Genomic DNA, 144,179 nt, shown 5'->3' on the forward strand with positions numbered 1-144,179 from the left:
ATGTTAGAGGATGCACAACTGCCAATGACCTATTGGGCAGAAACCATACATGCAGCTGTTTTTTTGCAAAATAGGGTTTGGTGTAATACTGTGAAAAATGTGCCTTACAGGTTACTGTTGAACAAGACCCCAGATTTGAGTTCTTTAAAAGTCTTTGGGTCACGGGCTCGGGTTGGCATCCACTCCACGAGTAGCGGGGAGGGGGATGTCCGGGCAGAGAGCCTAATTTTTCTGGGCTACAAGCCAAGGGCCAGGTGTTATCGTTTCTGCAATAGCAAAAGCAAGATAACACTTAGTAAGAGTGCCCAGTTCAATGAAGAAAGCAGCTGGCCAAGGTTGCACTCCTTGCAGAAACAATTTGTCCTGCTGCCAAGTAGCGATAACGATGTTGGAGCGCAGCCCAGAACTCCAGCCCAGGAGGTGGCACCCAGTGGGGCTGGAGAAGGTGAGCCGAATGCTGGCACAGAGCCCGACGAGCAGAGTCAGGAGGCAGAGCCTCAAATGCAGGAACTGGAGGTAAAGTGTGAGAGTCAGGAGGTTCAACACCCAATTACAGGGGCAGAGCAACCAGCCCAGGAGGTGGGAACAGAGCAACCCGAAGAAGACAAAGCTGGTCCAAGCACAGGGCCACGGGTGTCTGCCAGGTCCACCAAAGGCCAACGTCCCGCTAGGTACAAGTGTCCCTATGTCACTCTGACTGTCAATCCAGACCCACCCGGATTAGAGGAAATGTTAAAAGAAAAGGCTAAGAAATGGAAAGCCTGGGTGGCAGAGTGCGAGGCAAGGGAGAAGGAGGCTGAAGCCAAGCGTCTGAAAGAGCTGGCTGAACAGGAACACGATGATGTGTTTTACAATCATGATGAGTTCCTGAACGAATTCCGGAAAGGGTTCCGAGCTACGTAAATATGAACTGTAATGTTGCTGGTGGACATGTATGTAAACTGTGTAAAGTGTTTTGGTGCACTGGGTTTAAATAGATTAGGAGGTGTGTTGGAGCAAGAATCTACATAAACCCAGTCTGACAGCCACAGTATGACAGCTGGTGATCTAGCTGCCAGGCTAGGTCACAGTGACCTGATCAGCAGACCGGCTTGAGCCGGCAGAAGCCAAGTGATGCAATCTGCTGAGTCAGCATGGCCAGGATTGGCTGCTTGGACTATATATGATCTGTGTGTGCATCACACAGGTCTCTCCCTGTGAGATGGTGGTTAGGCGAAGCACTTTGTCCGTGGAGGTGATATTGTATAGACTGCACAAGAGAGCACTTGTCGTGTATATATGTTAATACACCTTTTGGCACTAGTTGCACGTGTCTGCCTGATTTTCTTTCCTGAAGCCCTGTGTCGGGCAAGTCATCTCCCTCACTCTGCTACTCCCGCTCCGACAGAAATCGCCTTGGATTTTAAGACGGACCTCCAATTCCAGAGCTTGGCTATGGGCCTATGGCACTGCAGGAGGCTAGCGAGGCTTCTTTGGGAAGGGCTTTTTGAAGACGCCAACCTCTGTGCTGTTCACGTGCCAAGAGGGTCACTGTCAAGCCCAAGGAGGATATCCAGCTAGCAGGGCGCATCCGGGGAGAGAGAGCCTGAAACTGAAGCAGTTTCCCCTGCCCCTCAGCATTCAAAAGGCTCTTTCACAAAAAGCAGGAATTCGTTTTTTGCATTGCAGTTTATATATTTTAGTTTTCTCTGCACGTACAGTTTTGCAAGATTAATATTTAATTCACAGTTTCGTGGTGCCATATTCAATTGCTACTGATATGTGAGCTTGTTTTTAACATGGCCAGAGTGTAAATTTATGTATATTAAACAGCTATAATTTAAACTATAGGTTACAGCCCTTTGGGGCAAAGTAGACAGCCTACTTCCTCGCAAAGAATAAAACTCTTCCTGTCATTGGTATCTGCCCTCTTCCGCTCAAACACTCACTTAAAATTAGTTATTTAGCTCTTTTGAGCAGGGAAGCGGACGGCTCTTTAAAAAAGGACCTTTCAAACTAAATTTGGCGGTTGGAGTTTTAGCCTCCAAAGAAGAGCTGGATTTATATCTAGCCCTTCACTGGGGAGTTTACAATCTCCTTTCCCTTCTCTTCCCCACAACAAACACCTTGTGAGGTAGGTGGGGGGTGGGGCTTGAGAATGCTCTTTCCAGAACTCCTCTTAAGAGAACAGCCCTGCTAAGAACTTGTGTGGCTGACTCAAGGTCACATCAGCAGCTGCATGTGAAAGAACAGGGAATCAATCCCGGTTCTCCCAGATTAGAGTCCTCACACTGGTGTTTTACGGCATCCACCACTGTCACATTCTTCCTCTTTGGACACTCTTTATAAATCTCAGATCACATTCTCCAAGAAAACTTTCATCTGGGGTTGCCAGGTCTGTGTTGGAAAATACCTGGAGACTTTGGGGGTGGATTCAGGAGAGGGCAGAGTTTGGGGAGGGAAGGGCCCTCAGCATAGTACAATGCCATAAAGTCCACCCTTCAAAGCAGCCATTTTCTCTAGGGGAGCTGATCTCTGCCAGCTAGAGATCAGTTGTCAAGGCGGGAGAACTCCAGGCCCCACCTGGAGGCTGGCAACCCTATTTTCAGCACTCCACAAGTTTCTTCATAGGCCAACTCTTCCACAGAGAGCTAAATGCCGGATAGCAGGCTCAGTGATCAGTTATGCCTGATTACTTTGTGAGGGCACTTAGCACCACTCTTTATAAAATCTTTCCCTCCTTTACCTCTCCCCAGTATATTTCTATTTCTTTACTAAAAGACCACAGAACAAAACAATAATGTGGCTACAGGGTTTTTGTAGAAAGACATAGGAACTCATTTGCATATTAGGCCACACACACCCTGATGTCACCATTGTTTTATACAGGGTATTTGCATATTAGGCCACATCCCCCGAAGCTCATCTTAAAAAAGACCCAGGGTGGTGTAATGTTAAAATCTTGGTCTAGAATGTGAGGGTTCACATTGCCACATTTGCTATGGAATCTTTCTGGGTGAACTTGGGTTGGTCACTCTCTCAGCCTAATATACTTCATATGGTGGTTGTCGTAATGTAAAGATCAAATGAAGGAGTGGAGATTGATGTTGTAAACTGCTTTAAGTCTCCATTGGGGAACAAAAGCAGGGTATAAATAACTAATTTAAGCATGGTAACAATTCCCAGAAGTACTAATGGGTAAAAGCACTGTTTTGCACTTGCTAAGCTAATTTAACAACCATCACATGAGAAAGGACTGCTGCAGGAATGGAGACCAGTGGTTACCAGCCTCAGTCTTCAGCAAATGCAAGGTAGGTAGACTACAACCCTGCGTGCACTTTTTCCTTGGGACTTAACTCAGTCTGGCTATTCTTATCCAAGGCAAACCTAAACATCAAGAAATAGACCATGAAAGAAACTCAGACTTCTGACTGGTTTCATAAATGGGTGGGTTTTATTAGTTCCATAGTCCAGCAAGAGAGGCTATGGTAAGAATTAGCACTGCTTTATTGTTTACCAGTAATCTCTTTCTCCAAGCTATCCTCATCCTCTTCGTCTGTCTCACTATCCACTTTTCCATTTTTATCAAGCCACTGATACGTGTAATAGACAGCACCGCATCTGGATGAAGGTAAATTCAGCTTAGACAGGGAATCACAGCTAGGCTGTGTGTGGTCCAGATTTCCTTGGTTCAGTGTCCAGAAAAAAGTATAGAAAACTAGAGCTACTACCAGGAAGGAGGTTAGAAACCCCCCAGCAATGCCAGTGGTCAGTGGGATGATCCATCCCAAGAGACTCCTGTTGTACGGAGGTAGCGGCTTCTTCTCAATGATGAGCTCTAAATCTTCCCATGCAGTTGGCTTGGCCTGATTCTGGGGCTGGCCTCTATCTCTCCGTAGCCGGCCTTGCTCATCTTTCTCCTCATTCTCTTCCAGGAGCAGTGAGGAGGTGAGATGCTTGACAGTCTTGTGATACTCCTCCACGTTCTTCTTAATCTCCAGGTTCTTGTCCTGATTGAGGTTCTTGCCCAACTCCTTTGAAACGTCAGACCGCCCAATTTGCTGGATAGCTCGGGACAAACGATCCCAGTACATGGTGTCTCCTTCTGTTTTCAGCCACTGGCTCAGGGTCTCTTTGCACTCCCTGATGCTGGTGATGTCTCGCCGCCGTCGGGTGTGGATGGGGTTCTTACTCTCCAGGAGCCTATCCAGCTCTTCTTCCACATTCTGATCAGGGCCAGTGATCTGAACATAGAAGGCTTGGCATTCTTCTGGAGACAGAAGTTCTGATATACGGCCCATCATGTGGAGTCCGACATCATCAGCTACTGTGTCATCGCAAGAGGCAGGGACTGCCAGCAAGAAGAGAAGGGTGCCTACTGGAACCAGCATTATGCAGGCCTGTGTGAAGAGAGAGGGCAATGAAACAGGAATGGGAGAGGAAGGAGTGTTTGTGTGTATGCAATCTTCATATCCAGCTGTTTTCTGTAATCCCTCTCTGTGACACATGCCTCTGCCTCCTTCCTCAGGGCTTCAGTTGACACCAAGCTCAGCCCTGAAGTTTATTTTATTTATTTAAAAAAAAACCAGTACAGACAATAATAATCCCCCCTCCCATGCATGCATATCTTATTGCTGATTTTTATCTAATCCTCCTGATACATGTTAATCAAGATTTGGAATTTGCTCTGTTCCCCCCACCCTCCCCAGGTTATTGGGTTATGTTCCAGAAAGGTAACCACAATTCCTCCATAAAGTTCTCCTGAGCTTGCTAGATCCTGATTTGTTGTGATCATTAAAGGGGAGAGAAAGCTCACAAATGAAGGGAATAAAACCTTGATTAGCACCACGATATCGACACACAACCCCCGGATATGGTTTTCCCTGATCAGGCCTAGAAAGGTAACAGTATTTGTTCCTTCTACAATACAAGAAAACTGGGAAATGGATATTTGTTACATGTGGAGGGTTGGGTTTTATACCAGCCCATTTTGTCTTATTGTGTACCTGGTTAGGTCTATTTTAATTATGTAATAAATAGATAAGGCTTTACAGGCCATAATGCTTATGGTCTGATAATTACAGAGTTTGTTTTGGTCATCTAAAAGTGACTGATTTGATACTGTCATGTGTATTGCTATCTGGCAATAGTTCATAAGGGCTGGATTCTTTTCTCTATGTAATATGCAGTATCCCCATTTCAGATGTATTCCAGACTGGCAGTGGATTAAAATTCAGTTAATAGTCTGTGTCGCACTATTGACACATAGTACTTCCCAAAAGGGTTGTATTTTGACATACTTTCACTATACTCATCCAGATATGTCTTGGCTTCAGAACACCTTTTCCAATGTAGAACATCTGTTTTATAAATATGTCAGATTTTTGCCAGGGTTAAAAAACAAGGCATCAGCTTAATAAATGGGACAGAATAACATAGAAGAATGAGTGGCTTAGCACCAGTCCCTTGCTACTGAGTTCACAGCTTCAGTTCCTGACATTACAGGGTCAGGCAGCTTTTAGGAAGCCTTGGGCTCATGTGGATGGAGCACTTACAGAACTTGAGTTTAAATAAATACTTTTTAAAAAATTGAAGGAGAAAAAGTAGAACCAGGTATATTAAAGGTGGTAACATACACCTCAAGATAGCAGGTAGAGCTCCTTAGGGGATTTTATACTCGACTGAAAGCAAGTTACTGTCAGTGTGCACGTGTGCCCTTGACAGTGAAGACCGCCCCTGCCGTCCTGGTGCTGAGCTATGTTGGGAGCAAAGCAAAGGGTAAAGCTGTAGCTTTCCTTTCTTCCATCAGTGCTTACACAAGATTCCTTACAGAGGAGAGGCTGAACATTTAAGGAATGTGAAATGAGTGATGACTACTGAGCATTACCTGACCAGCTCCTGGAAAGAAGTCTGTCTCCTGCAGAGGGCTTTAGAGCCTTTCCTGTAGAACTGAAAACCCCTCTGAATGGCTGATGTCATAGAGAGCGTCTGGAGGTTCTGCTTCCTTTCTGCCTTCAGAAAGAAGCAGGAAATGTATAGGCTTGATGCACTCCAATGTATTTCTTTGTCTCCTGCCATGCTGAAAATAAACAAGAGAAACTATTCCCATCATTTTTATGGCTGTGCCAAGAAAAACTGCCCATGCTGCATGTCTGCAAATTACAGGCTCAAAGGATCAAACTGAGGTGGGAAATATGGCCACCCGACTTACTGGTCCCAGCACTAGTCAGAACTGAGAATCAGTACTTAATGTTAACATGGCCTCTTTAAAAACAGAGTATTAACAAGAGTCCAGTAGCACTTTAGTGACTTAACAGAGCACACTTCATCTGACACATGCAGCATGCACCCGTTCGGCTGATGTTTTTCTATTGACAACAGGCTGGAAGTGGCAGTGGGAAGAAAGATGATACAAAGAGAGGCTGCTTTAAAACAAGTTCCAGATAAAAGAGTGAAAATGTATTGCTACAGGTTGCTTATCTATTTGGTGAATATGGAATTGTGTGTTGAATTTCTTGGTCAGTAGGTGGCAGCACACTTCCAAGTAAAACATTTTTTTTTAATCCTTTCAAAATGTTTGGGCCTGGCCCTACATGATTTAACTCATTCTGTGAGGTGCTGCGCATCTCAACATTACAGATGCAATGAGACAGAGATATAGCAGCTTGACCATAGCTACGGTTGCCATCCTCCAGGTGGAGCCTGGAGTTCTCCCAGTATTACACCTCACCTCCAGTCTACAAAAACCAAATCCCCTGGAGAAAATGGCAGCTTCAGAGGGCATACTCTATTGCAGGGGTGGCCAATGGTAGCTCTCCAGATGTTTTTTTGCCTACAACTCCCATCAACCCCAGCCATTGGCCATGCTGGCTGGGGCTGATGGGAGTTGTAGGCAAAAAACATCTGGAGAGCTACTGTTGGCCACCCCTGCAGTCTATTGTTTAACATAAATTCTCAGTGAAATCCCTTCCTAAATTCTCCCCACCCACAGGCACTGTTGCCAAATCTTCAGGAATTCCCTATGCCTCATAGCCCTATAGCAAAAACATAGGTGAGCAGTAGGGTCTATCTGTCTAGCATGCATTACCTCTCCAAATAACCATTACTTCCCCACCAAACCTGCCAATCTGGCTGGATAAGTTTATCTATCTGCCATCTCTGATCTCTGGCAGGGGCAAGATTCTCAGTAAGTTTTAAATGTCTTCAGTATGTATATCCAAAGATAATAGCAATCCCCCCCCCATGCTCTATTTTAAGAACAGTTGTTTGTTTTTGATAAGCTATTAAAGAAATATTTGTTTGTTGACTTCATTTATACTCTGCCTTTCCTTCCCAAAGGGGACCCAAAATGGCTGGCATCATATGCTTGTATTTTATCTTCGCAGCAACCCTGCAGGGTTATAGGTTAAGCTGAAATCAAACATGGGTCAGTTTCTCACACCATTTTTTTTTAAGTACAGGGATGTGTGCCTTTGTATGCATACTTAGGCCCACAGCTTTCTTTGTACAAAAAGCCCAGCAGGAACTCATTTTCATATTAGGCCATACCCCCTGACACCAAGCCTGCTGGAACTGTGTTCCTGTGCATTCCTGAAAAAAAGAAAAGTCCTACTTAGGCCCATTTATAGCCACAGTATATAGAACAAGCAAATAGGTCAGAAATATAAAGGGGGAAACACATGGTCTGAAGTCAAAAGTTGCAGCTCCCTCGCCCTGCCCTGGGAGGCACTAGGAGTGCCAATGGTGGTTAGGATTAGTCTGGAGATTTGGGACTGGAGCCTGGGGAGAATAGGGATCTCACTGGGGTTCAATGCCATAGAGTCCACCTCCCAGAGTAGCCATTTTCTCCAGAGGCAATGATCTCTATAGTGTGGAGATCAGTTGTAATTCCAGGAGAACTCCAGGCTCCACCTGGAGGTTGGCAGCCCTAGGGGCACTCTTGCAGTCAGTATTTATAGAAATGGTTTTCTTTCACCATTCAGTTTAAGAGCTGATCCAGCTTCAGCAGCCTGTTATCTACTAAGATTAATAGCTATGGCCAGCCTACAGTTAGAGAAACTTACCGTTCTTGTACGGTGTCTGCCTCAGCATTGAGTCTGTATTGTCAGCAGGCCGCACCACACATGCTGGAGGCGTTTCACTGTTGGAATTCAAGTCACTTACATTTCAGTCACTATGGGGTTAACAAATGTTAGTTGTTAGTAAACAGGATTTGATGTTATGTAGTTTGTATCCACTTAGAAACAGTTTGTAATATGCCCAGGAAAACAAAGTAGGAAATGTGTTGACCTGTAATCTTTCTGGTCAGTTAGCACCTAGTTTGTAAGAATGCTTTGATCTTGTATGCAAGCTTAACAGCTGATCTTCCGGTCTTTGTGTCTCTGGGAAGGAGAAGCAGCAAGGACCACCATCTTACAAAAATAGCCATGTAACTGTTAGGATGTAGTAAGCAACATAGAATGCACTGCTTTATTTTTTCATCCCAAGTACCCTAATGTTTTTCAATAAGCTATATTTCTCTTTTTAAGCATGTGTCTTGTCTCCATTCTGTCTGCACATCACCTCTGAATTTTAAATGAATCTCTCAACACTCACCAACTCATCTGATTCTACTAGGGTTGCCGGGTCTTACTTGGCTTCCGGTGGAGAAAGTTTCTCACACATGCCATAAAGTATTTTATCCAAATGCTAGAGCATCCCCAGCATGATGACATCCCTTCCAGGAGATATCATCACATCAGGCACCAACAGAGCTCTTTGGGGTTGGGAATCCCCCTGCTGGCCAGCTCCATGCTGACAGGTTGGGGCCCTCAAAATCAGGGAAAACCCCACCCCCAGCAGGAGGCTGGGAACTCTAAATTCTACTCATTCAGATGACAGTCCCCGAGATATAATTTTCCAAATACTACACAGGTCTGATTTAGAATGGGACCATGGTGCAGGGGAGAGAAGGGACTTCAGCCTTCTTCCCTGTGTTTGTTTTCCTTAACCTGAAATGGCCACAGGGGTGCTGTTTTTCCCTGCCTGCGGGGTGGGGGGGACATGTATTGTCTGTCCTTCCAGACTCCTGTATCTATGTATGTTCCTTTTCCACTCATAGTATAGTATGAGTATAGTATTTTATATATAGTATTTTATAGCACCTATTTTATAGCACCTATTTTATCTATTTTTAACTAATTTATTTATGTAATTGATTGTATCTAAAATTGTTGTTTATATTGTTTTATTGAATCATGGAATTCCATGTCTGTGAGCCGCCCTGAGCCCGCCTTTGGCGGGGGAGGGTGGGATATAAAAATAAAGTTATTATTATTATAGACAGAGAACACTTAGAAAATCAGCTAACAATTGGTCTACAAAAAAAAGAAAAGAAAATCAGCTAACAAGAAAACCAAACCAAACTCTCCTTTAAGTTGTGAACCTTACCGTTCAGGTTTCTTGCTTCTTCCTAATGATGCCCGTAGACAATTGTCGTTGGTTCTGAGGCTGCAACGTAGAGAACTTCCTTCTTTTAGTAGTAGGCCTACTTTACACCTTCCTGTAAATCCTACAGAGAGCCCATTAGAAGTGCACAGTGGTTGCATTGTTCTCCTTTAGGAAGGCAAGAACGCACACACTCCCTCCTTTTATAAAGTTACTGCCTTTCTGTGGAATGAAAACAAATAATCCACATTTTGTGATGAGAAGAGAGGCCCCCTGAGAGCCTAGCTTGCTCCTTTAATTTCATTCATAGACTGAAGCACAAAAGGGGGCCACAAGGGGGGAAATGCTGTAGAAGTGAATTGCAGTGAAGAGTGTTCTTTTTTCTTTTTCTGGTTATGAGGTCAAAATCTTGCCCCCCCCCCCCCAATTTTTCTCCAGTAGATAACAACATATGTAGATCCTGGCAAAGCGAAACCTTCTCATTGCTAGCTTCCCAAGAAGGGAAATTCCTGGAAATTTGGGGACAGAGCATGGAGAGTGTGAAGTTTGGGAAGGGGAAGGCAGGGGCCACTCTAGGGCAAATAGTGCCCTAGGCAGGCGCCCCCCCCAGCACGGTGCTCCGCCTGCCCCCCCAGCGCTCTGCTTGCCTTCCCATCACCACTGTGGCAGCGCTCCACTCACTCCCTTCCCCCTGCTCACCATAGCTAAAAGAAAGCTCTGCCGGCTTTGCAGCCCACGCCTGCGTGTTTTGTTAAGAGACAAAACATGCAGGCGCAGGCTGCAAAGCCGGCAGAGCTTACTTTTAGCCACGGCGAGCAGGAGGAAGGGAATGAACGGAGCGCCGCTGCAGCGGTGGCGGGCAGGTGAGCAGAGTGCTGGGGGGAGGCGCGGTGGGGGGGCGGCGGTGGGGGGGCTGGCAGCGGCCCAGAGGGGGCTAGAGGCGGCAGTCGCAGGGAGCGGGAAGGGAGGCAAACTGAGCACTTGCTTGGGGCACTGGAGGGGGGGAAGAGCCCAATTTGCCACCCCTGGCCTCTCAGCGCCCTAGGCAACCACCTAGCTTGTCTAGTGCCATACAGTCCATCTTCTGAAGCTGCCATTTTCTTCAAGGGGGTGAACTCTGTGGTCTGCAGATCAGTTATGATTCCAGGCCCCACCTGGAGATTGGCAACCCTATTCCTGGGTTATGGCACCTCATTGAATACCACAGGGAACAGACCACTGGCCTTTGAACATCTGGCATTCATTGGACATTACATCAGGCCATAAACATGTGTCCCTGAGTTAACAAAAGTTTTTTTAAAAAAATATCAAAAATAGGTTCTTCATGTCCCCTTAATTCATATCTGCTTGCAGATTTATGGCATTCAGAGGAGGGGGGGGATGATAACCCAGGGGAGCATCCGTCTACCTTGGGACTAAATACTAGCCATTCAGAGGGGGGGGGAGTATCAGGAAACATACGGGAAGTCAGTAAAAGCTTCTGCAAAGTATGCAGAATGTCAGGCTATGATTCTGAATCGTAAATTGGCTTCACAAGGCAGTCCAGAAGCAGTTTCTAAATACAACAAATGAAGGCCGCTGGACTGGACCTTGCTTATTCCGATTGTAGGTGTAATTTTTGAAATGCTCTCGTGAGGAAAAATGTCCCTGACTGTAGTAAATGAGCCTGTCAAGGAGAATGTGGTTGTGCCAGTGATGGGGCCTAGGATCCCTCTGCCTGTACTCTTATCACAGCCACAACTTCTCCCCTCACAGTGACACTCACGGGCTTCCTGCTCTTATTTGTGGGATTCCAAGCTGTGGAAGCTTCCCCAAGAGAACTTGATCAGAATCTTGGAGGTGGAGGACACTGTAATAGGGGAAAGGGCCTTTTCCTCTGTGGTCCAAGGGAGACATACATACACAAAAAGGAACAGAATCTAGAGAGGGAGGAATTCCCCTTCCTGTTCTGAAGACCTGCCACCAGAGGGCAGCAAGATCTCATCTCATCTATTGTCTCTTCCCTCCTCTTCTATGGGAGGTCCAAACAACATGTAAACAAACATGTGCATTTAACCCCTCATATTTACAGCTTCAGGGGAGAGCAATTTTCAGTAAAGCAGCAGTGTGTGCAGGGTGGGAGTCGCTTAACCCCTTCCCACCCATCACTTTTTTCTGCTGCATCCTTACCAGCTGCTCCCTCCATAGGGTACCAGATGAGTGTCTGCAGGCATAGCATGTCATTTTGTCCAAGATACATCCCCCTCCCGCCCCCGTTATTAAGGTCTTGTCATGTATTACCCCCACAAACAAAAAATGCCACATATTGGAGGGGCTTAGAGAGTTAAATGGGCTGTATGAACAGCAGTGAGCATTGTTGTGCTCTCAACAGTGAGCCACTGGAGGCTTGTTCCCATAGGAGAGTGAAGGCATGTACCTCCTCCGTGTAAGTGTGTACATGTCTGGAAGAAAGAGCCACCATAGTTCTCTTTACAAATGAATTCAAGAATTAGTAATCGGGAAAATGTAGGGTTTAAATCTCAGGTTTAGCTGTACTCGTGTTGATTGTAACATAAAAATTATACACTTATAAAGAAAAATCAAGTGCACATAGTACACAATTTCCACTGTTCACTGTACCTTGTGGACAGAACTTGTAGCTAATGAACCAGAATAAATGTTAGTGTTTATGGTGCCTGTGACGGTAATGAATGGGTTAACAAGAAAACTAAGGACGCATAGAGCCTGCGTCAGGTGAACTGAGGGTGGGGGCCAGAGTGCTCGGAACTCTCAGAGGTGATTGACAGCTAACGGCTGAGGGCAGTTAGTGACAGAGAGAGTCTCAGGGAGACTGCTGAAGAGAGCAGTTGGTCTGAGAAGGAGCTGAGACAGGAGCTGAGGAGAGTCTTCGAGAGAGGCAAAGCTCACTGTTCACTCTATAAAGACAGCCAAGGGGCTTTGTGTGACTAAAGAAGAGTCACAGTAAAAGACCTGAGAGGTCACAGACACAGAGACACTTCTCTTAAGAGCTAAAGAGGTGGTTGAGGGAAAGATGTGGGTCTAGAAGTCTGAAGGGCTGGGAGAAGAGACACCAGTCGACTTAAGGGACTTGACATATGGACATATGAAGCTGCCTTATACAGAATCAGACCCTTGGTCCATCAAAGTCAGTATTGTCTTCTCAGACTGGCAGCAGCTCTCCAGGGTCTCAAGCTGAGGGTTTTCACATCTATTTGCCTGGACCCTTTTTTGGAGATGCCAGGGATTGAACCTGGGACCTTCTGCTTACCAAGCAGATGCTCTACCACTGAGCCACCGTCCCTCCCACTTGGCACATTACACCCAAGAGGCCAACCTAGAATAGTGTTGGAGAGTGAAATTTATATGATCTGTGAAACCTGAGAGACCTAAGTGAACTAGATATTATAAAGCCTGAACTACGAAGAAACTGTTAACTGCTTGAGATACAATATAGCCCATGTATATATTTCCCATTCCCCGGTTGAAGACGGTGTGAGTACGTTAATAAATTTCTGTGGTTTACTTTAAAGTTCTCTGGTGCCAGTATATTGAGAAAACTATCAAAGCTGCTGTGGTCCCCTACCTAAAAACTGAGTTTATATCCATCTGAAAGCAAAACAAAACCCTCGAAGAGACTAGTACTGAGAAATCCATAGAATACCCACCCCTTGAGTTCCACAGCTGTGAGGTAAAATTCAAAAGGAAGAACTGAGGCAGAAGAGGGGCTGGGGTAGCCATAAGCCGCATATAGAAGCGATCCAGTGAGACCGCGAGGCGCGCTGTTATAGTGCCATAGGACTCTTTCTGTTTTGAGTTGCAGCAGATTAATGCGGTTATTCTTTTGTCACTGAACTGTGTACTTTGGCTTCTCACTGAACACGCTCAAAGAGAAGGAGACACATGGCCCACCAACAATCCAACTGAAATAGGATATACCTTGATCTACCTATGCAGAGCAGGCTGCAGGTGCCTTTGCATGTGTGCAAAGTTGATCCTGGGGACCAGGGCTTATTTTCTATACCCTTACTCTGGACGCATTTCTCTCTGAGTTCTGCAGAGGCAATCCTTTGCTACAGAGCTTCCTTCCACTGGAGCTAGACCAATATTTTCCAAGGAGTCTCAAAGAGCCTAGTGAGACAATAAGGTGCCCCATCCTCACATTGCAAAAGGAGAACAGCACATGGAGCAAATTTATACAATCCATGTACAGATCGATAGGGGTGCTGGCATACACATGCACCTCCCCATGGACAGTATGCACTGGAACCCTCCATTGACTATAGAAACACAGCAGGCAATGGTGTGGCAGATTACCTGAATCGCTATGCACTAAGGTGCTTATAATGTGGCCCACACTCACTACTCAGATTGTTTCCACTCAGGCTGTGCCTTTGCAGGGGTCATGCTAGAAGCAGGCTATCTATGTGTTCAGCCCTTAGTGGGCATTGCCAATTATATCAGACCATGCCTGAGAGGTACACAAGAAGGTGCACAAGAGCCATTTGCCCTTGCACTAGTGACTGAATCTGTGTCACTCTGGCACACCAGTCTACCCAGCTCCTGAAATACAGCATGGTAAATAACCATTCCACTCTAATATAGCCCTCTTCCAGACCACCTTTGGAAGCTGTATTGTGCCTACTGTTTTGTACACATTTTTACACTGCAAAGAAAGTACTCACTGCAGCATTGAAGTACTTTAGCTCCTGGAAACTCTCAGATTTCACTCCAAGATTTCACTTTGGAAGGGCTGTGGCTCAGTGGTACAGCATCTGCTTGGCATGCAGCAAGTCTCAGGTTCAATCCCTGGCAAAAAGGACCAAGGGCTAGGTAATGTGAAAGATTTCCACCTGAAGCCCCCAAGAACTGTACCAGTATGCTAATGAATCCTACTGCAACACAGAAACCCCCAGGCTTCATTATTTAATTGTATACAGGAAGAAGTTCAATTGTTAGCAAAAAGAAGTTGAAGGAGATTCTCCATGTTGTTTTCATCGTAGAGATATTCACATTGACAACTGATCACTTTGGCTGTTGGCAAAGTTCTTTTCCCAAGCTGCATCAAAATGTTATAATAGGAATAACTAAGTAAGTCTGAGTCTGGAGTCAAGTTATTGGGATTTGTAGACTTTATTAGTGTGATACTGCTGAGGGACATTGGGTCAAATTAGTAGTTTCATTTAAGTATTGACAATGGATCTTCCACACAGGAATTTTCTCTGCACTTTCTTGGCATTAGTCCCCCACAGTGACCACTTGCCCCCACTGTGACAACAGAGGGCTTTTGGAGGATATTTTTAAAAATAAAAAGCAATTGCTATAGCACTATAGCATTGTACTGTTAAAGCACTTTTTAAAAGATCTTAAAAGTCCTCTAGTGGTACTGTGGGGAATCCAGTGGTTGCAAGAGGCTGTCAACTGGAGAACGGTGTTGATGTGGGTGTGGCCTTTGCAAATGTGCATGGCACGACTATGCACATAGACAGTGTTTTTTCTTTAAAAATCAACATAAAACCCTTCAAAATCTGAGACCCACATATCTGAAGGGCATCTCCCACAATATGAATCCATGCACCTGTTAGGCACTCATTGTTTCTTCTCTCCATCCCTCCAGCCAGGGCTGTACACTCTACCTGTGACAAAGTCTGTACTTTGTATGTTGTTTGTCCTACATACAGAGCAGACTGTCAGAGGGAGTGATGGGTTACCTTGCTGCAGGTGTTCAGAAAGAAGTAAGCATGTGCAGCAAAATAATCCTGTTTTAATAGCTTTTCAGTTATTTTTAACTGGGAAAAAGTGGGGAATTAATATTTTCAATAAACAAATATGCACCTGGCTTCCTGATTTTGTAATTTGCACAAGAGACATACATGCTAATGAATCAAATGCTAGCTTCATCAACATTTTTTCTCCTCTCCTCCTACTTGAGATTGGTTGGCTGCTTGGGAGAATGAAGCATTGAAGTGCACACACATACTTATTCAGATGTCAGTCTTCTGCTGTTTAGAAAAATGGGGGGGGGGAATTATTCTGGAGATAGGTGACTTTGTGACAGCACGGGCACCAACCAATCAGCATATTGCACAGGTGGATCATCTGCATTCCAGTTCCACCCTCTTAAGAAAAAAAATAAACCCAGTACCCACATTTTTGAGACACAAGTTGTTTGTTCATAAAGGAAGGAAACAGCCTACACTGCAGTTGCAGGGGCACTGATCTACAGCTACCTACAGAACCATAGTCCATGTGACTAATTCCACTGGAAGTAGAAATAACTGGGGTGAACACCACTGTTCATGGTCTAATAATGTTTGTATCGTTGGCAAGCACAGAAAACAGGTGGGGTGGCCTATAAATCTTCCTTCTCATGATCTGATCCCTTGATGACCAAGATCTTCAACTGTAGGTTTACCAGATGTCCCCTTTTTAGACGACATGTCATGTTTTTTTGTGTCCATCTTCTTTTGGACTCTTTAAACAAAACTGATGAAAATGTCCTCTTTTGGGGTTGGAAGGTTAGGAATATTCCTAATTAGTAGCAATTATCACAGCTCAAATAGTAGGGGTATTTAAAATGAGATTTGTCATAGTGATCACTTGTTTGATGTAGTCAGTCAGGAAACATGCCCCCCTTTTTGCTTTTCAAAATATGGTAACCCTATTAAACTGTGTAGGTTTTGTCAACATTCGGCCTTGTCTACAAAGTCCTTTGTATGCCAGTACATCATAGCTTCATTAACTTCTTGAAATGCCCTGAATATTCTTTTATTTGGTTTGCTTTTATAAAGATCACAGAACAAAGAATACATGGTTCTCTACAAACATATTTTTACAAGAGTTATTCCAGTAACTGATGTCAAAGAACAGACTGAACCATATATCTTCATCTCAAATATGAAAAATCATCAATTTTTCCATTCCTATGCCAGTTACCTCCTGGATATGACTGTTGTACTTTTACTGATTTAATAAGCTGGATCCCTGAGTATGCTTGTCAGAATTGTCACTGGGATCACAAAGTCCCATGACTTTTTGGTAAGATTAAAAACAAAACTTCTCCAGCAGCTTTTCATTCCATGTAATCTCTTTAATACTGTGTAATACTTTTCTTTTTAAAATACAGTATTTTCTGAGGTAGACCAATACAGTTCAAACGCATTTTTTCAGACATTAATAAGACATGAATTAAATACTTTCATGTACAATATGTTGCAAAATGAGGTAGAAATGGTTACAGAGGATGTACAAAGTCAAAAACGATTTTTAAAAGTCTTCAAAAATTCCAGTACCACTTTTTGGAGGGGTAGATGACAAAAAGAGAGGAGCAATCTTCCTGTGGTATGTTATGTATATTTGATACCAATGAGAATTTCCAATGAAGCTACCAGCATGATATCAAGAGAATGTACCCACAGCTATGACCCGTTTAAAATCAAACTCTACCAGCATCACAGGACTTTGAGTATTCAAAATTATTAATCTCTACACAACAGTTGGGCTTGGATGATGACCTTATGGGCACGCTGGTCTGCTAGTGATTTGGTGATCACTAGCTTTATATACAGTGATGTAAATTTGTCCCTTCAGAGAAATATTTCAGAGGACCACTTGATATGTCAGCTGAGATCCCCATGTGCACTGTAGAAGCTTCTGGGGAATACTGTGAGTCAGACAGTCCGCTCACACAGAGTTCTCCTTGTTGCCCTGCATGAATGGAAAGTGCAACTGCAAACACCACTCCTCTGCACATTGCAGAAAGGTTATTTTTCCCCAAGAAAGCTCACCAGGCATTACTAAACTTACTGAGGACTCCCTGATAAACATAGGATCCTAGATTTCCTCAGAACACACAGAGCACACAAAGTCACTGATCCATGAGAAAAGAGTATGCCTCAATACAGAGGGTGTTTTTGTTTGTTGTTATTTTTTAAATCAGTGTTGACTGTGTGTGACTTTGCACGTTATTAAGATACTGCAGATCTGGGCACAATGACCCTGACAATACACTCCCAAGCATGTTTCCCCTTTAGATTCCTTCCACTACCATCCAGGAGGAATTTCCTTTTTAAAAGGTGAGGCAAGACAATGGCTTTGTTTGGAACAGCATTCTGTAACTGGAGCATGGAAGTCTTTGAATAATTTTTGGTAGCGGCTCTATACTCCCCACCATAGATTCATGCATGTTCAAAAGAGCTATTTCCGGTAGCAGGCTTAAAATAAAATACACTGTTAAACAACAGCCACAAAGCTAAGCATGTTATCAGTTACTGGTGGGCAGCAGACTTTGGCATGTGAGATGTTAGTATGCTATAATAGGCACTGAAGTGCTTGTTTTGAAGAGCTAACTTGTAGTACACATGTAGTACCTAACAATATGCAAATATGTATGAGAGATACACTAACTCCGCCCAACAGGTAGCAGACATAACAACTCTTGTTCCACAGCTTTAAAAGAAATGTGGACTTTTAATTAACCACAGGCCTCCAGAAATGGCACAGACAGAAAGACACAGACACAGATACAAATCATTTAACAGAATGATTAATTATTTGCTGCAATGAATGAAAAGGTTATTTTTGAGAGTGCTCTACTGTACAGCTCCCTAGATGGAGATACCAAACTGGACCAGAAATCAAGAGCAATGGAGCTGAAGCTGTTAGTACCAAAAGCATACAGAAAAGGATACACTCGATTAGCAAACATATGCTCAAAATGTGTCAGCAGCCTGATCTGTTCTTCCTTTTTCATGAGTATTATGCAAATGCACAGCCTTTCAATAGCAGCTGCCCCCTCCAACAAAGAGGAAGTGCTAAGTCTCCCCATCCTTCTGAACTAATCTCAGATTCCCCCCATTTGTACCACCAGTTTCCTTCTACCTTCTCCACCCCATGGAATCCTCTCCCACCATCCAAGATAGCTAAATGGAATGTCCATATTCAGAGACCATATACCTGAATATTTAAATGCTGAGGTCAAGCAACAGGGCAACACTGTTGTCCTTATAGGTCAGAAACTGAGTAGTCGGGGAAATGGAATCTGAACTCCAAACACCAGTAGTCTTCCATCAGTTGCTCTTCAATTTGTTCCTCCAACAGCATGTCTATTTCTACAGATTCATCCCTACCAGATTCCCCCAAATAATTTCCCCACCACTGTTCCCCATTTACAGCCCTTTCCTTCATTCCTGTTAACAAGATAGTCTGGCCTAGCATTTCTCCTAGGCAGCCTGATCTTGCATTAGCCCCATAGTTGCTTTCCTGCACCTTCCACCCTCTAAAATAATACATGGCTTTGTGGGATTGCAGAGAGAATTGGGCAGGCAAAAGTGTTTAAGCCCTGCCCCCACCCCAATTCCCCCTTGCACCTTCTGCCCTGGTCAGTTTTTTCCTGCTCTCTTCCATCTAGTCCTTTGGCTGGAAATGAGGCTGTCTGGAAGGAAGATGGCCCAGAAGCTACAGCTGTTTGTGATCAGTGGAAAAGGTTATGAGCCCCCTGTCAAAAGTGCTGGTCTCCCCTGCTAATGTCCAGTCTCCTTCACATACCTGTATTACCATCCACTGGTGAACACACTTAGGAAATGAGTATTTGCCATAGAAATGTGTCATTCTGCCCTTGACCTGTAATTCTGGGAAGTGCAGAGAGAAGTGCCCAATTTCAAGCTGCTTCCTCAGTAAAAACATGAAATAAACGCAGAGACTCCTGCTTTCAAGTATTTAACAGAATCAGGTGATCTTCAGCATTAAACAGTTTCTAGAAATCAGACCCAATAATTAAACACCCTGAGACAAGTCAGGAAAAAAAAGATAGCAGATGAGTGTATCTTAAGCCAGCAGGAGTGGATGAACAAGAGATGTCAATTCCTACGCCAAAGAGGCAATATTTTCGTATAGAAATAAAAGTGAGGGGGGAAATAGGAAAACATTACCATTTTCTGGTGATGAGAGTTATACAGTTCCAAAATAAAGTGCTATAAGATTTTCTTACTATATAAAAAAAATAAAAATCAGCCCCCCCCCCCAAAAAAAAATGTATGGCTGATAAGAAACAAAACACCAAGGCCAAATTGTTCTTGGAGAAGACTTCCAAAGATTGTGATCCAAAGAAGTACCTATAACCTTCAAATCAAAATCCAATTTTTTTTCTAAAGTATAATTAAACTGGACAAAATGTCATGATTTTGATTGTCCCAATAGCCCAGGCTAGTCTAATACCATCAGATCACAGAAGCTAAGCAGGGGTCGCCATCACTACTATTTGGATGGGAGACCTCCAAGGAATACCAGAGTTGTGACACCGAGGCAGGCAATGACAAACCGCCTTGGAATGTCTCTTGCCTTTAAAACCCTATGAAGTCGCTATAAGTCAGCTGTGACTTACCAGCATTTTCTACCACCACCAAATTTATTACGCTGAAGATTTAGTGCAGCTCTCTTGATGACTTTTTAAGAAAGACTGAGGTGACATCACAGGTTTATGGCAGATGGACTGCTTTTCAAATCAGTTTTAGGTATATATTTAAGGGCCAAACACAAACTGGAGAGCCAGTCTGGTGTGGAGAGCCAGTTTGGTGTAGTGGTTAAGTGCGCGGACTCTTATCTGGGAGAACCGGGTTTGATTCCCCACTGCTCCACTTGCACCTGCTGAGATGGCCTTGGGTAAGCCATAGCTCTGCAGACGTTGTCCTTGAAAGGGCAGCTGCTGTGAGAGCCCTCTCAGCCCCCCCACCTCACAGGGTGTCTGTTGTGGGGGAGGAAGGTAAAGGAGATTGTGAGCCGCTCTGAGACTCTTCGGAGTGGAGGGCGGGATATAAATCCAATATCTTCTTCTTCATCATCAAAGGGTGTTTACGGTACTCTTTTCCCCAACTTTTTTTTTTTTTAAGTAAAAGCAGCCATGGAAAGAGAGTATTAGAAATACTGGAGTGTGTGTGTTGGGGGGGAGGCTGCTTAACCCAGGGGTGTCAAACATCTGGCCCAGGGGTCAAATCAGGCCCCTCCCCCGGAGGGCTCCTATCTGGCCCTTGAGCAACTGGCTGTCATCTGCTTCCTTCTCCCTCTCTCTTGCTTCCTTCTGTGTAACAGCTTGCTCAATTGCACAGGAGCTACACAGCAAAACCTCCATTTTCTCCACTGGTTGAGGCTCCTCCCTTGGGAAGGAAGGGGGAAATGGAAGAACTTGCTTTACCAGGCTATCACAGTCACACAGCAGAGCTACTGAGCCAAGCCTCTGTTCCTTCTATTGGCTGAGGCTCCTCCCCCTCCTGGTGCCTTGGGGAAGGCAAGAAAGAGCCAGAACTTCCTTTGCCCAGTTCCCTGGATCCCATGGGAGAAATACAAAGAAAGCACCTTTAAGACCAATGAGTGCTAATGTTTTAAGCGTATTTTAAAGGTTTTTTTTTTAAAAAAAATCTTTAATTGTGTTTGTTTGTGTCCTTTACAAAGTTTAAATATCTGCTGTCTAATCTTAAATAGGTACACATATGGCCTGGCCCAACATGGCCCGGCCCGACTAGGTCTCATTTATGTCAGATCCGGCCTTCATAACGAATGGGTTTGACACCCCTGGCTTAACCCTTTCCCTTTCTGTCATTTGTTTGTTAAAACCCAACCCCCACCCCACCCCCGCTTTATCACTAGCACAGGAAAAAGATTCAGACCAGTATGTCAATTCCCTGTGAAGTGCTTCCTCAGTAGCAAATTTTAGTCTGTCCCTATGTAATGTGTGAAATGATCAGTAGTATCAAGTGCTGTGCTCATGTGAAAGAGACATTATTAACTACACATGGCATATTCCCAAATTTGCCCCATCCCTCTCAGACAAGAGGTTTCCCTAGTGACAGTTCATGCTATCTAACTGCAAGTCATCAGTTTGCAAACAGCCAAAGAAGGAAATATATAGACCCTTGTGAATCAGCTCTTTGTTAGACTGTAAAGAGACTCACAGTGCAACCCCCATGTGGAGTTACTTCATGGGAAGCAGTGGGTTTCGATTGGAGTAACTCTGCATGGGATTTCTCTGCCAGATGTGGTTTGACATCACTAACCTACAAAGAGGAATACATGTGGCTATCTTTTCTGCTAAAATAATGTAGCACTTCAAATATACAAAGGGCTTAGCAATGTTTGCCTCACAAAGCCTGCGAGACTAGGTGCCATTATTTCCATTTTGCAAGGGGGGGAGGGCTAAAACTGTGACTCACCATAGGTCATGAGATTCATGGCTAAATTGGGATTTCAGCCTCAGTTTCCCTGTTCATCTCTCTATCCGGTGTTAAGTGCTGTGGCTTCTCAGGTACTTAAATGAAATCTGACTGAAATCTTTCCATTCAGAATAAAAATTTTCTCAAGCCTTGGGCCCGCTGATCTTTGTGTACAATTCTTACACAAGCTACAATGTTCTCATCTGTCATGGAGAACAGCTACTTCGTGCAGCACATGATTGTGTTTCTTTAACATTTAAGAAGCTGTGCCCAGGGAAGCCATTTATTGCCACAGAATAATCTAGCACAGCTCAGGCAAACACAGGACGAGCAGAGTTATTACTGTCCAAGAAGACATTAGGAGCAACCAACAATGGCCTGTCAAGCAGAATTTTCTTGTATGGCACCCAAGCAAGACATGCAGGTTTCCAAGTCAAAACTGTTAACCATGTTGAGTAAAAATATTCCACCTTGCAATAGCACAGCCCATTCTTAAAATAAATTTAAAAGTTTGCTAAATGGCACAGGAACTTGTCACAGGCACTTACCAATAGGTGCTCAGGCTCTGACATAGTCATGTTCTAAAAAGCATTTGCAATAACAGTGGAAGTTACTATGGGAAGAACTGTGGTGTCATGTGCAAACAAAAATGAGAACTGAGAACTAGGTACCTTGATAGGGCCAGGTGCTACTGTCATTCAGGGCAGGATGCAGGTTTTATCCCAAATCAAATGTGTCCCCTTATTCCATTCAATTCCATATAACTGCTATCAAAACCTCCAGTTTACACAATCTGGATTCCACTATATTTATAGCTGAAAAGAAACTGAAGTGCCAAAGCATGTACTAGGGAACTGGAGAAACCCCAGAAAATATTTAAATGTAGGGTTTTTTGCAGATGTGAAAAAGAGGTGCCAACAGTCAGTCAGCCTCCTTTGCTAAATAAGGTATTTCTCCTTCCCTTTTTCTAAAGTTAAAAATGTAACATCTTCATCACAAACCTGTTCCATGCATTAGCTGAAAACCATGGATATAGCAATCAAAGGTATCTATCCAATCTCTCACCAGCATATCTGAGAAATTGACAGATTTTCTACCATGCTCAAAACACACCCAGGTGAGAATATTCCTAGAAGGAACATTAAAAGCTGTTTCTTTTCAATATCACAAATGTTGTTGCCAACACCATTCTTAAAACAATCCTAGTATACTTCCAGCTTAAACATCTGACTCAAGACAATACATCTGGTGTCCACAAAATTTGAAGTATGAATTGCTTTTGCTTCCATTAATTGACACCTGGAACATGCAAGTAACTCCAAGCATCTGCTGAAACTACCTGCCTGGTCTAAGTTAACCCACAGGATGTCTCCACACTGGTGTTTTGCTCCACCCTGGCTATCAAACTGGAGTGGGTATATACATGCCACTTTGCCCACTTTGCCCATACAAACCGGGGAGGATATACATGCCACTTTGCAGTTTTCTCCCTTCCCAGGTTTCTCCTGGTTTCCACCAGTGTTTCCCCAAACTCTCTTTGCTCAATTTTTTTTGAAAGATCATAATCAAAACAGGTTTGCCCAGTTTGTGGATAGGAAGGGGTAGATTTTTGAACCTCCCCACCCACACTAACACCATTTCCCCTTGATAACCGCTTACAGTCACTATTTCCTTGCCATGATGTTTAAAAAGGTGACAAAAAGTCCTCCAGAGGGCTTTTAGGGATACCAAAGAAGACACAGAGAATAACCCCCTGTGTATCCTCCACTGTGGCATAACAAGGAAATCACCATCACGAAGAAGCAGCCACATTCTACATACTGAGTAAAGAGGAGTGTCTGATATTCATTACCGCATTTTTCACCCATCTCACTGACATTTTTATCAGAACTCTTAGAACAGGCAACACTATGCAGAGATGGCATCTGTTTCACTCCTCTTCCCCAACTAAAGTTATAGCAATAATTTTTTGGTAACAAAATTAATCTACATAAAGGGGTTAAAGAAGGATCTCACTGTTTCTGAGTCAGAGATATTTGCAGCTGACTGCAAATACAAGAATCCAGGCTCAAAAATACCAGTCACACAGCAATGCAGCTCTGACAGAATAAAAATACTTCCAGCACCATCTTAGAAGCAGGTCCAAGGGAACTTTAGTCCTTCACAGATTGGTGCAGCCCTAAGCAGAGTTTTACTCTTCTATGCCCAATGAACTTAGAAGGGTATAACTCTTTTTATGAGTATTTTCATAAGCAATGTTGATACTAGTCTAACTTAAATCCATTTGCTAATTTGAATGCCATAATCTACACTGGCTAAAATGGCTATTTGCATTTTAATGAACAATGGGTGGGGAGTTCAAATGTGAATCACAATGAGAAAGGTTAAAGACAAACCGAAGTCTCCTTTAAGGAAAAGGCGGCAGGTCCTACCTTGCCATGCACAAGAGGTAAAAAGCATCCAGACTATTGTACAGCAAAATTGACACTGCAAACAATGGCAAACAAAAGCCTTTGCAGAGTGCAATAGCACAGGGCCAGCCAAGAGATCCTTAATGTGAGAAGAGGGCTGTTTTAGATCCACAAGGTATGATTTTTATCCACCCTGTGTTTATACAAGGGTGTCACCTTTTAGAGAAGAAAAGTCTTCAGTACAGTTTTGTAACCTCTTTCACACCCATTAAAAACATCACTGCAGTCAGGAATATGTCATAAATTCTCATTTTGCCTCAAATTACACTTTGGAAAGCTTAAACTTGTATTTTTCTTGGCTTATTAGGACCAGACTGGAAAGCTCCTGTTATAGAACATAACAAAAGTGAAATGCTCAGAATTTGGAAATGGAATAGAAAGGTTCCTTCAAAAAGTGGTACTAGCCATGGCTTTATAAACTACAACACTAATACTTCTTACCATTTGAAGACACGTTACTCCACCAAAATGCTATGGTAAAAAATGTTTTCTTTAAAAAACAAATAAAAAGTTATGGCATAACATATTGTGAAAAGCCCCTGAAATACATTCAACTTTCATCTTTGTAACAACTTCAAGTTTACTCTTGTTTTCCTTTAATATGGGACACAAATGTTCATTAAAGTACATTTGTAATCCCTCAGATTATTTTAATTTTCCTTGAGTTTTTTTCTTTAAACAAAAACATTCTTTTTTGTTTTGAGGTAAATTATTTTTCCTGAGTAGTTAAAAAAAGAAAAAAATCACTACATACGTTACAAAAAAAGGCCTAGTACATTAAACGGTCTACATTTTTAAAAACGAATATTCCAAAACCCCTTCCCTCGAAACCCATTGATGCCATTTGTTTTAATAACACTGCTCTTGATGGCTTTAAAGAGCACCTAGGGCTCAGTTTCCCCTAGGAATGAGTCTATTATGGTATGGTGCACTGAATGACTCATAGTGCCATACCTAAGGAAGTTAAGAAGCAAAGAGAAATATTCAAGAGGTACGGTATTAAAAAGGAATGGGGAAGGGGGCAATACCTGGCTGAACACTTTACAATGCTGGTATGGAAAGGGCTGACTGGGAAAACAGATTAATAATAAATAGGTTATCCTGAGTTCATTGCGCAACTACTTTCCATTAACATAAGAGACCCAACAACCACCACACAGTCAAACTTTCAGACATTTTTGAAAAAAAAAAAGTGTGTTAATCAATATAGGGAAGGTCTTGCATCCAAAAAGTGTGACTTTTGAAAAGATGAGAATGACCTATCACCATTTCTCATTGGCAGGTGGCATGCCATCTCTTGGAAACTGTAGCACGCAGCGCCACAAAGCTTCAACAGCAAAAAGAAATTTTTTAAAACCTCAGAGCTCCCAAAAGCTTCCATTCAAGAGATCCAAGGTGATACAACAAGCAACAACCACTAATGTCGAGAACCATACATTTTATCCCATTCCATATACAAGTCCAGCTCCTTCTGAGACACAGCAGGGTGGATCTTGCAGAAAATGCTTTCAAAATCCTTGTAGGAGGTGGGCTGAAGCTGGCCTGGCAGGCTGTGCAACTTGTTTGCCCCAGCCTGCTGACAAAGCTGAAGGAGCTCACTGCCTGAATAGCTCTCAGTGAGTTGTACAATGGAGGCCATCTCCCTTTCACTGAGGCAGTAGTTCTGCTGGGCCAGAGCGTGGTGCAGAATCTGCCGCCTGGCAATGCCATCTGGTGGGGAAATGTAGAAACGCTTAGCAAACCTCCTCTGAGTGGGTTCATCAAGGTTGCCAGGCCTGGTGGTTGTTGATATGACAACCACATTCTGCTCGCCTGAGGTAGCAAGGTTATCCAGGTAGGAGAGTAGCTGGGACTTCAAGATGGCAGAGTCTTCCAGCAGAGATTCTACATCTGTGAGGAGAACAACAGAAGGCTGACGACAATTGGCCACAAAGAAAGTTGCCTGTAGGATCTTCTCGGCTTCAGCCTTCCATTTGGAGACCAAAGCTGTCCCACTGAGCTTTAACAGGGTGGATCCCAGCTGTGTAGAAATACACCTGCTCAGCAGGGTCTTCCCTACACCACGGGGCCCAAATAGCAAGATGGTTTTGGGTGGGCGGCTTACCCCAGTGTAAGCTCCTGGTCTCAGGATGGGCCACACTAGCTCTTCCTCTATGACAGCTTTGACAGAGACTTGCCCAGCGATGTCTGTCCACTGTACCGGTGGGCCACAGTCAATTATTTTGTTGTTCACCAACTCCAGAATGAAAGGGTCCATTGCTTTTGGCTGCTCTTCTACTGCCTGGTCACTGTTGTCACTGCTAAAACTTGGTGGTTTGGGCTGCATCCTGAGAGAAAAGGAATCTCCCCCATGCTCACCATTGGCAACTGGAGGAGTGAACTTCTCAAAACTCTCACTAGATCTCAGTGGGGCTTCTCCAACATTGTAAGCTGGAGAAACCAGTCCTTTCATGGGCTGGCTGCTGTATTTCCCAACAGGTTCCTCTGAAGCCACTGTTGTCACTGTTACTCCTGATCCTGCTGGCCTTTTGCCCCCTTTGAAAGGCACCTCAGAGCTTCGGTTGAATCCATTCCCTCTACATTCACCACTGTCGGACATCTGATAAGGGGACTTTGGTTGCTCATAGCTGTATTTTCGATACCTGCCTTCACTATCATCCTCACTACCAGCAATATCAAAGGCCTTCCTTTTCAGAGAGCTCCCTGACTCACCGCTGAGTGGAGGCACTGTGAGAGGGCTCTGGTAGCTGTACCCAGGGACCACAGGAGGTCGAGAGGACGGAGGAATGGGGGTAGGGGCAGCAATACCTGAGGGTAAGTATGAGGCTGATGGATGGGGAGGATGGATGGTTCCATAGCCAGGCTGGGGTGGGTAGCTACCTGAGGCATAGTTGTACATAGGTCCTGAGGAGCTGTAGCTGGGAACAAGAGTTGTGGAGGGATGGCTAGGTTGTAGGAGGCCTGAGCTGTGCAGGGTAGATGGGTGAGGAGGTGGAAGCGCTGAAGCAGTCTGGCTACAGTAGCCTGATGGCAGGTAGGCCCCACTGTAGCCTGAGGGATACTCCTGAGATGCCCCGAGAGTTCCAGATGTGGTGGGTCCCCCACAAGTGTTACTGGGATAAACTGAATCAGAGAGATTGCTAGCAACTACAGGGGAGGTGCCAAGACCATTACCCGGAGTGACAGCAGGAGGGACAATCCCTTTGGAACTGGATAATCCATCATGCATCGGAGTCAGAGGGTAGGCCCCTTCTGAGGTGTGTGCCATTGGCCAAGGCTCCATGTCACCCTTCTGACCATTGAGTGGCCCAAAAGCGCCATCCCCATAGGTGTTGAGTACCGATGGCCTGTCATAGGGAGAGTCCAGTACTCCAGAGTACTTCTCAGCATACCTCTTCAGGAGGTTGGAAGCAGTTAGAGCAGAGATGTCATCATTGGCCCAGGCATAGTTGAAGCGCTGTCGGTTGCTGTGGTAGAGGTCAGACTTGTGAGCAGGTGAGGAGGTGGTGGAGGAGACATCAAGGTGCTGCTCCGGCCACTGATTCAGAGGCTGAGCATGCTCTGGTGTCCAGTGCATCTTTGACAGAGCTAGGAAAAAGGAAGGGGGGAAATGCAAAAATTAGATCTTGTCTGCTAAAAAAATACTCTTATGAAATAAGTCTTGGGGATAACCACTGGTCTCATATAATTACTGATCACTTCCCCAGAATTACAAGCATACAAAGTGTGGCAACATTTAGCAACAGCTCTGTTAGGCTGAAAATTAGTGACTTGTCCAAAGCCACAGATTGAGTTTTATGGCTGAAGACCTGGTGACCAGTGAATTCTTTCTAATTATTACTTTATCAATCTCCCTATAATTCATTCAGTTAAAGGTACATTTGGGGGGGAAATGCATCTTGCCATTACATATAGACTGCAAGACTTCAGAGGCTGATCTGTTAGAACATGGGATGTCCAAAAGCTGGGATAAAACATGGCAACAATCCATGACCACCACCAGCTTCCATTGGTGTTTTACTGAAATCAACTCACTAAGGCATTGAGCTATCCACTGCAACCCCAAGATTTCTTTCCTAGTTACTTACAGCCTGTTCAGATTCTCTCAGTGTAAACTGGTCTGGCTTTGGGGAACGACACTGTCTGCATGGTTTTCAGCACTGTTAACAACAAACTTCGGTTTCTTCAAGTGCTCCCCCACCCCCACCCACCGGCCATTTCTGAACAAGTTGAATGGCTCCAAGTATTAGTAGTGAACTTTAGAGATGGTACTTCTTTCTTCTGTCCATTATAAAAACTGACTGTTTATTCTTACTCTCTACTTCCTGTCCCTAACTGAACATCCTTTAAATGGTGTGGGAGGCCTGTGGCTGCTCCTGCCACCTCTCCAACATGATATGAATCACACGGGCGGAGGTGGCGGTGGAGAGAGCAGCTGCTTGAGGACCACAGCTTCCACCTCCCTCCCCATGATTCAAATCACACTGGAGCGGTGGCAGGAGCAGCCACTGGCCTCCCAAGTCCTTTAAATCATGCAGGGGGTTGGCAGCTGCTCCTGCCATCCCTTGCACACAATTTGAATCTCAGGGAAGGGAGGGAGGGGGAGGCAACAGCGGGGAGAGTGGCAGGAAGGGATGGCCAGGCTGCCAGGAGATGGCAGGGAGGATGTGGGGTGGAGCTGGCTGCAAAAGGAACAGGATGGGAAGGGAAGACCATGGAGCAGCTGCGGGGAGGGGAGGCTGTCTGGTGGCGATTCGACAGCCCACAAGGATCCTTACTCTTCAGGAAGCAGTGGCAGGAGGGAAGGCAACAGGGGAGCTGCTAAATGCCTCCCCAAAATGAAAGCCCTCCCCCAATTTTTACATCCTGGCTATGGGTCTCCTCCTCAATATAGATGTGGAAGCATGCTATGGTAGTTAGATGGACTTTTATGGATATGGACAAGACTCCTCTCTGAACCAGTTTTAGCAGGTAACCTCTGTTACAGTTTCAGAGAACTGCCAGTTGCTCACAGAATAAGTCATACTGCTAAGGGCAGATTGCCAATGTTTGGGTGCAGGAAGGGACCCTGTAGAACAAGGCCATGTTCCCAGGATATATTTGATGCATGACATGGCCAGCAGTGTCAGGAATCATGTTTGTCTCATCCAAAAGTCAGCTATTAAGATGGCTGATGCATGTTCTTGTCTCATTTTGTAAAGAATCCTGGGGATTAGTGAGGGGGAATGCGTATAACACATCACCTATCCCATAGATTTGGAAAGTATCTCCCAGGGAGTTTTTGTCCAGCACATGGGTGTGCAAGGCTAACAGACTGTTTTATATGACCTTGAGCTCTAGTACTTTGATGTGGTGGAGGCTTCTTAGGCAGACCATATTCCAGAGACTGACATTTCCCTTATGTGCGTGCCCCAACCTGACAAGAAGGTATGGAGTCCCCGTTGGGAGGTTGGCACCTAGAGTGCACCAGTGAAAGAGGTTGAAAATCCTAATGAACCATAACAGAAGAGGGTACATGCGTAGCTGTGCATGGGGTACCATCAACATGGTGGAGACCATTAACCCTAACAATTTTTAAATTAATATGGCTGGCTGAAAATGTAATTTCTGGCAACTGACTATGTTTAATCTGACTGCCAAGACCATTTTTGGCATTGGGAAAGCTGTGACTACAGTGGAATGTAACCTGGTTCCTATGAATTATACTGTTTGGATGGGTTCCAAGTTGGATTTCTTTGAACTGACCTGTAGGTGCAATGCCTCAAGTACCCCAAGTAAGAGGCACAAGTCTGCTTGGAGCTTTGCCTTGGTACTGGATACAATCTGCCAGTCATCTAGGTAGGGATACACCTCACACCCCAGGCTTTGCAGGTAAGCAACTATCACTACTACTACTTTGGTGAATATGTGAATGCCACAGCTAGCTTGGAGGAAAGGTCTATGTATTGGAAATGACAGGAACCCCATTGGAAGTGAAGGTATTTCTAATGATCCAGTCTGATCTTTACAGACTGTTGGTGTAGTGGAGAGCCAGTTTGGTGTAGTGGTTAAATGTGCGGACTCTTATCTGGGAGAACCAGGTTTGATTCCCCACTCCTCCACTTGCACCTGCTAGCATGGCCTTGGGTCAGCCATAGCTCTGGCAGAGGTTGTCCTTGAAAGGGCAGCTGCTGTGAGAGCCCTCTCCAGCCCCACCCACCTCACAGGGTGTCTGTTGTGGGGGAGGATGGTAAAGGAGATTGTGAGCCGCTCTGAGACTCTTCGGAGTGGAGGGCAGGATATAAATCCAATATCTTCTTTCTTCTTCTTCTACATGGAAATACACATCTAAGCAGATCTAATGTAGACATAACACAGGAAAGATATCTGGAATAGATGTGTCCCTCTCAGGTCTCACCTGCCCTTTCTTTTTGACCAGTAACTATTCATTGTAGAACCCTGACTACTGATCTTTTGCACTATCACAATAGCTTTCATGCTGAGGAGGGTGTTGACCTCTGCAAGGAGTTCTAGAGAACAGACAGGAGGATTGGATGATGATGTGCTGGTGTGAGTTGTAGTTGTCACAACCTTTGCCTTGCAGGTTGGTAGGGCTTGGGCAACTGAGATCTGGCTTTGCACCCTTGCAGCAGGGAACTTCTTCCTCTGTTGGACAGGGGGTTAACTGGCAGGCAGGTTGGAATATGAAGTGTGAAGCATCAGATGACCTCTTCCTCAAAATATAGAGTAGTATGTTTGTAGTAAGGCTTAGATCTAGGAGCTAAAGGCACAGAAGGGATCATGTCTAAGGTTTTAGCCATAAGCCTCCATTTGGCCTTCATTTTGAAGGCCAGGAACTTTGCCAGTTTGCACTTGTCATCAGGTAACCTCTCTAGGTGAGGTGCAATGCCATTTCATAGGAAGAATTGGTAGTGGGCCATGATACATTGATAATTGGCTATTTTGAGGCCAAGGGTAGATTTTTCTGCCTACCCCATATAGTTTATGGTCTTCTTTATCAATAAGGACTTAGTGTTGATAATTGCCCTTATTTTTCCCTTGTATGTAACCTACGACCAAGGAATTAGTTGTGAGATATTGGAAACAAAAAGGGTATCCTTCCTTTTTGGTTCTATATTGATTTTCAATATGCCTAGCAGAAAGCAACAACAATACCAACATAAACAAGGTCTCAATATGGCTTCCAGTAAGTCATCCATTATAGGAAAGACAATAGGTCCCGTGTCCCTGATGGATAACTCTAAATATCAGATCCATGGCCCTCAAAAGCACACAGGATTCAGATATGTTCATTATATATATGGAGATCCTCACTCAGGGAGTATACAGATGACTCTGGCATAGCACCATGAAGTGGGATTTCAGAAGTGTAGTCTGGCTCTCTGTTCTCGCAAGCAGATTGATGGTAGTTAAAAGCCAGCTCACCTAGGGACTGTGCTTCCTCATGTAGATATGTCAGAGGATCCGAGTCATCCTAGAGAATAACAGACTACTTCTGCTTGATCAGAACTAAAGGGAGCATCTGGATCACAGCTCTGGTCATAATAGTCAGGTCAGAGGTCTTTGTATGGCAGTCAGGATAATGTCAAATACAAATCTATTGGATCTGATTGGACTGGTGGATCTGAATGGTAAGATCCTTCTGTTCATATGACAAGAGGATAAGGTGTTCCAACCCTTGTACTTCACCTTCTGAGATGGAGTGGGGCAAGTATCATGAATGACACTATGGAAAAGGCATTCTGTCAGACTGTCTCCTTGACTAGTTCCAAAGACAGTTTGTGAGGAGTCAGATCATTAGGATGAGAAATGGTAGGGGTGAACAACAATTTTTACATGAGTTAACTGCGCTTTATAAGTACTTTCCTTGCGTTCTGCATTTAGCTTTCTCTTCTTTTGTGTATGTGCAACAGAAATTTTTCCAAACGAAGAATATCTTCCCTGCTATATCCCACAAGACAAATGCTCTTCAGATGTTGTACTTTCAGGGAATCCTTTCCTTATTGAAAAAATTAAGGAAGGCCTGAACCTCAGCCCCTCCCCCACCCCCCCAGAAAATAATGTGCCGTGTTCTTGGATGCACACTCAACTTACATGACGTGCTCATTTGAACTGAGGACACAACCATGTAGCAAAGATTAATTAATGTTCTCTTTTTTATTTCTTTTTACCTTCTTTATTTTTTGGTTAATGCTTTTTATGTCTCAGCTTTTCACTGTTGGTTTTGTATATTTTTTAAATAGTGTTGTATGATCTTATATGATATCTATATGGTATTTACATGTACACATAAGCATCATGTATATCTGTGTGTAAAATGCCATCAAGCTGCAGGCAAGATATGGCAACCCCAGAAGTGGGCTTTCAAGGCAACTGAAAAGCAGAGGTGGTTTGCCATTGCTTTCCTCTGCTGAGTCTTCCTTGGTAAACTCCTTTCCAAGTACCAACCCTGCTTGGCTTTCTTGAATCAGGCTCTATCATGCAGCAGAGACCCACAAAGACTTGCTGTGAAGGGGAAATCCTGTTTCCCCACTGATCTCTGCTTACTTTTGCCATGTCACAGTTTCCCCCATCTTGCCCTTTCTGCCCACTAGCTTAATTTCTACTGGTTACAACTATCTCCCCAAACCCATTCACCCAGTGCAATGGGAGAAGAGAAATCCAGCCCCAGCTCTCATGCAATGGACACATATAGAAGGGCTTAGTGCACTTTCAGAAGCATCAGGCATCAGGTCAATCTCTCAGCCACAGAAACCAATCCTTGATACACTGTATGCAGGGAGAAGCCTCAGGGTTATCGTAGTTCGTCTTGAACACCCATGATGGCAGCCATGTTCTTGTGAGGCCTTCTCATGAGATCTCAGGGGTCTAATGCAATAAAACAAGATGGGGACCCACAAAGACTTGAAATGGAGGGGAAATCCTTTTTTCCCAAACTGATCTCTGCTTACTTCTGCCATCTGTCTCAGTTTCTTCCCCTTGCCCTTTCTGCCTGCCTGCTTAATTTCCCCTTGGGGGAGGTAATGTATATCTTTGCCTGCTCAGACATTGCTATCATTTTTTATTTCCTTTACTTGCCCATTTTTTTCTTTTGGGTTTTTCTGCAAACCTGGGGGTTTTTTCCTGGGTTTGCAGAAGCCAACAACTTTGCCCAAGGTATTCCCATTGTGCAGATTTTTTAAAATCACATAGGCAGAGCACAGGTGACTATTAGATATATAGAAGCTGACTCATCAATGTACAGATGTTGCTGAACAAATGCATATATTGTGTGGGGAAACAACAGCACATGGAAACACTGAATAGCTCAGAAAGAAAAGGAATTGAAGGTTTGCTTTGCACAAAGGAGAAACAAAATCAAATTAGAGATTTTCAGCTTGAAATTGTAAGGATTAAAATAACATTCAAATCACCCCTACTTCATACATACCTTATGGCTAAACATTAAAAGGGAAGACTAGTACCTCTGAGCCAGATGTCTCTCAGGAAAGTCTGTGTACTATTACTGGCCTTTACATGACAGAAGAACCCCTCAGAAGCTTCCAAAAAACAACCCAGTGTGGCACTCTGAACATTTATTCATTGTGTTCAAATTATCCTTAGGGTCACCTATTACTCCAAACTATAATTCCTCTTATATTAATAGCTACTGGCTCTTTTTTGCCAGTTTTGGGAGAGCGCATGTGGATTTTTGCTTCCTTTTCAAAGGGTATTCCTACACCGAATAGTTGCCAATATTTTAGAACCTGAGCTAGCTATGCTTACAGCTGTGCCTCTCCATAAAAAGGTTTTCAGATTTTGGATCACTTGGATCAAGGGCAACCAACCCAGCTTTCACCTAGCCAAGTGGCTCCTAGGTGCCTTTGCCTTCCCACCCACCCACCCCCTCCTAGCCTGGGCTCAGCTATTCCATAGCAAGCAGGCAGAGGAATGCACATGATGAAGCAATCAAGGACAGAGCTGATGGAATGCTAACAGCACATCACCAGTTACCCCCCCCCCCCACCCTCACTTAAGTAACGAATTGTGCTGGAGTGGGGTTTTTTACCCCTGCCCATAGCATTCTCTTCCTCCTGATCTAATGAGCAGAGACATTTCAGGAGTCTGGCTGAAGGGCTTGGCAAATTCCAAAAAGCTGTGGAGAGCGAGAAGAGGGACCAACCAGGAGCACCTACCACATTACACCAACATAACCATTTCCTGCCGATGGCACAGTGCTCTGCAGTCTGGGCACCAACCCAGCTCTTCTTGCATGTCCCTAGATTTCTATTGTTTGTGTGTGTTTCTGTGTATATGTAATTCTCTCAAACCTCTTCCTCCCACCACACACACACCATTCACTCTCTAATGTCCCTCCTCCTTTTCTCCTTCACAAAGGCCTCAGGGAAAGCTGAAGTGGAGGCTGGGGAGAGCTGCCATTCAGCCTTTAAGCCACTTTGTGGCCAGAGTACAATTAGATTACCTAATGCTTTAATTGACTTATAGGGCATTTGTCCTTCCACTGTGGATATCAAACTTACACAAGAGGATTTAAATGGCAACTTTTAACTTGGCTTTCTTCAACATCCTGCCTTCATTTATTCACCATTATATGAAAAGTATCACCATAAGTAAACATCTACAGAGAGATGAATCCCTGTCCCCAACTAAATAAATAAATACAAGGATATGGGGGGGGGGGGGGGGAGGGACTTTAGAAAAATGATAAGGCCTTCTAGTAAACAGCAGCTTTGGACATCCAATTTCAAGCCTAAATTTGTCTGGGGGGAAACTGGGGAGGAGGGGTGGCCATGATGTTCAAATGGCAGCAGAATCCTGTGTGCAACAGGAAGCTATTAAAGAGCAGAGAATTTCATAGCCCCTTGAGGAGCAAGAGAGAGATTTTTTAAAAATAGTGAAAGGCATTCAACATGGAATGAATATGACTCTAGCAGGCTGAAAGGCATGAACCTGCCTGACAGTCATAGGACTTTATGCAACATACAGTTCACATCAGAAGAGACAGGTTGGTTAGGAACGGAAATCCATAATTCCACCCTTCTGCATTCCTTCCTAAAACCAAACTGAGCCTCAGTTAGGATGCCAGAAAACCTAAAGTACCTAGATGCTCAAGCTTCTACAAAATGTATGTTGGAGCCCTAGGATGAGAAATATCCTATGCAAATCTAGCAGCTAAAAGGCTGAGCCTATTTTCCTAAAATCTGACAAACTAGAAAACATTAATAATTTTTCCTCAATCCCTAGCTCAAAACTTGGCAATCTAAACTGATTCCAATTTATAAAACACTACTGATCACATTTATTTCTACTGCAGTTTAGCTCAGATGTGTAGTTATTTGTAGTTACACTTGTTGGATATTATGCCATCTTTCTGGTATATCAAGTGTTCACAACTGGACTTTCTTGTATAGACAAGACAACCCAGTTGTGAATGACTGCTATCATACAATGATCACATTGTACCTAATGACATGTGGGTGCAATCTGGGAATTGTCATTTGAAGAGATACTAACTTTAGTTCTTATGTTTCAGGCTAATGAAAATTTCTTCAGTGATTCAGAATTACTTATAATCTTTATGTTGAGAGGCTTTATTCCAGTGTTTTCAAAATACTCCAGCACACTTTCTTTGACTATTCTCTGGCTCCTTTGGTTTTCAGAAAGCTGGTACACTCTTTCCAGTACCCAGACCCCTTCTCTTGAAACACTAATACTCATCTTGAGTTTTTAACTGACTTAAGCTCTCCAAAGGCATTTTCTAACTACACTAGACCAAGGATCTCTGCACTCTTTAGCGCTAACTCCCTATTTGACTGGGGAGGGAAATTCTCTCTCTAGAAGAATTGGCCCGAACAGAAGTCTCCATCTAACTACCTACTCATCCTTGCCAGTTTTCCCCAGTTGTCTGTGTTAAACTGCTCTCAGAATTCTGAATGCGTCAGCACTCGAGTCTTCTCAAGCTAGGGATGAAATCAGACTGAATTCTTAGCACCCACTTCAGAAGTCTCTCTCTGCTCAGCTGGTGCCAACCAATCAGATCTCTTGGAGCAGCCTGTCACTCAAGGCTCTCTGACTCTGAAGAATTAACCCTTCACAGTCCTTTATTTGTTTACACAGCACTTCTAAGCTTTTAAAAGTGCCGTCCATCACAGGGTGATTAACCACTGGAGCAGCATCCCAAGGAAGAGAGCTGAGGATCAACATTATGCTTTAACAGAACACACATTTGTGGAGACGATTGTATAATTTCTAATGAGTTTGGGCTGAAAATGATCTCTGCTGTGCCTTCTTATATTGGAATATGACCACAGATACATCTTTACAAAAAGATCTGCCTCAGGTCTTGAGATACTCAGGGAACAGCATAAATATTTCAAATAAACAATCCTCCTCTGGTACTGAGAATGTCAAATTGAATTTTAGAAAAATCACATCTAACAGGGGAAGGGGAAACACTGTGAATGCAAGGTTAAGGTTATTGTTGATGCAATCTAAAAGCAAACAAACCAAAACTAAAACCAATCAAATACCATTAAAAATATAAGAAAATGGAGACAAGAGAGACCAGGAGTGGAGGGGAATGGGGCCAGGAGAGAGGAGAAATTGGCAAACATTTGAAATGGAACATGAATAAGCACTGCAGAGAAGGCAGATGTTTCAATGCTCTCCCTTGGCAGTGTGAGAAAATTACTGTCCAGTGACCAAATGGTATGTCAGTTTCCCACCCTCTCAGCTTGCCCATTATCTAAAGCACAAGACAAAAGGAAGGGGGGCTAGTCAGGAGAGAATCCCATTGTCCCCTCGCCCTCTAATTATGGAAATCTGGTTAATCTATTCAGGAGCAACTATGGGCTAGGGTGGGGGGGGGCTCTTTTAGCTCAGGCTCACAGCAAAAGGTTTCCAACTGTTCAGTTGAGAATACTTCTCTCTGTTATTTCCCATAACAACAACACTGGTCACTATTACTAAAGTCATCAGAGGGCAAAGTGCTGCTTCTAGCAAGCAGACACAGCAGCCATTGTTGAGCCTATACACCACAGATACATTTTGCAAACAGTGCTCATTGGCACATCGTATATTCTACACATATGCACATACGTACACGGCACTTGATAAAGTGGATGCTTTATAGGGCATTTTAAGCCCACACACCAATGAAACATGAATGTGCAGTCATGCTACACACAGCACTCCTGCACTGAAGTGCACAGCACTTAAGAGGCAAATGGATTTTTAAAATCAGGAAAGATGACTGAGATCAGACTTGCCCTGCAGCAACAGACAAACAAAACAACACTAAATTCAAAACTGGTCCCTCTTGTTTAGCTGCTTAGGGAAAGGCATCTAGCTTGCATCTAGAAATGAATGGTGGGAGAGCACCTCTTCTTTTGAACAGCACAGGTTAATGGTTCATCGCAAGCCATGTGATGGGAAATAGTGGACAAAGTCATATTAAGACAGAGAACCAAAGTTAAAACTGTGTTTAAAGACCCATGCATTTCAATATCTTCCATTAAAATTCATAGCATTTAACCTGGCTAGGATGATTCTTTATTTTTTATTTTTAAGTGTTCTTTTTATTAAATCAAAGAAAGTACATATAGTTATATGCTATCTGAAAATATTCTATTGCAATGTTCAATTTTTTTTTAAAAAAAAAAACCTAGTTCTTCACAAATCTTTCTGACAGTGGGTTTCATGCCTCCCTCTTTTAAATCAGCTTGGTAAGAAATGCCACATTGCAGATCTGCTTATACCAACCTTAGTAGGACTTAGCAAATGTCATCATATACATACATTCCCCCTGTATTATCCTGAGTTCCTTTTATCCAAGTAACAAAGGATGGCTGACACGGTTTTTCCTTCTCCGAACAACCTTGTGAGGCTGAAGGGGATGAGAATGGGCCAATCCTCCTGGAGCTCACAGTAGGCCCTGTAAGCTCTTGGAGGATTGGCTACATCAAGAGGGTGTGGCCTAATATGCAAAGGAGTTCCTGCTACAAAAAAAGCCCTGAGAATGACCAGTCCAAGTCACTCAGTGAGCTTCCTGGCAGATACAGATTAGAACCCCAATCTTGCACTTTACTCACTATATCACACTGGTTTATATAGATGGATTTCAGTGCAATACTTCAAAAGATCAATTCTAGAAGTTACAATCATAAAGCTTTTTAGCAGGTTTCTTTTTACCATGATCCAAAAGAAACTTGCCATACACGTGGAGAACAATCCTAAACAGGTCTACTCAGAATCCTACTCAGGTCTTCTCTATGGGGCTTACTACCCCAAAAGTAAGAATGTAGTGTGAGAAGAGCAACAGGGCAGTGAGGTAAGGTCACTTTGCTTTTTCAGCAAAGGGGCAGGTTCAGAAAGTCCCCACAAAAGCTCTCCTTTATATTCTCTCCATCCAGTCTTAAGACAAAGCTTGTGTAGCCCCCACACCGCCACCAATTGGTCCTCTGGTGTCCCCAGCATGTGTGAAAATTCTCCTTTCCCCATCTCCCCCCCAACCTGGCCCAGCCTTCCTGGCCCTCCCACTTCAAACAGTTGACCCTTCAGTGCTCAGCACAGGCTTGTCTCACAAAGAAAACCCTCCCCACAACTGAGGCAGTAACTTGGTTCATCCTGTCAAGTGGGCATGATATCATGCTTATGCATGTCAGTTAATTCCATGTTGCCTCCTGCTGGGTTAAAGGAAGTTCCTGAGTCTGAAAAGGTTGAAGGTCATTTAAACACTCTTACTCATGATCATTCCCATAAGGTTTCCAGCAAGACCAGAGAAATAAAATCACCTAGACATCTCTCAAACTGCCTTATCTCTTGCAAGCTCCTTCTGAAGCATTTGTTATAAGGATACCAGGGCTGCATGCACCGTTTCCATTCCATCTTGCAACTCCCATGTTGTTATCCACAAAGGTGGTGCAATCAGACATGTGCATATACTTTGCAAATCACATGGAGAGAGAAAGGCTGATCATTAAGAGAAATTTTGCCAATATATTCCACCAAGCCATGACACTCTCCCCAGGCTCAGTGCTACTTGGCTGTGCGTGGCTTTGCATAAACAACATCAATTATTCACAGTGAACCGTTTGCTCACATTTAAAATAAAAATAAAACAAAATAACTTCCTGCTTGAAGTGCTGTATTAATGTAATAGAAGTTCAACTGTAACTACAATGAGGATCACTCCAATTCCCTTCTCCATTTTGTTCACTCCAAGTTTAAAGATGAGAACCAAAAAATCACATAGTCAAACATCTGCAATGACTCCATTTATAATATCTCTCTTATTTTATCCTAAGGCAGTACTGAGTTCTTTCCACCGCGAAGCTAACAGAAGATTTCAGAATTTTGATTTTTTTTTTAAGGGAATACCTTTCTATTTAAAAACAACCTTCAGCAGATGATACAGAAAATCTCTTCCACAGACTTGCTCCATAACCATGTGCTTCTGGAAGAGAGTTGTTTTTCATATAAAAGATACTCTGGGGTCTGGTTTTCCACACTGAATTAATAAGTAATTGGTTCAGTTCAGACATCATACAAAACCATGATTTCATTAAATTATCAATGCTTAGTATATGTAACCATCTGAATGTTCACAAACTTCACTAACTTTTATCAGCTGTGGCCTACCAAACCAGGATCTGAAGCTGATGAATTAAACACAGGTAGATTTAACTATAGTGATGTACGAATACAGAATCCTAGCTTAATGCATGTTTAATCCTGGCTTGTTCCTTCATGGTGCTTTCCCAGACTCCACAATGAGAAGGCAAGGAAACCAGCATTAATCCAGGCAAGTCAGAATTTGAATGATCATCTGTGAGCAGAATTCTAGTTTCTGAAGTTAAACATAGTTTAAACAATGGGTTCCATGTAATACCTGAGCTGACCCAAAGTCTAATTAAATTGGAATCCAAATATATACCTAAACTATATGCAGTTGGGGAGTTCTTTTAGAAACTGGTTTGTAAGAATATTTATTTATTTATATTTAGATTTTTGACTGTCATTCCTGCGAGCCGGGCTCAAAGTGGTTAGAAACAAAATTATAGATTACAAAAAAGTAAAACCAAAATAAATAGAACAATAAAGACATTACAGCACTCAGAAAGAGGGCATCTGAATCCTGGTGGCACGGCTATCTCGCAGGGGGAGTGGGAGGGTCAAGATGAAACTGTAGCTGCCCTCAGCCAACTGCCTGGCAGAACATCTTAACTTACAGGCCCTGCAAAATGGTAATATGTTCCACAGGGCCTTGATGGAATTTGGCAGAGAGTTCCACCAGGTTGGGGTCATAGCAGAGAAAGCCCTGGCCCTGGTTGAGGACAGCCAGATATCTCTTAGGCCAGGGACCCTCAGCAGATTTTGGCTGCAGAGCACAAAGTTCTCTTGGGGGTGTACCAGGACAGGCAGTCCCGAAAGCACAAGAGTCCCTGGCCATTAATGGCCTTAAAGGTTAATACAAAGTCTATGAACCTGATCTGCTTCTCCAATGGAAGTCAGTGCAACTCCCACAGCACAGGAGATATGTGAGCTGTGTACAGGGTCCCTGTAAGAACCCAGACTACTGCATTCTGTACCAGCTGGAGTTTCCACATCAACCTCAAAGGCAGGTCCATATAAAGGGAGTTACAGCGATCTAGTCTGTAGCTGACCATTGCATGGATCACAGTGGCTTGGTCTGGGCAAGACAGATAGGAGGCCAGCTGCCTGATTTAGCAAAGTTGGTAAAACACCAGCCTGGGCCTCCATATTCAATGAGGCATCCAGGATCACCCCCAGACTCCAGATGGTAGATGTTAGTTTCAAAGACATGCTGCCCAGAGCCAGGAGTTGAGGTCCCACACCAGCATCTCTCCAGCCCAGCCACAGAACCTCCATCTTAAAAGGATCCAGTCTCAATCAGCTCTGCTTTAACCATCCCACCATGGCCCTCAATCCCTCACCCAAATTTGCTGGGATGGTATCTGGCCAACCATCCATCAACAGATAAAGCTGAGCGTCATCAGCATACTGATGGCAACCCAGCCCAAAACTCTGTACCAGCTGAGTAAGGGGATACATACAGATGTTAAATAACATTGCGGAGAAGATGGCTCCCTGATTCCCACCACATTTTTAAAGTTATTTATTATTTTCCATTTATATCCTGCCTTCCCCACAAAGCAGGCCCATATATCAGGAGATGCCTAGGGGACACCCTCTCTCCCAGCACCACCCTCTGTCCCCAACCATGGAGAAATGAGAAGAGCCACTTCAGAACAGTCCCATGGCAAGGCACTGAGCCAAAGGATTGTGATCAACCATGTTGAATGCTGCTGTAAGGTCAATCAACAACAGCAGCACCAACCCACCTAGATCCAACTGTCTATGAAGTTCATCTGTCAGGGTGACCAATGCTGTTTCTGTCCCATGGCTGGGGTGGAAGTTGGACTGGAATGGATCCAGCACTGATGTGTCATCATCTTAAGCTGTTCAGCAACAACTTAATTACCTTGCCCAGTAATGATAAGTTCAAAACCGAGTGGTAATTGGAAGGATCCTGCAGATCCAAAGTTGGCTTTTTCAAGAGTAGAACACCCATGGCCTCTTTCAGGGTCTCCATAAAGACTCTGACTCTAGGGACAATCTGATTAGAAGGCCCCATATCTTCTCCCCGCCATCTTTCACTAGCCAGGAGGGACACAGGTCCAAGTGGCATATGGTCAGCCTAGCAGCATCCCAGATATGTCAGTCCCAGGCCACACAGGGCTTTAAAGGTTAGAAACAGCACCTTGAACAAGATCTGGCACTCAACTGGTAGCCAGTGCAATTAGCATAGCACTGGCTGAATGCACGCCTGCACAGATGTCACAGTCAACAGGTGCATTACTGCATACTAGCTGGAGTTTCCAGATCAGGTTTAAGGGTAAACTTGCCCTCAGCAGATTACAGTAATCTATCCTGGAAGTGACTATTTGCATGGTTCACTGTGGCCAAGTTCAAGAAGAGATAGGGAACCAGGTGTCTGATCTGCCCAAGATGATAACAGACAGACCTGGCGACAGTGGCAATCTGGGCCTCCACAGAGAGACAGAAATCCAAGGTCACTCCAAGACTCCTCACCTTCGGCACTAGCAGAGACTCATCCAGGGTAGGGAGCCTGATTCCTGACTCTAACCCCTGCCAACTTACCTCTAGGAACTCTGTATTTGTTGGATTTAATTTCAGTCAACTCTGCTGTAGCCACCCAGCCACAGCCTCCAAAGCCCCACCCAAAGTGTCTGGGGCAAAGTCTGGGCAGCTGACCAGAAACTGATAGAGCTAAGTGTCATCAGAGTACTGGCAGCAACCTGGGCCAAATCTCCATACTAAGTGGACATGGGGGCTCATATAGAATATGAGAGGAAAAGAGTCTTTGGACCCAACTCCCAAATGCCTTACATATACACTGTTAATCCTTTTCAAAAGACACCTCAGCTACTTGTTGACAACAGGGACACTAAATTCCAATTGTTGATTCATGTGTTGCATTAAACAACATATCCTTTGGCCTATCTTGAATCTACTGCTTGATTCTGAGTTCTAGTATTCCAAGACACGAAAAATCATTTTTCTCTATTGATAGCAGTACACTTTGCCTTCCATTCCATACCTTTCTTTTATGAGTCATTTTGAGCTACTTAAATAACAGGTATTACATAAGATTGGATTGCAGAACTGAGATAGAAAGAAATCCAGAAATGTGACATTCTAAAGTCTGAGCTACAGGGAATCGATGGACCAATTGTTTAAGAAAAAAACAAAACAACTTCTGTAAACTGAAGCTACAGATTCCAGTTATTTTATTTAATTCTTCATTTACTCAGTTAAATTTTTAATTTTTTTAATGTCAAAAGCCTTGGTTATATTTTGATGTTTGTGTGCACAAATGCACACATGCATGAATGTGTTAAGTGACTGTATGGGTAATAAATGAGGTGATAAATAAATGCTTGAATATATTAATAAATAGTACAGAGACATTTTTCAGCACCTACTTTTTTAGCTTAAGGTACTATGAGGAATTTTATTTTTTCAGATTTCTGGTGATGGGTAATTGATGAAAGGAACATTAAAAATTTGAGATATGGAGATGACACCTCATTACTGACAGTGATGAATTGAAAGGACTGCTGATGAATATTAAAGAAGCACAAAGTGGCAAAGCAGGATTACAGCTGAAATCAAGACGACAAAAGTAATGACTACTGAGGAATTATACAACTTTAAGGTTGATGGTGAAGAAATTGAAATTCTTCATTCAACCAAAATGGTGATTACAACCAAAAAATCAGAAGGAGATTGAGATTGGAAAGGGCAGCCATGAAGGAACTAAAAAGATACTTAAATTTAAAGCTGTATCACAGGTGACCAAGATCAAGGTAATTAATGTTATAGTATTCCCATTTACTATTAATGGGTGTGAAAGTTGGGCAATGAGAAAGCTAACAGGAAGGAAGATTAAACTGTTGGCGAAAATTTTTACAGATATCATTGACAACTCAAAAGACAGATTAGTGGGATCTAGATCAAATTAAGCCTCCTTAGAAGCTGAAATGACTAAACTGAGACCATATTTTGGTCACATCATGAGAAGATAAGACTCATTAGAAAGGCAATAATGCTAGGAAAAGTTGAAGGCAGTAGGAAAACAGAAAGACCCAATATAAGATGTATTGAATTAATACAGGAAACCATTGGTCTCTTTCAATTATAATTGTTTGGGACTGTCCCTTTTATTGCTATATGGCTGATATCTGCTCTAGAAATATTAATGCTGTTGGTTTTCATTTAAATTATTGTGGAGAGGGTTTCTATATTCTGTAACAGATTGTAAGCCTTTGCAGACTTTTATTTTGTGGTGGAATACATATATTTTACTTAGATAAACTGTGTAACAGGAAAAAAAACCCCTCTGAGGTATCAATGCCACAACTGTATAAGGGATTAATAAGCAAAGTGTTCTCAATGGGATTTAACAACAGATCTTATTCACTGATTGTCAGGGGCTAAACTGAAAAGTAATTCTCCACCTGCATATGGGTATGTGTGTAACTGGTGACCGCAACCAAGAAATCAGGAGATTGATTTCAGTCAGTGTGCAGCAAGGCTCAACTTATTTGGTCTGTTTTGGATGCTTTGGTCATAGACTACACCTTGTTTTCTATCCCCACTCCTGTTCACTAGGCACAATTTGTGTCACTGACCAGGGACTAACTAAATGTTACAATTTACCTGAGGATGTACTCAGGTTAAATTTATAAACATGTTTTGGAGTTCCATACTTCCCAGTCAGAAATGCGCCCAAATCAGATTGGGATGATGATACAAGGGAGAAGGAACTTAAAGCCTCCACTGTGCACCATTTCCCTGACCTGAAACAGCCCCTGGAAGACACTGTGTACACTGATTGAGAAATAAATGTACACAAATATAATGCCTCTCAGTACGTTTTTTGGGGAACCGTCCTTGGTAAAGGTTGGATGTAGCAATTCAAGATCAGATCCAAGTGCAAATGTTATGGTGGCATGCTCCACATATTCCCTCTCAGTTGGCAATCCTCAGTGAGCAATGGGTGTTGCTGATGTCTATCCCAGTTACTAACTGCATGGATTTGAGGTCATAAGAACATCCAAATATTGATGGTTTAAGTAGACAATCTTGACACTTACCTTAATATTTGATCCGACCTGCTAAGATTTCATTATGGCACATTCACAGAAAGTTTATTGGCGTGGGGGAGGTAGATGCACTGGTATCATGCCTTCAGTATAGGATTTGGCCCAATCTATCTACCTAGTTCACTTTTGTCCTGTTCTCCTTTAGAGGTGCTCAGGCTGGGATGCAGTTCTCCCCTCTTCTATTTTATCCTTACAATGACCTTGTCAGGTAAGGTAAGACAGAACTGGGATTTGAACCTGTATCTCCTCAGTTCTACTCTGACATTTTAACCACTGCTCCTCACTGTCTCTCTTCCTATAGTCACGGACATAAAAACATGACAGTGGGGCCATCAAAGTCCGTGGAATCTACAAAACCATCTTTCTGCTCTTCCAAGGAAGCCTCCTACATGTCCAATTGGGCACCACCACAGTGTCCAATCAGGAACAGCTGGACAGCTGTTGCACAATGGCATACCCTAAAATTACTACATCATTCCCACTGACTTGGACCAAGATGACAGAAGCACACATGAATTTAAGAAGCAGGAGTGACTGCTGGGCTAGAAGTCAATTTTTAAGGGAGAAAAGTCCCCAGGGTCAAGCTGCAAGGGAAAAAGGTAAAAAATCTGAACCTGCTTTTGTCTAGTGTGCTGCACACAATGCACAAACTTGTGACTCTTGTTGACAAAGGAAAAGGATGGTTTTGCAATCAAAGTAAGGTCAATGTACATATGTTAAAAGGATTGAGGCTAACTCCAATGGCGTCCCTTTTCTGCCCCTACCCTCTGGAACATCCACTGCCTGGAATCAGGTTTCAGCTCTTTTTGTTGTTTCCATGAGCCCTGTGGCTTTCTAATGTCCACTCTCTGTCCACTCATATATCAAGAGGAAAGCAGCTGGGCATCAGAATGACCAATAGGCCATTTCCCATCTGTGCTGTTTTGGTGTCCGTCTAGCAAACTGAAAAATTAATATGTATCCATTTGTATGTGGCGAGCAGCTGAGCATCACCCATCTGTCAGACTGACAACAGATAATCTCAGCCAAATGTGAGTGGGAGAGTTGAGCAAGCAATCTACACACAACACAAGCCCCATGAACTAATCTAGGGCACGCCCCAGGATAAGGAACACTCACCCTTTTAAAGCACTGTCTGGAATAAAGAGTGGAAACACTCAATATGCATGGAAATAAAACCTGAGAAAGACAGAAGAAAGTTGCTTTGTGTTTACTGATGTGGATATTCAAACCCTGTAAGGTTGGGCAGTGGTTTTCAAAGTCTCTTGGCTTTTGAGGAGCACTTTGCACACCAACCTGTATGCAGAAGGGTCTCCTAAGCACCTACCACAAAATCTTTTCATTAAAGCATTTGCAATGCAATATGGAGCAAATAGATATTTCATACCAATTGAAGAATCTCAACGGGCTTCTGAGAAGTCACTGTTTTGGAATGCAATAGCACCACAAAGGAACAGAACATCTTTATTTCCTGCTCCTAAAAGACCAAGGGTCAAGCCTCTGGGTTGGCATACCTTAAGAAAAAGAAGCTACCTTTCAATCATCTTTAGGACCTCTTATCTATAGGACTGCAACTTCAGTTTCTTCTATCCAGTTCTTCAGGAGAAGATTGTATGGGCAGTTGCTAAATGATATTGCAAAGAACTCGAAAAACACCCAGTACAACTTAACAAAAGGGATTGTAAAGCTTCAAAACCACACCACCTATTATCCCTCCTTCTTCCCAGGAAATCCTGGGAATTGTGCTGGTGGTAGGCTTCTCTAGCAGTTTCAGCACTACAATCCCCAAGATTCTCTGGAAGAAGTCATGATAGTTAAGGTGTTCCAGCACCAAATAATTACACACAGTACATCTAAGCCACACCTGAGCCTGTAGTGCGTTTGCAGTTCTACAAATATACATTCTAAATTATCTGCCTGGCCCCAACTGTTTGGACCTGGGAATCCTATTTTCCTCCATTCTCCTGCAGGATAACTACAGAACAAGTGCTTACTCCTTTTCTGAGGAAACCACAGGGGAAGGCCTTGGTCTCTATGCCCTGTTTGTTAACCCTGTAGGGCAACTGGTTACCCACTGTGGGATGCAGGATGCTAAATTAGCAGGACCACTGATCTGACTCAGCAGGACTCTTTTTATGTGTTTATGGACTTACCTTGCCTTGAGTCTCAACAAAAAAGGTAGGCTATAAATGCAGTAAAGAAATGAAATGTTGGTCTGTTCCAAAATCACACAAAGGACTTTCCTATTATACAGTAAAGCCTCGAGCCTACCCAACCGACCAGCAAACTGTAAGCCCTTCTTAGCCAACCCACATACTCATGTAAAGGGGGCCATCTGCAGCCAGCACCTTTCCCCACATTTCTCAGTGGCCCAGACACCATAACAAAACACAAAACTGTGCATATTCCATTATTATATTGACAGCTGCCATTCCCATGAAGAACACCCTAGGAATTTATCTTTATTCATTCATCCCATTGACAATAATTTGGTTTCATCTCCAAGTGCAGTTGAGAAGAGAGATATCCCAAGAAATCAGGCATCTTTTACAAAATGACCTTAACTGCACATTACTTATCAATTTCTGCTTCCAGGGAATATAACAACTTTGTAGGGAGTCGAGTCTCGCTCCTCCCCCTTCGCAAAGAGAAACTGTAGCAAGTGTGAGTGTTGGTCTCCAGATAATCTGTGATTGGGATGGAGGCTCAGCCTTTGTCTGCCAGAGCTCAATTGACAAGCAGCTATTTAGAAAGCTAAAATGAAAGCTTTGGGAGGGAATCCCTATCAGGAAAGTGCCAGATCAAGGCCGGGAGACACCCCGCCTAGTGCAGCTCAAATTTCCACTCCTGTTTATCAATGGATGCACTCAGGAGATTCCACAAAACAGAGATCTATACACAGCAAAAGCCACCTTATCCCAATGGGAGTGATTCTAACATGCTAGAAGGAGATCTCCGAGCGTGAGGCAGGCCTTTTGATGGAAGCGCAAATTATCAAAATCCAGGGCAAAAATTTCCTAATGTTGTTAGTAATCCTGTATTTATTGAGATATTTTGCCTTCAAGGACCCCTCCTTATATATATTCTATAGCTCTGTCTTTCTATTTTCCTTTACAATGCTACTGCAGGCAGTTAGGATTAGATTGCATAAACTCCTCCCTAAAAGAAGGTGAAATGAGCCAGAGAAGAAAACAAGCATTACAAAAGCAGAATTCAACTGAGCAATAGAAGAATATGCTAATTCACACAGTGAAAAGAGCACTTCATATATGAAACTCCTCAAACACTGAGAACTAAGGAGGAGGATAAGGACAATGTGGCGGAGAGCTGCTAACAGTGAGTTCTTGTGGAAAGCCTCACACCCCTGCCAAGGGCCTCATGGCTCCCAGGGAAACTAATAGGAACCATGTGTGTGCACAAATGATAGGAGGTAGCAGGCTCAGTCAAGCAATCTGGAGAAAGAATGAAGAAATTTTGTTTATTAGAAACCTGACTAGAAGATGGTTTTCCTAAAAGCAGAGCAAGAAGTAAACCTGTTCCAGGTAAGCGTTACACCAGACTGTAGGTGAGGGCTCCAAATTACTAAACACACCTGTTCCTTTAAATGGACAGGGAATGTTTTGTGCAGAAAAGCTTTCAGTCATTTGAACCCCCACCAGCAGTCTGAAGTGGTGCAGCCCAGAAACAGGGTTACCTCTTCGTCCGCTGGTTGTGAGGGCCATGGCATGAGCATCTGTCCTACTGTGCTGCTGAAACAGAATTTTGAATTTCAGAAAACCCTGGGCATTATAAAAGCAGGTGGGGAGCCATGTCTGCATGCACATGCGGTACCATATAAAATGTGTGTTACAAACATGAACAGATTAAATGGGAACCACGGCCTAGGAAATTATGCTCAAATGTCCCCTGTGAATTTGAGACGGCCATTTGCTGTGCTATCATTGTAAACAAGGGCTACAACATTAGTCACAAATTTATCCTTACCTTTCAACAGGTATGAACAGTGTTTCAATTAGTTTCTTCAAAAAAAAAGGATAAGGGTTTTTCCTTATCCTATTAACAATATGTTTTTTGAAATGAGGACGGGCCTGATAGCTAATCAAACATGTAATAATGCTAACTGTATTAACTGGATTAATAATCCAATTATTACCATATTAGAGCTAATGTGGCACAGCAGTCAAACCAGGACTTCGGAGACACAGGTTCAAATCCCCATTCAGCGATAAAGCTTACTGGATGGCTGGAGGGGGTGGAGCAGACTCTCTATCCGTCTACTCAGCATTGCTGAGAGGCTGCACACTGTCTTGAGCACTCGGAAGAAAGGGTGGGATAAAACTGTAACATTTAGTTTAGTTACCCTAAAATTATCAATGTGTCTACTTCAACGAGTACTCATTAGTTTTTCTTTGCATACGAATACTTCATATACCAGAGAAATAATGTTTTTATTATTATCACATACTTGCAAATATGGGGTAAAAACAAGTCACAATTAAGTCTACCCAAACCATCACTACAGTAACAGACGACATGGAATTTAATATATAGATCAAACAACAACAAATCTGAGATTCGGACAGAAGGAGTTTATGGATATATCACCACCTATGTAAGTAGTAATTTTCAATCTGCAAATTGCTTTAAAAATGTATGTACTGTTTTTCATATTATAGACAGAAAATTAAAGCAGAGACAGTGCCAAAGAGCATATAACAAGATGATGGCAGAAGGGAATTTCCAAGATCTATGTCCAGGTTCTTCTGCAAAACCTACTAGCCCCTCAACAGTATATTAATGTCTATAAATTCCAGTGCAACCCCACCAAAACTCCTGTAGGATCACAACCAATGGAAGCCCAGATGTTTGTTTATTTCTTCAATTTCTATCCCACTCTTTCCTACAATCGTAGGGCTCAGAGACGGTAACAGTTTAAATGTAAACAAGAATATAATTTAGTTAAAGTAATTCAATTTAAAAATGTAACAATATTTACAGTTAGTCAGATGGCATAATAATGATGTCTAATCCAAGGGAGACTTAGATTATACCACAGGGAAAAGGGGAGAGGAAGAGGGAGGAGAATCCGATAAGGGGAGAGTTCTCACTGGCTTTAGCAATAACCTTGGTGGAGCTATTCTGTTTTGCTTGTTAAGAGTATTCCACCAAGCTGGAGCTAGAGCCAAGAAGGCTCTGGATCTAGTCAAAGCCAGCCGAATGCTCCTTGGTCCCAGGATCATCAGTGTGTTGTTATTCAGAAAGCATAGAGTTCTTTGGGGGGTATGCCAGGAGAGGCAATCTCTGGATAAAAGTACATATGGACAACCTAGGAATGCATTACCTTGTGGTGGATGTGGTCACATAAAACAGTGAGCTAAAATGGTCCATGGGATTGTTCAGTCTCCACTCTCATAAAACAATGGTTGTCATGTTTATTAATGTCAAAGAATATTTTACATGTCAGTTCCTCAGCATTCTAAGGCACATTCTAGAGCACAATTTTGGGCTCAAGTGCATTCAACTCATGTGAAACTCTGGCCATGCCTCTTTGGCTTCATCTTATGTGAACTGAGAAAGCACCCTGGGATTACCGGTATTCCAGGCAATACTGGTTATGAATGGGAAACAGGTTCCCCCCCCACCCCAGAGAATTTTGTCTGCATCTGAAGAAATGTGCTCTCGTTCATGGTTTATGCTAGAATAAAAACATGTTAGTCTTTAAAGTGCCACAAGACTCTTGTTCATTTCATTTTGCATTTTTCATCTTCTAAGGGCTTTTTTTGTAGATAAAGCCCAGAAGGAGCTTCCCCTGTGCCGTCCCCCAGCACACCTGCCACAGCAGGTACTCTGGGGAAGGTTGAAGCCATTGTGGAGGAGTTTAAAGTTGCCTTCCCCAGCATGCCAGCTGGAGCCCTGGCCAGCCAAGGTGGAGTTCCATTCCTGTGCACTCCTGCCCCCCCAAAGCCCTGGATCTTCTATTATGTTCCATGGACAGACACTGGGAGAAACAGACATTGTCTACAAGATGATGTAAATTCTGTTCCAGGCTTCTAGATACAGAAAGGTAGCAGCAACAGTATACAAAGCCATGATATTATACAGAAATGAGCAGACAAATGGCAGGGAATGAAATCCAAAGATAACTGTCACAACACAAAAACACATAACACACACACACCAACCCTTCCCCCCCCCCTTCCTTTGGGTTGCTCATTCTAGCTTACTCGTGCCATATTGGAATGCTGAACTACCTTAGCACAGAAAAGAGGAGAGGAAAGGAGAGATGAGACAAGACAGTGAATGCACATTAGTCAGTACAGGGCTAGGCTTTGGGTTTTAGTTCAAACATAGTAAGACTTGTATCAGAAAATGCACTGGTACATTAGGGTAAACTGGTTGCAACAGGGGCTACGCAATGCACAGAGGCAGCTTTACAAGACTGCCTCCCATGAGATGCATGCCTTTGTTGCTTCCTGAGTGCAAATATTTCTCTGCCCTGGCACAGCTACATACTATCAGAGGATTAGTGGGATGGGGTGGAACTAGAGGGAACTGAATTAGAGCTATGGTCTCTGGGTGAGTGATTCTTTTTAAAAAGAAAGAGATACCTTTTTTGTTCACTAGAATATCCCCCCTTTTCTACCTGCTGTAAAATATATCCAACGAAGTGTGTTCTGCAACTATGGACAGAAGAGGTAGGTTATACTATACTGTGGCATTATCAGAAAGACAGCCACACCTGCTAATCCAAAAACCTTTAAAAGAAAAACAGATCCAAAAAGGAGATCGAGTTTAGTACGTTAGAAGATGCTAGGAAATAAGAGGAGGCAGTGGTAGATATGTGTCACGTTGTGATGTTTCATTGGTTGATTATGCTGGTGCCTTGATTTAATGACAGCATTCAAGCTAACAGATAAATTATGATACACTCTGGCTGCTGCCACTGAAGAGTCCAGAGGTGCATAGCACCCCAGACCTCTGGCTGGAACAGCCCAGCCACTGTGTATTATCAGAATCAAATGAATGTATTATGGTTTTACAGGGAGGGCACAATTTGCCCCACTGGGGGCTCCATGTGCTCCAGTGGGGGTACACTTAGGCTTCCCCATAAATACCTCCCCACTGGAGACATTTCAGGTCAGGAAAGTGTTGTGGGGGGGAAGGCTTAAGTCCCCTATCTTCACGCGTCCCAAATTGGTCCTATGTGTGCCAGAGATTAAGTTCCCAGCATAGGTTGCACTAATATGTTAGATTTAGTATTTTTTTTTTACAGTTCTGGAGCATATTGCATTTTAAGGAACTCAGAGAAGCACAGAGAGTTCTCTCTTATTCATTCTCACAGAAATCCTGTTCAGTTGTGATGAAGAAATACCTTTTGGAGGATGGGGGTGGTAAATGTTGATGTGCCAGCCATCTATGAACTAAAACTAGCCACACGGTTGCCATAAGAGAATGCTGGATAAGTCACCTTCCAGGAAAAAAGGCAAATGTGTCTCCAGGGAGCTGTTTCACTTCCATTGTCTCTGCCAATACGGTTCATGTCCTGCCCGTATGTTGAGGCCATAGACTGGTAAGTGGCCAGTTAGAAGGCGATCTTGAGGACCATCTGTCTTGATAGTTTTCATTTCCTCCATCATTTGCTTAAGAAAAAAAAACACTGCTCCAAGAATCAACTTCAAGGCTACCTTATTGCATGGCCAGGTCCCAAATCTGCAAATGACACTATGCACCTGCCTGCAAGCCTACTTGTCCAAAAATTCTAAATTCCACCCTTGAAAGTGTACTTTTTCCTAAGAGAAGGGGACAAACCACCCATACTGGGAGAACTGCTGCTTCTTGTGGTTCAAACCATAATAGGAATATACAGAGTGGCAGTGGCTCAGTTGCAGAGCATCTTCTTGATGGAATACAGAAGGTCCCAGGATCAATCCCTGGCATCTCCAGTTAAAAGCATCAGATAATACGATTATGTGAAGGAGACCCGAGCCTAAGACCCTGGAATGACACTGCCAGTCAAAAGAAGCAGCTAGACCAATGGTCTGACTCAATGTGAGGCAGCTTCATGTGCATAACTTTCTAAAGCTTAAATGCTGGCTAAGCCAACTACTAGGAATGCAGAGTGACAGCAGAGGATCTATTTCATTCCCTCTTAAACTGCTTGTCTCCATTTATGCTTTTATCTCTCTGCTTTTACCAACAAAATACCTTCTTTAAAGTTCCAGTTTTCTAAACTAGCACAGAGCTGAAAGCCCAATAATTTCTCCCCACATCTTAAAGCTGTCTACCTGCCCATATGCCCCTGCACCACAGCTTGAGAGCCAGTTTGGTGTAGTGGTTAAGTGCGTGGACTCTAATCTGGGAGAACCAGGTTTGATTCCCCACTCCTCCATATGCAGCTGCTGGTGTGACCTTGGGTCAGTCACAAGTTTTTTCAGAGCTGTTCCTCTCGAGAGCAGTTCTTTCTCAGCCCTACCTACCTCACAGGATGTCTGTTGTGGGGAGGGAAAGAGAAAGGAGATTGCAAACTGCTCTAAGACTCCAAGTGAAGAGGAGGGTATAAATCTCTTCTCCTTCCCCATTCATTTGCTCATTCCTGAGCCCTCCTACCGCTTGTGCTCCCGGCCATATGTACTACCTGCATGCACTCTCTCTGATGGTACTGGGCAGCACATGTGTCCGGAGTATGGATTGCAGTAGACTAGCAAGCAAGAGGGCAGCCAGTGGGCCCCACAGCCCCAGGACCCAGCATTTGCCCCATCTAAAGCTATGCTGATACCAATCCTGCAGATAGGATAGTGACAACCCTACATCACCCACTAAGATTCATAATGCATGAGGAGCTCAACACAAGGTATTTTAGTCTAGGTCCAGCATGTTAGACCACACCACAACGACACCACACTGATTTATTGTTAAATAGTGGGTTCAATGCATGGAGAGGTGAGGTTGCAGTGATCAAAGCTCTTTTATTATAGATAACAGCATAGTAATGGCTGACTCAGGACTGCTGAACTGGGCCAACAGAACCAAATATATAAACAGTCAAGTTCCTGCACTGAGACACCATTGGGTCATTTGAATCAGCAGGAGCAGGTGATTGGCCAGGGAAAGCAGGGATTTGGATCCTGCTTCCCATTGTTTCCCAGTCCCCAAGCTCATTCCTAAAGGCTCCAATGAGCCAGAAACTAATAGAAGACATGAAGAGTCCACATACACAACATTTATCTTCAGGATTATGATGCTCTAGAGGCTTATTTGTAAATGGCCAACAAATTGGCACTCAAATCTGACAAGATGTTGGTTTCCAGAAAAGCCAGTCCAGACAGACGGGCAGCTCTGGGTGCATTGGAGGCGGGGCTAAATTCTCCAGTTCAATACACAGCGGAGAAGCACGGTCAGACCTGGCACCCCAACGCACCTGTATATCGGGGGGGGGGGCATGTTGGAGTGACCACACCATTGCAGTTGCCATCCATTACAAAAGGTTAAAAAAAAAAAGTAGCATTTGCTCATGCAAGTAAGCACATTGCCAGACTTTACAGAAGGAAAAACGCCTGAAACAAATCGGCAGATTCGTATCAGCAATCCATTTTGTATACAACTCCCCATGGTCAGACCTCCAGAAATGCAGGAGTGCATTTACTTCATCCCGGAGTCGTCAGAGAGTGGGGTAAGTGCGAGAGGGGAATAGCTGACATTTGGGCCTGTCTGATCATGCTCTTTAAATCTATTCGGGACAAGTGGCTATGTCATGCCAAAAATGCCTGTATGAATGCAGTCTAAGTGTTGATATTCAGCTGGTTTTGATGGGGTCCCATCCTACTTCCATGATCAGCTGGGAATGGCATTGCAGATAGTTGCCTCGTTGGTGTCAGAACAAACTTTGAATCCAGTGACACCTAGTATAACCTTTCACGTGCAAGCACACTTTGTCAGCTAAACCTTGAATAAAACTTTGTTGGTCTAAAAGGTGCCACTGGACTCCAACTTTGTTCTACTGCTTCACACCAATGCGGTTACCCCACCTGAATCTCTCTAGGTGGTGTCAGTGACTCATATGACACTCCACAAATTTGGACAGCAATTCTCAGTTGCAACCCTTCCTGAGAAAGCCTCATCTCAACCAGTAACCCACATTTTGGTAAACGTTATTGTGACACATGACTCTGAGGTTTTCTAGTCCCCAGCCACTTGCTCTGGGATTTAATAGAGCTTTTGCTCTAATGAGAAATGACCTTGGGATTGCAAGATTTATCTGACATCTGATGCTAAGCATATTTGTTCACCTCTTGCTTTGCATTTTTAACCTTCGCTCCCTTTCACTGGCAGCAGATACTCTTACTCTTCCAACTCATTGCCTATTATTTCTTTTTGGCTAGGTTCAATGCTTTGCTGACTGCAAAACTATTAGGAAGGTTCTCCATTATCCCATATGAACAAGGTGACTCTCAAATTCCAGAAACTAGCCTACATTGTTCATCTTTTATAAACTGTATGCAGGACTGAGAGCACTGGTGGGGAGGGCAGGATATAAATCCAATTAAATAAATAAATAAAATCTTTGTTTACTCCTTTTATAGGGTGCATTCACACACACTAAATAACATGCTTTGCAAGTGGATTTTTACTAAGTAAGAATAGCAAAATCCACTTGCAAACAATTGCTGTGTGAAAGCAACCACAGTGTCCCTTCCCACTTGTTGTAGACTACCACTTGCTTACTTTCCTGCCAGGTAATGACAGAGATGTAATGCCAAGAGTTGTCAAATATATATCTATAACCCTAAAGCTTTGAGATGAAGATGAAGATATTGGATTTATATCCCGCCCTCCACTCCGAAGTCTCAGAGCGGCTCACAATCTCTTTTACCTTCCTCAACCACAACAGATACCCTGTGAGGTGGGTGGGGCTGGAGAGGGCTCTCACAGCAGCTGCCCTTTCAAGGGCAACCTCTGCCAGAGCTATGGCTGTTCCAGCAGGTACAAGTGGAGGAGTGGGGAATCAAACCTGGTTCTCCCAGATAAGAGTCTAGGCACTTAACCACTACACCAAACTGGTGTAGTTACTTAAACTGAGGCTGATAATTACTGTAGAGCTATTTCACTTGAGAATGGCTTATAATTTTAGCGTTGTTGTTAATCAGTCAGTCTGTGAAGTTGTGGCAACTATACCGATATTATGGGTTTGGTTTTTCATTTCATGTTAAAACCTTGCGTATGGGGGTGGTGGTTTAATGACTAATGTTGTAAGCTGCCCTGAGCCTGCCTTGGCAGGGAGGGCGAGGTATAAATTTAATAAACTTAAACTTATAGAATGTTGCATTTTATATACCTATACTGTCTAAAGGCTTATACCCTGTACAGATGCACAAAGAGCTAAGTATTTATACTTGGATTTAACTTTAAAGGACATTTTAAATTTGAAATTGTTCAGATTACAGCAGTCACATTAGAAACTGGGGGAGCGCGGAATCACCAGTATGTGAAGAGTCACACTAGTTTGTTTCTTGAGCACAATTTAAGGAGCTGATTCTTAAAACCTGAAATCTGTACTCTTCAGACTTTCTACATCGAGGGTCCACTGAACTGCAAGCATGGGACAGGACATCACATGGTGACAGAAATGGGGAGCGAAAGAGTTAAGACCTCACTAATGTCAAGTCCAGGACCATGGGCAGCAGACCAAAAGAGATGGGGACAGGAAATACAAACCATGCACCAGGAGGTATAGCTTAGCAAGGAAGAAGCCATGGGTCAGAGCACAGAGGTATCCTCTTCATTACTGAGTGACCTCTCCTCACCAATTTGCTACTCTTCTCAGTTTGTGTCCACAGGAAGGCAGGAGGCATGACACTCTTGCCCTCTACATGCAGTCGGTATGTGCAGTACAGGCAAGTCCTTCCCAAAATAGGCAGCTTTGTAAGGGCTCACACCTCAGCCCCTTGAGCTCCATGAGCAGCCTGAGGGTATTAATCCATGGTTTGAAAACCACTGCATTTAATTGTCTAGATCTTGGATACCTAAAAGACTACTGGCTCCCATATGATCTTGCCACTGTTTTAAGATTGTCTGCTGAGGCTCTGCTCCAACCACCTGAACTTTGGGAGTCAGGACCTTTTTTCTCTGGTGGCACCCAGTTTCTGGACTTGCCTTTCCAGATGTTTTAATCAGGTGCCAATTAAAAAAAATTCTTAAATCTGATGACATTGGATTACCATTTCATGGGCATTGCTGACTGCTGGATTGGTTCCTACAAGTTACTAAGTTTTGTTGTGAGTTGCCTTGGAAGCCTATACAAAGGTTTGAATAAAATAAATGAAAATGACTAAGATAATCCTTAATTTCAAAAGGCATTTTTTAAAAAAAGGTGTTGAATTGAATAGGCAAGAAAAGCAAGAGGAATGCATTAGATAATGAAGAATTGTGGAAGATCACTAACATTATGCTGCTGCTTCCAAAATGTTTCAACCAGAAAGGTTGCCTGAAATGCTAGAGAGGTCATCTTTTAGATCCACTGTGCCATTGATCATCTTGGCTGCTGGACTGTGGTACTTGACATTTTATATCTGTTCCCTTATTTTGTAACAGCTGCAAAAACCATGAAAAAATGCAGGGAAAATTCCTTCATGCAGATTCCATAGGACCCAGATCATTATACCTTAGCAATGTAAAGGTCTTCTGAACCTCATAAATAAGGCACTTCCAATTCTTACTTGTGAATATTTCACTTTGTACAAGGTATTAGCAGCCAAGCACACTCTTTTTTTAAAATTCACTATTTCCAACACCCTATTGTCAACAGAATTCAAGCAACTTTTAAAAAGTAAATCTACACTGTCATTCTATAACTAGTCCTACTGTTCTTAGGATCTGTATTCAATCGTCCTTCAGCCCAAAAGACACATTATCCTAAAATAATGAACGTTACTTAAAAATAAGGGACATCTGGTAACTGTACCTCAGGGCACCAGCAACTCTTTTGGAAGGAAGGGTAGCTAACCTGACAGGCCCATCCCACCTGTAAAACCTGCCTTGCAGGCTGCACTGGCCTTTGGTAGGAATTAACCCTTATCATTCTGAACCTTGACAGTTGCAGAAGTACTCTCTATGTTTAGGCTAAATACACCTAAGCCAGCAGGCACTCAGGGCCAGACTAAAGGTACAATTCTAAGAACATTTTCCTGGAAGTACGCACAATTGAATAAAATGAGACTTACTTTCAAGGAGACCTGCTTAGGCTTGTTCTTTAAATGTTTTAAGAGCTATGAAGCTGTTGCCACCCCATGTCTTTTATTTATTTGTAATGTCTAATTCAAACAGTATGAGGCACAATACTGTGTCATGCTCCTCCCTGTCTTAAAATCATTTAGCTCTCCATGACCTCTGAAATCCAAAAGGAGCAGAGATGAAAGGTCAACCTTAAGGCCCAACGGAGAACTGAATTACAAATTGCCCAATTGCCCATGTCTTCTTCAGAGGCAAAGAGTGAAAGTTCTCCAGTACATCAAAAAGTGTTTCCTAAGAGTTTTTAATTCACAAATCACCTGCCTGGAATATGACTGCCCACCAGGATTGCCAACAGACCTGGAGAACAGAGGCTGAATATCATGTTATTTACCTTCATGCCATGACAAGCTTCAACTGTTCATTTCCATACATTAAGCCTTCATTACAAGGACAGGGCCCGCTGGCAGCCCTGTTTCTAAGCAACAGACACTCTCCCGTTTCTCAGTCACTAAATGGTTGCCCATTCACTGCGAAGCATCTTTAAGTATCCTGGATGCACTGGGATAGTTTCCCAATTCCTAGCAAGTCTAGCCTCAAAAACTGAACATCAGATACTCTTCCTGCTCCACAGCAGAGGGGACCATCCTCTTTGACAGGTCTCTGCAGAATGTCTTTGCATGAATACTCTGCCATGTCACAGTTTTTTATTTAGTAAGGCACTGATTAGTCCACCGAGGGGAGGGGATATTTATTTATAACATTTAGTAACTACCATTCTTTCTTAGAGAGCTGAGCTCAAGGCAGTTTATAACACAGAACACATAAAATTAAATACATTATAACATTAAAACAAAAATTTAAATAATGACCATTTCCCCCATCATGAAAGTTCTAGGTTTTAAGAAGCCTGAGTGCCCCCTCCCGGTGTACTCAATTGTACCTGTCACCAGACAACACAAACAGTTGGCTACAGTTGTACTCAAGCAAAGGCTGCTTAGAAAACATGTGATCACTACCATTTTGAATTCTTTGAGGTCCCTTGAAAAAAGGGCTCTGGGAACTATGCTGTGGTGCATTTCAGGGTCGTAGTTTCAAGTTTGGTGGGGCACTCAGACACTATTTTTGTTTAGGGAGGGTCAAGGGACCGCCAATAACAGTTTGGTGTAGTGGTTATGTGCGTGGACTCTTATCTGGGAGAACTGGGTTTGATTCCCCACTCCTCCACTTGCAGCCACTGGAATAGCCTTGGGTTGTCCTTGAAAGGGCAGCTGCTGTGAGAGTCCTCTCAACCCCACCCACCTCACAGGGTGTCTGTTGTGGGGGGAGAAGATAGAGGAGATTGTAAGCCATTCTGAGTCTCTGATTCAGAGAGAAGGGCCAGGTATAAATCTGCAATTCTTCTTCTTCTAACCCCCTCCTGCAGCAAAAAATGTCAGAGCCCGCCAATGAAGGGGAACACCCGGACTGCTCACCAGGTCCCTACCCCACCATCTGGAGTCTGGCGCCTCCCATCACCACTCTTTACCTGCCCACTGAAGGGGGGGCATGCAGCCCCTGCCATCTGCTCCTCCCAGCCCACCTGCTGCCCTCTAGGGCAACAGTGGGTTTCTCCACTCCCAGCCGCCCCAATGAGAGGGAAGTGGCCCTCAAGCAGGGGGATGGCAGAGGCAGCCGCCATGCCACCCCTTCCTCCTCCAGCAGCTTCTCCCACCATGGTGCCAGCCCAGGCAGCATGCAGGTGTGAGGCAACACAGAGCAGGTAGATGCAGAAGGCACTGTTCTTGCATGACACTGAGCAAGTGGGCTCACTGGCCACCAACACGAGTCCCAGGGGCAAGGGTATGTCCAGCAGGAGGAGGTAGAAGTCAGGGCTGGACGGTAGCATCACACCCTGCTCGCCAGAGCACAATGCCTCCTGCAACCAATCTCTGCCTGCCTGCTGGGAGGGGGGACATGAAGGTTCCACCACCCACTCCTCCTGGCCCACCTGCTGCCTACTGAGTCAGTGAGGGACTCATCCTCCAGGAGGAGGGGAGGGGAGGACAGGAGAGAGCCCAGGCTCCAGGGCCTGCACCCACCAGTGGACTGCAGCTCAGCAAGCCTGGGGCAGGGAGGAGAGGACCTCTCAACTGCAGCAGAAGTTGGGGGTGATAAGTGGTGGGGCCAGGAGCCCTGGCCTCAGTGTTTAAGTGGGGGGGCTGAAACTCTGTGGGCCCCACCATGGCTACTGTATTTACTGAACAATGGAATGGTCTGCTTCTCCCTGATACTTGTGTTTGTTAAGTTAGTCTCCTAAGGTAGAATCCCTGTTTAGTTAGTTCTATTTGTTAGCTAGACATGAAATTCTCTTGTGCTGAAGCCAGCTGCTCACTACTCTTCATCTCCTTGTTAAGAAACAGATGTTGTTTTGAGCAGCTGTCATTTCTGCTGTATAAACTTCTGTCCTACACGTTAAAGGGAATGTAACACGTATGTTTTTAAAGCCCCATCTTGGTAATTTCATCCAAATCAAGCCAATAAATGCATCAATCTAAAGAGCATTCTATTGTTTTGCTAGGTTTTATACTATATTTTCCTGTTTCATAATAAACTATTTCATTATTAAACTATTACGTATACATTCATGGTCTACATGACAGACTATGTAGATTTCTTGATGGTAAACTTTTGTAGACAAGGCTCTTATGTCTGGGTTAGTAAGAGGAACCCAGAACTCTGTCTGAGATAAACAAGGTGATTTCAAGCCATAAAGCATTTATTCCACTTTGAAATGAGGTGTGGGGAGCCAGGATTCCTACAATACTCCGGCACATGCAACTGTTGAGAAATATTCCTTGCTAAGCAATGAAACAGATGAAGAGTTTAGACTGCTGCTATGGTCACATGAGCTGTTCACACCAATATAGTTGCATTACCTTTGCAGATTTAAGAAGTATCTGCCTTCCATGCCCCAGTCATTTGTACCCTGCTTTGCCTCACTTTGAAAACAGAATAATCAGGCACTGGATGATTATTCAGGCACTTCCGCTCTGCGTTTCCGGCTGTCTGAACTCCACTCTTGAAAAGTCAAGTGGTTTGGGAAGTCTGCACCTTCCCTTCCATTTCCACCTCCTTTTTTTTTTTTAATCAGGTAGCAATGTTTGCACAAGTGCATATGTGCCCTTGGCATTGTCAATCACCATGGCCAAGTAGTCATTCTGGATCAGGAGTCCCCGGGGGACTTGTTTTCAAGCAAGAAATCCCCCCCCCCAAAAAAAAATACTTTCTCTTCTGTTTCTGCATCAGAGTCTGAAAGCTTCCCATGCTTAACACAAAGATAAATGCATAGAAGTCAGTGACACTACTCTCAAGTAAATCTGCACTTTACACCCCCCCCATGTATTCCACAGAAGAGAGGTGAAGGGAAGGAGGCTGAGAAGGACCAAAGTACTTGGCAGAGGGATTGTGGAGCTGTCAAAAAAGGAGCCAGAGCTTTGGATACATGCTTATCCACATGGCTGAGAAAGAAAAGAGTACCACAATAATCTGAGTGATCGATCATGGGGTGAGCACAAAGTAAAGTCAGTTCAGTGTGGGATGTCTGATCAAACTTCCCACAACTATTTAAACTGCCACAAAAAAGGCTCGGAAATGACAGAAAATATACTCTCCGTGTTACAAAACAATATCAAAATATAATTACAATACTTTCCATTCACAACATAGTATTACAAGGTAAATTTCAGATTTTCTACTATTTATACTCATCACACAACAGAGTTTCACCACACAAGAATACCACCTGGCTCAGCCATGGGTCACAAGGTTCTCCTTTTCACTTTGCAAACTTTAAGTATCTTGCAAGGGCATTCCCAAAACAGAAGGGGGAGCAAGAGGAAGGCAACCTTTTTTGGCCCAAGTGCTGCAATATAGAGAGCATCTACCTGAGAAGATGTTGGTATGCCAGTAAACAAAGGGGAGGCACTCTGCCAGATATGCTTGGAGCCAGCCAATCCCTAACAGTGCTGCCAGCATCTCAGGGATTCATCTTGGACTTAGCTGGTAGCTGTGCAGATCTGCAACAAGGTAAAGGGCAAAAATCGTGCTGGTTGCCTTCTCCAACAATATTGCTAGGGCCTCAACTCAGTCTGCCAAGCAAAATTGTCTGGTGTGTTTCTGTGGGCATAAATGCTGGGAGTTGGCTACTTTTGATCTGTAGGAAAGACATCAGGATCTCCATCAACTAATCTGTAACATCTGTACATTTTAGCATTATAAACTGATAATCTGAACACACATGAAGCTGCTTTATACTGAATCAGACCACTGGTCCATCAAGGTCAATACTGTCTACTCAGACTGGTAGCAGCTCTCCAGGACCCTGTTAACCAGAGATGCCAGGGAATTAACCTGGAACTGAGCCAAGGAAGGGGAAGGAAACAGAAAGCAGTTAATTTGCACTGATTGAGACCATATACTGATTGCTATATACAGCACTGAAACATGGACCCCAGTATTCCAACTTCCCTTACCCCGCAGCATTACTCATATACAAGTTCAGCAAAACGTCCCATCAAAGCGCATGAAATATTAAATATTAAAATGCAGCCAATAGCCCCCATTCATGTCAGTTTTCTCTTCTTTGATTGTAATGAATTATAACCCTCAGCATTCCATGCACAAGGCAGGGATAGGGAAGCAGTCTGTGTTCATTGTGGGTTACCCACCAATGACAACCAACTAGTCTCTGGGAATCTGCACACACACACTGGATTGATTCCCAAGGGGAAGAATTAACACATCTGAGCCACTTAGCCTGCAGATAACAAAGCCAGAAAGTTAACAAAAGGGAAAGAACAAACAAAGGTGGGGAGAAACTCCTCAAGGTGTCACACTGGTAGTATATCAATGGCATTGACTCTAATGAGTAATGAAATGCATATCAAACTGCAATGATAATTTTAAGTTGTAATTATTTACTGCTGGAGTACATGAAGAGTGTTAGATCACCGGTTTTGTTTTACTGGAATAATAGCACTATATATGCTGCCAGGTAATTTTGGTATTACACCACTACTCAGCACTAGCTCCTGTTCAGGAGGATGTCCACCACAACCAGTGCCACCATATGGATCTGGTAAATCTCTCTGCTGTTCTTCAGGAAGAATTCAAATTGCACAGAGAAACTCCACAGGAAGTGTGTATACCTCTGGTTAGCATTATTGTTATTGTTTTTAATGAGAATCACGTTTTGAATTGAGCACAGGCTGACTGGCCAGCAATGCTGGTACTGTCTTTTGACTTGTGCTCACCAGCAGAGAATGACAACCAGTGTAATGTAATAGTTAGTGTCAGGCTAGGACAGGGAAGACCCAGCATCAAATCCTCACTTAGTCATGGAGGTCCTTAGGGGATTTGAGCCAGTCTCCTTATTTTTCAGTCTGACCTAATGAACAAGATTGTTATGAGGCTAAAAACGGGAGGCATGTACATTGCCACCACAACTGTACTTTTAAAATAGTGTGAATGACACTGGATGCTCACTTCCATTTGCCAGCACACCTGGAAAGCTAAGGTGTAAATTGTGCCCATATACTGAATGTTCTTGGGACAACAGACTATGCTGGAGGCTAGATGCAAACCCCTGAAGGACACATGGACTGCCCCCCCATGCCACTAGTGCCTCATGCACATAATATATAAAACAAATACAGCTGAGACAACCCCACTGGTTCTATGTAACAAAATGTTTTAATCATTTGTAGGAAATATTAAACAGTGAGAAACTACAATCATCTGAGCCCTGAAAAGGTACCAAATATCTCAGTCCTGCACAACTTTTAACATTTACTTCTGTCATACCATGACTATACACAACAGTTATGGCAAGCAGGGAAGGAAGAGGCAACGAATATCAGTGAATGTGGCTACACACCTTAGAGTCATTTCAACTGGTAATACATACAAAGCAGTGGACTAAATGCTTCTCAGAAAAGATGGATCCTGAAGAGAAACTTGAAGGAGAAGGCATAAGAGGCAATCAAAGAGTTATCTAGCCACAGAGACTTTTGAGTAAGGTTAACAGGAGTAAGGATCATGGGCAGCATGCAAAATACAGCAGAAGATGTACATAGGAGTTGTTGTGCGCTTAACATGTCTGTCACCAAGGCTTTTTTTGTAGCAGGAACTCCTTTGCATATTAGGCCACACAGCCCTGAGATAGCCAATCCTCCTGGAGCTTACAGTAGGCCCTGTACTAAGAGCCCTGTAAGATCTTGGAGGATTGGCTACATTAAGGAGGTGTGGATTAATATGCAAATGAGTTCCTGCTACAAAAAAAGCTGTGTTTGTCACATGATGTCTCTAAACATCTCAAGGCCCTAGGATAAGGAAAACCCATTCTGCTAGACAGCAGTTGTTCCCTTAAGCTGTGGGATCTTATGGGCAATAATTCTACTTTGTGAACTACTGGCATTAATGTTGTGAGCTACTGCATAAATTAGTTTGCTCTGGAGCCATCCTTCCTGAGCTAAGACAAAAATGTGTGAGCTGGAAGCTAAAAATCCGTGAGCTAGCTCACGCTAACTCAGCTTAGAGGGAACACGTTGGCTGTATACACCATTGACTGGCTGCTGTCTTGTGACATCGCTAACCACATTGTTGGGCTACAGAATTTTAAAACTCAGTTCTGGGATTTTAAAACTCAGTTGATTTTGGCATTTACAATGAATGAATTCTTGATTGCTTTTAAGCGTACAAACCTGGGGTGGGAATTAAAGGCAGACTACCTGCCTGAAATATGGTAAGAAGGTGAAAAATGGCACCTGAATCAACAGCAGAATTGCCAGAGGTACTATGAAGGTGTAGGGAAAACAGGATTTCTTCACAAGAGGGAAAATGTCTGTGATTCTTATACATCTCAGAAGCGGAGAAGGCCAGTGTGGGAATCTGACGGCTTCACGTGGTCTTCCTCAATATCTGGGGATATAAAGCTTACATATTATTGTAATTGTTTTTATTGTTCTATGGTTTTATTGTTTCATTGTTGATATTTAATGTTGTTAGCCGCCCTGAGCCTGCTTCGGCGGGGAGGGCGGGATATAAAGACGAAAAATAAATAAATAAATAAATAAATAAAATCAAAGCCAGCTGAGCTCATCCTGGAAGAATTACAGCCTTTCATATGAATGCAGAAGAAATCCTATGTGATCACTTACATCTTTATATAAGCGTAGATCTTAAGTAGCATAAGCAGAGTCAAGCTATTAGAGATTCTCACTTAGCACCCGAAGCCTTCTGTGCCTCTCAGCTTGTATCCCTGTGGGTCAACGATGTGAGGTAAACTGAGGTTCTGTGGGGGGAAACTGGCAGCAATAGACCTTTTTCTCCAACAGAAACATCATTCTGTCAGTGGGACTGCTGTTATGCCAATAGTACAATGACTCAAACAAACAGACATACACCGAGAAACACTCTGCTGAGATTGTGCATTATTCCCTTTATTGTACAAGTTCTTGCTATGATAAAGTTACAAACGGTTGCACTGGCATTGGTCCATATGCACCCCTGTACAGAAATACTAATTCCTTTCTCCAAAACTCAAGCATAATTTCTCTGGCACAAGCTTGTTACACACACACATACCCAGTCTCATCCCATCCATCCTATCTCATAAGTCATAAAAGAAAAATATCTCTTTTATTTCTGAAATTACTTAAATGGACCACATTATGGGCTTGTAGCCAGGGCTGGCCCTGCCCCGGTCAGCATTTGGATGTAACGCAGAGGCAGGCAATACAAACCACCTCTGAACATCTCTTGCCTTGAAAACCCTACAGGGTTTGGTTGCAAAACCCATAGGTTGGTTGCAACTTGATGGCAAAAAAAAAGAAAAAGAAAGAAAAAGCCAGGGCTGGAGCTCTCTAAGTTCTTCGGTCCCAATAACACATCACCCCCTCCTCCTCACTCCCCGCTGCTTGCAGCCTGATTTCCTCCTGTGGGCTGATGCAGATATAATGCTGGAATCTCACTATCTGCACTTATCAAATCAGGAGGCAGTCTCATATGCTCACCTAATCTCTTTCCATTTTTAACCCCCCCCCCCCCTTATTAAACACAATTAAGGAGACCAGTTTTGTTCCCATAACTGGTTCAATTGGCTTTGTCACAGGCTATAATTTTATTACAAAAATCAATTTTAAAATTGTGAAATTAAAACAGAACAAAACAATGCTCCCTTTATCTAATATAAAGCTATTGCAGACCAAGTGGTGAGGCTGGATGATCCACTGGTCCTTGCTGACCTTGGACTCTGTGAAATCTATGCAATTACCCAGGGGTAACAAAAGCATTGTGTGAACATGCCTGATTCACCATGGAGCAAAGGGCAATGACCTCAAGGTAGCTGTCATACATGAGCGAAGCTGAGGCTGTGCCTACTGCTGAATAAGGTTCAAACCATACCTAAGAGCCATCATGGCAGTACTCACAAATAGGGTGGCTTAAAAACAAGAATTATAGCCGAAAGCATTTTCACCATTTCAATCCCTGTGCTTTTCCGTCCTTGTGTTTTGGATTACAATTGGATCTCACAAATGAAAATTCACCCTGAAACTAGTATACATTTGAGAAAGAAGCTCAAAAGAAAACTCATATTCCCAGAGCCCCAGGCCTCTCCTTATATGAAGACTTGGAGGGAGCTAGCAGCTTATTGGAGACCCCTCCCCTTCAAAGTGCCTCACAGCACGACGTGTTCAATCTGGCTCATGTTAGGGCCATTTAGGCCTCTCCAGGCCGCCTTTGTTCCCTGACTGACAGCTCTTTTCTAAATGCCACCTCTATGGGCTGAAAGGCCTGAAGTGCCTGTTCTGCTCCATTCGCTGATGGCTTTTCCAGAAGCACCAAGCCTTTTCCTTCCTGACCACTGGAGTAAGCTGTACAGCCTGGATTCCTTGCACTCTGCTCTGCCCCTGCCACAATTCACGGCTTCTGACTCAAAAAGAGGGTCTAGGACGCATTTTACATGGTACCCTCAGTTCCCTCATGCATACACATTCATTTGTATGTGCATGCTCCCTCACTGCCACATACTAGAGTTACCAACCTCCACATTGTGGCTAGAGATCTACTGGGATAACAACTTATCTCATTCCAGGCAACAGAGATCAGCTACCCTGGAGAAAATGATTGCTTTGGAAGGTGGACTCTATAGCATTGTACCCCTCTGAAGTCCCTCCCCTCCCCAAACCCCACCCTCCTCAGGCTCCACCCCCAAAATTTCCATGTATTTTCCAACCCAGAGCTGGCAACCCTCACATACACTCCAGATAGGTGGAACTTCAGCAAGCTTTTATATTAATACCATGTATTATCCTGCTCTTCTGCCACGAAGCTCTGAAGCAGAACACTAGGCCTCCTCATAGGGGTGGAAGGGACTCTCCTAGACTTCTCCAATGTGGTGCTAAGTCTGGGCTGAACCAGCCTCTGGACAAGAGGAGAGAATAGAGAGACCTTGAAAAGGTCCCCAATAACAGTACCCAGAGTGCAGAACCTTTGGTGAGTAGTATTTTTGTTTAAATTAACAATAATTTGTATAAACTTGCATCTATTTTATGTATTTAATTTATTTAAGGCATTTATTAGCTGCCTTTCTGGCCTACAAAACTCAAGGCTGATTACAACAGACACAGAACCAAAAGTATAAAAAGTACATAAAATGCATTCTAAAAACAAAAAAGTCACAATTTACAAAAGCCAATAAGCTGGAAAAACTAAACCAAGGAAATGCTGTTCTGAATAAAAATCATCTTCAGCTGCTTCCTAGAGACTGAAAGTGAGGGACACCACCCTGGGAAGGTTATTCCATATTCATGCAGCTGCCACGGAAAAGGCTGTCTCTTGTGTACCCACTGGACCAGCTTCTTTGGACAATGGAGCAAAACAACCTCTCCCGGTGATCTTAATTCCTGTGCCAAAATATATGGAAGAAGACAGTCCATTAGATACCCCAGTCCCAAGCCATATAGGGCTATGAATGCAAATACATCTATGTCAGTACATCAGCATGTTATTGTCCTCTTTTGTTAGTCATACACAGATGATCTCACAGTATGAACTTCTTTTCTTCTTTGCTACATGCTATTTTGTCCTCAAAACAAATCTATGAGGTAAAAGTTAGACTGGAAGAGTGTCTGACCCAGGTTCTGCCTATGAGCTCTAGTTCTCACAAAGGCAATAAACCTGTGTCTATTCAGTACCAAAGATAGGTTTCATATGACTGAATGTACCTGCATGCAAAACAATTTCCTCCACACACAAAATGAGACTCCAAGGGTTCTAGCCTTGCTGCCTTGACATGCTAAATTTTTATGTGCATGAATCTTTTGTAAGAAAGTCCAATGCATGCGATGACTCCCCTCCGGAGTAGGGGAAGAAGACAGTCGTTCTGTAGCATGTGCTGCATTGCAAGATGTGTTACCATCACTTGAATCATGCAGTGTGCTTTAAACATTCAGAGGCCATCACCCACAGCATCCTGCTCCAGCAGCAACCAGCCCAAGATCATTCCAGGAAAAGCACTGGGGGCACTATAAGGTAATCTGCTGAAACTCAAAAACGGAAGAATGCCATGACCATGTGTTTTTATCAGCCACCTTTCCCAGTAAAGTGGCAGAAAAAGTCAAATATTCCTGCATCGCTGCAAGTTTACTTTTAAGCATTTCAGAGAACCTATGCAAATATTTCATATTCATGTTCACATCAGAAACTATGTACACTGTTTCAGAGAAACACACACACAACCCACTGAGTACAGAATTCAGTTTTCTGAGAATTTAAGGGTGGGTTTTGTTGTTGTTTTAAAAAAATGTTTTACCCACATGACTGCAAAGTTACTGACATCCCAGAAGCTGGAGAAATGACCTAATAAATTCTCCTGTAGTACCGGGTCTCTGTGTCTTGTATACTTCCTTACCTCTCCCTACTTTGTACTACTACTACAAGAATCAAACTGCAAAATAGTATGAATTATGTAATATAAGAACAAAGATGGCAATTTGCTTAATTTGAATACTTTACATAGGTCAAAGAAATTCACTTTTCTTCTCACACGGCTGCACTGCTACAGTGTTTGGTAAGTATCTCTCCATCTTAACCCAGAAATGACCCATAGTTTTGTACATCAACAATCATGCATACAGTTTCAGCTAAGAAAGCCAAGTATGTACAATATAGATCTACTCTTTTTTCAATGAAATTTATATCCTTAGTCTTCCAGATTTATTCTTTGGTCAAAGTTCCACAAGCTAATGATTACCTCTTAGTGAAGTTACTATTTTTCAGTTTCTTCAGATGTTTGCCTCAGAAAGAAATCTATTCAAGGTTTAAAGACCTTCTTTGTCTCTAAGAATCTTGATGTGTTATGTTAAGGTTACAAAAAGCATTGTCAGCTCTCTGCAAAACAGCATAGTACTACTGGTGAGGCCATGCTATCCTTCTGCCCCAAACTAGTTTTATCTGTTCTCATCTGTTTCCAGCAGCTGCTCATTAAAGAGATGTCACCTTGCAAGAAGAAAAGATGCAAACTGCCTAAAGCACCACACTCATAATACCTTTTACATACAAGGAATGTGCAGCTTGTTAAGACTTTAACTGGAATTGTTTTATTTTGGCTTTTTAGTCTCCATCTCCACAATCACCTGCATCCCAGAGATCTGGGGAACCATTCTCAGTGTTCAAATTATCAGCAACTTGGGTAAATGTGACAAATGCTCAAATCAACAAAGTCAACCTTCGGGTAAATATTTTCCTATTCCGAATTCTGATACATCTTTCATAGCTAATTCCAAGCCCTGTCCTCAAAACAAAAGCACACTTCTGCTTCTTAGCAATATCATTTTCAGGAGCAGGTCTTCCTTTTACCATCCTAATTATGTCTTTTTTAAGGCTGTGTGAAACCTGTCCCTTTAATTCCTTAACACATGGAATTTACTGCCACAGGAGGTGGTGGCAGCTACAAGCATAGACAGCTTCAAGAGGGGGTTAGATAAACATATGGAGCAGAGGTCCATCAGTGGCTATTAGCCACAGCATATTGTTGGGACTCTCTGCCTGGGGCAGTGATGCTCTGTATTCTTGGTGCTTGGGGGGGGGGGGGGCAGTGGGAGGGCTTCTAGTATCCCGGCCCCACTGATGGACCCCCTGATGGCACCTGGGTTTTTTGGCCACTGTGTGACACAGAGTGTTGGACTGGATGGGCCACTGGCCTGATCCAACATGGATTCTCTTATGTAGAGTATTCTGCTCTGTTTCCCTACATATCTCATGTAGGGCTTATGCAGGATGTCAATGAAAAGTCACTGTAGCAAGCTGGCACCCACTGGTCACAATTTTACTTTAAAAATACTGCTGGTTGCACCACAATTCCCATTCAATTTTGCAACACTACCTCAAACACACAATTTAAGAAGAAAAGTGCAAAGACAAATTTCAAGTACATGTGCTGAGCACAGACTAGCCTGTTAAGCTCCATCTACAGAAGCAAAAAATTATTTTGCTTATTGATGATGTATGCCCAGATGCAGCTGCAGTTGTGTAACTAGTTGCATTAATTATGGGTCAAAATCCACATCTCACTCAAAGTACTGCAGTGCTACCAGGTATTGATGCTAGCATAACATCCATAATTCTGATGCACCTCTATGTTTGCACATTTGTGCCTAGTGTGTACAAGAGTTTGTGCAAGGAGCTGCTTCTTATAGTTCCCTCTACAGAAAGTAAATTGGCAGGAAAAAATTAAGGGAAAGATGGCTGTTCATACTAGCAGGACAGCAATATCTGTCAGAAACTGAAGTTGGTGGATTACTGGGGCATCCTTAATCATCTTGATCTAACCCCTACAGGGACATGGGGATGTGAGCAATAGCAGGATGACCTGGCTTGTATCTCCTGGTTGATATGGCCACAAATAATTGCATTTTGTGCTGCTGATGGAGGAAAGAGTTATATGTCTTGCAGAAATGGCAAACTCAACTCACAACAGGAATCATGCCCAATAGTCTTTAGGCCTATTCCAGCCCCAAGAAATAGATGGCACTTGTTCTAGGAAGAAAAAAGAGGACAAATTTTAACCAGGCTCACTATTACTGCTTTGTAAGCAACATTCAGTGTTTTTTTCCTAGGTGTCAGCCAGGCAATTTACATTGCAACAACAATGAGTTAGGTTTCAGAGCACGAGGAAATGTCATCCACTAATATTCTGGGAAGGAAATTAAATCACAAATCACAATTACATTTTTGCCTTCTTAGACAAGATACTCAAGTTCCAAGGAACTACATGTTTGCTTCTCTCTGTTGTGAAAACTCCATACCATATGGAAAGCATTTATACCAGCAGAATGGCCAATATTTCTTCTTATGATCCTAATATTCAAGAAAATAATGCTCAGAGAGCCAGCATAGTATATCGATTAGCATTTCAGATTGGAAAGTGGGAAACCCAAGTTCAAATCACTGCTCTGCCATAGAAGCTTACTGGGTGGCCTTGGTCCTGTCACTTTCCCTCAGCCTAACCTACCTGTCAGGGTTGTTGTGAAGACAAAATAATGGAGGGAGAACAACAGAGTAAGCCACTCTGGGTCTCTACTCGCGGGAAAAGCAGGGTAAATGTAAATAAATTCCTTTTCCATTCACTGAATTCAAAATGCATGCCATTCAACACAACATGTCCAATGCCATATCTCCCCTCAGTAAAATCTTAGTGGGGACTGTGTATGCTACAGTTCTGCAGAAGTATAGATAATCTATGGGTAATGAGCCAGCCCATATTTCAGTTTCTTCAGAATTTCAATTAGCTCTCATTTAAGAACGGCAACATCTTTTGTTCTTGTGTGTTTTTAATAGTGTCATGCAAGTGGTTGACCAGGAGCAGGCAACTGGAACAAGCACAAAAATGTCCCACCCAAGCTGTGACTCTCAAGAAGACACATCACCTTCCAAGCACTCAACCTCCCTAACCTCCTCTACACTGATCGGGTTAGCGGTGCATCACCCCTGGCCCTTTAATTACACATCTCTGCAGCCATTAATCCTGGTGCCATCAATTACTGGAGCTTTATCCCATTCACTAAAAAAAGCATTAAGGATCTAGCAAGCAGTCAAGTACTTCTTTGCTCTGCCTGTCAATTACAGGGCATCCTGCGCTTCTCAGACCTATGTTGCTATGCACATGAGAGTGCTCAGTCTCTCTTTCACACACACTGAGTCATTCCATTATTATTTCCCTTATGCCTTTAGCCCAGTCTGTTTTAACAGCACATCATACTCCAAAGGTCATTTGATCTATGCTGTCCTGACACCAAGGTAGGCACTAAAAGAATACAATGAGATACAGAATATCCTGACACTAGCTTTTATTTTTAAAAAAACTTTTAAAAACAGGAGCATTATTTCTGAACTTTAAAAAATCCACAAACAGACCCACACATTTGAAAGAAATAAGTTCTATGGCCAATGCAAAATGCCCCTTATGAAACAGCACACCCCAAAATATGCCAGCACATTCACAGAACAAATTTGAACACTTACATCTTTCCAAGCACCACTGACTTCAATGGGATTAAGAAGGGTGTAAACTCTGTTTAGGGGTTATCCTGTGGAGGGTCATAATCATGACTCAGATGCCATCCATTAAAATCAATGTTGGTTTTGCCACAGATTTGTGTGGGAGGCAAATTAAGTGTAAATATGAACAAACTGGGTGCAATAATCCTGACTTCTGTATGCCACTCATTTCCCACTTTTTCTCCCATCCCTCCCACTATGTATAAGAAGTGAGGGGGCAAAGTGAAGGAAACACATAATGTTCCCTGATGTCACTGCAGAACAAGAAGGAAGAAACATCATCCAAACAAGCCCACTAACTCTACATGTTTTTCTTTGTTTAATTATTATCCATACCAAGAATCTCAGCTCTCTTTTCCTTCTTTTTAAAAAATTATTTTTAAGAGTACATTTCTAGCTCTCCCATGCGGAAAATTCTGGAAATCTTAGAAGCATGTTCAGGCATATATTGTGTTACACATCATGAGGGAATAAAACCTCATTTGAATAACACTCCATTAACAGATGCTAATCTTCAAAATATCCCGTTCTTACATGACATCAAAAAGTGAAATTATTTAATCACATTTAACAGGGCACCCAAACAGCCACAAAGCTGGATTTTGGTGACGCAAGGAGATGACACTCTGGAGGACTTAAATTTGGTTCGTGGCAAGACGAACCAAACTTCTGAGAAAAGGTGATGAAGTATTCCTGGGGAGAAAAATCAGCATGGCTCTATCTACACTTTTTCCCCTTAAAAAAATAAAAATCAACCACAATATTTCTACATGAAGTATTTCCTGTCCCACTCTCCCTCCTATGCAGGGCAGTCATTTATTACTACCAAGTTTGGCCAGACTACTGTCACAAGGATCACTGCAGAGAAGTGCCCTTTGTCCAAGGAGGAAGAAACCATAGTTAAATTATGGTTCAAAGTGTTCTTTTTCTCAAAGACCATGAGAGAATTGGTTTTGTTTGCAGAAGCTGTGAGGGGAGAGAAGGAAAGGAAAACAGCAACATGGGGCAGTGACAGAGGCAAATTCTGTGACCAAATAACAGTATAACAGGTTTTTAAAAATACTTAGCTGTATAGCTCCAAATCCAAACTACAGTAGTGTAATACCTTTATAAGGAGCAAGTAAAAGTCATAAAATAATGAGCAAGTTTCGGAGTATCACAGGAGATTCAGTGTTTAACAAAAAAGGGGGGGGGGGATAAAAGGCAAGGCATTGGTGGTAAAAGGCATGTTGGAGATCACTCCACAATATGAGACTGCCTTAAGATGGAGATGTACTCTTTGCAGTTTACAAAAACTAACTTAATTAATATGCAAAGAATCTTGGGTTTCACCAAAGCATATTGTGGGAAAGAACCTATGGCCCTTCTCCCTATGAAAATAAATAAATAAATACAATAAAAAGGCCAAAAGTTATTCAAAATCTACAGCAGTCAAAACACACAGCCCCTTAAGGTGGAGTGTATAAACAAAGACATGGTATCCTTCCTTTGACCAGGATGAAAATATGATTTTAAGTGATGCACCAGCAATATATATTTAGTTTATTTACTTAAGGAAACAGCTTTTTTTTTAGAGCAAGAAAGACAATGTTTAATTGGCAATATTCTGTGATCTAGAAAGCAATGCAGTCAATGTCCATAGGAGGGACCTGAAAGGGGCAATAAAGATCAGCTTGTGTTGATAAAAGACTACCAGGTCCTGTACTGTTGGAGGACAACACACCCAAACTGCCTGTTCCATCTAAGTCACCCATACTGCAGGGGATAAGACTAGGAAGTGTGTACAGTTCTGGCCAGCCAGTCTCAGGAAGGAAATCAGAAAGCTAGCAAAGGTACACAAAAAAGGCAACCAAAATCATCAAGAGACTGGAGCGTTTTCCTTCCCTGCAGGGCAACTGCACTGGGGCTTTTTAATTTACAAAAACCTTAACTACACTGAGTACATGATAGAAAGCAATATTATGAAAGGTATAGAGAATCAAATCTCCCTTTCCCATGATATCTGAATTTGGGGATCACCCAATGACATTGGTCAATAGGAGAATAAAAGGAAATACTTTTTCATAAACCACCTATATGTAATTTATCATCACAGGATGCGGTGGTGGACACTAGAGATTTTAAAACTGGATTAGACAATTTGTGGGGGATACAACAATTAATGATTGCTAATGAGAGGTGGAACCTCCACTGTCATGAGGCTGTATAATCTGAGCACCAGATACTGGTAGCAAACAACAGAAGAAAGCAGTTTCTTCAGCTTCCACAGGCACTTTGCAGGCTACTGAGAGACTGCTGGACTAGATGGATTAGATTTGGTTCAGATTAGATATGTTCTTCACATATTAGATCTATTAAGAGAACCCTGAAGATGTAAATTGCCACAGCTGATTGGTGCAGAAAGTTACTGCTAGGTTCACTGTAGAGATTATAATACCAAATTCAGTAAGAAGATAACCTACTGGGTTGTCTTTGGCTGATAAAGTATTCTTGCTCAAACCTTACTTACAGAAACTAGTCCACATTTATTTATTTACTTCATTTATACCCCACTTTTATCCCCGATTGATACCCAAAGTAGCTTAAATTGTTATCACTTCAATTTTATTCTCATAACAATCCTTTCAGATAGGTGAGGCTGAGAGTATGTGACTGGCACAAAATCAGGGCTTTTTTGTAGCAGGAACTCCTTTGCATATTAGGCCACACACCCCCAATGTAGCCAATCTTCTTGGAGCTTACAGTAGGCCCTGTACTTATAGCCCTGTAAGCTCTTGGAGGATCGGCTACATCAGGGGTATGTGACCTAATATGCAAAGGAGTTCCTGCTATTAAAAAAAGCCCTCTACAAAATCACCATGACAGTGGGGATTCGAACCTGGGCCTCTCCCAGATCATTGCCTAACACTCTAACTACTATACCACACTGGCTTTCTCAGTCTCAGGAAGACACTTAACCTACTTTGTAAGTAAGTAAGTAAGTAAAATTTTATTTGTATCCCGCCCTCCCCGCTTAGGCAGGCTCAGGGCGGCTAACAACATTTCATACATATACAGTAATAAATATAAAACTTTGTACTTATCCATCACATCAAAATCTTTCATTAAAACATTTCTGGCCAAGAAAGATGACATGGTGAATTATGGGGCCACCTTTTTAATGCACCTCACTAGAACCTTAGAATTTAACACATCCATGTTGGCAGTTCCTAGTACAAAGTTGGAGCCCAGTAGCACCTTTAAGACCAATGAAGTTTTATTGAGAATATAAACTTTCATGTGCTAAACTTACATTCTCAATTAAACTTTGTTGGTCTTAAAGGTGCTACTGGAACTTTGTGCTGTTGCTTCAGATGAAAATGGCTGCCCACCTGGATCTGTCCCTATTCCAGTTAAATCACCTCTATGTCAAAACTCCTATAAACTGCAGATCCACTCCAGGTAAATTACACCCACCACAAGGTGGCCTTCAGTCTCAGGATCTTATGTAACTGTTCCCAGTTCTGGTGCCGATTTTAAAATGATAGCACAAAAGTCATAGGTGGTGGCATATGATGACCAATGTAAAGTAAAGTAAGTAAAGTAAAATTTTATTTGTATCCCGCCCTCCCCCGCCAAGCAGGCTCAGGGCGGCTAACAACAGGAAAAAACAACAACAATACATTAACAAACCACTGCATTAATAAACATTAGATTAGCCTTAAAAACCAGTTAATACATTAATTAAAACCATTATTAATCTAATTACATTAAATTAAGTTACATTAGTTAAACCTAATTGTATTATTGTCACTGACGCTATATCTGTCAGTTGGTATCGATGGCAAATATTTCTTTGTTGTGCACTTGTAATTCAGCTATTTGGAAACGCCAGTTTAAAAAGGGTGGTCTTGCAGGCCCTGCGGAATTGATCGAGGTTCCGCAGGGCCTGCACCTCCTCTGGGAGCTGGTTCCAAAGATATGGGGCCGTGGAAGAAAAGGCCCGTGTGCGGGTGTTTTGGAGTTTGATTTCTTTTGGCCCAGGGGTAGTCAATCTGTTTTTTCCTACTGACCTCAATGCTCTCTGGGGCTCGTACGGGGAGAGACGGTCCTTCAGGTAGGCTGGTCCTCAGCCATATAGGGCTTTAAAGGTAATGACCAGCACTTTGTACTGGACCCGGTATACAATCGGTAGCCAGTGCAGTTCACGTAGCCCCAGCCGTATATGTTCCCATCTTGGGAGACCAAGCAACAGTCTGGCCGCCGCGTTCTGCACTAGTTGTAACTTCCGGGTCCAGCACAGAGGCAGCCCTATGTAGAGGGCGTTACAGTATTTATTTATTTATTCCGGGATTTATATCCCGCCCTTCCCACGAGTGGCTCAGGGTGGCTTACAACAAACAATAAAACAATAAAAGTCCAATCTTGAGGTGACCGTCGCATGGATCACCATTGCTAGGTCCTGACGCTCTAGGAAAGGGGCCAACTGCCTCGCCCGCTTCAGATGGAAAAATGCCGACTTGGCAGTGGCTGTTATCTGGGCCTCCATTGATAATGAAGGCTCCAGTAAAACACCCAGACTCTTCACCTGCTGCGCCGTCTTTAGTGGCGCACCGTCGAAGGTCGGGAGAGATATTTCCTTCCCCAGAGTGCCACGACCCACATAGAGAACCTCTGTCTTCGCTGGGTTTAACTTCAGCCCACTCAGCCTAAGCCACGTTGCAACAGCCTGTAAGGCCCGGTCCAGGTTCCCCGGGGCGGAGGCGGGCCGGCCGTCCATTAGCAGATAGAGCTGGGTGTCATCTGCATATTGATGACAACCCAGCCCAAACCTCCGGGCAATCTGGGCAAGGGGGCGCATGTAGATGTTAAATAACATCGGGGAGAGAACTGCTCCCTGAGGCACCCCACAGTCTAGTGTGCGCCTCTGGGATCGTTCACCCCCAATCGCCACCCTTTGTCCCCGACCCATGAGAAAGGAGGAGAGCCATTGTAAAGCCAACCCCCTAACCCCTATGTCGGCGAGGCGGTGGATCAGTAGCCGATGGTCGACCGTATCAAATGCAGCCGACAGATCTAGTAACATCAGCACCGCTACACCGCCTCGGTCCAGTTGCCGTTGGAGGTCATCCACCAAGGCGACCAGGACCGTCTCCGTCCCGTGGCCCGGCCGAAAACTGGACTGGCACGAGTCTAGGACAGAAGCGTCATCTAGAAATCTCTGTAGCTGCAGCGCCACTGCCCTCTCGATAATTTTACCTAAAAATGGTAAGTTAGACACCGGTCGGTAGTTTGCCAATTCGGCCGGGTCTGCTGTAGATTTTTTCAAGAGGGGGCGGACCAAGGCCTCTTTCAAAGGTGTTGGAAAACGCCCCTCTAAGAGGGATCTATTTATGATGTCACGTAAAGGACATCTAAGCTCCCTCTGGCAAGATTTAATCAGCCAAGAGGGGCAAGGGTCCAGATCGCATGTTGTTGGGCGAGCAGCAGAGAGAATTCCATCGACTTCCTCCAGGCTGAGTGGGTCGAAGTGGTCCAGCTTTAAATCAGAAGACAGGCGCGGAGCCTCAATTTCACTTACTGTATCTAATCTGATAGGCAAGTCTTGGCGGAGTGACGAGATTTTATCTGCAAAATATTTCGCAAATGCCTCACAGCCTATTTCTAATTCTCTAACATTTGGTTTGCCTTGTGGCAATGTTATAAGGTCCCCAATTATCCTAAACAATTGTGCTGGGCGCGAATTTGCAGATGCAATCTTGGCTGCAAAGTATTCTTTCTTTGCAGCCTTGACTGCCATCTCATATGACTTCATAAACGTTCTATAGGATGCTCTCGTCACTTCGTCTTGAGTATGCCTCCACCGCCTCTCTAGTCGTCTGAGCCCTTGTTTCAGCTGGCGCAACTCCAAGGTGTACCATGGTGCCAGCCTCACACGAGGGCGCAGAGGGCACCGGGGTGCAATTTTGTCGATAGCCCTGGATAGCTGGCCTTGCCAGACTTCCACCAGGTCATCGAGGGAATTGCCAGTGGGCCAGGGATCCCTCAGGGCCGTTTGGAACCGTTCCGGGTCCATCAGGCCCCGGGGGCGAGCCAAAATAGGCTCTCCGCCCATACAGGGCTGGGGCGACATCTCCATACGGGCCATACGGTTCCCTCTAAGCTGAGTTAGTATGAGCTAGCTCACAATTTTTTAGCCTCCAGCTCGCACATTTTTGTCTCAGCTCAGCTCAGGAAAAATGGCCCTTGAGCAACCTAATTTATGCAGTAGCTCACAACTTTAATGCCAGTAGCTCACAAAGTAGAATTTTTGCTCACAAGACTCCACATCTTAGAGGGAACATTAATGGTGATGATGATGACAAAGAAGACGAAATTGGATTTATATTCCGCCCTCCACTCAAGAGTCTCAGAGCGGCTCACAATCTTCTTTATCTTCCTCCCCCACAACAAACACTCTGTGAGGTGGGTGGGGCTGAGAGGGCTCTCACAGCAGCTACCCTTTCAAGGACAAGCTCTGTGATAACTATGGCTGACTCAAGGCCATTCCAGCAGGTGCATGTGGAGGAGTGGGGAATCAAACCCGGTTTTCCCAGATAAGAGTTGGCACACTTAGCCACTACACCAAACTGGCTCTCTGTACAGCCATCACAAGGCAAGCAAAAAAGTGGGCTACATCACCACACCAGCTGGAAAACAAAGAACAGACACTAAATAGTTGTATCTAGCAGTGAGAGCAAGAAAATCTTAGGGTAAGATATGGTGGCTGGACCAAACCCAGATAATATCAGATACCATATAGAAATCATAAGAGAAAAGAACTAGGCTGTTTATAAAAGTATATAATCATTGAGGAAACACCAAAAGTGTGGAACAACTGGCTGCCAAGAGCCACAGGTGGCTCTTGATTAGTTAAGGAAAGTAATAAGTACACACTGCCCTACATGGAACCTTTGGTGCATCTCACAGCACAAGCAAGTCCAGACGATAGAGCATTCCCAGAGTGTACTAAGGGCTAGTGCTCTGCCTACCCTGAGACCAATGTTGCATTTGGATGTCACAATAAACCACAATTTAATCAAACCCTAGCTAATTTCAGGCAGTCCAACAAACCAGGGTTGATCAGTTTGTACCCAGCCCAGATTTCAAAATAAGGAGAGTTGATATATCCAGTTTGTACTAATTACTGTTTATTATTATTGGGAGTTAAATAGCACCCCTACTTGCAGTCACCTGGGCACAGAAACTGCTGCATCTGCAAGATGTCCTCCCTTATAACAAACATTTATGCACAAACTGGGATTTGCAACTGGACAAGATTATCACAATGTATGAATGTAGCCTAAATTTGTGAAAGTACCAAGTTTCCCTCTGCTCAATAGCTAATCTTTAGTGGGAAGTGGGCATACAAGGTCCACTCCTATCCAGGAATTACTGAAAAAAGACCCCATTTCTCTCAGTCATAAGTAGCTGAATATCCCCCTTTTCTAGTCAGAATAACATTAGATGGAACAGGCAGCTTGGATGAGTTGTTCTTGGTCAGTATAGGATTGTAGAACAATCACTCTTATTCCTCAAACAGGAAAACAGTCCCACAATTTTTGAGATTTAGTGGCTGGGAAATAAGTGAGAAGAGACAGATTCGTAAGCAGTATCATGCACTGCATTGCATGGGTCCCCATTTCTCACAGGGACTCTCAAGGTGGTGGAGGTGGGAGAAAATATAGCGTTAAGCCTCTAATGAAGGGATGCATCAGAACTGTTATGTCAAAGAGACACGGTGAAGTTCTCTTCCAAAAGGTATTCCAGATAAGTAAGGTAGAACAGAAAGTCACATGAGTGGAAGACAGTGCTGAGAATCCAGGGAAAGTTTCACAGAGGCAGAGCAAAGAACAGCTCCAATGGCAACTGTGCATAAGACAACTGGACAGAAGAAGCCTGCTAACAGGAAGGAGAAGTCTGTAACACAGATACAGGAAAATGCAGGAGACAATCACAGTGGGGGAATGTGTAGGTAAAATAACTTAAACCAGTAATCTCACACCTGCCCCTCTCAAGAAGTTCTGACCATGACAGCAAGCAATGTGCTTAGATTCTCTGGGCTAGCCCTCACCATTTAGTAAGAAGAGACATCTCCAAACTATAGAAAGTAATCAGCATTCCACCACATGCTCTCTTAAGTGAAACAAAACTAGTCAAACTACCTTGTTGCTTGCTCTGAATCTATGGTCTCCCTGAGTCAATGTAATATAGCATTTTCATCTGCTTAAGTAGGTGGCAAATTCATCACAGCAGACAGAGCTTAGCTCTGGGTGAAAACAGCCTGCATTTACCAGGCTCTTCACCATGCAGAATAACTCTGGCAAATGACACTTTGCAGATGCTGTGCCAGTACAGAGAACAGTTTCAATTGCTGCTGCTGTCACAGCTCAGTCTGGTGTAAGAAGGGGATTTTTGCCATAATCAACTGCCTCTGAGTCAAATCAAGCCACACTTGCACCAGAGCTAACCTTCTTGCTTCAGGAGCATTGGATCATTCATTAGCCCATGGAGACCAGAGTGACTTCAGCTATAAGACAGGACACCATCCAGGATGCAGTGAAGATATGCTGACCACAGAGAAGCCTCTGAAAATGTAGTCATGGGTCTATCCACATGCAGCATAAAGAACATGCTCCCTGCCCAACTCTGACAGAGTGTGAAAGAACTCAAGGAGAAAACTCATCTATGGGGCACCTGGTGAATTTTACATACAAGCCACACACAGGCAAGTAGCAGTTTAGGGGAGAAGAGGGTTTACTCCTAGGAGCAGGAAATGAATGTAAAGAAGCCCATGAGTGCAAGGGAGAAGCATCTTGCTGGAAGAACAGGGCTACTGGCCATGTGCAATGCACCTATGCACTAGAATTAAGAAACTGAAGGAAAGAAAAGGACAGGGGAGACAGCTTGGTCAAAACATTCATGTGAGTTAAGCTCAAACCCTTTCTCTAGGACAAATTACACAAATGCATGTGGAAAACCACACCAAATCATTCTTTGTCCATTTCATGGTTCTAAAGTTTTTGTTTTGAACTGTAGTGATTAGCACCATACCAGGGAGGATTTCAGCAAATGCAAGTGAGGCATGATTTTGGTCAATTCTTCCTTCCTCAGGGGATCTTGGGGGTCCCCTGGCCCCCTGGATAGGCTTTTGGAAAGTATCCTGGACTACAGTTGCAGGACAGGTGATGGAAATCTACTCTGTAGACAGAAATCCCTTCTGTCGATAGAAATTTTCCACAGGGCCCAAGCTAGTATCCTCAAATGTGGCCACACACTACATTTGTATAATGGCAGTGTGTTACTTGCTCTTTTATTTTCCTTTCCTAATAATTCCAAACACTGGTTATTTTTTTTTTCAAAAACAGAGCATGCTGATTTGAACTTTTCTGCATGTTGTCCACTCTAATCCCAAAATTTTGGATAGATTGTGCCAAGTTATAACCTGCCCACAAAATCTGTGGAATTAGGTTTTTCATTTGATTTGATTAGGAATGTTTCCTATATTCCCTAGCACAGTGAACAATATAATAATGATATAGGAGAGTCACCAAACCCTCCACCTCCAGGGAGGCCCAGATATTGTCTAAACCAAATCCCCTCCCCACAAAAAAGTTTTGTTCTGAGTTGTTTTCAAGTAGAAAACATAGCATCAATAAGTTAAAATTACTGTTGTTGCCATGATTTTTTCCCTAGGACTAACTGAACATTTTAACAAGCTAATTCCTTCCTAACCAACTCCACATGACAAGCTTAGAAGCAGAAACCTTAAAAGAAATGTTTCCAATGGGAGCAAGGGAGGTTGGACAAGCACAACCAGAAAGAAAACAGTTTTGTGTCTCTAACAGCATCCTGGCCAAACTGGCTCTACAGGCAACTCTCTGTTGCCTCAAATTGAAGATGCTATTATTAAAAAATACCAACTCTAGAGACTTGTCAGGGAGGTGTGGAGAAGGGGACAGAAAGCGGAGCGCCTCTCAGATAAGCAATTGTTAACATGATCCATATGGTACACAAGTTGCCTCTCTGTTTAACCAAAATGATAATGGCAAAAGGAAAGAATGCACGGGAAGGGGAGGGTGGGGGGTTCCTAAGAGAGAATGGAAGCCAGGACAAAGCCTGCTAGCTAAAGCGTTCCCTGGAGCTGAGTTAAAAGGAAACTCATTGTGAAAGAAGCTGCAGCTTTCTGCTTCTTTGCAGCTTAAGCGGCAAAACTGCACCCACCCCCCACTCCCCCAGCACGTCCAAAATGCAAAGCCCCCAAAACCAAGTCCCTGCCACCATCACACACTCACAGGAGCATTTTAAAGGAAATTCTAACAAGAAGCCTTGTTTAAAGGATACCAGCCAGAGAAAATTATTGTAATGCATGTAACCCATCAGCTGTACATTTTAACTGTAGTAATGCACTGTTCCAAACAGGGGCGCAAAAGAATCTTCTTCTTTTTTTCTTTTTGCCTTCAAGGATTCCCCTGAAAAGAGAGAAAGCCTGCCTGTCCAGGGAACTCCTTTTCAAGGATACAATACAGTATCTGTCACGGATTCCCTCCAGAGAGCAGAGAGAGAAAGTGTAAACATGCTCATGGCTAACTAAAAAGAACTGGGGCCAAATGTTTAACTGAATAAGCACACTGTATCTCTTATAACCATCCTGGAGCATTGCTGAATTCAAAGAAAGACTGATAAAGCAAAAATATGACTGTTTACACCTTTGGTAACAGTTTTTAAAAAATGCTTTGAGAACTATGAAAACTCTACAAGAAACTCTGGCTTTCTTCAGCATCAAAACATAAAACGAACCTCTTTATCATTTTAGGTTGTTGTGGGAGGTTTTTGAAGGAAAGTATCCGCTATCCCAATATAGCTACCTCTCTACTACAAAAATTAACTCACAGATAAATTCCCCTGAGATCAATGGGACTTACTCCCAAGAAAGGGGTATAGAGCAGGGGTGGCCAACAGTAGCTCTCCAGATGTTTTTTGCCTACAACTCCCATCAGTCCCAGCCAGCATGGCCAATGGCTCGGCCTGATGGGAGTTGTAGGCAAAAAACATCTGGAGAGCTACTGTTGGCCATCCCTGGTATAGAGGATTGCAGACCTAATTGTGTCCAGTTCTTTTACTTGGGGATGGGGGGTGTCACTGAACCAAAATCCACAAGTTAAAGATTTTTAACACCATTTACAGCCTTAACTCCAATCTATATTTTTACAAATTCACCAGTTACATATAAATACATTTATCACCACAGCCTAAGCATAGATGTCTATTGTATGACTGAAGGAAACAGAGCCTAACTTCCATAAACTGATAAAGTTGCTAGCTCTCTTTGTCAGAATGAAAGAAACTATTCACTCATTCTCTACTATACTCAGTCTCAAAAATAAACAAGTGTGACCTTAACTCGCATCCCCACCAACTTAAGCTGGCCCCACCAATTAATCCACTAAACCTTCTGTTGATTAATCTTCCAGTTAACCCACTTTTATGGGGTCCCATTTTTATCTTTCCGGTAGCTGAAAGACATCAAAAGGAGACTTCATCCCTTGGACTTTTTTGCCTGCAAATCTAGCTAAAGCAATTTGGAAACCCAAATGCCAATCTATTAAAAACAAGCAATGTCAAAAGATACTTTCACATTAGTACCGTTGGTGGAAAGAAATTTCCAAGGTGACTGCAAAAGAGAAGGAGGCAGGATCTCAAGCATTCTATTCAGACACCTCAATCTCAAGAGTGATACAGTCTTGCATTACATTCTGCATATGCACGTGTATGTACATTTTTTAAAAAATGAAACAATCATCTCCTGTATCTAGTGATGAAGACACAGGAGAGTTGTTCTTTGCACACTGGCTGTGAAGATGAGATGACTTTCTCTCAGTACACATCTGCATGTTAAACAGAAACAATGCCTGGGCTTTAAACACACAGTTCTACAAGCCAGAGGCTGTGTTCTGAGCTCAAACTATCCCAGACCTTCCAGGGAGCAACCAGGAGGAGAAAACAAAACAGTGACGAGTCTATGTGCTGAAGGGAGCTGAATGCTGCATAAAGCAGAAAACAGACGCGCCTTCCACCCAACCTGTCCAGAATTTAACATTGGCAGCACTACTGAGATCATCGACCTGACCTAACACAGCTCAATGTAAGTCTCTTAGAGAAATCAAGCTCTTCAGTGATTTCCTACTGAAGTGCACCTTTTTGGACAGTGCGCTGTTTTGATAGAAGGTGCAGGAGAGAGAGAGAGCTTCTTAGGCAACCAGAGCTAATCACTGTCATTGTTCTGAAAGCCACCTCCTTATGGCTCATGAGCTTGTTGTGCTCATCGCCAAGAAAAATGTAACAATACAGAACAGGTAGCACAGCATCCCGTGCAAGATTCCAGCTATAGTTCTGCTGTGGCAACAGTGCATTCAGGACCAGCCTAGAAACAACCCACCCCTTCTGCTTGCTGCAATGTCAATACTTGGTGATCACAAGAGTGTCCAGCGAACTGGCATTTGACTGCACATGGGTCAGAAGGGCTCAAGCTTGCCTTTAGGGATTCCAGATTCTCTACACAGATCACCTGTCTGGCAGCCTGCTCAACACCTGCACAGGCCTTGTCGGCTGAGGCCGGTAAATCTCTCTTCAGCCCAACTCCCCACTTCTCTCTCCTGCCCCAACCTTCGTATCCGCCTCCGGTTGCACCGCGAGAGTGTGCAAAATAATGTCATGGATGATGAGAGCGACACAGGCTGAGCCTGACATCGTTTGAATCCCCTCTGCCCGGTGCTCCAATGCAAGTTGAGCTAACTGACAGCCAACTAACCCCACACAACCCGAGGAGATTTGCAGAAGCAATCAATAGGAAACGCATGCGCGGTGAGGGAGGCTCCCACTTTCAACTCCCCCCCCCCCTCACGCGAGCAAGATAGAGACCCCGGGCAGTGGCAAAGAAAAAGGGACCCGCCACTGCCACGCTGAATCAAAATTCCTCCAGAGATGGCTGCTTCTCTCGCCCCAGGGGTCACTGCAGACGCAGCATCCAAACAAAGGGCGCGGGTTTTTCTGCGGCCCCCAAACACACCCGCGTTCGGCTCCTGTTCGCCAACCGCTGTGCAAGTCGGAACGGCACAAACACGCACATACAGAACCGGGTCAGATTTTCTGCTTCGCCCCCCCCCCCACCCCAGGAGAGAATGCAGCTACATCTGCACTAGTGAAGAGTCCCTCCCTCCCTGCACCATCCTATAACTTGCATATTTCTTTCGGAGCTTTTCCCCCTTTAGGCAACCTCCTCTTGCAGGCACCTCAACTCACCGTACACCTCCCCGTGGGACGCCACACTCCCTGAGCCCCGGCCGTGCCATTCGGCTGGCCTCCAGCCTCTGCAACCTTTGCTCTTGTGTGCAAAAGACCCGACGGCCCCCCCTCCCTCCCGAAAGGCCTCAACCCCAAATACTGACTATGCCCCCCCCCCGCCAAACATCTCCCCCCTTCCTCCTCCCTGCACTAAATACAGCATGAGCAGCATTTCGAAAATCAGGGCTAATGAGGAGGTGCCCCCAGGGGGGCTTCCAGCGGGTTGCAGTAGAGACAGCCCCACAAAATAGCGGTTGGGCTTTCAATTAAGAAGATTTGAGCAACCCTGTCAGAGAGAGAGCGAGAGAGAGAGAGAGAGAGAGAGTCCCCTCCCCGCCCGCCCGCCCGCTCCCGTGCAGCGCCACATAACCAGCTTTGTCCGCCTTCCTCCCTCCGCAATTCAGCCCTCCAGCCCCAGACAGAGCTCTGCAAGGGGAAAGTCCCGCAAGTTCCTCCCTCCATCAGCCCGGAGGACCTCGACCCCTGGGCGCCCCCGCAACCCGGCCAACCCCCTTCCCCGCTGGATGCACCCTCCAGCAACCCTCCGCCCCCGGCCAACGGCCCGCGCCCCAGCCAGGGACTCTTCGGGCCACCCGCTGGGGTGAGGGAAACAACAAGCGCCCTTCTTCCCCTCGGCCCCTCCCAAGCCCCAAAGGTCCGCTCTAGAGTTGCGCTCGGCCGCCGCGCACTCACCTACTCATCCCTGCTTGTCCCTAGCGGAACCCGGCGCAGCCACATCGTCCGCGTGGCCCGGGCGTGGCGGCGGGCGCGGGGGAGCTGCGGCTGGCGGCTGGACTGGGCATCCTCCTACCGCCGCCCGGCCGGGACAAGGCAGAGCCGGAGCTGGGGCTCCTACCCTCGGGCCTCTTCAGGCAGCTGAGCTGAAGGCTCTGCCGCGCCTCCGCTCGCCTTCCCCGCGGACCCTCCCCCTGGGTCGATGCGCCCTGCCCACCTTCCCTCCCCTGCGCCCCGGCCCAGGCCCCGCCTCTCGTCAGCCAAGCCCCCCGCCCCTGCTCGCCGCTCGGCGGGTCAGAGCCAAGACTAGACGCACACCGAATGTTTTCCAAAGGCGAGCCGAAAGACGTATCCTCCCCCACCCCTCGGTAACTGTATCTGTCCCACCCGTGGAAACTGCTTCTCATAACTTGATGGTGCACGTTCGCACGCCCACTTTGTATTGTTACAAGTGCCAGTCGCAAAGTGGACCCAATTGCCTTCTCCTCGCAAATAAGCAGGCATTGAAAGCATAGGGAACAAACAACGCGCCCTTCTTAACCACCTCGAGGGTGAGTACAAAAGGGCGGTCAAAGTCTATTAAAAGGGTAATTAACTGCTTCAAGTGATTTTTTTTTTTTCAGTGAATGGCTTGAGGACAGAGGTAGAAGTGGATAAGGGACAGGCAAGCATCTTCTCTCACTGTTTTCCCACAAGATCAAGCACAGTTTCTCCTCATTGTTACTTTTGGGTGGGAAACTGTTTGTCTCCATGTCTGGAAATCCGTCCTTACAGTGGCTTTCATTCTCTCACCCTCTTTTATACAATATCCTCTCTCAGAACAAACTTTCTGTCACCCATAATTCATGGTGACACAAGATCCAATCAAGCAATGAAACTGTAGAGGGGGTAGTGTAACTGTGGACTGCCCATGTGGAACTATAAATTGAAGTGTTTCTATGGATAGAAAAATCCTTCACATAAAAAAACCCACCATTACAGAAAGGATTTAGCCTAGCTTTCTCTTTATAAAGTGATTTTATGTGCATCCTTTTTAATGGAAGCCAACTGAAATATGCAAAACACCCTCTTGCTACCTGAGTAGTCTCATTGAATCAATGCTCACAAATGTGTTATATAGTACTCAAAGATATGTATTTTGTATAGATAGTAATAAATTAATAACAACCACATTAACAACTATGTGTGTGTGTAAAGTGCCATCAAGTCACAGCTGACTTATGGCGACCCCAACAAGGGGCTTCCAAAGGCCAGTGAGAAGCAGAGGTGGTTTGCCAATGCCTTCCTCTGGAGAGGCCTCCTTGGTGGTCTCCCAAGTACCACCCTGCCTAGCTGCTGAGATCTGATTAAATCAGACTATACCATGCTGCCTTTCCCCTCCCCCAGTGTAAGAGCAAGGATGGTGTAGCAGTTAAGAGGAGTGGAGTCTAATCTGGAGAACCGAGTTGGATTCTCCGCTTCTCCACATGAAGCCTGTTGGGTGACCTTGGGCAATCAAGGTTCTCTCAGAACTCTAGCTCACAAAGCGCCTCTTGTGGGGAGAGGAAGGGAAGATGATCATAAGCCACTTTGACACTCCTTATGGTAGAGAAAATCAGGGTATAAAAACCAGTTCTTATTCTTCTCCCCCCAATACTAATATAAATAAGGATAAATAAGTATATTAAAAACATATAAATGTTACTGCACTGAAAAACATTCAGAATATGGATATAATGTTTCTTGACTTTTTTCCCCCTACTTCACAATCAATCTTAAATGCGTGGTCAGTTTTGCAGCTCCTAAGCCGTACTTACCATAGGAGTTCTTTGTACTTCCCCGTCGTTTGCATAAACCAATCTCACTGCAGCTATCATATTTCTAATAGCTACAGGTAGCCTCACATTGCAAAATCTCTCGCCATAATAAAAGATTAACTAAATAAAAGAAGTTACAGGATCCGTCATGGCAAAGCTCGCACTGGGATCTTGCTCCATTGTGATGACTGAGCTCCAAAGGGAATTTCTGGCCATCACATTTAAAGGGACTGTGCTCCTTTTAAATGCCTGTCCTCCATTGGAAATAATGTAGGGGCACCTCCTTTGGGGGCTCATAGAATTGGACCCTCTGGTCCAATCCTTTTGAAACATGGAGGGTGTTTTGAGGAGAGGCACCCGATGCTATGCTGAAAGTTCGGTGCCTCTACCTCAAAAAATACCCCCTCCAGATCCCAAGATAACCTCAGATCAATTCTTCATTATACCCTATAGGAATCAATCTCCATAGGGAATATTCTGATGACCCTGAAGCAGGAGGAGGGCCTCCAACCCAGGGGATCCCCTGCCCCCACTTGAGGATTGGCAACCCTACTCGGCAGCTATCTCTCTGTGGAAAGCAAGAGCACTAGTCTCTGATGAAGATCTCAGCATGGCTTCTCTGCCCCAATATTCATTCCATGGTAGAGGTTGTATTTTAAACTAGTCTTTTACTGTTTTTACTGTTGACTGCTTTTATGATGTAACCCACCCTGAGTCTGTTGTGAAACTAAAGCCCTGTCTCAGTCAAAAGAACACCAGTTACAAAACAATGACCCAAAATTCTAGGATCTCTGGCTTTAAAGTGTCTCCAGACATATGCATATTTTGCAACCCCAAATGGAAAGACTGACTGATTTGCTTCATTTATAGCCCACCTTTCTCACTGAGACTCAAGGAAGATTACAAAACATTTTAAAAGTTCAACTATTAGTATAACAATGCAATAGAACGAGGATTACAGAAATTAGGAAGAGACATGGGAATTCCCAGCAGGTCTCAAGGAAGCAATGGTAGTACTGCTCTTGAAAAAGCCATCCTTGGCTCCACCTGATCCAGCCTTGAATGTACCATTCCTGAGTACGGTAATTGAAAGAGTGGTAGTTGAGCAACTCCAGGACTTCCCAGAGGACACATTGGCACCGGAACAGTTCCAGTCAGACTTCTGCCCTGGCCATGGGACAGAGACTGTGCTGGTCGCCCCAACAGATGATCTATGTAGATAGCGGGATCAAGGTGGGTCAGAGCCAGTTTAAGGAAGTGGTTAAGCTTCTTGAGAACTCTCTCAGCCCCACCTACCTCACAGGCAATGTTCCCTCTAAAATGAGTTAGCGTGAGCCTTCAGCTCACACATTTTTATCTTAACTCAGGAAGGATGACCCCAGAGCACACTAAAAGCTCACAACTTTTGTGCCAGTAGCTCATAAAGTAGAATTTTTGCTCAGAAGATTCTGCGGCTTAGAGGGAACATTGCTCACAGGGTGTCTGTTGTGTGTGGGGGGGGGGAAGGTAAAGGAGATTGTAAGCCACTCTGAGATTCAGAGTGTACGGAGGGGTATAAATCCAATATCATCTTCTTTTTCTATTGTTAGATCTCACAGCAGGGTTTGACACAGTCAACTATAATCTGTTGACTCACTGTCTCACCAATGTGGGAATATGCAGGGTAGCCTTGCAGTGGCTTTCCTCCTTTCTCTAAAGTCAAAAACAGAGGGTAGTCCAGGGGAGGGAGGTATCCACTAGATACCCCCTGTTATATGGGGTTCCTCAGGAGTCACTCCTCTCCCTAATGTTATGTAACATCTACATGCTCCCCCTTGCCCAGCTGGCACAGAGTTTCAGGCTTGGGTGACACTAATATGTGGACAACACCCAGCTATATCTGTTATTGGGTGGTCAGTCTGCTGCTGCCCTGCAGGATCTGACTGAGGGATTAGAGGCCATGGTGGGCTGGCTAAGAAAAAGCGAGTTGAACCTGAACCCATCAAAGTCAGAGGTTTTGTTGCTGGGGGGCGGGATGGGAATGGAGCTGGAATGCAGGTTACTGACTCTTGATGGAATGCCATTGACACCAGTGTCATCTGTCAAGAGTCTGGGCATGATACTGGATGCCAGCCTTTCCGTGGAGGCCCAGGTCATGCATATCGCCAAAGTGGCATTTTTTCCATCTTTGCCAAGGTTGGCAACTGGCTCCCCTCCTGTCCTATTTTGATCTAACCACAGTGACCCAAGTGACAGTTACCTGCAGAGTAGACTACTGTAACTTGTTCCTCTCTGGCCTACCCTTGAAACTGACCTTGAAACTCCAACATATCCAGAATACAGCGGTGTGAGTCCTGTCAGGAATGCCATGGACAGCACATATGAAACCAGTACTCCTCCAACTACACTAGCTTCCAGTTGAGTACCAAGTCAAATTCAAGGTTTGGGTTTTGACCTTTAAGGCCTTGAGCGGCCCGAGACCAATGTATCTATGGGACCACCTTCTCCATTATGTTTCTGGTAGGGCATTGCACTCTGCTGGTAACAATATGTGGGTAATCCCTGACCCTAAAGAAGCCCTGCTGTCCTCAACTACCTGGTGGAACTCTCTACCAGATGACATCCAGGCCCTGTGGGATCTTTTGCAATTCCACAGGGCCTTCAAGGCAGAGATGTTTCTCCAGGCTTTTGACTGAGGACAGTGATGGATGGCGCCCTATTTTTTACCCACCTCCCTCCAGAAGTCCCCCCCCCCGCCCCGCAATGCTCCAACAGTCTGGGAGATGAACACAATTCGTAGGATGCCATTGGGGTTTGAAATTTTTCAAATCATTTTTAAACCATCTATTATTTTAATCTATTTTATTTTTTACTCTGATGTGCGTTGCTCAGAGTCCAGCCTTGGTCAGGGTGGGACAATCACTCACATCAAACAAACAAAGAAACAAACAAATAGAAAGCTGTCCAAAGTAAGACATACTATGGATTCAGAATGATGTCCATGTATGAGGAGGTGCATGGAGAACAGATTTCATAGTGAGGCTGTCCTTAACACAAAGCTGTGGTTATCTAGAACAAAGAAAGGGTGGTAAACATGGAAAATTGATAGCTAAATGTATGATCTGGTCCAATGGAAGAATGTGCAATTAAAAGACCCCTTTGATAATGCTCTGGAGGCTGTTCTGCAACTGTATATCCACTCAATGTAGCTGGCAATTGTGGGGGATAGGACACATAACTGTAGGTGTAGTTTAGTCTGATTAAAGTAAAGTTATTGATGCCATTAAAACATTGGTCACTGTCTTTATTAACTGCCCAACATTATTATTAACAAGTTACTTGTCATAGGATAGTATCTCTTTCTTTCTTTTTGGCCTGATTTTGCTTTCTCTCTCTCCCCCACCCACCACCTGACCCTGTCTCTCTTAGAGCTCCAGCAAAATATCACCCTCAGAGCCAGCTTTCACTTGTTTTGACCCAGAGATCATCCGTTCTACATCTGTCTCTGTGTGCCCCAGGACCCAGATCCAAACAGGCTGGGAGTAGTGACCGTCTCACAGCTCTGACCTGTCCTTGATCCATGGGCCATTTCACTTCCTTCCTTAATCCAGTCACTGACCTCTGTTCTCACTATGATGGCACTTTTGAGGTAAATAAACTGTAATATCCAAAAGGTAAATTTGAATGTATCAAGTCTTTTCAAGGAACACTGGGGAGACTGTAGGGTTGGCAGCTCCAAATACCTAGAAATACCTAGAGATTGGGGAGGGAGGGGTAGAGCCTGAGGAGGGTGGGACTTGGGAAGGGGAGGGTGGGGCTTGGGAAGGGGAGCAAGTTTGGTGTAGCACTTAAGTAGGCGGATTCGTTATCTGGGAGAGCTGGGTGTGATTCCCCACTCCTCACATGCAACTGCTGGAGCAACCCTGTTTTACCTCACAGAGGCTGCAGTCACACACACTAAATAATGCACTTTCAATCCACTTCCAGTGCACTTTCAAACTGGATTTTACTGTCTGGCAAAATCCAGTTGGAAAGTGCACTGAAAGTGGATTGAAAGTGCATTATTTAGTGTATGCGATTGCAGCCAGAGATTCCAAGCTGCCACAGGCCCAGGTAAGATCCCTGGCCACACACCACCATTCATACTCCAAAATAAATAAGACAATTCTTTCAGCACTGAGAGGATAGGAGAGTAATTAGACGTGGCTTTTCTCTCCCCGCTGTCCATGATAGAGGGAGGGGGAAAGTGAAACATCCTCCTTTGCTCTCCCTCCTGTTTTGAGTATTTATAAATATTTATTTAATTAAATGCTAGGGATCTACATTCACACTCTTTAAGAAGGATTCAGATGAGGCATAGTTCTAGTCTTTTTAGCAGTAGGCTTTATATCCGGCATCCAACATTTGTTGGGTCTGGACACACATGCATACAGAGAGAGAGAGAGAGAGATACCTGTGGATGCTGAGACAAGAAATAAAGCAATAGAGCATCTGTTCATCCTTAGTCACTAACCCCCTTGTTTCTTTTAAAGGATACACATACTTTAGGAAAGGTTATAGTCACATCATGAACTCATTTTCTAAAAATATATCCCTACCAGTGCTAGAGAGTAGTTTTCAGGAGCATTGTGCACCTTAGGGGCTATGACAAGCTTTTGAATTTATTTATTGTGAGTTCTGTGACATTCATGAATAATACATCACTCAGTATTTATGTCATATGAAACATTCCCCCCTCCAATAAATTGTTAATAACCACAAGACAAAGATGCCAGCCCAGATTCTCATATACCATTGCAATTAAAATTAGTGGCTGCTTTGCCTTTGGCCTCAATGGACGAAGGATCAGGCTTCACATTTATGGGGTGTCTCCATGGAAACAGGAGAAGTAGATCCCCAGAAGGAAGGGCAGGAAAGAACGGAAGAATTGTGCCAGAGGGAAAGAATCAGAGTCACCATCTACTACCAGCATGAGTATGATGCTTCAGGGCTGAGCGGGTGGTTGGGAATGTTGCTCTTAGCTTGTGAAGCAAGTACAGAGTCAAAACAACAGCAAGAGTGGATTTCAGGGGCAACTGCACACAACCAGTATACCAACTGCAAACAATTTGGAAGCAGTTGAGCTTAAAGGCACAGGACCAAGGGAAGAGCTTCCTAAATAGGATAGCAGGGGATTTGAGACCAAATCTATTGCAAAGGCTGAAATTATTTCTACTATTATTTCAAATGAGTAGGACACAACTGACTTGTATACACTGTACACCATATGCTTCAGGAAGAAGCCACATAATAAAAGTGGAACCCAAGTGGGAACCCAAAGCCAAAACATACTAACAGAGTACAGCCCAAAACACAGAATGTCTAGGATTCCCAACCTCCAGGTAATGGCTGGAGGTATCCTGTACAACTGATCTCCAGGCAACACAGATCTGTTCACCTGGAGAAAATGGACACTTTGGAAGGTGGCATTATACCCCATTGAAGTCCCTTCCCTTCCCTCCCCAAACCCCCTTCTCTTCAGGCTCCTCCCACTACCACAATCTTGAAGTATTTTCCAACCCAGAACTGGCAACCCTACTTTGGGTGGTGAAGAAAGGTAGCTTGGGTTTTCCCTCTTCAGGATGCCTGAGAAAAGGGATTGTGGGACTGTGCTTTACTATGCGCCCAGATTGCAATTTTACTGTGGCACACAGTACTTTGGAAAGGGAGTTGGACTATGACACAGTAAAATGAAGCTAAATTATGAAAAGTGAGGATTTGGAAACGAAGTTACCTAGTAATGAGAGGAACACAAAAACAAGATATTCAGGTAAGGGACTGTTAAGCAGGAGGGCATCTCTCCCCCTCCAAATCTGCATTCATAAAAACAAGACAAACTTAATGTCTGTTTTATCGGGTAATGATTTTAATCGTAAGTAACCCAGAAGCAAAACAGTAACTGGAGCACCACATAGAATTTAATAAATACTACACATGCTTACTGGAACAAATTGTGTAATTTGAACCATGTTATTTCTTTTTTCATTTATCATTTTCATTGTGCCTTTGCATCTTTTTGTATGCACATGGAATTTTATTTTGCAAAGCACCTTGATGATCCTACTAGGGCCATAAACTGGGATCCAACTTCAGATACAACATTATTACTAACAGCATATCTTGATTTATTCCTACTGATGTTTTTTTAAAAAATATTCATTACAGCACAGGTGCTGAACCAGCTTTATGATCAAAAAATTTCTTCCTCCTGCCTCTGTTCCCATCTCTGATCCCCCTTCAAAAGTAACACAATGATCAAAAAGTCTTGGCTGGTTAATTACCTCTCCGTTTGATCAGCCATAGACACCATCAGCAGAAATCCATGCTGACACCTCCCTGTTAAAACACCCGGTTGATCCCATGGGGAAGTTGACATTCCTCAAAGCTCATTAGTGGTTTAACAGCAAAAATATGATAATCCCAAGGTCCAGGATTTTTTTAATTTTTTTTTTAAAAACATGATACCAAATAATTAATTTTCTTTTCCTCCTGGCCTTTTTGTTTACATGGGGGGGGGGTGATACATCAACAACTTGGGTTATGTTCCAACCAACGGTCTGCAGCTGATAATTCCAGAGGAGTAGCTGGATTAATCTAATGTAGCCAAATAAGGAGCAGAATGGTGACACCTTAAAAACGAAAATTTATTTCGGCAGCAGCTTTCTTCAGAGCTCATTATTTCAGTTGGTGAGCCAGAGACAGGTGAGCAGCCTTGTTTCCCTGGTTGGGAGGAACTTATTGGACACCAAGATTAGCATGAAAAATGAGGCCCTGGCTTGTCAAGAACATCATTTTTCCTTGCTTAGGATAGCGCCAAAGGTCTCTGTTTCATTACATCCTTAAGTGACAGCAAGGGCTTGAGACATGGGGTTACCTATCATTAGGAATGTCAGAGTCCCTGACTCCCTACAAACGTTAATGCTTTTAGCTGGAGAGGTTCCTAGCATGTTGGTCAAGGAACAGTCACACTTAACAGTCATTCCTGCTAATTGATGGCCCTATTAAGCGTCACTTTATAGCTGTGCAGCTTTTCAGGAAAGATACCTTGGGGTTACTGTTGATAGTTTAATAACCGTGCCATCCTAAACAGAGTTATGCCCTTCTAAGCCTGCTGTCTGCAGTGGAATTAGAATAAAGTACCTCTGCTTAGGATGTCACTGTAAAACATCTAGCAGCAGTGTACATGCAAAGCCGTAAATGGCATGCAAAGCCGTAAATGACATGCAAAGCCTTAAATGGCCTAGTTCCAGCATTTGGTTGTGGATGGCAATGGAACAGTACAAAATCTGGTGCACTCACACCCATTCCTCACCCTGTGTAAAAAAACAACAAACAAACCACCAGGCAGCTTCTGGAAATTAAAACCTTTTTCACCATCTTGAAGTTTGCTTTGTTTTATTGTTGATATGTTATTGGCATTTTAATCTTTGGTTTTAACTTGAATTCATTTATTCTTCTTGCCCTGTTGTAAGCCATGCTGAGCCCTGCTCACAGGGAAGGGCGGCCTAATAAATCTAATTTATAGAGAAATAAAAGGTCACTCTACTGTTCTATCATGAACTTTCAGATAGCCCAGATACTCTCTCTTAAATATACCAGCCGTGCAACATCAGGGCATTGTGTGCTGGACAAACCCAACATGATGGCTTCATTGAAGAACATGCACTTCATCCCATTTCAGCACATCTGCACACACTTTGGAGATTATTTCCAAGAGAAAGGAGATGGCTGCATTTGTATTGGGGCACAAATACACACCTTTGGCTTGGATGCAGCAGCACGTGAGAGGAGAATGAGCAGGAAGAGCATCTACGCACACTGCACTCCTGCTTTGCTCGCTGCTCCTGCTGCTCCTCCACTCTGACTTCTCTTTGGGTGCATTCACACGACACTAAAGAATGCATTTTGCATTTGGATTTTTATTATGTAAGAATAGCAAAAATCCAGTTGCAAAGCACATTATTTAGTGTAGTGTGAATGCAGCCTTTCTGTCCCTGTTGTGGCTGTGCACAAATATACAGGCAATGGTGATCCTGCCAGGATGCCCTGAGGCCCAGAACCTCTCTCCCCTTTCTCCTGACTTGCCCTTTCTCAGCTCAGCCATGTGATAGTGGTACATAACATGCACCTTGGTGGGAAAAGGGAGGGAATCCCTTCAGTGGAATAAACTTGGATGTGGCAAGCTACCCTGCGCCATTCTGAAAACAGAGTTTAGTTTTGCTCCCCCCCTTCATGAGTGGCACTGGAAGAAGCATCCACACAAACACAGGCCCCATGGCCACTTTGAACCAAAGCAAAGTAGGTTAAAATTTTGGTCTGGTTTAAAGGGGGAAGCCCCAAGTATGCCATCAGCCATGTTCCAAATGTGCATGATGGTAGTACAGACCTTCCCATTAAATGCAGCAATTTCCTGATCTCCATATGGGGGGGAAATTCCCATGTGGAATCAGCTTGCATTGACATACTCACAGGATTAAAATGCTGCTACAAGCTACTCTAGAATAGGCCAGTTGACATGAACCAAAGCACATTTTAAACTACCAGTTGTCAAAATTTTTCTGACAAATAATAATCTGTTCCATTGCCACTGTCTGTTCCTCAGTTTTCCTAGGTGATTCCTGTAGGGAGGAAATCAAGCTGCCCCATCTTCAAGGTTTGCTGCATGAGCAAGCAAGTGTGGAGGGTGGGCGCAAATTCACCAAAGATTGTGTTCCGAAGGGGGTAGCCATGTTGGCCTGAAGCAAAAGAATAAAGTTAGAATCCAGTGACACCTTTATATAGTCAAGGTGGTACTTGATGTGTATGCTGACTTCTGCATGTGTGCACATAAAAGCTCATACCTTGAACAAAACTTTTTTGGTCTTAAAGGTGCCACTGGACACTTTATTGTGTTGCAAAGACAGTGTTAATGTTTAGGACTGTAGTAGAAGCTCAAACAAATGGAAGCATTAGAGGCTGCACCAAACCAAAACCTTACGGTCCATTTATACTGCTTGGTACTCATCAGTGTAATGAGGTGTCAAGGAAAGCTTCCATTTTATTATCCCAGCAAGCAACTCACAACAGGCTTGTTCTTTCTGTGTGGAATTTTGCCTACAAATAAAGATTAAAGGGGGCACCTCTCCAATGGCTGCATTGTTGTTGTTATGGCCTCAACATGAGCGATTCCAAGGAATGCCACTCAGAGTCCAGTGCACAAGAAGAAAACTCGAAGGCCCGAAGGATTATCCCTGCTGGAACATGTTATGAAAGCAATTAACAGATCCATTTCCCCGCAGTCACAGTATTCCGTTCCACATTCCCTTCTATACTTTCCACATAAATTGGCTGTGGGGGTGGTGAGATGTTAGTTTAGGATTGAGAGAGTATATATGAGAGAGACAGAGGGAGAGAGAGATGTAACATAAGACAGGAATTTCTACACATGAGAGTTGGAGAATGGAACAAGAGCGTAGTCAAAACACTCATTAATGTAGACTTCGGCAGAGTTCATCTCGCCTTTATGCTGATGAAGAAATTTGGTGTATTTTTATGTTTGAGAAATCAGTGATGTTTAAAATACAGGTAAGATTTTAAAAAAAAAACTGAATGGGGCTATTTTGCTCCCAAAGAGTTTGAAATTAAAATAGAAAAAAACTTTGATTTGAAGAAGCGAGCTATGACTCAAGAACACTTGCACCCTGGAAATGTTTGTTGGTCTTTAAGGTGCTACTGCATTCAAATTTTGTTCTATACTACAGACTAACACGGCTACCCACCTGAAACTGCAATTAAACACTTTATTGTAAGTCTAAAAGAGTTACCCCTCTCCCCAACCTTTGCAGTGCATTTCCCCACCCAGCATTTCTGTTCTATTTTCACAAGCTAACAGTGGCATGTTCAGCCTCTCTCTAAATCAAAAGAGGCTCAGCTTGCTGTCACTCCGGGGCAAATCAAGAGGGAGTATGAATGAGCAAGTCTTCTGATTAGTACAAATCCCGTAGAGTCTCCAAACTATTGAGGGTGGTTAACCGCTGTGACAAGCAGCTATAGGACAGCAAGGACTTATGCATCGCTTATACATTTCCTAAAATATACAATTGCTTTCACACACACTAAATAATGCACTTTCAATCTACTACCGTTTTCGCACACAGCTAACCTCGCAGTCACAATCCTGTTCCCTCCGCGGCGTCCGGTCGGATTTCGCACCATCTGTGCCAGAGTTACAGGAAGTGCTGCAGCTTTTGCGTAGCAAACATAAACCGCTAAAACTAATACTGTTTTCTCACACAGCTTACCTCGCAGTCACAATCCTGTTCCCTCCGCAGCGTCCAGTTGGATTTCCCACCATCTGCGCTGGCGTTACAGGAAGTGCCGCAGCTTCTGCATAGCAAATGTAAACTGGGTTTTAGCGGTTTATGTTTGCTACGCAAATGCCGCAGCACTTCCTGTAACTCTGGCACAGATAGTGCGAAATCTGACTGGACGCTGTGGAGGGAATAGGATTGTGACTGCAAAGTTAGCTGTGTGCGAAAACGGTACCAGTTTACATTTGCTACGCAAAAGCCGCACTTCCTGTAACTCCGACGCAGATGGTGGGAAATCCGACTGGACGCTGCGGAGGGAACAGGATTGTGACTGCGAGGTAAACTGTGTGCGAAAACAGTCTACTTTCAGTGCACTTTGCAACTGGATTTTGCTATGTGAAATGGTAAAAACCACTTGCAAATGGTCACTGAAGCAGATTGAAACTGCATGATTTAGCATGTGAGAAAGCATCTATTGAATGTCCAAAAATCCAACTGGGAGGAAAAAGAGAAAGGACAGAGATGTGCCTGGACCAGGGCTGTAATCAGCTTTGCATGGTGTGTTGGAAGCAGTGCCACACTTCAGACAGCAGCAGGATGCTTATCATGTGTGAAAGGGGGGGATAGGTTCACTTTACCAGGGCCAGAGGTTCAGGGTAGCCCAGTCTACTGCTATTGGCATGGTCTGTTTATGGCATTTCAGGGGGGAAAGTTTGTTACCAGGACTCAGGAGACTGTATGTGATAGAACTGGGTCTTGAGTTAAACATTTTTATACTGGGTCCAATGAAATGGAGTCTGAGCCATGCTCAGCATGAATCCATGTCCAGTGTTTTCTGCAGGAACCATGCCAAGTGCACCCACATGTCTAAGCATCCATGTGTACATAGCTAATCTGACTAGGCTCAAAGAATATGCATGGGCATTTAAAGACATGAGAATGAAATCTACACTGAATGTGTTTGTTGCAGGAAACCCTACTGTGACTGCTGCATAAAGTGTGCAGACCTCAGATTAGAACGGAAAATAGGCCAAGCCCTGCAAATTTCAGACCAGTCATGTTCTACAAACATGCTAAACAGGGGTGGACTGGCCACGTAAACTACAGAGAAATGTTCAGGTGTGCTCCTGTCTCAGAAGGCTGCTGGTAGCTAAGAGCAAGCAGAGCCAATTAATTGCTGGGAGGGTTGGAAGGGGTGTGCAGTTAATACAGAACAATGGTCACATTCAACAGCCAGTTTCCTTATCACTACCCTTCCAGGAAGCCCCACCAAACAATGGGCACATCCACAAACCTATTGCCCTTTCACGACACCCCCTCCAGCCTAGAAATAGCAGCTCTCCAGCAGCGCTGGCCTCACTCAATGCACAGCAGCCAAGAAGGTCAGAGCGCCTGCTCCGGCTGCAACGCCACTGAGGATGTTCTCCACAGCCGAGAACGAAACATCTGGAAGAAAAACTTTCTCCAGTAGAACACGGCACTTGAGCCCGAAAGATTCTACAAACCCTAATGATGTTACCAGCCGTGAAAACCTGAAATCTTTGGTTGTATAGTTATTCTAAATAGGTTGTAGTTAACATTCATGAAAATTTCTGGCAATCCTCATTACTTTGTTCATTGGATAGAATAGATTATACTGTTTTTACAGTACTGTTCTCTAGTTTTTTTGTCTAGTCTTTTGCATTGCTTGTGTGTATTATGCTGAGTTTAATGCATTGTTCTTGAATTTTGTAATCCAGTTTTATTCCCAGATTGTTGTGTATTTTGTACAGGGGTGTGGCCTAATATGCAAATGAGTTCCTTCTGGGCTTTTTCTACAAAAAGCCCTGTGTGAAACAATGATAATGTCAGGGGTGTGGCCTAATATGCAAATGAGTTCCTGCTGGGCTCTTCCCCCCCCCCCCCCGGTTTTAACTGTGTAATCTGCTTTAAGCTTCAGCAAGGAAAGTAGACTATAAATCAAGCAAATAAATAAGTAAGTCGCAGAACATGTTTACTATGGATGGGTACAGACTGGGAAATCATGGTTCAGTTCACAAACCAAACCAGCTCAATTCCTGAACTGGTTCCCAAACCAAACCTGAACTAGTTTGAATGAAAAATGTTCCCAGTGGCCTAAACACTCCAAAATTGCAGGGGATCTCCAGCTGACTCTCTGCTACATGCCCACCAAGTTTTGTGAATATTGGACTTAGGGGTTCCGAATTACAGACCCCCAAACAAGTGTGTCCGGACAGTGCTTTTCAATTAGAGGTCATGCCCCGGTTCAGGAGTTTACAAAACAGACCCTGAGTGAGCTAGAGGCATCCACTTTCAGAGTACCACCTGGAGATGTCCCTCCATATGCCCAACATATGGAGAGATATTGTGCATGGAGAGGGAAGAAAGCAGGGGCAGAGCCAGGTTTTTAAAAGTAATGGGGCTTTTTAAAAAGTTGGGGGGCACCCTTCCCCATCCACTGTAGGACTTGCCGCTTCTCAGAAGCTTTCTGGAGTAGGGGCAAAAGCTGGAAGCTCTGAAAGTGGCCATGTTGAGGCAGCCATCCCTAAAACTTTAGAGTCAAGAAGGGACTACACCTTGCGTGCAAGTGGGGCGGGGGGCATTCTTCGATCTCCCTCTCCCCCACCCTGGCACTTTGCAGCCCAGCAGCTCCATCTGTCCCCCCTCCCTGGCCCATTCCACATGTCTTCCTCCACCCCTGGCTCCTCTGCCTTCCTCCTCTCTACCTGCTGCTTTTGCTGCTGCAGTGCACTGTGCCCTGCTCAGCTCTCCTGGCTCTGGCAACTGCTGCTGCTGCTTCGCCGGCTCAGCCATGGCAAAATAAAAAACAGGCTGTGCCCCAGATAGTCCCCTGAAAGTTGTGGAGCCCACCTGGAGGTTGGGGGCAATGTCCCCCACAGCCCCCCCTGTGGCTACAGGTCTGGGAGAAAGTGGGGTGTATGGAAGCAGCACAGAAAAGAAACTCCAGGCAGCAGAAACCCAGAAAGCAGAGGGATGGAGTGGGTGTTAGAGATGCAAAGGAAGGGGAGGACTCCAAAGCAACAACTGTGGCATAATTCAGACAGAAGACCCAGGAGTAGGGTTGCCAAGTCCAATTCAAGAAATATCTGGGGACTTTGGGGGGGGGGGAGCCAGGAGACATTAGGGGCGGAGCAGGGGCAAGGGTGTGACAAGCATAATTAAACTCCAAGGGAGTTCTGGCCATTACATTTAAAGGGACAGCACACCTTTTAAAATGCCTTCCTTCCATAGAAAATAATGAAGGATAGGGGCACCTTCTTTTGGGGCTCATAGAACTGGACCCCCTGGTCCAATCCTTTTGAAACTTGGGAGGTGTTTTGGGGAGAGGCACTAGATGCTATACTGAAAATTTGGCACCTCTACCTCAAAAACCAGCCCCCCCAGAGCCCCCGATACCCACAGATCAATTCCCCATCATTCCCTATGGGAATCGTTCATGGAGGTGCATAATGACTGTGGGGGCGGGGCTTCCCCCTCCGGCCAGCTGGCTGGGGGAGGGGGGAAGCCTGTAAAATGGGGGATCCCCCGCTGGGACCTGGGAATTGGGAAGCCTACCCAGGAGAAAGGGGAATATATTGGAGGAGAGGAGAAAGGAAGCCCCAGGCAGTGACTATGGAACAGTGCAGGGAGTAGAACCCCATAAAGTGGTAAGGTGGGTAATACAGATGCAGAGGAAGGAGGCAAGCCCAATCCAATGACTGTGGAACAACTGAGGGAGGATACCCAGGAAAGGGTTTTGGAGAAGAGTGGAAAGGGTACCCCAGGCAGCAGAACCCCAGAAATTGCTGTGTGCAGAGTGGGGGTGGGGTTAGAGATGCAGAGGAAGGAGGCAAAACCAAGGCAATAACTGTGGGATGATTCTGGCAGAAAACTCAGGGGAAAGCAGGGGAATTGAAATGGAGAAGAATGAGGGGACCCAAAGCAGTCACTCCATAGCGATCCAGGCACAGATAACCCAAGGAGAAGGGCTGAATAAAAAGCAATAATGACCACTGAATGAAAAGTATTAGCACCCTTTGCAGCTGAGAAACAAACAGGGAGCAAAAAGGAATTGCAGCACAGAAACCCAGGGGAAACAATTGCCCCAGCCCCCTGACAAACTAATACTGATGAGAAATCTTGTGCAGTGGTGTGTATTGTATCCAGGAGATCCAGCAATTCCCCTCCCCCCACCCCACCAGCAGTGCTATTTCACAAACATAAAAACACCCAGAACTCCCAAAGACCTGACATAAATAAAGACAATGTGCAAAGCTCCATTGCCTATATATACCCCCTCCCATTGTCAAGAGCGGAGACTGATCTCTGATTGGCAAGCAGCATTGAATGCCAAGCTTGGAATGGTCTGTATTGGTGTTTCCAGGCTGCAGAAGACCACCGCCACCAGCTTTTTCACAAGAAAGTTTCTGGGTGGGAATTCTGTGGTGAAAAGCTTGGATATGTCCATGCTGAGCACATGATTCCTGAGCCACGGCTCACGAGCCTCTAACTGGACAAAGTTTGGCCTGGGCTTCCGAGTCTGAGCTGGTTCATGCCCATCCCTAATGTTTACCTCATGTGTATTTTTAAAAATTTCTTTAATTCACTTCCAACTTGATTGATAGAAGGTGGTAAGAAAGGACAGTTTCCTGCTCTTCAACAGCCATTTGAATGGTAGACTGATTCTGTCAAAACTGCTTGTGAGGATGCTCCGTGACAACTGGATTAGAAAAACAGAAGAATATGTGGGAGTGGGTAAATCCTTGTTATAGAGCAACCCCTTATATTTTTACTCAGAAGTTTCAGTTTGCTCAATGTGGTTCACACTCAAGCCTTAGGACCATATCCTAACACCCTGTTCAGCCATATTTAAAGCTCTTCCTCTAGTTTAAGTGGCTCTTCCACCTGAGGAAACTTAAGCTGTAAGAAGCATTCAAAGTTTGCTGAGCAATGCAGTGTAGTAGGATGGATGCAACCAAAACAACACTTGTGGCATCTCAGGGCCAAGCTACAAGTGATGTTTGACATTCATGACTGGATCACCTGGCATGTCTTCTGGCCCTAAAGCGCAGCCACTGGGGCAGGACCCCTTAGTGTCACTTCCCTGTTCGAAACAGCCCTGCAACACTACATTAAGTTTTGGAAGAACAGTACCCATGTTGCCCCAGTCTTTTTTCCCCATGCCTGGGCACTCTGGAGGGGCAGCTTCAATCAGGGAAATGGTGCAGGGGAGGAAGAGTTGAACTTCCGTCCGCCAAAATTTAGACCTATACATGCCATATAGACCCACAGCTGCTGTTGGTCTACATGTTGGCAAATCCAACCATGAACCCCCAATGTTATGCATAGTTTGTCCCCTGAAGTCTAACAAATGTGTTTTGACATAAGCCTTTGTGTCCTAGAGCCCACTTCCTCAGTTGCATGAAGATAAATTGTATAAATGGCTGTCACTTTAATTGTACAAATTAAGGATGTTTGAACAGCCCCTTTGGATGACATCCTGATCTCCAGTCCCAATCAGGCAGCCATTTTTTCAATGATTAGTTCAGCTGCTTGTGACCTAGTCACATACTCCTTTCCATGCAGCATAGTGCAGCGTGACCAGCTTTCATGCATGCACACTGTCACACAACCCAATGCAGTTTTCTCCCTCTCCTCAGTATTTGTTTACTGCTTCACTCCACAGCCAAAACACAGTTAAATCTTTGATAACAGTTAAATCAATCATCAAGTCTGTAAACTGCTGGCAAACCAACACGCACACACCCTAACATTTGCTGTTCCTTTCTGTATTCCTCAGTGACAGTAATGGCTGCCAATCTGCCTGGATTGTGAGGATTTTCATATAATTTTGCAAATCTCCATGGAAGGTATAGCCCCCTCTGCAACCTGTTCTTTGAATCTTGAAAATAAAGTAAAATGTGCAGCTCACTGAAACACCCTACCCTGCCCCCAAACATTTTGAAATCAAGCATGCAGGCAAAAAAAAAAAAAATCACACAATCCATGTAACAGCGGATGAACCGTTTCAGACAAGCCTTTCCTTGCACGTTCACATTGGTCGTTTTCGCACTCACCTTAATCAGCAGCGACGACCCTCTTCACCGTGCAGGATCTGCGCGGATTTCGCACTAATTGCCGCGGAGCACCCAGAAGAGCCGGAAAGTCCCGGCGCTTTTGTGGCGCAAACGGAAACTGGTTTTGGGCAGTTTCCGTTTGCGCCGCAAAAGCACTGGGACTTTCCGGCTCTTCTGGGTGCTCCGCAGCAATTAGTGCGAAATCCGCGCAGATCCTGCGCGGTGAAGAGGGTCGTCGCTGCTGATTAAGGTGAGTGCGAAAACGACCATTGTGATCAAGGACAGCTCTGACTGACTACCTTCACACGCTCAAGCAATTAAAAGCTAGCAAGCACTGCAACTGCAAATCAGCCTGCAAGGCACTCAAGCCATTTGCTGCCATACTAACTAAAACCTGGAGAAAGGCTCACCATGATTGTGGCCATCAAACCAGTTATATTCAGCTGTCAGATTTAAACTGAGATTGGCAGTGTCCCTTGTGTAAATATATACCTGGCTTACAGATCACCGTCAGCACTCTGCCATAGAGTGATTTTACACATATGTCTCAGGGCCTACATAATGAAATGATGATTCTAATCTGCATTGGGCTCTGTTTTTAAACCAGGTTTGTTAGACCTATGATGGCATCCCAGTTCATAGGATCCTTAATTCTTCTAGGATTTGCTCTCTAGTTATATAGATAATTAATCCCATCAAGTTTCCTGCTATCATTTCTGAAAGTAAGGAAGATGAAATTCTCAGAGGCACTTTCTTGGTGAGGATGAGAACAGAGCCAAAGTGTTACACATTTCTGGGTTCAAAACCAGACAAGGTGAGATTTATCCATCGCATAAGCAAAGCCATTGCCTTTCCCAGCTACTTGGAACATCCTGAACCAATTCTCTTCCTGTCAAGGCAATATATAAACCAGCTCCATTGCCTGCTGGAATGAATAAAGATTCTGATTTTAAAAACTTTTTTTAAAGGTAAAAGAAAAGAAGTTGAGATTATAACTCTCCCACAAGAACCTCCTTGGAGAGCACAAAGGAGCAGGGTGGGGTTCATCAGCCTCACCTCCAACATCTGGTTGTGCTTAAAATTCATGTAGCTATTGGGGGAGGGTTTGACTTAAAAAAAAAAGCCTATCAGATGGATGAAGGAGAATGCCAGAGCTAGAGGCCCTGTAGGTAGAGAGAAGGACCCCCGAAGCAGCGGTGCTTGGGGAAGAAAATAATACAGCCACTACGAAGCTGGGTTGAAAAGAAGGGGGGAGGGAGATCCCAACAATGTATGTTAATTTCCCAGTAGAACATCATAGTTTGCAAGCTTGCAATGTAACAACACTTCTGGCAATTAAAGTTAATGCTTCATTGCTTGCCTTAAAATATGGTCGTTGACTTATTTGCAAGGAAACACCACACGGCCAGTTTCTGTGCCTTAAAGGCTGTGATCACACATGCTAAATAATGCACTTTCAATCCACTTCCAGTGCACTTTCCAACTGGACTTTACTGTGTGAACTGGCAGAATCCAGTTGGAAAGTGAACTGAAAGTGAATTGAAAGTACATTATTTACTGTGTGTTATTGCAGCCTTTAGTATTTTAATATGCAGGAATCACAGACTTTCACAACATGGAAAATATGATCAGCTAGTACTATTTCAATATCAAAGGGCCAGTAAATCATAGGATCAGTAAAATGTTGGCAACTCTTACAATGAAAGTGTGAGTTTAAATGAAATCCACTTAATGACTTCTGTCACTTGGTCACTCTTTGTTTCTAGTAACACACTCCCATCTCCTAGATGGTACATGAGTTCCAAAAATGTCTAATGTGACCAAATGAAAAGGGAGGTCATGAATTTTGGGACTGAAGAACCAAGAGATGTATTGCCTCTCACTTTGACCTTGTCAACTGTGATGCTACTGCAGGACAGGATGACTGGTGTCCCCACCAAACAATTGTCAAGTTTGGTTTTGTCAATTTTGTCAATTGTCGGTTTTGGTTTTATATCAGTAATTACTATTGCACTGTAGCCCAATAATATTGTAATTGTATACTGCCATGATGTACCAGTTCCTCTGAATTCTCAGATTCTGTAGTTCTGCAATGAAAAGGGCTACATGACAATGGTAGTCCATGTACCTTGCTCTTCAACCCCTGATGAACTCTACTTGTCCACCAATTCAGATGGGCTACTTTGTAATTGTGGCCAGAGAGATGAGTGTGGTTGGAAGTACGTAATCATTCTGGGCCCTCCACAGTGATGAGAAGATATAGCAAAATGGTGCTGAGTGCAGGGAACATCTGGAAGAGCATCCTGCAAATGCACAGCTCATTACTTATCTGTATGGGCCAAACCTACTAACTATTTGCATAGTGCACTGCTGACTGGGGCTTTTTTGGTAGCAGGAACTCCTTTGCATATTAGGCCACACAATCCTGATGTAGCCAATCCTCCAAGAGCTTACAGAGCTCTTAGTACAGGGCCTATTGTAAGCTCCAGGAGGATTGGCCACATCAGGGGTGTGTGGCCTAATATGTAAAGGGTTCCTGCTACAAAAATAAAGCCCTGCTGCTGACCAATTAGAAGCTGTGTGCATACAAATTGCTGACCCAGCTGTCCCAGGCCATAGCCGGTGGGGGGCACATGGGACTCTACCCCTTTGGGTTTTGCAGTACCCCCATCCCAACAGCAATCTGTTTGCTCTTGAGGTTTACCTGGAAGGTCCTCACCTTGGGCTGCTGTGATTTTTTTCTGGTAGAAGAGCATCAGGACAGCGCCAGCCTTCAGACACTTGAGCACCCAGCCCAGGTCCCCACCCCCACCCCGATGCCAGTTGCACCCTCCAGTCCCAACGGCTCATCCTTCAGAAAGCCATTGAGGCTGCCAGCCAACCTGGAGAGAGACATGGCCACCCCTTCTCCACTGCTGGCCCCTCCTTCTACCAACACCCGCCAATAAAAGCTTGGCAGATTCTCTCATTCTCAGTTACAACCCACCACACCACTTCACCAGCTACAGCTGGGTATTGGCAGCTCCAATATGAGCTGTCTACATTGTTGGCTTTCTACTTTAAACACAGAGTGTCTTGGATGACAAGGTTCCAGGCCTTTTTAAGGACAATTCTGATTGGGCCTAATACAATGAACTGAGGCTTCCATTTTGGCTTGCCCAAAGAGAACATTCCTTTCTTGAGAGGTTCAGGATTGCAAAGTTACTGGGGGGAGATGAGGCCTTGTCTTTGTTTTTGTAACTTCAGCAATTGGCTATTCTGTAGGAAGAGCTTTTTAAAAAAAACAAAACAAAACCACATGCACAGATCTCATCCATCAGAAACTCCAAGACTTGGGGGAAACTCTTGGAATCCTAGACTCAGTTTCCCCAGAATGTTCTCTGTCTTGCACCAAAGCAAACAACTGGATTTCTGGAGCAAAATAACTGTTCAGTCAAGAGGGTTTCAATTAAAGAAGTGTATCATAATTTTTGACTGAATGGCCTGCTTGGCTCATGCGTTTAACCTGGAGTGGTCTCTAAATACTAACAGGCAACTTTCCTGCATCAGGCCAGAGCCCAATGGGAACACAATGGAGTCTTGTTTCTGGTAACTCGAGAAGCCTTATTCCTGCCTCTTTAATTTTAGACCCCAACATGCTTGCATTCCTGAGCATTACAATGGCAGATATTTATACCCTGGAATGCAGGGCCCTGTGCTAATTTAACAGGCCTGCGGTAACCAGAAGCTGCTCTCTTCACTGGGCCGGAGCAGAGATAAATCTGGAGCTGGGCAAGGTTTTATGGGGCTTACAAATCCTGGCATTTGTCCTTTTCTTCTCCCTTCTATTTCTCATAAAAAGCTGAGCTGACAATCCCTGTAAATTCACTGGCCACCTGAATGGACAAGCCAGCTGCTGCTAATGAGAAATGTGAAATGGCAGCGAACCTCAGTGGAGGCAAAATTGGAAACGTTGCGGCATGACTGGACAGCCGAAGGCAAAAGAGAGAGAGAGAGATTCTCACAGAGGTGACATGAGGGTTTGCTTCACTTACACATCAACTCTTCTTTGTTGCCTCTTCAGAACAGAGATGGGAGTCCTGCTAATTGAACAGAGGAGACTGTGGTCATTGGCGTGTCATGACAGCAGTGAGAGCAGAAGAAACAGTTCTGCCTCAATATACTTTACTCTTTTCCAGCCATTTGTTCGCCAAAAAATGTCTGTAATTGTTAGCATTTTGCAGTATTATTTGTTCCAATCCATTGTCAGTTGCACCCAATCCCACATATTTAATAAATTTGAATTTTTTTAAAATAATTCTGGGGGATATAAAGTGTACATAACTTTGGTGATACAATGAGAAATAATCATCCTGCTTGAGGCTAGGGAGAAAACAAAGGCAAATTAAGAAACAAATGCTGGCTACAGACAATTAATTGCAAATTGGGAGCATGTATAAGAGGTATTGCTTCCTTTGTCCCATTGTCACCCTGATCAATAGGTTTTACAGGTTTTGAAACTATATGATACAAAATCTTAAAAGTTTGTTTACCAAATGCAAAAGATGGATGAGCTTCTACATTCCCTTCTCCAAATGACCTCCAGTTTTCTGAAAAGCTATCATCTGTAGGCCCATAGCCATGGCAGCCTGTGGGGGCACTATCCCCCTGACTTCCAGGCAGATTCCCCTGACTTCTAGGGTACCCTCTGGGGCGCAACCTGTCCCCCACCCCTTTTTTGCCAGTATAGGAAGATGGTAGCGGGGAAAAACTTTTAGACACTGTCAGATAGTGGGATATATGTTTTGGTTTTGGCCCCTTAATACAGGCCTTGAAGCACTTCCACATTACTTCTGCTTTCCATCCACTTGTAACTAGGCAAGTTGTTGAGAATGGAACCACGCGTACCACATTAAATGTGGCAGAAGTGGTAGGAATGCCCTTTTAACAATTTAAAACTGACTACACAGACAATGCCAGGGAACAGTGCAGAGGACATGCTCTGTATACAGAAATCCCAGTTCAGACCAACATTCTAGTTAAAAGGATCATGTAGGAGGTGATCTGACTTTTGGCTAAGACCCTGATGTGCCAGTGCCTTTCAGAGTAGCCAACACCGGCCCTGATAGACCAATGGTCTGAGTATAAGGCAGCTTCATCCAGGCACATACATTTTTTTTATCTCAAATCAGAATTTCTATAGATTTTTATTACAGAGGGCGCACACAGTCACCCCAGACCAGTTTTGCATCCTTCCTTCCTTCCTTCCTTCCTTCCTTCCTTCCTTCCTTCCTTCCTTCCTTCCTTCCTTCCTTCCTTCCTTCCTTCCTTCCTTCCATGAATCAATACGCATGTTCAACATTAACTTAAAAAAAAACTTGCTAAAGATAGCCTATCTGGAGGCAAGGAAAAAGACTGAAAGCTGATGCAGCATTTGATTTGCAGCATTTGTTTTGCAAAAATATCTGTGCTCAAGGCAAGTGGCAGACATGACATCCTGCTTTTACAATGAGGTCATCTGGAACCCTCTAGCTCTAGCTAAGATTAATTGAAAAGCAGCAGAATATGCCCTCTCCTGGATGTTACCAGCACTAGTGAAGGTAGAAATTGAGGTGAGTTTTGAGAAGAAGAGTTATGATGTCATTTGTGACATTGGACTCTGGCTGCATGCACAGTTTTATGAGCTTCATATAAACTGGACTTTTTGATTCAAGCTAATTACATGGTTTCACTAACTCCACACGCCTTCCTCCCCGTCTAGCAAGCAGCCACAATGAAGTTGATAGCAGAAAACCCAAATAGCTGTGAGAATCCTCAGCATGCCCACAACGTGCAGCATACTGCTGTGTTCTGGCACAGCTATGTTGTTGCAAAGTGGAAGAGAACAAATTACAGCTGGGTCCTCTAAAGAAACACAAAGGGGGTGGCCATGGTGAACATTTTAATGTGGCTCTCAGCCCTGCCACGTAATCATAGTCTGCTTCCAGTTAGAAATATTCTGGCTTCCATCTAGAGACTGATGATTGCTATGTGCACATTTGGATGTGGTTTCTTGATTAAAGCCTAATATCTATTAGCATGGAACTTCACCACCCACTGTTTTGGCAACCACTTTGGCAATCTGTGCCCATGTACATTTCTTGAAGATTCATGAATACCTCACAGCTTTTTTCCAGTAAGTACTGTACATAATTGTCTGAGTGTCTGGGTTCAGGCAGGCTGAGGCACCTTGGGCAAGTGACCATAAGCATAGTCCAAACACCATCCAGGGTCAAAGCACAGCTAGTCAAAAGTCCAAGCATCAAACCAAAGTGGCAAATCCAAAGAGCGCAGGCCAGGTCACAACTGCACAAGCACACAGATGTCTGAAACACAGCAGCCACACACAAGGGTTATGGAGAAGTTGCTTCCATACCAGCTCCCCCTTTTCTGGCTGCCTTTATCAGGAGTCATTCAGAGCCTGGTGCAACTCATCAACCTCCGGGTTGTATTCTGTCAAACCATGGGTGTGGTCACACGTCACATTAAAAGCGGGTGTGTAGCGCTCAAATTTGAACCGCTGACTATTGATTCGATGCAGGGTCGTTCAGACGAGCATCCAAGAATGCTACTCATTCTGTTTTTGAGCGATCAGACATCCAATACTATCACACTCTTTTTTTGGAGCAGGCGTGATCAGATGGTGATTTCTGGGAGGGGGGGGGTTCCATTGAACATGCGGCCAACTGTTTGGAGGTGGGAAATCAAACGTTGCTTCAGAGGCAGGGGGAAGGGGGAAAGTTTCCGGAATTAATGTTGCCGATTCAAACCAAGGAACTGCCAGGAATTACTTTCCTAGAAATTGGCAGTGACAATGATATCTAGAAATCCTCCACATTGAAAAAAAAGATTTTTTTTCCAATTCTGAATAGTGGGATAATGTCCCCCCCCCCTTTCTGATCCTGTGTTGATTGGAGAAGCAGAAGCGTCACCTCAGATTCCCGGATAATCTGGCAATGCGCATGTCTGCTGAGGCTTTTTTTTTTTTTTTAAAGGTAGGAGGGGCGGTAAACATTCCAAGGGGCAGTATCGCGCGTGAGTTGTCCAAACAGGAAAAAGCCGATCTTGTGCTGCTTTTTGAAAAAGGGCCGGACTTTCTGCACTGTCAAATTAATGTGGCACTGATCCGCAGCAAGTCGGAATGACCCTGGATGACGCTCGATTGCCAGATGTGGATGTGTGGACGAACATATTTAATCCATCAGCGAGATGGAGCTGTGTCACCACTAATGGTACGTGTGACCGCACCCCATGTTAATTTTATCTATAGGGTTTTTAGAATTTGAAAATGTATTTGTATTTCCCTTTTCCCTTTTATTGATTTTTATGAAATCTTAACTGATTGCATTATGGCAATATTGTTAACTGATTGTACTGACCATAACAACAAATACTACTACATGGACCTGCTGAGTCACCCAGGGATGGGTGCAAGTCATCAACAGCCGAATAGCCTACAGGGCTGTCAACCCTCAAACTGCAATGACTCCAGCTCACAGGCGGAGGTTGACCGGTGCTGAGCTGCCAACTGCGCACTGCTGCACCACTCCTGCGCTGCCCTCTAAGCCAGCCTTCTTTGATATTTCAAGGGCTCTGGTGACCCTGGGAGTGAGGCCAGTGGCTGCAGGGCCCCTGCTTCAGCTCCAGGACTGAGGACATGGCATACTGACTTCAGCCTGAGAGTCCCCATCTGCACCTGCCAGAGTCTCCTTCACCTTGTTTGGTGAGCCTTTCTGCAGCATCCAAGGGCTGGGGCCAGCTTCCTCCATCTCTTCTTCACCTGAGGATGTGCTGACAGGCAGACCCACAGCACTGAGCTTTAACTTGTTTGTTTTTATTTATGCCTGTATTCTGCCCTTGAAGGAGCTCAGAATAGCGATATCACATCGGAATACTTCTATGGAAAAGGGTTACCAACTCCAGGTTGGGCAATTCCTGGTGACTTGGGGGAGGAGACGGTGGGGGGGGGGCTCAACAAGGTATAATGCCAGACCATCCACCTTCCAAAGCAGCCACTTTCTCTGTGGGGACTGATCCCTGTAGGGTAGAGATCAGCAGTAATGTCAGGCGATTTCTAGGCCTCACCTGGAAGTTGGCAGGCCTGCTATGGAGTAAATTAGGCTGAAAGATAAATGACTTTCCTATTGCAGTTCTAGTGAGATTCTTCTACAACTGGGCAAGCATTTGAATCAACAATTTTGTGTTCTAGAGTTCAAGACATGAATATGAAATATTAATAGAAAACAAGACAAGGATCTGTGGAGACATGTGGATATGGGAAAATGTCATCCCTTCTTCTTTCCTTCTTGTCCTGCCTCTCCCATCCCCAATCCACCTACTCTCCTGGGCTTCTCCCCACAAACACACCCAATCATTTCCTCCCCCCGCCCCCCTTCTCCAACCTGCTCAATAGCCTAGTTCTTCTCACTCAACAATATTTCCATGATTTACTTTCTACCACTGATCCCTACTTTAAAAAAGAAAGAAATTTGCACAGCATTTTGGATTGCTAGGTAACCATGTTATGCTAGGCAACCAAATATGTTAAAAGGGAAGTCCCCTGTGCAAGCACCAGTTGTTTCCAACTCAGGGTTACATCGCATCATGACATTTTCACAGCAGACTTATTATGGGGTGGTTTGCCATTGCCTTCCCCAGTCATCTACACTTTACCCCCAAGCAAACTGGGTACTCATTTTATCAGCCTCGGAAGAATGGAAGGCTGAGTCAACCTTGAGCCAGCTATCTGAACCCAGCTTCCACCAGGATTGAACTCAGGTTGTGAGCAGAGCTTGGACTGCAATACCGAAGCTTACCACTCTGTGCTATGGGGCTCCTTGTACCCAATATGTTAGCCAGGCTTTTTTGCTTTGGGCTTTTCTTTTTTAAGCCCCAATAATTTTTTTTCAACTTTTGATATATTGGTTCTAACCTGGGGAGTTATCCCAGGTTGGGGAGGGGGTAAGCCAAAATGCCCTCAAAACTGAGATTGGGGAATTGTCAGGTGGCACTTGGCTTAATCAGGATCTTTTTACCTATGTATACAGGATTCCATGTCCAGAAATTAATGCTTAAATTTACCAAGGACTCTAATTAAGTGAAACAATTGAAATTTATTCCAGAAAAATATAGGCTTACATACAAGATAAAATATTCATAAAATCATTCATACAATCCTAAGAAAAATAGAGAGAGAGGCAACACATGGGTAGACAAACAGGGTAATAATTACCTATTATAGTCTTCAAGGAAGGCTCCAATGGCAATGAAAGAGGATGGGGGAAATGGGACCCTCAACTGTGGCCAGAATCGGAGCTGGATCTAGACAGTAGAACTGGGGTACTACTAGATGCACACATGTGGGGAGCTGTGTTACAGGTTATATAGTCTACCTTGAGCCCTTAGGGAATGGGAGGTACAGGGGTGGATGACAGGTGGTCAGCTGGTACATGACCTTAGAAAAGGGGAGGCTCTGCAGTGACCATAAGGGCTGGACTAGTGCAGTAGCCAATAGCCAGTTAATTGGCAACCCCTGATTGGACGCTCATAGCTAGCCAATTAGTGGACTTGGCCTTAGTTACCTGATTGGCTGCCCAAGTAGCAATGGGCCAAGGGGGTGGCTCCAGGATGACTGTTGGGGAAAAGAATGGGGGAAATTACTGGGTGGAGGTGTGCTTAAGACTATTAAACTTATCTAAAAAGGTGACAATAGATGGCCAAATTGCTACCTAAGGTAACACCCGGTTTATACAAAGGAACTTGGCTCTGGCTGAAGATGATCTTCCTCTTCTTCAGTCTTCTTCTTGGCACCAGTCTTTGCCTTGAGTTCCATTAGACAAAGGCTTAGGCCAGTTTGGTGTAGTGGTTAAGTGTGCGGACTCTTATCTGGAAGAACTGGGTTTGATTCCCCACTTCTCCACTAGCACCTGCTAGCATGGCCTTGAGTCAGCCATAGCTCTGGCAGAGGTTGTCCTTGAAAGGGCAGCTGCTGTGAGAGCCCTCTCCAGCCCCACCCACCTCACAGGGTGTCTGTTGTGGGGGAGGAAGGTAAAGGAGATTGTGAGCTGCTCTGAGACTCTTCGGAGTGGAGGGCGGGATATAAATCCAATATCTTCTTCTTCTTCTTCTTCTAGGCGGTCCGGCAGGATCCACGCCGAAGATAAGCTTGATGGCTCTTATGCAGAAGTTGAAGCAGCTGTTGGATACGTGAGTCTCTTGCTTTGCTGTAATGGAGTCAGGAAAACAAGATGGATTCTGGTGGTGTTAGCCTTTGGTTCATGGAAACAGGCTGGAAACTGTTTGCCTATACAGTTCATGGTGGCGTGGCTTCTTCCACTGCAGTGGCCAAGACGGGGCACACAAGGAGCAGCTGGATCCTCCTTCAGTAATCAGAGATGTAGAATGCTGCTGCAAAGCTGAGGCTTATAATATCCACATAAACTTTAGAAACTGTGGGCAAAGTCCACTTCTTAGAGCAGATGTGTGCGAGTCAAAACTCCAGGCACCCTGGCAACCATACTGGTGATCACGATGTCCATGTGTATGAAAAGCAGGGCTTTTTTCTTACAAGGGAGGGAACAGATCCTGCCTTGTGGCCTTTAACCCACACAGCAGTGCTACCCATTGCTCTTAGAAATGCATGTACAGAGAGCATTTTCATTACTCTGCCCTAACTACAATAAGATGTGATACAGGTAGTCCTTGGGGGCAGGAATTCCATGCTAAATATTAGACTTCATGATAAGGCTGAGTTCTGAAAACTTTCTTTGTTGGCTCTCAATACACCCCTAATAAAGTGTTAGTATCAGGTATGGCCCAAGAGAGATTTGGCTGTTCTCGACCAAGTCCAGGGCCTTCTCAGCCCTGGCCCCTGCCTGGTGGAACTCTCTGTCAGAGAACATCCATATCCTGCAGGATTTGTTACCCTTCCTTAGAGTCCATAAGGCAGAGATGTTCTGCCAGGCTTTTGGTTGAGGACAGCGATGGGACAATATCTGGCACTTTCAGGTTTCCCAGCACCACCCCCCTTGCCTACCCTCAGAAATGTGTGAATAGCCATCTGAAGTTTTAATTAAAATCTGTTTTTAATGGTATTTAAGTGAGACTGTTCATTGTTTTAGTGTTTTATTCTATTGTAAACCACCCTGCGCCCTACATGCAGGGAAGCATAGCCTAGAACCCTAAACAATAAACAAATAAATATCTTAACCACAGGCTGCCATGCTCCACCTTTGTGTCCCAGGGCACAGACCGTAGAGATAGAGTGGTTGTCCTTCACACAGTGATATGATGCAGCAGGCAAAATCTGCATGACCAGTGACCACTGCGATTATTCCATCACTGGTAAAATACTGGTCAAAAGTTGGAGAAACTGCCGCAGTACTGATGCTGAGTTTAGCAGTTTGTTTTTGTTACAACAGTTGGTGGGTGTAGAACTAGTATGGAGAATCCTTCACCAAGGTACTCCAAATGTCCACTTGTTTAATTCTAGCATTCTTTTACTTGCAGAATGTGAGTGTTCAAAAACTAGTCTCGGTCTCCAGAAGTGATCAGCAGGAGCAGTATTAACAGCATGGAACCCAGTCTGGTCAAAAGCGAATGACAGCTGGCTACATTGGAGTAATAAAGTGATTTTTCTCTTTGGGTCCCCATTTGACCAGTTCCGGCAGCCACCAGGAAAAGCGAGATTCAGCCAGCTGAAGCTAGGAGGCAGCAACCCGCAGCACAAACTCCATAAATTATCTCCGTTGCAGGGCCACAGTTGTATATAACCCACGTGCGAATGATGGGAAGCCATTCAGGCGCCTGCAAAGAGGTTCAAACTTTTGCTGAGTGCGGGGCAGGCAGCTAATTGAGAGAGGAGCAGCATTAGCAGATAAGGGAAAGGGTCAAAGCCGCAAAAGCTAAATCCTTGACCTGTTATTTAAGAGGTCAGGTAGAGTTCAATAGACTACTCCGGGCCAATTCACTCAATTAAAATATTAAAAGTCCAAGTCAGAAGCCCAGAGATGGGAGCTAAATCTTGCTTCTCCACAACAGGGTGTGGGGAGGGAGCTAGGGATTATGAGAGCATTCCTGCCAGGCAGAAAGAGAAGGGGTGGGGGGAGAGCCTACAAGCTTTGCAAGGGAGTGGGTAGGAGGAGATGGAGTGGGTGGGATTTCAGCTAGCGTTAACTGTAAAAGCAGAACTCGGTGTGGATGTACCATCACCAGGAGATAACGTTCATTGGCATTTCAAATGAAGAGGACCGAATATTGTCCACTCTCAGCAGGATTTACTGTTGCACATCATATTGTGTGTTTTGGACAGTCAGTATTTTCATCCAGAAAGTAGAGGTCTCTAGACAGAACTGACACATGCCAGCATTTTCTCAGTGCTTCTCCTACTATTGCTGTGCACCTTCTGCAAAAGATGCACAGCAATAGTAGGAGAAGCTTGTGTTGGGCTTGTGAATCTATAGATGACCATGCAGTCATACTCCAGCTTTCCTGAACCTTACATTTTCTGCATGATTTCAGTCTTAGTTTATATGTCGTTTCTATGTAGGTTCATAATAACTGAATAAAATTGCTGTGTTATATGGTTCTGATATAAAGTGTACATAACAAGAGACCCATAACCAGACCCCATCCCACCCTGTATGCTGCTTCTTTACTCCAAATTACCCTTTCCCAATGATGGAAAAGCAGCTGTCAGGCTTTTGCTATGTGTGTATGTGTGTGGGCGCGCGCACACACATACACACCACAGCCCTTCATTGCTAGCCTGTTTGGTTCCGGTAAGCACTCCCTCTCTTTCCCTAACAGGTCCCTATCCCAACATTAACTTTTCCTGATATATTTTTATAATCCTTTCTTTCTTTGTTCTCTACATTCTTTTTCCAGAAAAGTAAACTCGGTTTTTCAAAAGGAAAGGTGCCAGTGCCAATACAATGCCAGCAGTGATTTTAGCAAACTCAAAAAAACTGGGCTAGAATTTGAAATTATTTGCTAACCATTCAAGGGACTGCTCTATGTATTACAGCCCAAACTATTATTAAAAACTGATATTATAAATCAAGGGGAAAGAAAGGGGTTTTTTAATGTAACCAAAAATAAACACAGTGGCATGTAAGTTTGTTTATAGGATACTGATTACAAAAGCTAAGTTTTACTGGGGGGAGCTGAAAAAGGCTTTCAGTTTCAAATATGGCAAATACAGAAAAGTACCGTTTTCGCACACGGTTTACCTCGCAGTCACAATCCTGTTCCCTCTGCAGCGTCTGGTCAAATTTCCCACCATCTGCGCCAAAGTTACAGGAAGTGCCGCAGCTTTTACGTAGCAAACGTAAACCGCTAAAACCCAGTTTACGTTTGCTACGCAAAAGCCGAGGCACTTCCTGTAACTCCGACGCAGATGGTGGGAAATCCGACAGATGCTGCGGAGGGAACAGGATTGTGACTGTGAGGTAAGCTGTGTGCGAAAATGGTAAATGTGTTAGGGAAATGTCACAAAATATTATGCTGGAGTTGTTACTTAGAAGGCAAAATTTGGAAAATATACATGCTATTTGCAGATAGTCTGAGTCTGAAATTTCATAAAATAAAATGGAAATTTAAAAGAGATCATTTATGTCTCCATACAAAATTAAGGCTTCATAACTGGGAGGGAGGGGTTGAATGTGGGTGGCAAGGGACACATTTTGTCACTGACTTTGCAGTTTGGGGCACAAAAAATGATATTCTGAGACATTTTCATGCTTTGATTTTGACCTTTTAAATATGCAAAATTAATTACACTTGAATAGAAGCTGTCTTTTATTTTTAAGTCTGACTAGAATATCTGTGTAGTTGAGGGAAGGGTGCTGCGCTGGACACGAGACTGAAACCTGGGAGTCTTGTGTTCAGAGGTCTCCCCAGCCACAGACCCAGGGGATGACCATGCCATTCCTGGGAGGCCATCTGTAAAATGGGAATGACAGCAACAGAGGCTTAATGTCAGGATATGCAAGAGAAACGTGGTAACACACCTGGCAAAATCAAAATGTGATTTGAAATAATAATAAAAGTGCCTGCAATCCTAATACAATATTTACAGAATTTAGAACATCCCTTCACATTCTGGCCAACATTACTGAATTTACATGTGCTCACCCCTGGCTTTGAGTCTCATAAGGAAAAACACTCTTGGGACAGCACCTAGTCAATAACACAGCAAAACAGAATTGCTCAGAAGGGCATTCTTGTAGAGGGAGCAAAAATGTGATTTAATTAGGGTTGCCTGGTGGGAGACCCCCCCCCCCACTCCCATTTTCTCAGCCAGCAAGAGAAAAAGAAACTAAAATAATTTCCATCAGCCTGATGACATGTCATTTGCAGTGAAAACCCAGAACTGACTTTTATCTCTCTAGGAATCATTTGAAACTCTATGGTAGTGATGGAACACCATCACACTGGCAATCCCCCTCCATGTCCACACCTCCTCAGACCCCCATTGGTTAGAGTTGCTGGATGCCACTGGCTGGCAACCCCAGGTGTAATGGATCAGCTCAGGAGGATTAGGCATAAAGTTTTTCCTACACTGATTATCTTGTTGTCTTCAGTAGATATGGTTGCATGCATGGTTCTTCTTTATTTTCCAACTGTTTTACAATGCCAGCCCCACTGCATATATGACCGTAGGCCCTGTAAGAGCTTGTAGTTCCACCCCCTGGGGGTGCTCCATTTGCCAGGAACCTCTGCCCTCAAGCTCATTGTATAGCCATCCAAATAACACTTCCTGATCCTGTGAGGAAACACTCTACAACTGCTCCAGCTAAGGCTGCTGCTGCATAAGGCCTTCATCCTGCAAGGCAAGGGGTCCCAGCAGCCCCATAGCCAGGATTTGAAGAATTGGGGGGCCCTGATGTTTTTCAGGGGGCACATAGTGGCCCCAACCTCCATGGCCTTCTCTCCTACCACCGCTGAGGAGGAAAGCTGCCAGCTCACTGCCATACAGCCTCCCCACTCCCCACAGCTGCTCCAAGGTGATCCCTTTCCATCCCTCTTCCAGCAGCTCTGGTGGGAAGCCACTCAGAGGTTTAGATACGTGCTGCACGGTCTCCTGCCCTTACCTGTAACATGAGCCAGCTAGGCAAGCACGGCGGGACAAGTGGTGTGGGGGGGGAGGGAGGCACCACGAAGTCGCAGCTGACTTCTGGAGCTACAAGACCTCCGATTTGGATTTCTTCCTGTTGGAGGGCAAGCCGAGATTGCCCAAGCGCAGCTCCCACCCTTGCTCGGGTGGCCAGCGAGACCAGCCCAGAAAACCCCTGCAGGCGAACATCACCTCTCCACTGATCCCCAGCCCCAGACTGAAGCTGGGATCTCCACTTCTGTGCCCCAGCCTACCCTACCCTACCTGCAATGGAGCCATCCGCCCCCTACCTTCGCCACCCCACTTGAGGGCCACAATGGCCTCTTCTTGCAGTCGCCCTCTAGTCCAACGTCAGCCCGACGTGAAGCTTAACTTTCAGTCCTGGGCGCTGAAAGTGGCCTGTTGTTTCTGCTTGCTGAGAGGGTCAGAGATTTCTTCCAGCCCCAAAGCAAGCAGAAGCAACACGGAGCTTAACTTTCAGTCCTGGGCACTGAAAATGCACAGTTGTTTCTGCTTGCTGGGGGGGTCAGAGATTTCTTCCAGCCCCTAAGCAAGTAGAAGCAACACGGAGCTTAACTTTCAGTCCTGGGCCCTGAAAGTGCTCCGTTGTTTCTCCTTGCTGAGGGGTCAGAGATTTCTTCCAGCCCCTAAGCAAGCAGAAGCAACAGGGAGCTTAACTTTCAGTCCTGGGCACTGAAAGTGCCCCCTTGTTTCTGCTTGCTGAGGGGTCAGAGATTTCTTCCAGCCCCTCAGCAAGCAGAAGCAACAGGGAGCATAACTTTCAGTCCTGGGCACTGAAAGTGCCCCCTTGTTTCTGCTTGCTGAGGGGTCAGAGATTTCTTCCAGCCCCTCAGCAAGCAGAAGCAACAGGGAGCATAACTTTCAGTCCTGGGCACTGAAAGTGCCCCCTTGTTTCTGCTTGCTGAGGGGTCAGAGATTTCTTCCAGCCCCTCAGCAAGCAGAAGCAACAGGGAGCATAACTTTCAGTCCTGGGCACTGAAAGTGCCCCCTTGTTTCTGCTTGCTGAGGGGTCAGAAAATTCTTCCAGCCCCTAAGCAAGCAGAAGCAACGGTGTATGATCACGTCCCCTAAGCAAGCAGAAGCAACGGTGTATGATGACGGCAGAATGGAGAAGGATGCAGCCAAAGCACTGGAGGCTGGTTAGGGGCCCCAAGTCAGGGGGCCCTGCCTAGCAATCAGGGGGCTCTGCCCCCACAGGCCTCCTTGTAGCTACAGGCCTGGGTCCCAGGGCTGCTTGCCCAGCTGATCACCAGAACATCAGGCACCCCTGACAGCCAGGATGGAGGGTGTACCATGGCAATGTATGGGGACTGCAGCCAGTGTCCCTTCCCTCCCATCACAGGCAATTATCTTGCATACACTTCCTTGGGGGTATGCCCACATTGCATGAGAGGGACATGGTGAGGATGGCCCTCACTTGGATTGCCTTACATACACTCTGCTGGCTTTGATTTTGGGGGCCAGCATTGTCAGAGCAGTGCCTGGGGTCATGCAAGGGGAGTGGGAGAGTCAACTGCAGGTTCCCAGACTAGGGCAGCTATTATCCTCTGTGAATTTTTCCACTGCAGACTATTGCTGGCATTGGCTGTATGCTCCTAATATTAGGGACTAAGGTTAGATTAGGCATTCTACTTGTCTTCCAGCAATCTAGTTCTTCAGTGGGCATCCTTTATGAGTTGGTGAGACACTGTCAAATGTGGTGCTAGGGACTCTTAATCATTCTGGAGTCTCATACCAATGATATTTTGTTGGGACAGGCCCAGAATTTTATAACTCCTTTGACTGCCTTGGGTGTGTTTCTGGATGCCTCGTTATCAGTAAGGGCCAGAGCATAAATGTGGCTAGACTGCCATTTTTTTTTCTGCTACACTAGGTCAGGCAACTGGCCCCCTTCCTGTCTCACCTTATGCAGTGCTACCTTTGAGGCTGACTCAGAAACTACATCTGGTCCAGAATGCAGCAGCATGGGTTCTTACTGGAACTGAACGCAGGCCCAAAGCCAGAAAATTTTGGTTGGAGGGGCCCCCGAGGTAAGAAATTTGGTGTGGGGGGCTGTGGGGCCAGATGGCCCCATTTGCGTGGAGGGCTTCTCTTGAGGAGCCCTTCATGCAAATTCCATCCCTGCTGGGCATTACCATGATGCAGGAAAGGCCAGCGGGTCCAGATGGCCCCATTTGCAGTGAAGGCTCCTCTTGAGGAGCCCTCTGTGCAAATGCCACCCCCACTGAGCAGCAGCAGTCCTGGAGGCCCTCCAACACAGGGGCCATACAGGGGGAAGGGGGTTTTTAATAGAGAGACCATGCCCCCCTACCTCCCACTTTGGCTATGGGTCTGACCATATGAACAGTGCTCATCCAACCGGTGCTACACCAGCTCCACAGACTCCAGCTGGCTTCCTGGATCAGGTTCTGATACTAACCTTCAAGGCTCTAAACAGTCTGGAACCAATGTATCTACAGGACTGCCTCTCCTGGTATATCTGCTGAAGAGCATTATGCTCCAAAAAGAACTTATTGTTGATCCCTGGCCTGGAAAATATTAGGCTGTCCTCAACTAGAGCCAAAGCTTTTTCAGCCCTGGCTCTGACCTGGTGGAACTCTCTGCTAAACTACATTTGTGCCTTGCGGGACCTAATGCAATTCCACAGGGTTTGTAAGGCAGAGATATTCTGCCAGGTCCACAGTTGGGGACAGCAACAGCTCCCATCTTGCTGGCACCTTGGTTTTCTCTCCTTCTCACCATGTGGAACCATGATCTGACCACTATCTATTTTAATACCCCACATGAGAGGGGGCTTGGTTAAAATAATCCACTCACAAGGCTCATGAATCCTACTGGATTCCAGAATGCCTTGGGGGCCACGTTCTGTTGAGGTCATAGCAGAAACGTGGAACAAGAAGAATGCTGAAGCTATTGACAAGGTTGTCCATTGTCAACCTCTCCTGTCTTTGGATGAAACCTAGCCCCCTGGTTTACCACAGAGATAGATGATCTGAAAAGGGTTGGGAGATATCTACAACATCGCTGGCAGAGAAATTGGTCTGAATCTGACAGATCACACTATACACCTCATTGTTAAAACCAATGAAACAATAATGACAGCAGCAAAGAAACATTTCTTCTCTACTATTATAGCATCAGCTAGTTCACATTCAGCCCAAAGTTCAACATACTGCTGCATTTGCTGATGCCTATATCTGAGCCTCTAATGTCCTGGAACCAGACAATTGCCAAGTTTTTTACCGAGTGATAAAATATTGAGAATACTCTTTAGTCTGGGTGTCAATTATAACATAGGTATGCTAGAAGAAAGACCTAACACACCACAGGGGCTATTTATGGATTATTTTGACTCATTTTCTTAAGCAGATGTGGACAAAATCCTGGGATCTGTGAAGGGCACTACTTGTACCCCGGATCCTTGCTCATCCTGGCTGTTAAAATCATGTAAGGACCACATCAACAAACCTTTAGCATCTATTATAAATCAGTCACTAACTCAGGACACCTTCCCTCAACCACTGAAAGAGGCAGTTATGCATCCACTACTTTAAAAAAAATCCCTACAGAAAAATGAAGTAGCCAATTATTACCTAGTTTCTAATGTACCCTTTTTGGGGAAAGTGAGAGAGGAGTGATGGACCAATTCCAGGTTTCCTTGGATAACTCATAAATCTAGACCCTTTTCAGTCTGTTTTCAGGCCAGGCTATGGGACAGAGATGGCTCTGCTAGCTGTAGTTGATGACCTCCACTGAGAGTAGACAAAGCCTAAGCCTCTCTGTTGCTCTTATTGGATTTATCTGCAGCCTTTAATACAGGAGATCATGCCATCCTGTTGAGGCAACTGGAGGGAGAATTAGGTTTCAGGATATCCATTGAACCAATTCTAATCATTCCTCATGGATCAGATTCTCTTTCAATTTCTTCAATGTCAACCTTAAAGTTGTGTAATTCTCTAGTAGTAATTGCTTTTGCCTTCTGGATTTTCAACTGTAATCCTGCTTTGGCACTTTCTGCTTTAATCTAGTCTTTTCAAGTCTTCACTCTTTTCTGCTAGTAATGTGGCATCATCTGCATATCTCAAACAGTTACTATTCTTCCTCACTCCACCTTCATCTAAAACTAATCCAGCTTTCCTTATGATATGTTCTGTGTATAAAACTGTATGAAATGATTTTTTAATGATTTTATTGCGATTCTGTTTTTAATACTATGTTGTTTTAACTGCTATCAGCCACCCTGAGTCCATCAGGGGAAGGCAGGATACAAATATAATAAAATAAATAAACAAATAGAAATAGAAGAAACATCTTTGCCAAATGGAAATCATTCTGTTTCTCCATGGGCTGTCCTAACAGTAGCCTCTTGCTCAGAGTACAAGCTGTGCATCAGAACCAGGGCTTATTTTTGTAGAAAATGCCCAGCAGGAACTTATTTGCATATTAGATCTCACCTCCTGACATTACCATTGTTTTGCACAGGGCTTTTTTTGTAGAAGAAGCCCAGCAAGTTGCATATTAGGCCACTCCCCCTGACACCAAGCCAACCAGAGCTGTGTCCCTGTATGTTCCTGCTCAAAAGAAAGCCTTGATCAGAACAATCAGAAGTTGTAGCACATGTAGTCCATCTGCCCAGTGGGGCAAATAATGGCTCTTTGGGACCTTTTCAGGTTGGGAAAATGGCGTGGGGAGGAAGACTTAAGCACCCTCTCCTCATATGCCACAGTCCCAGTCCAAACCGAGCTCACATGTTCCTGGGAAATGAGCTCCCAGCATAGAACTCTCAGACCACATCTGTCACAGCTGCATGGACTCTGAATGTGTGAATCAGCCCTCAGAGTCTCAGTGAATCCTAATACGCAAAGAGCTGACAGTATTCCAGTGGCTTTGTTTTCAACACGGGTCATTTCTAACCCTCCCTCCCCTGCACAGCAGGGCTCAGGGTGGGATACAACAATAAATATATACAACAGATTTTGAACAATTAAAACATCAATTACATAATATTAAAGCTTATACAGAGCATCAGATGATGCAACTCACAAAATGGCAATCAGCCATGAGATGTCTAAGCCTGGGGAAGGGGCGTTTAAAATAGCATGTGGAATTTTCAAATGTTGACAGTTTATGCAGAGATAGGATTACTGTTTCCCAAAACATGATTCTCCCCTTTGAAATTCACCCCTTTAAAAACTGAGATCTTCAGGCCATGTTTGGTACTAGAAAGGGATCTTCACAGCAGCATGAATTGCTTCTTTCTATAATGTATAATCTCGCTTCCTTTTTCCCTTCCCCCATTAAAGAAGGCCATCCTGTTACCACCCAACCATGCCTCTTCATTCCCACTGCTCCCACCCCCCTCTCCATTAAACTGAGTTAGATTAATTGCTGACACATCTATATTCACCCATGTCCCCTCTCCTTTTGATTACCCCCTGACAAAGATTAATTGAAGGTGCTGTAGGAGGTGAAAAGGCTGGCTGGGTATCTGCGTGTGCATGTGCTTGCACATAGGCACATTAGGGTGTATTTAAGGAATTTTTGTTTGGGTATTTGGCAGTTGCTATGCATGTGGTGAAGTAAAAGAAATCTAATGTCCTGGATGCCATGTTTGGGAGATTGCTTTGGTTACGTGAAGCCTGTTCTTGTCCACTGTATAGGGGCTATGATCAAACTCTGATATTATCATAGTTACAGTCAAACTAATACAAGTGTTTGTCATATGAGAAGGAGTCCCAGATCAAGCATTTGTACAACATGTCTTTGTGCTTCCACCAAAGTAAGTCTTTCTACTTCTTCAACCTCAAAATTTCAACTCAGACTCAGGCTGTGTAAAACATCACTCAGAAACACCATGTTTGGACAGCAACAAATGGAAGGGTTCTTCCTTTTCTTTTCATACCATTTCATGTGCCTTGACTCCCCCCACCTTCCTTGAGGCTGGGACCAATTCTCAGAGAGCCAGTTTGGTGTAGTGGTTAAGTGTGCAGACTCTTATCTGGGAGAACAAGGTTTGATTCCCCATTCCTTCTCCACTTGCAGCTGCTGAAATGGCCTTGGGTCAGCCTTAGTTCTTGCAGAACTGTCTTTAAAAAGGCAGCTTCTGTGAGAGCTCTCTCAGTCCAGCTAGCTCACAAAGTGTTGTGGGGGAGGAAGGTAAAGGCGATTGTAAGCCACTCTGAGACTCTGAGATTCAGTTTCTTCTTCTACTACTACTACTACTACTACTACTACTACTTCTCCTTCTAGTTTGGTGTGGGGGGTTGTATTTTCTGTACGTGCATGTGAGTGTGTGCATGCGCCTGAAGAAGAAGAAGAAGATATTGGATTTATATCCCGCCCTCCACTCCGAAGAGTCTCAGAGCGGCTCACAATCTCCTTTACCTTCCTCCCCCACAACAAACACCCTGTGAGGTGGGTGGGGCTGGAGAGGGCTCTCCCAGCAGCTGCCCTTTCAAGGACAACCTCTGCCAGAGCTATGGCTGACCCAAGGCCATGCTAGCAGGTGCAAGTGGAGGAGTGGGGAATCAAACCTGGTTCTCCCAGATAAGAGTCCACACACTTAACCACTACACCAAACTGGCTCTCCTGGAAGTCATGCCTTCCTCTAGTGACTGACCCCTACTGGGGGCCTGGAGGATTTTTAGAGATGTCTGAATAAAGCCTATCCCTGTTTGCCTGACTGCTGGAATTTCAAAGAGTTCTCCCATCCAAACGCTTGCCAGAGTTGACACTGCTTATCTAAGAACTGATGAGATTGGGATTGCCTGTTTTTTTGTGCACCTTCTGATGGTGTGTCCAAGGTATCCCTAAGCCTGTTTTCATGACTATTGAATGCCCCTTTAACCCACTTAATCTCAGTCACAATAACAATCCACAAGAGGGCATATGAATAAATGCTAGCACACAGAATATTTAAGGAGGAAAATCAGCATAAATAACTTCTTATTTAGCATTTACAAAAATTATATCCCGCCTTTCTGCCCTTACAAGGGTCACCAAGGTGGCTAACACTTTCAAACATATATGATAAAATTGCATTATAAAACCATTAAAATAACCCCCCTCCCAGACATACCTCATTAAAACAACTTTTAAAACTGAGTTAAAATACATATAGAACAGTTAAAATACCTAGAAAACATAAAATATTGGTTAGGAAGGCAGGACCACCCCAAATGAAACAAAAAAAGTCTTCACCTGCTGGCAGAAGAGGGTAGCAGAAGGGGACAGCAGAAGCAGAGTTCCAGAGTTGGGGACAGAATTCCAGAGCTTTAGTGTCATGACTGAGAAGGCACTCTCCTGGATTGCCACCTGCTTAATCTCAGAAGGCAGGAGCACCCAAAACAGGACCTTCAAAAATGACCTTTATGGTTGGGCAGGTTCATATGAAGGGATGGGCATGAACTGGGAAAATGTGCTTGAACTGCTTGAAAGTTCATGGAAAGTTGACCTGCCACAAACTTCACAAAAAACAAACTGGCAAAATTCATCACAAACTTTATTAGAACATAAAAACATAAGAGAAGCCATTTTGGATTAGGCCAATGGTCCATCCAGTCCAACACTCTGTGTCACACAGTGGCCTATATATATATATATATATATATATATATATATATATATATATATATATATATATATATATATATATATATATATATATATATATATATATATATTGGATTCACTGCCACAGGAGGTGGTGGAGGCTACAAGCATAGCCAGCTTCAAGAGGGGGTTAGATATAAATATGGAACCATCAGTGGCTATATATATAGCCTCCTGTGGCAGTGAATCCAATATGTTAATCACCCTTTGGGTGAAGAAGTACTTCCTTCTATCCGTTTTAACCTGACTGCTCAGCAATTGCATTGACTGCCCATGTGTTCTTGTATTGTGAGAAAGGGAGAAAAGTACTTCTTTCTCTACTTTCTCCATCTCATGCATAATCTTGTAAACCTCTATCATGTCACGCCGCAGTCGATGTTTCTCCAAGCTAAAGTGCCCCAAGTGTTTTAACCTTTCTTCATAGAGAAAGTGTTCCAAAACTTTAATCATTCTAGTTGCCCTTTTCTGGACTTTTTCCAATGCTAGAATATCCTTTTTTGAGGTGCAGTGACCAGAATTGTACACAGTATTCCAAATGAGACCACACCATCGATTTATACAGGGGCAATATGATACTGGCTGATTTGTTTTCAGTTCCCTTCCTAATAATTCCCAGCATGGTGTTGGCCTTTTTTATTGCAATCGCACACTGTCTTGACATTTTCAGTGAGTTATCTACTGCGACCCCAAGATATCTCTCTTGGTCAGTCTCTGCCAGTTCACACCCCATCAACTTGTATTTGTAGCTGGGATTCTTGGCCCCAATGTGCATTACTTTGCACTTGGCCACATTGAACCTCATCTGCCACATTGATGCCCACTCACCCAGCCTCAACAGATCCCTTTGGAGTGCCTCACAATCCTCTCTGGTTTTCACCACCCTGAACAATTTAGTGTCATCTGCAAACTTGGCCACTTCACTGCTTACTCCCAACTCCAAATCATTTATGAACAAGTTAGAGCATGGGTCCCAGTACTGAGCCCACCCCACTGCTTACCGTCCTCCACTGAGAAGACTGCCCATTTATACTCACTCTGCTTCCTATTAATTAGCCAGTTTTTGATCCACAAGTGGACCTGTCCTTTTACTCCATGACTCTCGAGTTTACTAAGGAGCCTTTGATGAGGAACTTTATCAAAAGCTTTCTGGAAATCAAGGTAAACAACATCTATTGGGTCTCCTTTGTCCACATGTTTGTTCACCCCCTCAAAGAACTATAACAGGTTAGTGAGGCCTCTTTCCAGCTGCCTCTGAAGTGAGAGAAGGCCAGGCCGAGCATTCGTGCAAAGTGCGCATGGCCTGATGACATCATTTTTGGTGACATCGGGCCACGTGCGCAGAGAAGACTCTTTGGGGGCAGGGGGCGGGGTTTGGCCTGGGGCACCAGAACCCCTAGCACCGGGCCTGGTAATAAGCATATTGTGAGACTATGAGAAATCTAGCAATAGTTGTTCTTCATAGAAAGGTATATGGGAGCACACTCCAAAAGCATTTAAAAATACTGGTAGGGAGGTAAAACTTCAGATGTTAACAATGTCATTTGTTGGTTGGCCTTTAAACGCTGTTCTGGTCACATATTACAGAGGAAGATGTTATCAAACCACTTTTCAGGTGATCATGCCATTACTGTTCTTTTGACTGAAATATTCTGGTAAGATTGCAGAGAATCTCTGCATTTCCAGGTACACAGTGGTAAAATCAGGCGCCCATGGGCAGCTAAGAGACTAGCTGGGAAATACTGCTAGGTTACTGACATTTGCATGCTTATAAATATTTTCAAATTTCCTTTGAACACATGTATATTTCAGTTCTAAATTGTAAAGTCCATACCATTCAGCTGAGGCCATGGGTCCAATAAAGCTTATACTCCATTTTGTTATGATTACATTCCTTTCAATCTATTCACTATTTTGCCCTCTATCAGTAGACAGGCATTCATGAGTGTGCTACAAAAATCAGCTAGGATAAACTGTTTCCTACTTCACACTTCACACAACAACACACTCAGATTTACACTCCACAAGGCGACTTCAATAATTTTTGGCTTTCTGCTTTGGGTTGGATCCAATTCTCTTCCTCTAAGCTGGAGTCTATGGCTGTCTTCTACTAAGCCTTCCTCCAATGAAAAATGACATTTTATTAACGGAGAAAGGCTTCCTCTGGTGGAGAAATTTTTTTCCTTGTTAAAATAAGTTCTCTTGGAGGATGACTTTGTGAAGGGGAGTTATAGGGTTCATTCCCGTAGTGCACATCTTTTCAAACAACTGTTTGTTATTTTTACACTTTACATTTTTAGGTGTATGGTTTTTTAAAAAAAATCATTAGCAGTACAGATCCCAAAAATGTAATTTTAATGGTGGTGGCTTGTATATAAGGAGGCCCACTCATGGAGTAAACTTTATGGAGTGGGACTTTCCCATCTCTCCCCTGCAGCTCATTAAGCGCTCTTGAAATTTTATTTCTGAGGGTCAGTGAACCTTCAGGAACATCATAGGAGGCAAAATGGGAGTCAGAAGTGGGGGTGGGGGCAAATCAGTGGAATGTTGCCTCCTCTTCCAAAAATGAAACTGCCCTTAAGTCTTCAGAAAAACATGGTCAAATAATTTTCATTTTTTTTTAGGGGAGGGGTCTAACATTGATATTTATTATAATTTTAATGGTATGCTTTTACAGTTTTGATTTAAGCTCCTTGAAGGACCTAACTGATGAAAAAGTAGGATAGGTCATACATACATAATATAAATACACACATAATATAAATACAACTATATACTCATGGAGTGTATTTCTTTCTCCAGAAAATTACATTCATATATTTTATGCTAAGTGGTAGAAGGTCACCCACATCTACCTCTTCCAGAAGGAACGAGGCCCTTTCCGCTAATTTAACTTTAAAAGAATAAATAAAAGCTTTCAGGAAAATTAGCAACAAGGGAAAATAGACAAACACTAAGCAAGTATTGACAACTGTCAAAGAGAACATCAATATTGATTGACCAGAGAGGTAAATATTAACCAAGTCAAAGCTGAGGTCAATGCTTAACTCAAGGGACAATAAATTTACATGAGCTGGGAACACAAAGTATACATTCAGAACCTCTTCATCAGGCAAGAGAGTCTGTTGAAAAGAAGCATAGTACATTCCACTCAGCAGGTATGTCCTTACTGGGACCAACAGTTTATAACAAAGGATGTCATAAGTTAGACCAAAGTTTTTTGTAGAAAAAGCCCAGCAGGAATTCATTTGCATATCAGACCACATCCCCTGATGCCAAGCCAGCTGGAACTGTGTTCCTGCTCAAAAAAAGCCCTGTCCAGCAGACTGGGATTCTTGTGAAGATTCCTGAACCTTGGTCTAATTTGGTGCAGCTAGTTTGGTGTAGTGGTTAAGTGTGCAGACTCTTATCTGGGAGAACTGGGTTTGATTGCAGCTGCTGGAATGGCCTTGGGTCAGCCATAGCTCTCATAGAACTGTCTTTGAAAGGGCAGCTTCTGTGAGAGCTCTGTGAGAGCTCTTTAAGCCCCATCTACATCATAAGGTGTCTGTTATGGGGGAGGCAGGTAAAGGAGATTGTAAGCTACTCTGAGACTCTTGGGATTCAGAGCAAAGGGTAGAGTATAAATCCAATATCATCTTCATCTTCTTCTAATTCAGTAAGTGTTTTTTATGTTCAAAAATTAGTGTATATACTCACACTTTCTTAATACAGTTATCCCAATTATGTTATCCCTTAAAACAGTTATCCCAATTCTGCACACATCATTTGTTAAAATTAAACACAACGGTGGACAGTAGAGATTCTAGTAAGGAAAAATAGAAGGCCATGCAAGATTGGAGTTGGTCTGTACTATTCAGGCCCGTAGCTACAGGGGGGGCCGGGGGGGGGAGCCACTCTATTAAACCCCCCTTCCCTATGTAGGGCCTTTCCATTGGAGGGCCTCCAGGACATGTGGGAAAGGGTGGACTGTAGAGGGCTTCCTGGAAGCAACCCCCCACCAAGGTGAGCCCTCTCCTCTCTGTCAGGCCGGGCTATCCCTCCGCCTGCAGCAGTTGCAGGGCCTTTCCCTTGCAGCACCCCTTCCTCTGCCTGGTGGCTGCAGCAGCCCCTCGCCCCTGCCTTCCCTCCCTCCCTCAAATCACGGGCCTAGACAGGGTGGATGGGCACGGTGGTGCAGGCAAGGAAGAGGAGGCACACCTGGCTGGGTTGGGCAGCATGCAGCACTGGGGGAGCTCTAGAACCCTCAACGGCCGACGGCATGCCCAGTTCAGCCCTGGCTGAGCTACCTGGCAGTGGCAGCACTACTAGGGCCTCCTCCTCCCCGTTCCACATGTTCCTGCCTCCCTGGCTCCTCCTCTCCAGCTGAGGCAGCTTCCAGCAGTGCCACATGCCTTGACAGCAGTATAAAAGGGCATTAAAGGCGGAAAGGACCACCACCCCCGTTGGGTTTTCAAGGTAAGAGACAAGAAGGAGCAGCAGGGGAGCCGGCTGGAGGTGGGTGGCCACAGTGGCTTCTATTAACATCTGAGTGTTTCTTGTGGTGGCCCCTCTTCCTCCCCCGCCCTTTAGCAGCCCCCTCACCCGAACTTTTATCACTTGGGCCCCTCCATCCAAAATTTTCTGGCTACAGCCCTGGTCCTACTTTATGTAGCCTGATTTCATGACCAAAACAGTGGTAAGGCATGGCTCCAATTCCGCTTCCCCCCTGCCTGTTTATCTGCATGGCTTACACAGCAGTGACAGTGGCTCCAGCTCCCCCTCCCCCACTAATGCCTGCTAGATTTGTCAGCTCTGTGTTGAACAATACGTGCAAATTGGGGGCGGGGTGGATCCAGGAGAGGATGGGGCTTGAGGAGGGGAGGGGTCTCAGCATGGTACAATGCCATAGAGTCCACCCTTCAAAGCAGCCATTTTCTCCAGGCGAGCTGATCTCTGCCAGCTGGAGATCAGCTGTAAAAGTGGGAGATCTCCAGGCTCCATATGGAGGCTGGCAACCCTACTGCCTGCCCGCCCGCCCACCTTCCTGACTCATGAAGCTGTGGCTTCAGCTTCCCTTCTTTCTCCTCTGCCTGCCAGCCCACCTCTCTTACTAATGTGGCTGTAGCAGGGGCTCTAGCTCCCCTCTCCTCCCTCTTTCCCTGCCTGCTCCCCCCCCCCTCCGCCCTGGCAGTGACTCTGCCTTTTCCTCCTCTCCTTCCCTCCCAGCTCAGACAGAGAAAGCTCCCTCTCCCTCCTTCTCTGTCCACTTACAGCCCAGGGAGATTCTCCTTTGTTGTCTGCACTTGCTCCAATTATGCTCCTTTCTTTGGAGTGGATTTAAACCCCCTGATTTCCCTTTTTTAACTTTTCATACTTTTCTGCAAACCCAGGAAGTTGCCAAGGTTTGCAGAAGAAGGCCACCTTTCTTAATCTTGCCCCTTTGGGATTTTCTATCCACATGGAGTCTGTAAGATGGTCTTATGTGATGCTGTAATTTTTAGGTTGGTCTTTGACCATAATATGGACTGGCTGACTATCCACATGGAGTCCAGGTTCAGAATTAACAATATGATAAAATGTTCCAGATGCCAACAGATGACAAGCCTCACTTAGGACTTTTCTGCACACTCAACTTACTCCTGATTTTGTTAGGAGCTGATCCACAAGCATTGCAATTGGTTTGGGCACAGTTCTTCACATCTGCTCTCTTTCTGTATTTTCACAGTTGTGGAGTCAATTTATTTTCTTCTGTATGTGCCTTCAATAATCAGGATTTCCAAAGGATAGTGACATCATCATTGGTGGCATCATTGGTGGCATAACAGCAGCACCCCTCTTTTATATTTTGTGCATGCTTGTATCAATATATCAATATTATGGCTGCATTTTTTAAAAATGCACTAAAATAATGATATGTCAATATACTGCTGCAATGATAGGTCAAGGAGGTTCTCTGAATTCCCTGTTCATTTTTAAGAAAGAAAAAGTCTCTAACTCCCATTGTGCAGATATCTTCCAGAAAAAGAGTGGGGTAAGAGTGATTTCAAAAGAAACAGAAAGAAACCTGGGGTGGGGGATCAAGAAAATGAAGTGGAAACTACAGGAACAAAAATGTATGCAGGAATACTGGGATAAAACAAATACCAGCCTAAGACTAACAATTTAATTGAAATTTTTTAAGTTATTTTAAATTACATTCTGACCATGGTGTAAGGGACATAGCACTCTCTGGTGTGATACACTATGCTTAAAAAGTAATTTAATTTTTTTTAAAAAAAGAAAAATTATAGTCTGTAAGCTAATTTTAAATGATTCTTGATATGATGAAATATTCGTATTACCATTTGTGTGTCATGTACTATTTATATTGATGTGGTTGTATCTATTCTAACTTTATTTTAGTAGATCCCCTGATGAAACTCATCATGAAACGTGTTGGGATCTAAAAGGTCAAATAAACTGCTCTCCCTTGCACCTGGTTCCTCCTCCCGCCCTCTACTCAACTGGTGCAGCCTTATTTTCTCCCCTACACTGTAGAACCACCACAATATTTGCAATGCAACATAAGATTTCTAATCTTGTACTATACTAATTATGTCCTGTTTTAATATGATCTTGTAAGCCACCTGAGCTGGTATTGGAGTAGCAGAGAGATGAGAAAGAGATCTAAATAAATACAGAGCAGAATTTCAGAGTGAATGCCTTTATTCTGATCACAGTTTACTTTTTCCTGTCATAATATGTCTGCTGCATTTTTTAAAAAAATATAATTCCCACTTGACAATCTAGGTCTTTGATACAATATTGCTTGGCTCACAACAGATGAATAGGACCTCCACAAATTAGCTACTAATTGTTTCTTTTTAATTAGGAGGAATTATTCAAACAGTTAAAGACATTAAATTAAAACCCTTTATACAGTGAATAGTTACCCTTTGGCATAAAATTAATTCAATGTGCTTCTCTCCAAAAGAATGAGAATGTAGACCTATCAAAGGCTTTGAGGCATCCAAGGGCATTCCATCACCCTTCCAGCCCACCTGCTGAGGCCATGAGAAATATACTGAGGAGTGCAGAAACCTGCCTGTCTCCTACACACCCCAGTAAAAAAGACAGATGCCCAGTCAGCCACAGGATACAATTTTTACCTGTTATGTCAGCTGTTGAAACCTGTGGTCACAGAGTACCAGATGCTCTGTTACAACCCCCAGAAGAACATTTATGGGTTCTTTTCCTAATGCTAAACAGGAGGAAAATGGAGTGGACTTGGCCACACACAGACCTCACTGTGAACCTTGCAGTCCAGCAGGAAGGCTTGAGGTCCAGATCTCTGGCATAAATGAAAATGTTATTACTTGGCCCATTTCTCTTACCTTTTTTATATCCTGTACAAAGTTTTGAAGGATTAAAAAAGAAAATCAAGTTTAAAATCAGGTCCACTTCTAATAAATAGGTACCTGTAATGTATTCCCAGTACCGACTGCACTTTCAGGTGCCACTGAACTGCTGTCTTAATAGATTGCACTTTTGTGAATGAAAAGTATGCATGCGGTGTGAGCTATTCCTTCTGGCTGCTAGCTGAGAAGAGCTGTCATATCGATCATCCTGCTTGGAGAATGAAATCCCAGATCCCTGATCTCTCCCATAGGTCCTTAAAAAGGTGGGGCATAGTAAATAGAAACCAAACTTAACATGAAGGAGTTCATCAGACACAAGAACTGTGCTCTGTCTATCCACATGTATATTCATAAATATCCTCTCTAGTTGCCTTGTCTGACATTTTTAATGTCCTATTTTTTGGGACATTTGGGGAGCAGTTAAGGGTAATTTTTAATATTTTGTGGGCAGTAGTGGATAAAATTATATGAACTATGAAGCTAAAGAATCTTGGGGGTCAACTTTAGACATTCATAAGGTTTGTGTGGTGTGAGATTTTTTAAAAAACAAGATCCATCACATGCAGGAAGTCTTTCCATTCTTATTCAAGCATCTGGTAAAGAAGGCTCCTGCTTAGAGAAGCTCATAAATAATAAAGAGGGAGGGAAAGCCGAACGGAACAGGAATGCCTTGCACTGGAATGCCTTGGACTCGTTTGAAAAAGCCAAAAATGATGTAGACATATATATATATATACCTCCTCCCTCAGAAGCACATTCTGTAGCCTCGGGACTGCCGCAAAGAAAGACATCTTTTATCATCGTTATTCTGATTTACTGTAGAAGCAGGATTTCCAGCAAGGCTTTTCTTATAGATCGTAACAAGTGAGAGGTTCAAAATGGGAAAGATATTCTCTTGGGTCTGCGGATTTCAGACAGCTAGGGGCTTCAAAGGTAAATATCAGCACCCATAATTAGACCCAGAAGGCTACCAGAAGCCAATATAGTTGCCACAACACACACTGAATGCACTCCCAAATTTCTTCATACATGCCTCCAGCTAGAGACGCATTATTTCCTACTCATTGATTACAGGAGCCATCTTCCAAAAGAGCACCTAAAATCCCTTACCAGTATTACTTCAGTTTTGTCTAGAATTATTCTTAGACTGTTAGCCCTAACATTTGTCTCAAGAAACTCATTTTATCTGAAGATTGCTGTTCCTGTTATTTCCATTAACAAACATGGAGTTGTGTGGCATCAGCATAATGATTGCATTACACAACAAAGTTTCGGATGATCCCTTCTATGAATTCATGTAGATGTCAAGCAAGACAGGTGAGTACTCGGATGGTAGGGTGTCAATTAATTATTCCCAGCATTCCACAATTAGGGATACATCAATCTCCAATTTTAGTATATTTATTTCCTTCACTGCTCCCCGCAAAACTGAACCCAGACAAATGGTAACCATATATTATTATTCCTGTTTGCCCCTTGAATCTGTTAAATGTCTTCATTATGCCGTATAATTTACTGCTCACTCTTTACCTATATGGATGGACTGGTCATTTCCATTTTTGTTTCTGTCTTCCCTGGCAACTAACCACCCCCTCCACACACTCTTTCTATATGTAATGGTTGAGGATATTCTGTTTCACTGAATCTGAAGAAGTGTGCTAGCACACATAAGCTTGTACCTTGAATAAAGCTTTGTTGGACTTAAAGGTGCCACTAGACTCAAACTTTGTTCTACTCTAATCATAGAACAACAGAAACCACTCTTCTGATCAACCAGAGCCCCTTCAACCAGAGTCAGGGCCTTCTCAATCCTGGCTCTGACTTAGTGGAACTCTCTGCCTATTAAGATCAGGACCCTGTGCGACTTGTTACCAATTCCACAGGGCCTGCAAGGCAGAGATATTCCACCAAGCATATGGTTGAGGACAGTGATGGTTTCTAACAGCAAATGGTTTATCATTTGCTTTCTCACTCCCCTGTAGCTATGGTGAGGGCCACAGGGTGCCAGCCCTACCACTTAAGAAGAAGAAAAAGAAGAAGATATTGGATTTATATCCCGCCCTCCACTCCGAAGAGTCTCAGAGCGGCTCACAATCTCCTTTACCTTCCTCCCCCACAACAAACACCCTGTGAGGTGGGTGGGGCTGGAGAGGGCTCCCACAGCAGCTGCCCTTTCAAGGACAACCTCTGCCAGAGCTATGGCTGACCCAAGGCCATTCCAGCAGGTGCAAGTGGAGGAGTGGGGAATCAAACCTGGTTCTCCCAGATAAGAGTCCGCGTACTTAACCACTACACCAAACTGGCTCTCCAAACTTAAGCACAAAGGTCAGGGCCCCAGCCCTACTACTTACCACCCCTGTCTGTGCACCTGGTGAAGGAGACAGGAGGAGGGTGGCAGCAGAGGTGAGTGAACATGGGAAGGGCTCAGAGTGCCAGTGCCACCACTGCCCTGGCAGAGCCACCTGCTAGCACACCTTACACACTTGTCTGCCACTGACCACTGCTGCTGTCCTCTGGAGGCTCACTTGGCTGCTGGCTCCAGCCATCCTGGATGAGCAGCCACTCCACCCACACTGGGCTACCTGGCCAACACCACCATCAAGGCCTTCACACACGGTTTCCAGAGCTCTGTTGCCACCATGGCAGCAAGGAGGCCAAGACCATTATCTTGCCCCCCTCCCCAGGAAGCTGGTGCAGAGTGAGCAAGCCAGGCTGCCTCCTCCATGCATCCCAGGGTGCTGGCTTGGCCCACCCACCCACCCACCTCCCTCCTTCCTTTCTCTTTTCCTCCTTCCTCCCCGCCTGCCCATATCTGACCAGCTCTAGGTGCCTGGGGGCAGGGAGCCCTGGAGGAGCTTCCAGCAGTAGCAGTCGCAGCAGCCGCAGAAGTGGCTTCCAGGACTTTGCTGGGGCTGCTGACCACTTCCTCTATGGTGCCCCCCAAGCTGCTGTTCCCCAAGACCTTGAGCCACCCACACCCCTTTTTCAGCTCACAGCCCCGGCTAGGCCAGAGTGGCCTACAGTCACCACTGCATCTGGCACTTTCTTTAGGGGCTTGGAAAGCGCCCACCTCGTGGGCCCAGGGAGTCGCCTTGGCTTGCCCTGCTCTTTGGCCCCCACATTTCTCCTGCCAGCCAGCCCACTAGACAGAATTTTTATTTCATTTTATTGATCTTTGGGACATTTATTTTATTTTATTAATCTTTGGGACGTCATTTTGTGATGTCATTTTGTGCCCCGCAGTCCCCACCACTTTCTCCTGTGCCCTCATTGTTTTCTAGCTACACACCTGCCTCTCCCCCCACACACTAATCAGTAGGGGTCATAAATTCTGTATTGTGTCACCATGTAGATATCAGGATTTTATGGGTTTGCATTTGAGATTGTTTTGTTTTATTGTTTTTTTGTTTTGGGATGACATTGTTGTATACCACCCTGAGTCTGCTCTGCAGGGAGGACAGTGTAGAAGTTTGATGAAATAATAATGTAAGGGGGAGACACAGCACTGTTCAGCAGTGGAGCACGTGCTTTGCGTACAGAATATCGCAGGTTCAGTTCACACCATCTTCCTTCAAAGGATCTCAGGTAACAGCCACAGAGAAAGAGTTCCCTGGCCACTTAATTCTCCTCACTCTTTCAAGTGAGGAAGGGAGAAAACACAACAGCTTGTGCTTACCTCCTGCCTTGCTCTTATTACCATCTCCCCTGTTCCAGGCTTTTATTCTCAAGTCCAAGCAGGATCCAGAGCTTTTGCCTCCAAAGTGTCTTTTTTACACCTCAGCTGCAACCATAGAAGCCAATGCCTCTCTAGTAGGCAGAAAGAATGGACAGCAGAGCCCTGGAGCACTTCATCTGAAGGGAGGTTCAGTTCTTGGCAAATAGCCCTCTGCTCTCACCCTCCAATTCATTGTTTTGTTGGTAAAGAAAGCCAGCCCATAAAATGCTTTTCACCCCCAACCAAAACATACATTAGATTAAAACCACATGAATAAACAGCTGTTCTCTCTGGCTTTTTATGAGGGGCCTGCGGATTAGCTCATCTAAAAGGCTGCAGATTGCAAATCAGCACTGTTGATTTTAGCAGTGTAGCGTTCTCCTTGTGCCAAATGAGATCGGCAGCTATGAGGAATAAATAATGCTACAGGGAGGGGAACTATTGACAGCCAATGATTACAAATCCTGTAGACACCTTCACATTGGGACCTATTGATGAGCAAGCTTGTTATCAGTCCCTGGCACCAAAGATCATTCAAAGCTCCATCTGGCCAAGAAGAGGAGCAAATTTTTTGGCGCTGACACAAATGCCTTGGGTAACTCACCTAATGGGTCATTGATAAGAGAGCACATGGGAGCAAGGGAGGAAAGCGTCTGACAAGGACAATCAATCCATTTTAATGGGTATTATTAATTTGCTGCAGAAAACTGAGCTTGGGTGACAAGGAGGCTGGCGAAGCCTCAAATTCCAGCCATCAGTCACCATCGTTCACAAGATTTTAGCCAGGAGCTGGTTCATTAATCACCATACCCTCATGAGAACAAGCCTCCTGTTTTGGAAATATTGAAATCAGCGAAACATATATATTTTTGTGAAATCCAAAAATGCTGACCATATCTAATTAAGATCATGAGTGCTGTATTTCAAAAAGTTTAAAACTTTGTACTGCTAAAGAGTAGAGGAGTCATCAGAGTGAGATGCTGCCAGAAAATGATCTAATACAATTGCTGTGAGCATGAAAATGGAAGAAAGAATTATATGTGAGGAGTTTTATTTCTACAGTCTTGGATGTGTGGTATTATCTTTCCCTACAGATCTCATCTTTCCCACAGATATTTTAGCTTCTACTAATGGGAAACCAGAAGTGATCTTCAGGTCATGCACTGAGAACAGAACGTTCCAAAGCAGTCCTGGGCTCTGCAATGGTTCTCACAGATGATAGTGTGGTGACCATTCACCATTCCTACTCTCTATAGTTTGGATTAAATTATCTAAACCAGGAAGAAAAGATGCTGATATGGGGAGGAAACTTCTGAGCAATTCAAAGGCAGGATTGGCTGCCAGTCAGGATTTCAGAAACACAGGATAGGATAGTGAAGACATGTTTAGAGTCTACTGCTTCTGAGCTTTCGTAAAATGGTGAAACCTCTGCAACTATATCAGGAGTGGCTAAATTGTGGCTCAGGAGCCATGTGTAGCTCTTTCACATATATTGTCTGGCTCTCAATGCCCCCACTGCCTCAATTGGCATGGAGAAGGCATTTCTCTCTTTAAATCACTTCTCCAACTCAAGCCAGCCAGCCAGCAACTTGGAGAATGCATTTAAAGTTAAAGTTCTTCCTTCCTTCCTTCCTTCCTTCCTTCCTTCCTTCCTTCCTTCCTTCCTTTCTTTCTTTCTTTCTTTCTTTCTTTCTTTCTTTCTTTCTTTCTTTCTTTCTTTCTTTCTTTCTTTCTTTCTTTCTCCTTTCCTTCCTTCCTGTCATGCAGTTCTCAAACATCTGATGTTCATGTTTTGCAGCTCTCAAACATCTGATGTTTATTCTATGTGGATCTTAAGTTAAGGAAGTTTGACCACCCCTGAACTATATCCTTTCTTGATCCTGACCCTGGAGCATAAAACTGAACCTGATGACTCTCTAGTCCTTTCCCCACCTTATTCTTTGATTCCTGTATTCAGAGAGGTAGATCACACACACAAGTATTAGTTTAAACACCAGTTGCTCAGTAGTCCTATTAGGCTGTCTCTTCAGTGTCTCTACAGTTTTCCTTTTAGGTAGCACCAATATTAGAACAGAAACTAGGACATTCAGATAATAGCTACAGAAGTTATATGGTGACTGGAAACCTATGCACTAAACAGCTATTCATCTGAATGGCCAATCTTTGTCATGTATTAGAAAAGAGTTAAGATGCAATTTGATTAAAATATCATATTCATCTAGCTGGGGGTGGAAGGGGGAATGAAAGACTCAGGACTGAATATGGGCAAGTGTGCACAGAAATAAGGTCTCTGTCAAGAATCAGGCCCACAAGCAAAAATCAATCTGGGTAAATGTCCAAAGCAAGTGACATAGCTCGGTTGAAGCGCTTCAAATTGGGCCTCCATTGATCCAGCAATCCATTGGAGCAGACCAAAAGGCCAGACAAGGTAGTAAAATGGAAATAAGAATATCGTCTGAGTCAAGCAGATTCAAAACATCTGGAACAGAATGAAGTATATAGCAGAGATCAGATCATTGTTTTAAAAAGCCAGGGTGGCTGCCAGAAATGCATAAAAAGATGCTGAAGAATGAAGATATCACTTCTTCTCAGATTTCTAAAGCTTGGCCTAGCCAATAGCAGAATGAGGTGGGAATGAAGTAGTAGGAGCCTGTAGAATGACTTTTAAAATATATATATATATATATATATATATATATATATATATATATATATATATATATATATATATATATATATATATATATATATATATATCCCCCCTACATTAATAGTTCTCCTCGGGGCTTTTTTTGCAGAAAAGCCCAGCAGGAACTCAGTTGCATATTAGGCCACACTCCTTGACACCAAGTCAGCTAGAACTGCATTACTGTGCGTTCCTGCTTGAAAAAAGCCCTGGTTCTCCTCAGTGGCAAACTAGCATAATACTTGAAGGGCTAGTCTGTAACCTCTTTTTCACTGATGGACTCAATTTTTATTTGCAGAGTTTTTACAAGGGGAAGCATTAAGAGATGGGTTGTTTTTATTCTGTCACTTGTGTAAATTGGGCCTTAGTGGCTGAGGTAACAATTGCTAGTTCACTGGAGTGGAGATCTTCTGGCTATTTTCCTTCTAATCAATGATTAGAAGGGAAATTTTTTAACAGTGTGGCAAAGTATCCAGAGAGGAGTTGATCTGCAGATCCCATTTGATGTAATTCTGGAAGGCGGCCAAATGCATGAGATGACTTGACACAACAATAAAGGGAGTCAGTAAATGGAGAATTAGAATAAAACATGACCAACTCAATTGTCTCTTTCAACAATTAAAAAATCTAGTAAAGATTACAAGGCTGGGTGAAAGAATGTCCCCACCACCACCACAGAGCCTTAATACCTAATAATAGCTCCCTATTAATAGAAGGGCTACTGAAGACGTGTTCATCAAATTCAAATTGAGTGTGAACTGCAGAAATTATTACTTCACCTTTAATCAGCAGCAAGCACTGCATGTTCACGCCAGATAATATGGCAGCCAGGAATAATTAATGATAACAAAGACATTTGCAAGAAATGTGGGAGAGAAACAACTAAGAAAAGCCTTTATCTTGTTTTGCTTTGAGTTGCCTCATTGGAGTTAGAAGAGAGCAGAGAGGCAGAGCTCTCAGGACTATTTATGGAAAGAAACCTCCTGCTAGGACAGCAGGTGGCGGTGGGGTCTATCTTATGGCTGCCAAGCCCCCAGTCTGTGCGGGGGTTCTTCCACCCTGGAGGTTCCCAACCATTTGAAAAAAATTGTGATGAAGGAAATTGAGACTATGGAAAAGCAAAATAAAAGAACTAAACATAATTTCTCAAGAGAGGAACAAATGTTAGAAAATTTAGCCAGCGATAACTCTATTGTTATTAAGGAAGCGAACAAGGAAGGCGCCCTGGTCATACAGGATAGGGAGGATTATGGGACGGAAGTCTTAAGGCAGCTGTCGGACACTAATTTTTACCAACGGCTAAGTGGGGATCCAACTGACCACATTATGCGAATTATTAGATTCAGTTATGGAGGCTATGAATATGGGAGTGATTACTGAGGATATGGCCAAGTTTTTAATTAATAGCTCCCAAAAATACTGATTTTTTTACACGCTGCCAAAAATTCATAAGGAGGGAAGACCACCACCTGGCAGACTGATCATTTCAGGATGTGAATCCGCCCTGGAACCTTTATCTAAACATGTAGACGCTGTAGCCCTCTGTCAGAAAGCTTCCATTCCTCCTTAAGGACACTACAGAATTTATTAAAAATATTGAAGGCAGTGAAATACCGGATGATGCAGTTATGTTGACACTGGATGTGGTATCATTGTACATCAATATTCCACACGATGAAGGGAGGGAATGTCTGCAGGAAGCGTTTGAAAGTAGGACTGAGAGAACACCCCCTTCATATTTCTTACACCCCCTTTATATTTGTTAGTGGGCCTTATTTTGGAAAAAAAGCTACTTCCGCTTTCAGGATGAATTTTTCTCACAGACTAAGGGCGTTTTGATGGGGAGCACATTTGCGCCAAGCCTGGCTAATATTTTTATGGCTCGATTGGAAAAGTGCATTATTTGTAATTCCGAGACTAATCAATTTTTGACCACATCTTGCTTTATTTTAGATTTATTGATATCTTTTTAATTTATCAAAATGATAAACTTTAGATGATTTAATGCAATGGATTAATACCATGCATGCTTCCATCAAATTTATGGGAACAGCAGAGAAAGATGTGATTAATTATCTTGACATGGAAATTTTCCATACTACAGCAAACACATTGGTGGTTAAACCGTTTGTTTAAAAGACAGATAGGAATTCGTATCTGAGATACAATTCTCATCACCCCAAACATTTACGGCAGAACTTACCATCTGGGCAGAAATTTTACCTTTAGTGAACATTTTGAAGATGAGGCAGAAATTTTGTCATGTCAATTTCGAGAAAGGGGATATTCGGGACATGCGGTCAGCAAAGCACTGGAAAGGGACAGAAGGGATTTGTTTGTTGGCACAGAGAGACAGAGCGTAATAGAATACATTGTGCCTTTGATTTTACTTGTAGAACCAATACCATTAAAAAGATCATATGTAAGAATTGGTTTTTATTAGAAGATATTCCGGGTTGCAAAGAACCACTTTTCATTGGGATGAGAAGAACAAGAAATATAAGAAATATGATTGTTAGAGCAGGCAGCAGGAGATCTCCAGGAATTAGATCTGACAGTTTGAGAGGCCATTTCGCTTGCGGAGCTTGTTCCATTTGTGATTTGGCCTGGCAAACAGATGATTGTTTTGCCATATTTCAAAAAGAAACTAGATGTACTGACCACCTGTGCAAGTAAAAGAATTATTTATTTAATTAAATGTGCATGTTCTAAATTGTACGTGAGGTCATCAACCAGGGTGGTGCACAC

General features: G+C 44.0%; 1 protein-coding gene across 1 annotated transcript; it reads right to left on the reverse strand.

Moving 5' to 3' along the window:
* Positions 1 to 24,665: 24,665 nt before the first annotated feature.
* FIGNL2 (fidgetin like 2) lies at positions 24,666 to 86,819 on the reverse strand. Its single transcript, XM_060252627.1, has 2 exons — positions 86,668 to 86,819; positions 24,666 to 27,664 (listed from the first exon to the last, which is right to left on the reverse strand). The coding sequence occupies exon 2, from the start codon at positions 27,651 to 27,653 to the stop codon at positions 25,494 to 25,496; it is 2,160 nt and encodes a 719-aa protein (XP_060108610.1). The 5' UTR covers positions 27,654 to 27,664; positions 86,668 to 86,819; the 3' UTR covers positions 24,666 to 25,493.
* Between the last annotated feature and the right edge of the window lie 57,360 nt (positions 86,820 to 144,179).

The sequence above is a fragment of the Heteronotia binoei genome, chromosome 13, assembly GCF_032191835.1.
Source record: "Heteronotia binoei isolate CCM8104 ecotype False Entrance Well chromosome 13, APGP_CSIRO_Hbin_v1, whole genome shotgun sequence".
Classification (NCBI taxonomy): domain Eukaryota; kingdom Metazoa; phylum Chordata; class Lepidosauria; order Squamata; family Gekkonidae; genus Heteronotia; species Heteronotia binoei.

Bases quoted from the DNA above. Each gene is read 5' to 3' on its own strand.
- FIGNL2 (XM_060252627.1), bottom strand. From the start codon at position 27,653: ATGCACTGGACACCAGAGCATGCTCAGCCTCTGAATCAGTGGCCGGAG.